A 142,407-nucleotide genomic window follows, 5' to 3' on the forward strand; every position below is an offset into this window, starting at 1 on the left:
TGTCTCTGTTTCATTAAGATGTTTGCTTTAGTCCTCATCATCATCCTGGGCGTCATTGCTTTGGTCAAAGGTGGGAACACGTAATTGTTATTTCTGAAGACACAGACTTCCTAACTGTAAAGATCCACCCAAAAAAGAAATTAAAAAATACATTGTCATATTTGGAAAGTTAATATACAACACAACAAGGCAACTTCTAAAAAAAGTAGGGAAGCTGTATAAAATATAAATAACAACAGAATGCAATAATTTTCAAATCAAATTAGACTGTGGTGAAATTTTTCAAAAATGCCGGGCAACAAAAAGCTGAAAAAAGTTAGAAATACTAAAAAGAACCAGCTTCAGGAACTAATTAGGTTAACTAGCAACAAATAAGTATAGTATTATGGATATAAGAAGAGCATTTTTAGAGAGCCAGAGTTTCTCAGAAGTAGAAATGTGCTGAGGTTCACTACTCTGCAAAAAAAAAAAAAAAAAAAAAAAAAATCAGAATAATGTAACATTCTTGCACAGTGGTAAAACATGGCCTTGGCCCAAATTTTTGTTCAATTGAAAATAAGACATTGCTTTTCAGAGACTGGGATTTTCTCAGTGTGATCATTCAATATATTTTCCATGTTCAGTTGTGCACAAAATATGGGTTAAAATATAAGATTTGTAAATTCTTACATCGTTTTTTGTACATTTTTACACAGCAACCCAAATTTTGCAGAATTGATTTTGTACTACTACTACTACCACTACCACTAATAATAATAATAATAATAATAATAATAATAATAATAATAATAATTACAATGCATTCAGTTGGTTGTCACTATCTCTTTGTGTATCATCCTTTTTGCAGGAAAGACTGAAAACTTCCAGAATGGTTTTGAGTTTGAATCATTAACATTAGACAGGCTGCCTCTCGCCATCTATAATGGCCTATATGCCTACAGTGGATGGTAAGCAAACATATTATATCAGGAGAGCTGCTACAAATACAAACAATTTTAACATGTTTTGGGGTTGTTGTTTTTTTTACCACAAAACTATTTGGCTTAGATTTGTCCATTAAATCATACTGTTACAAACATCAGATGCCTGTGTGGTTCCTTATTTTTCTTAAGGTTTTATTTGAACTTTGTCACAGAAGAGGTCAAAAATCCAAGCAGGTAGATTGCATCTTCATTTTTTTTTCTCAGACCAAGTTGGCTGCAGCTCTTATATCACTCTGTCTGTATCCTGTCTTAACAGAAACATCCCACTGGCAATAATCTCGTCTATGGTGACCGTGACAGTCTTATATGTGCTTGTTAATGTGGCCTACTACACTATGTTGGCTCCCACTGAGCTGCTGCTGTCTGATGCTGTGGCTGTGGTACATCACATTCTGTACTGTATTAAAAAAGAAAATCAGAGTTTGTGTGATAAGCTCTCTGTCCCGCAGACATTCGCCACCTGTGCTCTTCAGGGATTGGATTCTGTAATTCCAGTACTTGTGGCCTTATCTTGCCTCGGAACACTTAATGGTGGCATCTTTGTGTCACCAAGGTATTCTGACCTCGTAAAACATGATTACTGCCATCTTTTCTGTGGCTTTGAATTCATGTGAGAGCTCTGTCTTGCAGGATGCTTCTCGTTGGAGCCAGAGAGGGCTACTGGCCACAGATCTTTTCCACAATCCATATCCGCAGACACACCTGCTTTGCTGTTAATGGTAAAGAGCTGTCCACACATTATAAACCAGTCATCTGCGTAAATAAATAGTAAAACGCTTTGAAAATAAAGTACAGAAGACAAGGCGTTGGTCAAAAACTCTCAAAGTAGAATGTTTAATTTCAACCAAGAATAAGTCCTAATATTTTATTGTGAATATCTTATTAAATATATTTAAACTGTATATTTAATTCACCTTAAAAAGATATGAAATGATTCTTGATTCTGTGTATTTAATCACTGTGTGTGTAACAGTGACATAAGAGTTACTCTGTTTTCTGTGTGTCTCCAGTACCCACTGATGGTGATCATGTTAATCAATGGAGATATTTCTCAGCTCATCAGCCTTACCTCCTTTTCTCATTGGTTCTTCATTGCCTTGGCAACCTTGGGGATGCTCATCCATCGATATCGTTTCCCCCTCCACCCTAGACCTTTTAAGGTTAGCATATTGTACTGAATTGCAAAGCCTTTTTGTTAAACTGAACAATTTATTGGTTTGTTTGTTTATGTATTTGCTACATTGTGGTTATTAACATTAAGGTGCCGTTGGTCGTCGCAGTCATCTTCACAGCGGTGTCTTTCTTCATTGTGGGTCTCTCTCTTTACTCGGGCCCTTGGAACACAGGATGTAGTTGTGTCCTTACATTGTCTGGGGTTCCAGTTTACTACATGACCGTCTACCACTTTTGCTTGCCCCCTACATGGAGGCAAATCTTCAGTAAGTCTCATACCTGCAAAGCATTTGAAGTCCTAGTCCATCTGTCCTGCATACTGTTACACATTCAAAGCATCGTGTCTGAGTCTCTCACAGAAACACGTGGTTGTTGTGAAAACACTGCGTCACTGCAGTTTTGCCTTAAAATGTATTATCCAGATTCTTTTGATGGGGAAGTCTAGCACCTGTTTGCATGTAAAATCTAGGTGGTTTTCCATCAGCTGGAAGTGAAATCATGCAATATGCATACTCATTTTGTTACAAAACACCCATGTGAATGAGGAAGTTAATGACAGAAATCAACTCCTTGCAGAACATGGACACTTTTATTTATAGTAGTGCTGAAACTTCTATACTCCTATTGCTATCTTACAAATACCCATAAGTCCAATATAAGAGGTGTAAGCAATAATAATAGAATGATAGTTTTATTATTTATTTATTTATTTTATTTTGAAAATACAGTGACCACAATGTGGATAACACAGGAACCACAAAGTTTTCCAGTTTTCCACGTAATGCACTTTTTATTAAAGATTTGATTTATTAAGGGAAAAATGCTATTCAACAAAGACGAATGGGCCAAAATTCCTCCACAGCGATGTAAAACACTCATTGTCAGTTATCGTCTTAATTGCAGTTCTTGCTTCTAAGGGTGGTACAACAACTACTTTTTCACACCGGGAAGGTTTGGATAACATTTTTGCCTTAATAAACAAAATGATCATTTAAAGACTGCATTTTGGATTGATTGGTGTTATCTTTGTCTAAGATTATACATTTTTTGAAGAAACATGGGAAACATGTAAGTGTGACCAAAAAAATAAATAGAAGAAATCAGGAAGTGATACAAATACATCTTCACAGCACTGTATGTGAAACACGAACCTTGGGCTATTATTAATCATCAGACTCTGAGCTGGGTCAGACCATTCTTTAGGAAGACAGAAAGACAAACATCTTAAGAAAGAGAGGGCTTCTTGACCTGTGCATAATACTGTTTCTCCGATATTCCCAGATTATTGCAGCAAGCAGCTGCAGATCCTTCTTGAAGTGGCTCAACAGGAAGTCAAGACATGCAGATATCCTGCTTTCTACTTATATACTTCCTGGATAGCATCTTGACAGGTTCTAAAATTTTTGGAATAGCAAAGGGAGAAATTAAACAAAAAGCAAATCCTCAAGGTGACTGCTGATGGGATCTTGAAGCTGCCAAGATCTGTAGGAGCCATAAAACATTGTTCTATCCGAAGGCTGTGTTTTATTCCTGTCATGGTTCCTTTAGATCTTTTTTTTTTTTAAAAAAAGAACTATTGGTTATTTCATGTTTTTCTTTTGCTGTCACTGAATATTTTAGAATGTTTTTCTTTTTAACCCCCCTTTTTGTTTATTTTTTAAATAAATCTTGCTTTTTTTCTCTTCTATATTCACCTACATATTCATATTCTGTGTCTGCATTGAATAAACACAATATGTTCACGTCTTCAAATACCAGAGTGCGTGTCGTGCGTTTTAATCATCTTCTGGAGCATGATCTGCTACTCCGCTTCACATTCCTCCCATACTTCCACCCGGTCACGGTTCTCCCACGGGGATTCTCGATTGTTTAAGCAGAGAACTTCACTTTTCTGCTGCAGGAGAGAACGAGAGAGCTGGAAGGCAACAGGAACTCACTTTCATGTGAGTGCTTATTAGCAGTCAAGGATGCCAATCCAAGATTTGGTAAACAGCAGTTTCTCCCTTTCTGGATTTGGAGGATTTCTGGTGTTTGCCTGAGGATTGGTTATGTTACGGTAAAAACATAACCAATTGACATGAAACAGGTTCCTCTCTTTAGCATTAGCCTTTTATTCGACCCAAGATAGGCAACTGAAGCACAGCAGAGAAACAGATAAAATGAGCTTCTGGATACGCAGACTTCCCTTTAGTTTCCACTTTAGCGCACGCATTTAAATGCCCTTAAAGACAGCTCGTTTCCCCAGTTTGTCACTGAAAGTCTACGGGCGTGGATGTTTGAATGACACCTGGATGATGGTCTTGAAGCAGCGACGTAGTCTCTGTCTGGATGCTGCAAACTTGGAGGTGGAGGAGGTGTGGCAAAAAAGAGAGATGAGGAACAAGAGGAGAGCGCTGTTGTTCCGTCACAACTCAGCGTGTCCGGCTCAGTCAGTGTATTGTTGAAAACGGGAGGGTCGGGCTACATTCCGCATTAGTTGCAGAAGTAGTGCCATCATTGGGGAACTTGGCCGCAAAGTTTCGTTGGGATTGATTCGTTTTATGAGAGCTGAAGGGGCGAGCGAATGGAGAAGCACAAAGGTAAGAGGAGAGGTTTTGTGTCAAGAACATGAGAAAGAGCTGCTGACTTCTCGGGTGGGATTGGTGACACTGCTTTCTTGTGAACTATCTCTTTACGCATATATTTTAAAACAGTTGTAATAAAAAAAAGTGGTACTGTGCAACACGCAGGGTAGACAAAAACTGGCTTGCGGTGAATAATTACTCGTGATTTTTACATGGGCGAATCTGCTGCTGTGACTTTATATACTTTCGAAATGAAAGATTAAGAAAAGCATCTTCAGATAAAAGTTGTTTCGGTTGTGCTTGTTCTGCTCTGCTGTGCTGTGCTGGAATAACACACTGTTTTCAACATGTGGATCATTTAACTGTCGGTCACCTGCCACTCATTAAGGATGTAACCAAAATAACCCGGGACACGAAGATGGCTTTTCCACGACCATTCAAAGTTGGGTTCCATAAAATTGTTTACACTGTGGCTTCTGATGAATTCCATTAGCTGCAACATCGTTCTCACAGCATTCCTCAAATTCCTGTGGTTATTTGCTCGCGAGGGGATGAGCAAGGTCGTTTTAATGCTTCCTGATTAACACAATCAGAGTTTAAAATAAAGTTAGGTGAATCTCATCTCGCTTGCCTAACTGCAAAAGAAAAAAAAACATCGCTCTTTGGACCTCTGCAGTGCTGAGAGGAGTGACTGTCCGACTCCTGGCTGGAGTAGAAACAATGGCAACTAGTCAAAAAAGTCTTGCTCCCACATTCCCGTTTACCAGCTGACTGGTGAGCCCAGACTGCTAACTCCCACAGCCCATCAGATTACACAGTCAGTGTTTCAAGCAGCCACTTACAGAGGTGTTTTATGCGTATGTGCATTTTTCACCCACTGTGGGAGAATACCAGCTAAGGCTTTTGACTGATCGTTTTTTTCTGTTCTTTTCACATATCCCTTATGTTTGTTTTTGTCTTAGCTGAACACAGATATATCTGGAAATGTTTTTATTGGGCTCAGAGGAATTTTCCTCTCTTTTGTTACCCGCCCTTCCTCCCAAGATTATGACAGATAATTTGACAATGACAAAAACATCAATGATATAATAACACGTAATAACATGTAATAACATCCGTCGCCCTAATGAAACAAACAGTGATGTTGTCATGTTTTAGGACCGATGATATTACAGCGATCGTCCACCAGGGGAGCCACGTTGCTCACTTCACCGCCTGCTGTGTGTGTGTCAGTGGTTTTAAAAGTAGTAAGAAGTGAGATTTGCACCACTTTCATTTGATGCCTATCAGGTAATCCTGATAGGGGATAAAGGTGTTTAAAATGCCAATGATTCGATGAATTATGAGTCAGCAATGAAGGGGAGGCAGAGGCAACAGACTTGCAGTGGGGATGTAATTGATTAGAGAAGGGCAGAATTGGGAGGGTAAGAAACAGGCTGCAGAGAATAAGTCGGTGTGTTCAGGCTGAAAAAAAGGGAAAAAAGCTGGACTGTACCTCTTTTGGCAGCGCACTAGGACAATGAATTACTAACAGCCACAGGCAACCATTGGAGGGGGTACAGTAAAGGGAAACCTGGGAAAATTCAGGGAGGCCGATGACAAGGAAAGGTATTATTTAGTATTCTGGAAATGTTTCGTGCTTCTGAAATCTGACTCGTTCCGGTTTTCTTCCAGAGAAGCAGCCCAGCAGCTCATGCCACTGATTCTCACACCTTGTGCCAGAGATGAGGATCGAATTAGTTCAGCCACCTGAAGCTTTGTTTGGTTTCCATGACCTCTGGGCTGTCGTGAGACATATTTGAGAATCGATTATTACAAAAGAGAACGCACACTTCTGCAGCTCAGCCAAGAGACGATTAGAGCCCTTTTTACTCAGCCATTGGCCCTGAGCTCGCTTTGCCCTGCACCTAATTAAAACCCACATGCTGGTGTTTTAGCCCACAAAATATTAAATAATCAGAGCGGTCGAAATAGTTATACAGTCCTCTTTTTTCACAGATTACTTACTGATACCAGATGTCTTGTTAACTGTGTCTTTATCAGCTGATAAATGGATGAAGTCCTTATACACCATCATATTTTCATAGTATTGGCTTGACATAGAAATTATACATTCATAATATACAAGTGGAACTATAGAAATAATTAAAGTGTAATTCCACTAAATGTTCCCATAATGGGAATAGAAGCATATGTTTATTTTCATCTAAGATCCTTTCCAGTATTTATTATCTTCATTTCCTTGTCAATCAACGGCTTCCACCTAATGCCCTTGTTTATTTAGCCTTCCATGCTAATATGGATCCCAGCAATTTGTGCCTAAAGCTATATGCTACATATGCCTGGCTTCCAGTTCTTCACAGCTGCGTTTCACCCATAAAGGCGACGGCTTCTTTTCTCGCCTCAGCCATCAGTCTTCTTCTCCAGCAGTGATCTGCCTCTGGGACTAGTTCCAAAAGAATATGCAAGAAAAATGGAGGCATGCTGAAAGATGTGCTTGTGGACATTGTTGGTTTAGAAGATTATGCAGAAGACTCACAGTTTAAAACTGTATGACTCTGAGGAGTGGTGGAGCATAGTTTTCAAAAGTTTTAAAAGTTTGCATTAAAACAAGAATGTGCTGCCATGCGAATGAAGTGATATTTAGGTGAAATTAGTGGAGAGCCCTCTACAAGCTGGAGCAAAGGCACCCCTAAAGGCACAGGTAGCTGTAGGATTTGGACCCACAGCACAGTCATATTGGTGTTCAAACAGGTGCGATGTTTAGTCAAAGTTTAGTCAAGAAGAACCCATTAATATCATTTGTGGTCATTTTGCTCAATTCAACAACGAGTGCTTGTATAACACAGGAGCGACCAAATCTAATATATTTTTGTGCTGTTTTTTGTACACAAGTATTTGTGTGCTGTGTGTGGCTGCAGTGAAAGACGCTGCGCACAAACCACTAAATGCTGAAAAGCTATTTTCACTTTTCTTAATCTGTGTATGCCAGTAATGGCACACTTTTTATTCCAGTGCCACAAACGCCAAACCTTGAAAACTTCTTCAAGTTCAAAATCCCATAATTTATTAAATGAAAGGAAGGGATGGAGTTGGAAATAAATAAAATCCATTGAGCTTAATTCACATATTATTTTTTGAACAGTTTTACAAATCCAAAAGGCACCGATCCCCTCCTAAATGTCTTTTTAAGCAGGCATCTCCATATTAGCATGCTCTTCAGTCTGTCAGCACAGATCATGGCAATCAATTTAAGGTGCTTTTCAGCGCAGCTTAACAATATGAAACTGTCAGTCGGTCTAGTGGGTTTGACCTGCTATCAGCTCAGCAGTAGCTTGCTTAGATGTCGACCATTAGAGCTGGCATGGGGTCTCCTGGTTCACTCGTATGTGTGTCATGGGATGAACTTGCCAACGGGGAGTGAGTGAAATGTGGGTAATTCAGGAAGCTGGATGAGGCTATAAAAATGATGAAAAGAAAGGCGGTCTTCCTGTTCTGTGTGAGTTTGGCTCTTTTTGCCCTCTGGCTCGCACTCTCGCCCATTTTTAACACATCAAACGTGTCTTTGGTTTATGGATCCAGCTCTGGATCAACCTGTACTTTGTTTGCTTCTCACCAGGTACACTTTTGTTGGAGAAGGTACACTTGTAATCACACACTCATATGCACAGTCTCTCCACGAAGGCATTCTTGGCAACCTTTCTGTGGGATATTTAACTAAGCGGAGAAACTTTAATGTGGCTGGACTGAGGCTGGGAATTGCCGCTTCTAGTCTGTCACTTTTTTTGTATCATTGAGTCAAGAAGTTTGACACATTCCTAAAGCTTTGTCTTTTTTTCTGAATTAATCAGTTTAGCGCTACTCACTTAAAAGCCACACAAAGTGATACATACATGCATACACACATCACACCAGAGAACGGGGGTGTGAGGAAAGCGTTTGAGGAGAAGCAGTGAGGGGGTTTGAGTGAAGGATGCAGGCGGGGTGGTGGATTAAGAAGGGGACGTGGAACCTCACTGAGCCTCCTCTGCCTTATGGCCCAGGGGCTGACAGATATTTCATCTGTGTGTGTGTTTGTGAGAAAGGCCAAAGGCAAGGAGAAAGTTTGTTTTGGAGCAAGTCTTATGGTACAAAGTTAATGTAATTTCTGGCTGCCTGGAGAATGTAATTCTAGGCTGAATTTAGCCTATTTGCTAGGTATTTGTTAATTAGCTAGCTATGTTTTGGCCCATCTACTGTTGCATGCTTAGCAAGGAGAGGGAGACAGCAGTGTCTAGGCGGATTTATCCTTAGGTTTGCACTTGAAGCAACCCCTTCAATGGATCCACTGTTGATTAAATCATGATTAGAGCAGCTTAGAAGATGGTGTTTTGAATCATTAGTCTCTGTTTATATTATAATTTCTGAGCACTATTAAAATTCCGGCGCATTAAAAATGTCAAATTAAGCCAACAACTCAGACACTAAGCTTCAGCGATGAGCCAGATTTCTGCATCGTTTTTAATTTCTCCCCGAATCTCATGTATACGCAGCCTCACAGACACAAATTTGCAGCATCACGTCTTTAATCCGACGAGTCGACTCTTCAGCTTTGGCGTTTATCTGCACTGTCTACTGTAACCTGCATTGAATCCTAATCAAGACAAAATTGTGCAAGCAGAGCAAGGCCCCTTCCTAAAATCAACAAAGATTTACTTGGGCTTTTAGAGGCCATTAGCATGCTTCAGCAGTGAAAAACTGCCTGATTTCTCCAAGGGCTCAGATGTAAGCCTCAATATAAATGAGATGGCACAGATCTAAAGAAAGACCGCCAAAAAAAAAGAAAAGAAAAGAGTGTAAAGAAAGTTGAAGCGTGATTCGAATAAAGGCAAGATTCAATAGTTGGGGCAGAGGGAAGATGAAAGAGGAGACACTTGAAAAAGAAAGTGGAATGACTTGATAAGTGGCTTCTTTATAACTTCTTGCATCCTTATAGTTTAACACCTCAATGGGAGGGTCAGCATGGAGAGTTTGCCCTCGTGAGATTTGTGCTAATTCTTCTTCAGCTCAGAGTCTTATGTTGTCATTCGCCCATGCCGTGCCCACTCTCTTTTACCTTCTTAATTATATGACACTGTTTCTTTGCAGGTTGTTCCTCCTTCCTTGTTCATGCTGTTATTTTTATCCTCCAAAACGAAAGGAAAAAATACCAAAACAAATAGTTCTCCATTGTGAGCAGTCATGACTTCAGGTTTTCGTTTCTATCAAAGACTTGGGAGCTGATTTCACTGATCTGTTCCTGTTTTTTTAGAGAGAGGTGTGTGTGTGTGTAGTGCAACAACATGCTGCAGTGTTCAAATCAATCGACTATTTGGGCTCTTGGCTATAATACGACTGCTGAACGCTCTCAAGCCTTACTTGTATCAATTCCTCTGCAAAACTCTTTCTCAACCTCTATCACCTTATCAGAAAGTGAGACTGCTGCAGATTATTTTTGGAGAACTTTAAATTGAACCATGTTTTATATTTTGCATTGCTGAAGAAAACTGTCTCATAGAAATTATGATGATGAACAGCCAAACAGAGACTTTTTGAACAAAATCCAGTCGCTTCCAAATTATCTTAATTTACATATGTGACAAGTAGCAAAATGTGTTGAGCCTGACGACCAAAACATGTCGCTACAAGACTAGCTTGTAGTAACAAGGCTTGGTATGAATAGGCTTGTTTTTTTTGTATTTTGCTTTCATCTCATTCAGTACTTTGAAACAAGTCCTTGGACCTGAAAGTGCTACTGTAGTCAGTCCTTCTGGGTAGTTAGCTTTGCATTACACAGAATTAAAACCCACAACTACTGGTCTCCATGGCCTCGCCGTGCAATGAGCAGTGACGGAAGTGACTAGGATGTGAAAAAACAAAAAACCCCACACCTCAGTGGTTTTTGAACACTGCTACATGCTAACGTAGAAACTTGTAATCACTGGTGATCTTCGCTATTCCTTTGTGTGTTCTTATTATGTTGTGGCTATATGTAGGTGCAAAGACTTTTTGTGTTCTTTCGGCGTCCTGTTTTTAGATATATGGTCCAGATAAAACACTGATAACAATATTTGCTCTCAGAGGTGAGCTTTCTTCTTTGTACATTGTCTTTATGCTGAAATTCAAAGGCATTTTGGCATAATGGTACGCTGCATAGACCTGTGATGGCTTGCTTTTAACCTGGGAATACTTAACGCATCTATTTCATGGGACAAGGTGACAGCTAAGAGTGCATAAAAGGTTGTAAGTTCAAAAAATGCATTTATTTATCACGTGCTAGTCCATTAGGCATCTCAGGGAGGGCTAGTAAGGCTGTAAGATATCACCAGTCATATTTTTGTGTGCCTCAGGTTGGCACTGATTTGTTAATACAACTTTTCATTTCTCTCTTTGTCCTTCAGTGTTGCTATCAGACGTTTACGGCCCCCCTTTTTTTCTGAATTCATCAAGTCGACTCCTTTTTTCTCTTCTGTGGTTTCTATGGAAATAACACCAAAACACAGCTTGGATTAATCCAGCCATGTCGGTCGTAGTCTCTGTCCAACAGCTGAACCCAGCATGTTTCACATAGAAAAAAACGTGCACCTGCCAATTTGGATGAAATACCAATCAAATTGTTGTTTGATCCTTTATTCATCAGTGAATTATCTGCCACTCTCACCGAAGAAAGAGCAGCCTGGAACAAATCAATCACATGCAGCTCATTGGTTTTTTGGGGTTTTTTTTCCAGTTGTGCACATTTTTCGCCTGATACAAATCAGCTCCGCTTCAGTTGTTTTTTCGTGTCTACTGGAGCAGAAGCACTTTTTAGTGTGTGACGGGGCGAAAAGCACATTACAGTCCAAACATTTTTACTGTGACTTTGGCCACTGGTTCCAATTCTCCTTCTTGCCACCACTTCCCTTTTGGGATTCGTAGCTCTGTAAGTGTCAGTCACAAGGCTAATCAGATCATCGAGCCGGCATTTGGTGTCATTTCATGCAAATTCGTTTTTACTAGATTTTTCCAAAATAGAGCGATCCTCTAAAATGGATTTATGTAAGTTTATAAGCTCTTTTTCATATGTGTAATATTTAATGTCATATATTGTTGTTTGTCATGGCTTGAACTTCTTTGCTGTTTGTGTTTACCAATTCATAGAGATCAAGTCTTGATTGGTTGATTGATCGTTCATTCCAGTAACAAGCAAGAAATCACTGTTTGGCTTACTGAACTTGTTGAACATGGATTTATTTTATTTTAATCAGTTTTATCTCTGGTGTTTTGTGTGACATGTCATCAGTAGAGTGCTTAGTGCTTAGAGTGTGAGTCATAAAATATGTCGGGAGAAATGGTCACACCTGCTGTGGTGAGACTCTTCTTCCTGCTAAATACGTTGTGATCTTAAAAACAAATCAGATAAACAAGATACACCTCTGGATTTCAAATCTAATGGTGTGGTAAATGGATGAGTAAACGCTGGGTCAGATGGATGTAGACTCATGTGGAAAAAAGAAAGCACACCCTCTTTCACTTCTAAGGTTTTATGCATCAGAACATTCTGTAGTAAATACAAACTCAAATGAAAAACAACACATGACATATTACACTGTTGAACTTGAGCCCTTTTCTGTGTGATGCTATCAGTCTCTCACATCTTGAGGAGGAATGTGCCTCACTCTTCTTTCCAGCATTGCTTCAGTTCATTAAAGTTTGTGCGTATTTGTTGGTGCACACCTCGCTTATGCTCCTGCCACATTTTAACTGGGCCAGGGTAGCCTTTAGCGGGCCATTGCACTTCCATGTTGCATTATGTCATTCGAGCCCAGTCGTAGCTGTTGGATAGATGGCCTCACATTTGACTCTAGAATACTTTGGTATACAGAGGAGTTCATTGTTAACTCAGTGAATGCAAGGTGCAAAGGTAGGTCCTGTGAGTGCAAAACAAGCTCATCGCACCTCCACCACAGTGTTCGTCAGTTGTTATGAGGTGTCTGTGCTGAAATGCTTGGTCTGTTGCAACTGTGCAAATACAAACCATACTTGTTCAGCTTAGACTGAAGAAGTCACTGGGATGAGCGATGAAACGTTTCTCCCACTGAACACGCTACATCCAGATAAACAGAAACAACATTCTGGTGTCTACTTGTTCAGTCTTTTTCTGATGCACTGTTATGAACTTTATCCTGCTAACTCAGAGTGCATTTGGGTATTTTTCTAGTTCCTTTGAACATATCTTGGTCTGACCTTGGACTGAGTTTGCTGGGATGTACAGTCCTGCAGATGGTAGATGGACTGGTTTTTATGTAGTGCTTTTCGTCTCTACCTGAGCACTCAAAGTTACACAACACTTATATACAAAGTTATCCATTCACAGCAATTCATAAAAGATATTTTATTTCTATGCTTAAGTGCATTCTGTCTAACATTCAGACAGATTCACACTCCAAAGGAAGCATTGGAGAGCAACTTTGGATTAACATCTTGCCCAAGGATACTTTGGCATGCAGCATGGAGCAAACAGCTCCAACCACCAACCTTCCGATAACCTGCTCTGCCTGTGCTTATATAGCAATGCTCAAGCTTCAATTAATCAAATGATCAATTACTCAAGTGCATTTAGCACTATAGCAGGCTGCTACTGACCCTACTGCTGTGCCTTCCTGTGGATGCAGCAAAGGTGCAGTTATTTTTCACACATGGTGTAGTTTGTTTTTCACAACCGTACTTGAGTTAAACAGGTGCATAAATGAACAGATATAAGGAAAGATCTTCACAGTCAGAATCTGTTATATAAAAGTCCAACAGCACATTTTAGACTCGAGAAAAGCAAAGCAAGCACATCTGCAACTATTTTCAACATCTGCACCACATCCCAAAAATATGACTGTGATTCAGAGACTAAAGGAAGTGTCCCAAACAGACCTTTACCAGCAGCTCCAAGCTGAACAAGCAGGAAAACCCGGGTTGCACTGAAACGGCCTCGGTTGCATCATCAATCTGAAGCAAAAATGATAATTTCGCATTTCGACTTGTTTATGTTTTCTTTAACTCTCCGCCGCTGTTGATATTATTCACCGCTGATCAAAGTCATCATAAACATGCTTGGAAGTAGCACAAATATTGCATCAGTGGAGCCCAGGATATTTCCTGGAGCATAAATTGGTATGCTAAGAGTTGTTTTAAAAGTAGGGCAGATGGGAGGGAGATGATGTACAGATGAAAAGAAACTTTTAAATGGGGCAAGTTTGAGTTGGATACGAGGAAAAGAGAGGAGAAAACACACATTTGAAAAAAGAAAAGAAAGAGATGGCAAAAGAATGTTTGAACACATGTGACTGTTCAACATTCAAGCAAAATGCCGACCTCTCCTTTGGATTGGAGTCTTGTTTGAAGCACTCATTACTCTTGCAGGTCCCTCTTGCTGTTTTGAGACCACACTTGAAGGCAAGGCCAATTAGATTCTTGTCAAATTACATTAGCGCAGCATATTTTCTAAGCCTAATCCTCTAAGTGTATGTGAAAAATGCATCAACAACTCAATTTAGCCTCAAAGCAGCTAAAATGAGATTCCACGTGTGCTTTGTTAATTTAAGAAAATTAAATGCGGTCTGTCAGAGTTGATGCAGGACCTCAAGCTTCCTCAATCTACCAGACTTCTGAAATATAAAGTCCCTTTTCAGTGGAACCTAAGCTTGTGCTTTTTTCTATTTCTAACAAGCTAAACTAACATTTTAGGTAGTTTTTGCAGAGCAGAGACACTATCCGGTCGTTAAGTGATGACGTGACGAATCCTACTTCCGGGCCTAAAGTAGTCTGCGTTTAATATGGCTTTTGTGTTGTTAACATGTTTAATGTTTTGTATTTTCTTTTATGTAATCTCAAAAAGCTCCTAAAACAGTCAGTGATCACTATTGACCTCCCTCGGCTTTTATTACTGCTAATCATTTATTTAAGCTCAGTTTTTAAAACCTTAGGATGTAACTACAGCCCAGCCCATGCAGCAGTATATGAATGACTAATCTCGTATTGTGGATGGATTATCTCAGTTGTTCTCCTGTCTGAATTTTGGTCCTTTTACAGCATCCTGCCATGCGATTACATTTGTTCCTGACCAACGAGAACACTCACGTTAACTTTTATCGAGTGGATAAAAAGTTAGCTTGTTTATATTATGCTAACATAGCTGTGTCGCTAGTGGTCACGTAGCACATCATTATATACCAGCTAGCCAAACTTCAGTAACCCTACAAACCTCACTGCTGTTTAGTTTTCTGTCTTCATTTATGTTGGAAGTGATAACAGAGCTGTACGTTTTAATTTGTTTCCAAAACCCCGCAGTCAGGACATGCTATATTGTATTTAGATAGAAGCTAGCGAGCTAACTTCCTGCTAACTTCTAACTCCGTTAAATGTAATAAATTCCGTTTTCATGGATGCCTGGATGTTAAACTCAATTGTTACACCTGGTAGAGCAGAACGCTGATCATTTTACTAAAGATGAAAGACTTTAGACAGTTTTTCAACTCTCGGTAATGCCATAGTGATCGTTTGATATATGGACCTGCAGTGGAGTTTAGGCCCAGACACGGCTAGTGACGTCAGACTTAACGACCGGATACTGTCTCAATGTTTTGTTTGTTTATCTTTAGTTAAACTTTGTGAAACCTGCCTAACCAGAAGACGAAAGGTTAAGACCAGTTCACAGTGGCTGTCTAAAAGAAAAAAAACATAGGCATAACTGCACATACAGCACAATGATTCATAATTTTGGATGGCTCTTTAAAAAAGGAAGATATTTTTTGTTAATATTTGCTTTAAAATAAAAAAAAAATAAACCTTCTTTATTGGCAGTCAGGATAATGTAAAAAGCTTTAGCCAACGATTGCAGGAAACCTTTTATGAAACTTTATCGTCACTGCAAATAGATACTTATTTGCCTGACAATGCACAAGAGTGCTTATCAAACACAGTAACGTGTTTGATAAGCGTAGTGTGGGAGAAGTCAGACAAAAAATGGTCATGTACTGTGTTCATAACACAAATCTAGAAGTCCAAAATCAGGCAGGGGGAAGAGAAAATCCAAGATCACATCGCGTAGGTGTTTGGAAAGTTTTAATTCAAGCAAAGCAAGTTCATTCTTATGTACCCTGTTTACTCTGTTTTAACTGCAGCAGCTACAAATCACTGTAGTAGTAGTATTCCGCTCTGATTCAGATTCCTTTTGGCTATTCTGCAGAAGTGAATTGTTTATACTGTGGAGGCTGCGGACCCTAACTGGATGTTTAGTGGGCGTCTGGCCAACCCAAAACCCACAGAGACAGGCTGCTGCAGACCTCCCTGTCCTGTCAGCTGACTTTGTTTCCCAGGGTCCCCAATCCAAAAGGCCATCTGAGTCAATCTCTGCAAACACACAAGAAGAAGGAGCAGGAAAAATGTTTAGATTCATATTCACCAGGCATACATCAGTAGCTAACCACTGAGAATTGTAATGACTGTGGTTTAAATCGTTTCTCTAATGCTTTGAGACAAAGAGCAGTGTATGTGTGTGTCTATATGTGTCCAATACAGTGATGTTTTCCATGGGCCCTCTCAGCAGAAGTTGACTCAGCTTGAGTTAGAGTCATCAAAAAACAACCTAGCGTGCTGTAGCTTTTGGAAAGCTTCTTGCCGTTTCCGAAAGGCAAAACTTACCCGGGCCTGATACCTTACGCTGCAAAATGTTCCCCCCTTTTTCAAAAGTTTAGCCATGTGTGGGAGAGTAGCAAACAGAGCAGAGGGAATGATTGCACTCGCTAGATTGCTGACACATACCACTCAGTAATCAGTTTGAGCCGGAAGGAGCCATTAAAAAATGAGAGCTGATAGTTTTAATAGAGAATAAACAACAAAAAAGGCAACTTACTGTCATTTTATGTGGGGCAGAGTTGAGGTTTTAAGTAGGGTCAGAGGATTTTGACACAATATTGGTGGTTTTGTTTTCGTTTTCTTTCTTACCAGTTTTTCATTTACAGCAGTGTGTATCTGTTAATGTACGGGCCAGTCTTAATGATAGCAAATCTATTTCAGTTGGAATGATGCTTCTCACCTGCAACACACACACATATGTGTGTGTGTGTATATATATATATATATATATATATATATATATATACATATATATATATATATATATATATATATTTATATATATATACAGTGTTGGGAAGGTTACTTTTAAAATGTATTCCATTACAGAATACAGAATACATGTCTCAAAATGTATTCTGTAACGTATTCCGTTACGTTACTCAATGAGAGTAACGTATTCTGAATACTTTGGATTACTTAATATATTATCATGCTGTTTACAACTACATGAATGTACTATTGCTGTGATTTATTACTGTTACTGAAGGTCCGCGGCTCCGAACCGTAGTAAAGGGACCTCTGGCTAATACGGCGGGTCTGTGTCAGCTCGTAGCCGAAAACTAGCTTTACTTTGTTGTCTGGGTCAACTTTGCTAGCGAGAGACAGAGAGGCATTGAAAGGCTGCTCCAACGGAACTTATTGTTTTTGGAGGAAAACACGAACACAGTGTACAGTCGAGTCTTAATAGCGTACTTACAATTGGGCTCGTCAGGCACTCTTCTTGGCTGCAGTGGTTATTATTATATTTACATGCTTCCAGCTCCCGTTTTTGCTTGATGACAGCTGGTACTTTTCCTTTTTCTCCCTCCCTCGCTCACAGACACATAACGTGTATGGCAGTCCATTCTCCCTGCAGCACGGACTACACTGCCTATGATGCTACATTCTTTAGAGCTATACCGGTAGCACTCTGCCTATTAGCTTAGCACAACAACAACAAAAAGGCTTCTCTCACCCAGGAAACACGCAGAGAGAGAGCGTCACCCTGTAACCATGGCAACCGTAACGCTGCCGCCTGGAACAACAGAACGTAGCTGTCAAACAAAACCCAAACAGTCCTGACCCGCTACAATATGAAACAGGGAAGTACCCCGTGTAATCCATTTATTTCAACAAAGTAACTGTATTCTAAATACCACCTTTTTAAACGGTAGCTGTAACGGAATACAGTTACTCATATTTTGTATTTTAAATACGTAACGGTGGTACATGTATTCCGTTACTCCCCAACACTGTGTGTGTGTGTGTGTATATATATATATATATATATATATATATATATATATATATATATATATATATATATATACACACATTTAAAATACAGTATATATATACATACATATACTGTATTTTAACACATGATCCTTGTTGAATGGTATTAGATGTGAGTGAAATTGTATGTTAAATGATGAATGTGAGGCCATCTTCAAGTGTAAAATTAATACCAAGGAAAGTCACAGTGGTCCTGTGGGGGATTTGAACTGTTCTTCTGCCACTTCCTGCCTCCTGAGGCACATTTTGTTTCCCTTTCAGTTTGGAGAAGTACTGTTTATGTCCATGAACAGGAAAGAATAGATTCAGTTTCATGACAATTTTAAAGTCTGCCCTTGGGTACCAGGCAGGAGTGCCAACTTGAAAACTCAGTTTCCATTTTTAGTCTAACATTATGTCCACTCGAACGGATTCCTGAGGAAGAAGATTTGCTTTTCCCTAACTAGTCACAATACCCATGTATCAACTTGAATCTTATCTCATTTTAAGAGTGGGGCAGTGCAAAGTCAAAACAGCTCATTGTGTTCGTCCATTATTTTTTAGTACCCATGCCTCAGGAGTGCTTAATGTAGAGGTGGGCAGATCGATCCAAATATCGATGGTATCGATACCAATTGGTATCAGACTGATTCTAGCACAATAGGATCTATACTTTGGAAATTCAAACATATACCCCAATCATGCACTGTTAATAATTTTTTAAACTTTTTGTGTTGACTGTCATGTCTTTCATTTATAACCTATAGCACATTTAAACAACAGAGCTGCCCCAAAGTTAGAGACAAGCATGTGTTATGTTGTGTTAACTTTTTTTGGAAAGTAAAAATCACAGTAATTTAGTGGTCATTAAAATTTGTTCAGAATAGGTTTAAATTTTTATATTTTACATTTATAGGTATCATATAATATCTGTATTGGCAATGTACTGACATGCTGCCAGCTTGATACCAAGTAAATAAGTATCACACAACTCTAATGTTAGTCCACATCTTCAAAGCAACTTAAAAGTAGTGTTAATCCCGCCTCTGGCACTGATTGGCTAATCATCATTTTTCATAAGCCATTGGGCCAACAGTCAGCTCAGAGGAGCAGATGAATTTGATGGTCAAACATTAGAATATGCTCCAACTTAATAAAGCTATATGTGCTTGCAATTCATGTAAAATGGATTAATTAATAATTTTTTAGAAAATTAACAGAAAATATGCAGTTCTTCAAAAAAAAAAAAGTCAGGAATAATTACGCATCCCTATCCCCCAACCACCACTACCTGCCCCATCTTCTCTTTAAAAAATGGTCTTTCTTCTTTATTTCCTCCCCCGTCTCTTCTCTTGAAGTGCTCACACACTGAGGCCCACTGTAGCAAGGGGCCTATTCATGAGGCCAAGAGACAGTGAAGGAAAACACAAAGAGCTCCCCACACAGCAGAGAGGACTCTGAGCTCAGCGCTGACCCCTGAAGGATGTGTGTGGGCTGCACCCAGACACACTGGCCCCGCCGACACCAGCCTAGGCTCCTCCCTACTCTGAGCTTGACCTTTAGCTAAACTCCCAAAACAACCTCAAACGGACTTGCAACTGTCAATAACAGCTCGATGCGAGGAATGAGAATAAAAAATGAAGTCTGAGTGGTTATCAGCTGTTGCCAGTGCAAAACCTCAGAGGAGTCTCTCCCATGCAAAATGCTGGCAACCAGCAAACAACTTGAGGAACAAAAGGAAGTCAGTGGGAAAGGAATAGCTGCTAAACTAAGAACTGAAATCAGTGTTAAAAGACAAATCCCTAAGTTGAACAAGTTCTCTGCCATAAATTAAAGCATAATATTCTGATAATGGGTGTCTGGAAAGATTACAGGCTTTGTTTTCCCTCATGACTCTTGCTTTTCTTGATGATGGGAACTTTGACAGTCCTGGTTTTAAGCCATTGTCTTAATGCTTCTAAATATTTTCTTGCCAAGAAAAGTGTAATAAAATTTAAAGGAATTTTTATACCCCTGAGAATCTGAGCCCCTCTTGTCTGTCTCTGCTTCCAGTGCTGGACCAGCTCCTGATGGAGCTCCACCGCTTCTTGGTCATCTTGGACAAGGAGACGCTGAGTGGGAACGCCACCGTCCAGAAGGGTTTGCTGTCTGATCTCCTCCAGTCCTACAGGGCTTCGACTGGTAAGAGCACTTTTTCAGAAACAGACATGGTCAAGGCAACCAGCTACAGTTTTTTTTAAAAAAACTGTCCTACTTGCTTAGAGTTTAACTTATATGTGCCAGACAAGTCAGAAAACTTTGAGTGGTAATAATAAAACAACATCTGTCTATATTCTAACATTTCGGCCCAAACAACTTCAAACTTAAAGCAGATGAAGACAGAAATACAAATCTGAAACCGCATGACCAAATTCTCACTTCATATTTATTCAGGAACTGATTTTCATGGATATTTTATGGGGAAATTTTAAATCAGTTTGATATGTTTGATTAAAAAAATAACAAATCAAGAAGTGAAAACATGCAAACAAGTCATAGACATACAGCTACTGAACTACAATATAATAACTTCCTTAGGAAAATTTCATGAGAGGAAGAGAAAATTATTCTGCCCAGTATGTAATTAAGAGGTTAGATATACTGTGAAGTCTAAATAACTGCAGAATTAGCTGATTCACAGCAAACTGCAGAGTAGAATTACTGCAAACATGTTACATGTAACATTTGAAGTGAGAAATGACCTAAACAAGTCTAACAGTGGCTACATTTAGTCATGTTTAACACTACCACGAGCAACTGTAGATGTGCGGTTTTGGTAAAAATAAAGTTCTAAAATTAGGTCAAACTCTAGATGAACTAAAATCATCATATATATCACACTGTGTCATTATCTTTAACAAAAATAAGCCAAAGCACATGAAAACAGCTAAGCACAGCCTAACTGCTTTGATAGGAATTAAGTAGCAGCAAGGTGTTGTTAATCAAACACACTTTAATCAACTGATTATCTGCAAGTGTGAGCACTTTTATCAAGTTTTGGCATTTTAGTGGTCGGACCTCAAGGTAATAAAATTCTACAAAAAACCCAAGAAACTCTACAGACCTCAGTTAGCATGGTTAATGTTAAAGTTTGTGACAGTACAAATAGAAAAAGACTGTACAAGTATGGCTTCTTTGGAAGAGTTGCCGAGAGAAAGCCTCTTCTCTCTAAAAAGATCATGACAGCATGGCTTCGGTTTGCAAAGTTGCATCTGAACAAACCACAAGACTTCTGAAACAATGTCCTTTAGACAGACAAGACCAAAGTGAATATGTTTGGCCATTGTGCACAGCACCACGGTTGGAAAAATCAAACCCAGCATATCAGCACAAACGCCTAGTGTCAAGGTCATCATTACCAAGTGCCAAGCACGGTGGTGGACGTTAATGATTCAGGTTCGTTTTCCAGCTATAGGACCTGTGAACCTTGCATCACTGGGTCAACCATGAGCTCTGTACACCAAAGTATTCTAGAGTCCAATGCGAGGCCATCTGTACGACCAGCTTGCCTGAAATTGGATCATGCAATAGAAAAATTATTCCAAGGACAAGAGTAAATCTACAACAGAATGACTGAAAAAGAAAAGAATCAAAGTGTTGCAAGGATGCAGTCAAAGTAAGAGAGCTGTGCATAAATGAATGCCTGGAAACCTCAATGAAGTGAACCAGTGTTTTAAAGAAGAGAAGTTCAAAATTCCTCTTTAATGATGTGAAAGATAAGCACGTCATTATTAAATATTAAAATGTTAAATTATGGGATGTGCTTAGTTTTTCACACACTGCTTCAGCAATTTGGTTTAGTTTTTCTTATAGTAAATAAATGATGACACATTGTGATGTGTCATGTTTTATTATTCATCTGAGCTTATATTTAGCTAATTTTAAGACCTGATGTTAGGGTCTAGATTTTATGTTAAAACTTGATAGAGGGTGTACATTCTTTGTACCATAAGTGTGTTACAGGAAATAATTAAAAAGTATGAAAGGTTCACTTTAAAGTTGCTGTGGAAGCACTTCTAGTTGGCCTATTACTATGCATAAATCCACTTACAACAATGTTGTAGTGGGTTTTTTTTTTTTTTTGGGGGGGGGGGGGGGGGGGGGGGGGGTTGGTGCATTATTAGGCTTTTCTTTTTTTTCTTTTTTTTTTAAAAAAGTTAATTTCAGTAGAATAATTTGTCACAAACCTTTAAACTGTTCTCTAGATTTTTGCATCTAAAACTGTAATACTGGTTGAAGGTTAACCACAAATGTTTAAATTCATTCAAAAGCTGCATGGACCGGCTGGCAGTTAATCTGCCATCCAACAAAGTATCTTATGTAACATGTGGTCATTCCCTGCATTTCCCACACTTAAGTGAAACTGGCCTAGGAGAAGTTATTAAACCACCTACTCTGGTTTTATTTTGTTATTTTGAGCTCTTACTAACCTTTCATAATCATATCCCTGCAAGCTTTGCAAATACATCACTTAATCACAATTTTGGTAGCTAAAGCCACATTGTGCCTGCAGGATTGCTCTTTTTTTTTTTTTTTTACTACATTTCTCCCTCTGTTGCAAAATTATTTGCTTCATGCAATTTTTTTTTTACAATTTTCAGTTTATAAGCAAGCTAAAAAAAACTAGAGTCTTGTACAGCTTGTTAACTTTTTAAACAGCTTCAGATGAGTTTATTTTTTCTTGTAACTGCTGGTGGGCTGATGTGATTTATGGTGCTCTATGCCAGCTACTTAATCTTTGAAGCAACTATTGAATTAATGACATGCTACCGCTACCTCAAAAATAGTTTGACACAAATATGATGACTTTTTGTTTGTTTGTTTGTTTGGTTTTTGTAATGACCCGATTCTTTGCCATTTTTGTCATTTGCTGTCACCTTCTCACTTCTGGATTATAAAAGTCAACTCTCTTTCGCCCTGTTTTTCTCAGAGAGCTCTCACACTGTTCACTAACACACACCAGCAGTCAAGCTTTTCCATGTTCAGGTCTTGGACTCGTCTCTCCATACTTCCTCTTCTGGCTCCAAGCTGTATCATTTTTCCGAAGCTGCATTTATCCTCTGGGGATGCTCACTTCCTCTGAGCAGCAATTTATAAATAGCATTTCAACTTTGTTCCCCGAAAATCTGTTTTCACTGTACAGGCAAAACATCATTTTATGCTGCTGCTGTTTGGTTTCACCTCATGATATCTATTTCAAAGGAGAAGCCCTTCTCCGCAGTATCACCCAAGGTTAGAGTTTTGTTTGATTTCCTCTAATCTAAGTCAGCTAAAATATTTAATTCCAGTGAAAAACTGTGCTGCAGCTCCGGAACAAATTCCCATAACAGGTTACAGTAACCAACTGGAGCCTTCGTAGCCACAACCTCTGTGTTTATTGTTCAAGAAAAGGCCTTCGTTCAGACTGTTTATGTGGCAATGTTATGGCGATGTCCTCACCAGCTTGTAATTACTCCACCATGTTGAGAGTGACATGACTCCAGCTGTAGTCCTTTCCTCGCTGACTCTAGCATTGATGTATGTCAGAAGGTTTCATCATCTCCACTTTTTGCCTGAAGAGTTGAGTGCAAGTGAAGTCAAGTTCATTCTTTAGTTCCTTAGTCTGGTTATGATCAGCTTCTCTAACCATGCAAAAGAAACAGAAACTGGATCACTTTTAGAGTCATATGCAAAGTTTTTGTGAATGCATGATTGTTATGAACAGGTGGATTAAGTTCAGGAGTTGCCTTGTATATTAAAAAGCAATGTAAAACTTCCACTACAGACGTGACACAGTGCTGTATCTGTGCAGGCAAGGAGTACTCTGACTAATGCCTGATGAATGCTTTCCACGGTAAGAGTGGGTGTGAATAGTGGCCCTATCTATGTGCACAATGGACTACTTGTTTGGGTGAAGTTTCCCTTTTATCCTGGACTTCTTTTTGACAAGCACGATGGAAGTTTGTTTTGCACCAAGGTGGAATCAGATTTTCCCATCAGCTGTCTCAAGGGAAAGAAAAATATGCATTCTTTCCGTGTTATTGTTTGCAGTTAAGTCACACTGCGAATATATTCAACCAAATCAAAAAAATCAACTTTGGGAATTTAAAGCAAGCGTTAAACAGTAAAAAACCCAAAAATACCTGTGCATAAGCTCATATTTTCTTGGCATTTGTGTTTGTTGTTTTGTAACGTTTGCTTAAATTCAAGAAAGGTGTTTGTGGTAGCCAACCACAGAGCAAAAACATCTATGCCAAAGTGCACTGCTCTCAGCAGTTAATCACGTTCTGCTGTCTCTGTTTACAGGTGCTGATGAGGAGTATATCTACATGAACAAAGTCGTTCCTGGAAAAGAAAAAAATGGTAAAGGTGTGAGTTTTAAATGTTGCTCTTTGAACTTTGAAAATGACTTAGTGGTTCTTGTATGTATGTATGTAAGTATAGCTTTGAAAATTGTATAATAAGAAATGCAAATGTAAATGTTTGATGGCAGATTGAATGAAAACGTGTAAACTGTTAAGCGCACCGAAGCACCGGCTTGTTCCACATTCCAGCTTGTACATTGAAACTCAATTGTCGAGGTGTACATTTTCTCCTTGGGCATAAATGAATCAACACTCGCCTAAAATATATTAAAGCAGATATTCAATCCCATTTGCTTTTGCCGCATCTGTCCATAATGTATTTTATACGAACAATAAAATAGGCAATGGTGTTTTCAGTCTCCAATTATGCTAGCCGTCATGCTTAGTCATGAAATAGTTTTCAAATAATGCCTTTAAATGAATTTGATATTCGGCTGCTATGAATTGTTGATGAAATTGCTTATATCACTGTTCAGACTGATCTGCTTATTAGCTCCATAATTTTTAATGACTTCATAGTCTTACCAGGCTGTTTGGCTCACTTTACCATATTGTATTACAAAATTCTGTACGTAGTGAACCAGGAAAGTGAAAGAATAATATAACAGTAATATGAGTTAATAGATAACAAATGAGTTAAATAAATTTTGGTTGCTAAAAACTGATATGTCCACTCAAATATCTTGATAAATTATGCACAATGTAAATCTCTTGTGCTCTTGATTTCTGGTTTGTTCAGTTAAGCATTGTGCAAACTGGATTATGGAACAAGCTGATCCTTCACTGCACTGAATTGTAATCCACAATGCAAAATTTTTACGTCAATAAGGCATCGTCAGCTGTCAAAAAACCAACTGCATACATTTGGATTAGCACAAGAAAACACCCACAAATTACTAATTTTACAACGTCACACATACACAGACTCTTTGTGCTGAATTGTCTCGTATACGTCTAAAAAATACAGGCTTCAAACAATAATATTTAAAGATGTTATTCTGTTGAAAATTAGGGCTAATAAACGAAGGGCTTAACACGGAATTACTGACATAGTTTTATAACAATGTTTGAGTCAAGCTCAACTAATTAAGACAAATGTCACATACAAAACTGAAATCTTTCATAACATTTTGTGCTCAATAATCCCAATAATTATTAGCCACTGCTGACTTTTCCATGAGGTTCTTTTTTTTTTTTTTTTAAATTACTATACTAACAGGTGTAAAAATCTATTTGACATAAAGCTCAATACTTTGAAAAAAGAATGAATATCAATTCTCATAATTGGTGGCATCTGTTTCAGTTAATCTTATTCTTTGTTTTCCGACCACATACCTGCCAAACTCACCCACCATTCATTGGCATTACATCAGCAGTACACGGTGTTGCATGCCAGTAAAAACCAAAGAACTGCTGACTAAGATGGTAAACTAGGTAGATTTTTTGCATGCGAACAAATTTAGATCAAGGCAAAGTTTGCAACCTCACAGAGTTGAATGTCTTGTAGTTAGAACGGTATTACTGTTATTTCATTTAGGCATTGAAGAGTCACATTTTCACATTTCCTTGTCATTCTTTAGGTTTCAGCCATCTATTCTTGGATTATTCCATCCATCCGTCTATCCATTCTCTTCCGCTTATTTTTTATCAGGATAAACGACAGAACAGGTTGCCAATCTAAACATAAAAGGTTTCTGGCAAAAGCTCGTCATGTCTGTATTATATATCGTTAGTGTAGCTAATATTCATATTGCTTACAAATTACCTACTGTACTTACATAATCCTGTTATGATGACTTCATTTCAGAGTTAATTTTTCTGAATGTGAAACAAAGAAAACAACTTTTTTTTCCTTCTTTTTTTAAAGGGCTTAGTGTGATTTTGCGTTTATCCATGAAGGTCAGACGGCGCATAGTTGTTACACTATTTCCATCTCATGCTCAGTTTACTTTCAACTGAACAGACATGATAAGCCGCTGCAAGCTGTGGCCCCTTCAGCTCCTCAGCACTCGCCCACCATTTCCTGTCTGTTTCTTCGCAGAGCCGCAACATCTGAGACTGACCTGTTTTGTTTGGACAGTGATAAAGAATGTGGTTTGAATGAGCACTAGAGTTAACACATATTTTCAGCAGCGATGCTTACAAAGCCACACGCTGTCTACCACAGAAACTCATGTGAGGGGGGGGGGGGGGGGGGGGAATGAAATACACTCGGAGTGAACTTTATTTGTTTGTTAAAATAGGATGAGCTACATTATTTATTTATTTACCTTTTCTTTTACTGTAAAGCATTGCTCATAAAACGACAGGCAGCCTGGTTCAATTATCTTACGTGTACGTGATTGTACACGTGCAGCCTGTGGTAATGCAGTGCTTTTACTGCAGTTCATATCAGCTTGTTTCTATTCTTGTAATGATAAAAAAAGGTATAGAGCAAAGGTACAGACAGGGAATTTTTATAACACATATATGAACTCTAGTTGGCTTAAAGATGTTCTCTTAAGGTCACGTTTGAGACCAAAAAAATATAAGACACTGAAGAAAATCTTAAAGAGAAAATTGCAGTACCATTTTGTCATGCTCATTAGGCCTCATATTAATATTTAAATATACACCCCCAATTCACAAAAACAGTTGCCTAAGATGGTTTATATGGTAAGGTAAAGATCTTACAATATTAAAAAAAAGATAAATGCATGAATCAAAATGACCTACTGATATTATCCTAAATGGTTAAGGTTAGCATGATAAAACAAAGAGAAAAAAAAGTCAAAATTATGACTTAATGCTTGACACCACAAGTGGCCATACCATTGTTAGTATTTTAACATTTGGAGGAGTTTGGTTAAAGACAGTGTAGAGGTTTGTTATCATACTGTATATGATGTTATCACTCTGTATCTGCATGCTAAATGCTAGCATAGCTAACATAACCAACACTCTTTCTAGCATGCCCGTTCAGAGGCAAAATATTAACTCATGCCCTACATAGTACCATTTTTATCAATAATTAACTTTATTAAAGGAAATATTTTGAATCTTACACCAATAATGGGTAACATGATAGCATCAGCAAACTCTTGCATGTTTATTTTTCACTTGCCTCAGCTAACAGTTTTGGAACCTCTGGATTAGCTTAACAGAACATGGCTTTCAGCAGGAACAAACAAGTATCCTAAATGTGCACTTTCAAAGCCCAGTTATGAACAGGTTGACTGCAAGGTTTGAAAAGATATATATAGTTCAAATATATATATATATATATATATATATATGTGTGTGTATATAATATATATATATATATATATATATATATATATACACACACACACATATATATATATATATATATATATACACATAGATACATAGATTATATCATTGTGTTAGTTGGGGATACCACTGTATTAATATTTAACCGAGATAGCTGGATATGTGGAATTTATACTTGCAAGATGACAGCTATTCATTTATCCTGAAATGTTCTGGTATGTTATGGAAATGAATTTAAATGCAAAATGCCTGGTATATACTGACCTTCCACTCTCTGCTTGTGTTACCAAGATGACAGATTAGATGCCCTGCTCAATGGAAAAGCAGCAAAACGTGTCCCCGTCCCACAAAAGCACCTTCCCGACCTGCCACCCCCCAGAACAGTAAGTGTTGGCCAGTTCTTTCCATAATTGGAGTAACAGAAGAATGATGCAGAATGATTTGGCTTAAAAAGCACAGATATTTGGGTCTCTGCCACTGTGGTTATGGGAATGTTAATAGCACTGACCCGAGTCAGTGGCTGAAGTAATATAGTAGATGGAACAAATAAGTGGTGATCAAGATATCCTACTGTATACCAAAGAAGCCAGAAGACAAATTCCAAATTGATATGTAACCGACAGCATTTTGGTCTTGTGTTACAGTATGTGCACAGCTATCACTAAGAAGCGTAGTGCTAAAAACAGTACTGTAACTTACAGTAAAAAGTACTTGTAAGTTAATGGGTTGTTGTCAGATATTGAAACCCAGCTGCAGCAGTTTTAATATAATGACACAAATAACGTCTGTGGTCATGCAAGCCAAAATCATTCCCCTCAACCATCAGAGTTGCAAGCCGAGGCTTCGTGAAATGTGTTCTCCCACAGAAGCAGGTATTTAACAGCCCATGGGGCAACAAGACTGGAGAGGTGATTGTTCAGGAGTGTGTGAGAGGGAGCTACACTGTGTTTCATGTTGACTAGGAAACCAGTGGCTTCTGAATTGGCCCAGTGTGACTTCAGGAAAAAGGTTTAGAACATCCCGTCAGTGCCTTTGAACTTTACACACATGCACAGTGGCCTCCCTACTATAAACTGCAGTAGCAGCTGTTGTTAATCAGTGCAAGTGCTTGTCAGCATGTGTGTGAGAGTGCATGTGAATTGGATGCATTGAAATAAAGTAAATTTTTGTCCATTTGAAGCCTTCAGAATTATTTAGCAGCAGTATTTTCAAGGACTTATTTTGTCATTTAAAAACTCAAAAAACGCTTTACTTTTCAGTTGTACATTCATTTCACAAGTGCTGTATAGCTTCCAGATATGCCTCAGACAGGTCTGACACAGGCATTTCTCCTTCCTTGCCTTCTGCATCCAGCTGTGGTATAACTGGCCCCGTCTTGGGAAGCCTGAGTAAACATGTCCACAGTGAACCACTCTTTGGAAATCCGTTCATCTGCTTACGGGGCTTCCATTCATTTTCAGTGATGGTATACACAAGAGTTAACATGTGTTTCACTGTGAACGCAGAATCCCCCCTGATCATTGCGGTGAACAGAGCTCCCTTGCTGTTGATGTAATGCCCATGCATAGCTGTCCACTGGCCTGTTGTGATATTATAACAATCCATTAGACAGCGAAGAAAGTCGTCACAAGGCCCGTTGCGCATCACATACAAATTGTCCTTGTGAGCTACCATACAGTGGCCATAGCTCTGAGGTCTGATCAGTGTGGTAGCAAGCTTCCACTCATCATTCACAGGTACGTATTCATAGATGTCTGTGGTGTCTGGTGGCTTCCAGAAGCAAATAAATATCCGCCGTCTAGCAACAGCACAAGCTGCAGATGCTACAGGTCGTGGCGCATGCTGTATAAATGTCCACTCTCCTTTTACAACATCATACGTCTCTGCTGTGGAAATTATCTGCTTTTGGGACTCTCCACCAATGGCGTAGAGCTGACCTTCATGCCCAAGAAGGGTAAAATCATATCTGGGTTGCTGGGGACCTGGGAGAGTAGTCCAAAGTCCTGAATCGGGGTTGTAGCAGAAGCTACTGTCCACTGTTTCCTTACTGTAACCAAAAACCCCACCAACGATATATAAGCGATTGTCAACAACTGCTACTCCAGCCATGGAGGTGCTGCAAGCAGTTGGTAGGTCTGTCAGATGCTTCCACTGCCCCTCTTTTTCGTCGAGGTAGCAAACGACCCTGAAGGAGTCTTGCAGCAGCTCCAGTGAAGGAGAATGGGTCCCTATAGCAATAAAAGAAGAAGGGGACAAAGTTTGAGAGTATTGCAGCAGCTCCTCAGGAATTGAACTTTCTGCTTCATCCTTGAGATCATCAAAGGCGTCACAAAGAAAGAGTGCAGCATTGTGAAACAGTGCGTGCACCCCAAATATGGAGGCTGTATGGTAAAGCAGAAGGCAGTTGTCCGAGTCTATAATGTCGCAAAGATGCTGGACCAAATGTTCAACCTGTAGAAAAGCAGCACACTCGACCGCTTCGACAAGCTCATCTGGTTCACTGATGGTGGGAATCTCTCCCCTGCAGACTGCAAGGGCAATGAGGAAACCTCTTGCGTGCACTCCTCCTTTCAGGTAGAGCTCATCTTGCTGACTTTCTTTCATCCCAGAGTGAAAAAGAGCACAGAAATAGTCGCTGTACTTAAGGAGAAAAGCCCGCTCCACAGTGAACCAACTGTCCTCCACCCTCACTCTCAGCCAGCCTGCCTGGCACTCTCTGTTCTCCAGATCAAGGGTCGCATTCTCAGCATGAATATCCCGGTTGATTCCCAGGCCTTCGGGCATTTCCATGGTCTCTTAAACCAGGATCTCTGTTCTTCCTAAAACGGCCTCTCAAGTAATTATTTTGTGTGTGACTCGAGTGTGGAATAGCCATTTTTTCCCTCGAGCTGCATGGTAAATAAAGATTTGTGTGAGCTCCATTGCGTCCTGTCTGCATGGTCTTAAAATAGAGATGGACTATAGATAGCAGCTGTGCCACTTGCAAGCGTCAGGCAGGGAAAGGAAAACTGTTGACATGCACTGTAGCGGTAATGTGGCTGCCGGCAACTGGTCATTATCATAACCGCAATAAGACAGGCTAGCATAAAGTAATTATTTACTGAATTATTCATGATTACGTTATCCCTTTAAATCCAGCTTGGTTTAAAATGGCTATTTAAATGTTACACATGAAGATCCATTTGCAGCTATACATTTTAAGTAGGTAACTTGAAAAGGATTAAGCTGGCAAAAAAGGGACTGGTACCAAAAATATCAAGGTTTTAGAAAAGGTCAAAGTTTTCCCAAGAAGGCAACATAACAGGAAAACAAATAGTTTGTGTCATGTGAAATCTTTGCATTCTGCCTCCTGCCATGTAGATAACGTATAGTCTCTTTTCTTTCTTATTTTCACTCATTAAATTTTTAATTTCATAATTTCTAAATAAAAAAGTTACCATGTCACAAGTAACAGAGGCAAAGGATCAGGGATTTTTCCTGAACTCTGTTCTCTAGAAACCAAACTGATAATTTTTATCACCACCTTTTACATTGAGCTCCCAGCAGGCTTTCAGATACACTCTGTCTGTGTGTGTGTGTGTGTGTGTGTGTGTGTGTGTGTGTGTGTGTGTTTTCACTGCACCGAATTCTTGGCATGGGAACCAGGGATTTTCCGTGTTCCTCTGACTGTTCGTTTTTCGGGCTCTCTTTTCCCACTCTTTACTCAAAGCCCCTCCACCACACCCCGCCACCCTCTCTCCTTGCTTTGTTATTTATCCTCCGACTCCTCATTTCTTCCCTTCTAGTCGATGTTTCTGTGGTGAAGAAGTGTGTTTGTGCGTGAGAGAAGTGAAAGGAAGGGCCTAAAGTGACTATTAAAGAGACAGAAGAATAGCAAAGTCTTCTGGGAGAATGGATACACACACCTGGCATGTCCCTGATGCTTTTTCACCAGTGCAACACCTCCCTGGAATGGCCTACTATGCTTCTCTTCAGGCTTGGCTCAGACAACAAGCCAATTTAGTATTTTTGGAGTTGAGGAAATGTAAAAAGAAAAAGAAAAAAGATAGAGATAAGAGTGGGTGGGCAGTCTGGGGTGGCTTACTGCGGTTCCTCTGGAATGCCTGACTTTTTGTTTTAATTAATAGCAGATGCTTAACTCTTGACTACTTTTTTTTAAACTCTGGAGAAGTTTACACTCTTACAGTGAGAGAGTGAGAGAAAAGTGAGAAACAGAATAATAACTTTCTCAGGAAATTCCTGTTAACTGCTTTTGTATACAACTGTTATTAAGGCTTAGACCAGGCTTGTCTCTAACTCTCTTGACTTGTTATTTGCAGTATATATGGATTATGAAACCATGAGCTCTATGTAAAAACGGACATAGCCACAATGTTGTCACCTGTTGGATTGAGTTGGCATTTTGGCCATGGTCATCTTGAATACTTTAAATCAGGGCATCAACAGTGAGGGGTGGATCTAAGTGTTGAGGACACTGAAAGCACATTGTCATATGGCAGAAACTTGTCAATACCAAGATAGTCATACCCGTAATCGATTGTTGTTTCTTCACCCTAAACATAACATCCATCCACCATCAATTTTCTTATCTGGGTTCAAGACTCAGGGCACTCACTCTATGCCAAGACCTTCCACTCCCCACACCAGCCAAGAGATGTAATCTCTCGAGTGTATTGTGGATCTGCTACAGGGCCTCCTCCCAGCAGGACATGCTCAGACGACCTCACCTACAAGGTACCTAGGAGGCATCCTAGTCATATGTCCAAGCCACTTCATCTGGTTTCTTTTGATGTGGAGGAGTAGTGGCCAGGCTCTGAATCCCTCTCAATTTACAAAGTTCTTCTAAGGGAGAATACAGCCACCCTTCGGAGGAAGCTCATATCTGACGCTAGTATCCATGATTCAGTTCTTTCAGGCACTACCCAGAGCTCAGGGCCAAAGGTGAAGGTCGGAAGATCAGTGCTTCCCTTAGCACTCTCTTAATCACAAAAAAATGGTACAGCGCTCACATCGCTGCCAAAACCACATCAATCCATCTTTCGATGTCCATCTCCACTCAGACCTAGAGAGTCTTAAAATCAGCTTGTGCGCTATTCTTTTTTCTGATCATGGCCTCAGATTTGGAAGTGCTAATTCTCATTCCTATAGTTTCATACTCAGCAGCAAGATTTTCTTGAGGTCACCGCTTGATCATCTGCAAAAGAAGCAGAGACATGATCCTGAGACCACCAAATCAGACACTCTCTGCCACTTGGGTAATTGGCTGGGGTAAATGTAACATTACTATACAAAATAAACATAATGTTCCATTAAATCTAACTTGGAAATAGCAATTGAAATGATACGTTCACGAGGAGAGAATTTACCTAGATCATAAATCAGGAAAAATCTAAAATATTTTCATTGATTTCTTTACAGTTAAATTAAATTTTGAAGCCCCCTGTTGGCAATTAGGATAAATGGGGGTTTACATGACTTAATTTTAGTTTTGCCTCCATCATTTTCTACAACCTAAATTATAAAGTTATAATAATTTTACACAAAAATGTGTCAACCAGAAATAAACGAGTAAGAAGGAGGGCCTTTTTAATGCCAAACATGCCACTGATGTAACTCCTGTGATTAAAAATAACAATGGTCAATAGACACCCTAGAAATGCCAACATCTTATCTCAGTGGTTATCACTGTTGCCTCATAGTAGAGTGTTTAAACCAAGAGTACAACTTCTGCCGTTGCTGATTTGCTTCAGTATTTCCTGCTATCAAAAAAACATGGTAGTTTTTTTCTGCTTATCACCTAACTGGAAACACACACACAAACACACACACTGACAGTTTCACTTACGAATTAAAGAAAGTTCAGAAGAATATGTGGGCACAAGTGAGCCAATATACCTGTAACAGCATCAGTTATTATCAGCATCAGTTACCTGTGTGTTTAAATAGACTTTATATATTTTGGTTATTTTTGAGAGCAGGTCTCATGACACACTGACAGTCACATTTGCTGATGCTTGTATAATGACGCATCTTAAATAGCTCCATGATGTATAAGGGATGTTACCCTCCCTAAACGGCCGTGATAACATTTCTGCCAACACATTGCTTAGTGGCTGCTTTCCTCCATGTTCAGGCATGCAGGCTAATCACACAAGTGAGTCTTCATCACTGTGACTGCTCGCGGACCGTGACATGATGGCAGTTATTATAACATCTGCTATGGATTACTGAAACTGTCTTAGCTCACTGAAGTGATATGGTGGGAAAAGCTCACTAACAGGGAATTCCCTGTTTACTGGGAGTTGCTGCGTCTGTCACTGACAGCCCACATCAGAAATAATGATTTTTACACAAACAGACAAATATGGCTGTGTTTTTATTTTTTGTTGTTCTGTTTCTAAGCTGAACCAGTAAATCACTCTGGTATCTGAAGACCCACCGCAGGTTTGTGACCGCTAAACACAATTTATCACTGCTTTCTGTCTCATTTGTTTCTGTACATTTTAAGCGTTGCTGATTTGGGGCAACTAAAAGTACCATTCACACTCTCATCATGGTATATTGAGTTATTCTGTTTACTATACAGAGCAGCTGAAGGACTGCAACCTTTCAGAGAATGTGAAAGCTGTACAATAAGTAAATATAATAAAAATAAGAATGCTTTAAAGTATACTAATTTCAATAAGTAGAAGTGAAAGTGAAAGAATTCAAACAGTGGTGGGGGGGGGGGGGGGGGGGGGGACATTTGGCAAAGTTAAGAAAACACTTCTTATGATTCAGCTCAAACCGTACTAAGAATGTACCGTGTGGGCTGGATGATATTCAGGTGAATAATCCTAATTGCAATGGGACATATGTCATTTATTTACCTTCCTTTAACTTCACTGCCTCAGAAGAATAACCCTTATGTGGAAGTCTGACTCCAGTATCTCTCAGTTTATCTGAGATAAGAAAAAGAATACATAGATTGCATCTTCACTGGCAGCTACTGAAGTTTTTAAGCGGGCAAGTCATTTTATTTCCAGATTGCACCAAGACCAAACTTGCATATCTGCCATCTTCTGATTGCCACCATAGATACTTCATAGGATTATGTCGCAACTTCAGGGTATTGAGGCTGTTTTCCAGTGATGAAATTCTTCCTTCTTGGAAGATCCTTCCCCCACACATCATGCATGAGTCCAAAGGTTTAAGGTTGTTCAAAGTGTGAAAAATAAACACCTGATTAATTAATATGGTCTTCAAATTACCTGCATTCTTGAAAGTTGACAGCTTTTCCCACAAGACTGAGTTTAAATAAAAGGTACAACATGCTGTTTCAAAGCATCTCCTAAAAGATGCTGATTAGTAATACTTGTTTTATACTACCATGGTTATATGGATGATCTGATATCGTCATGTTGGTGTTGTTCCCAGATCATCATGAAAATGTTGTTCCAGGTTCAACATTGCAAGTGACCAATCACATTGTTGTGACGTTATTCTTTTGCGCGCCAAGCCATTCGTGCATTTATGAAATTCCAATATTGCAAGGACAATATCAAGTCTGCTTACCGTTTATTAAAGGGTTAGGGTCCGTTGATCGGCGGACAGAGGCGGTTTCTCGCAGCTTAAGTACAGTTTTTTGTTTTATGGCGGTTTTTCCCGAAGTCGCAAAGGTATGACATCACAACATTCTGATTGGTTACTTGCAATGTTGATCCTGGAACAACATTTAGTATGATGATCTGGGAACAACACCAACACGACGATATCAGACCGTGCTGGTTATATCTGGTTACATGGCTGTTTGCCTACATAGCCTGGGGAGAAGTTTTGAACACAAATGCAAAAGCAATGCAAATGTGTTCCCATGATCTCCTCTAAAAACCCAAACGGCACGTTGTTCAACCGTGCGTAGGCTTAATGCCGAATGGTTGACAAGTGGGCCAGAATGGGGCAAGGGTGCAGAAGTCTGAAAAACCATTAAAGTTCAAAAATAAAGTATTGAAAACATAGACATGCGCTGCAGTGGACGCTTTTCCTTATTTTCAAAGCTCAGTTTCACAAGACCACAGATTGGTTGAACCACATACTTTGGACACGTGTGACAGCAGATGCTCTGTGCAGGTAGATGGACTGTATATGGTCTACCAATGCACTGCCAAAAGAGAAGCAAGTTCAGCCCATAAGACTGACAAATGGCGGTGACAAACTTTCTGCACCACTCTACATTTAACCAGTTATTATAACTTTGGCTCCACACTGTGTCTATCATCCTGTCTCCCTCATGTCACCCCCAACCAGGGGCATTGCTGCCACTCTGAGCCTCCTGGGTTCTTCTGGAGATGTCTTCCTGTTAAAAGGGAGTTTTTCCTTTCCACTCTTGCCAGAGTGCTTGCTCACAGAGAGTTTTCTCTTTATTATTCTAGGGTCTTTACTTGATAGTATAAAGCACCTGGAGGCCATAAAAATAGAGTAGAATAGAATCTTCTGCTAGATTAGTGTACTGTGTAACTTCTAACTGTTATATGTCTACTAATGTGTCTAACCACACAATGTCATTGATTGGTTTGTGGATTTAGATTTAATAAGCCTTTAAAATCTTATTTTTTTGTGTGATTTTTTTGTGTCAGTCACAAAGTAGAAATCCTAAATTGTTAACAAGAACCAAGAAGTTTATTGTGACTTTGCTTTTCCATCTCCCTGCCGAGCATTACCAGTAGCCACCAGTAGAGTGCTATGCTTGTCCTGCTTTGATTCAAGCTTTATTCTTAATTTACCCAAAGAAAAGTGATACAGATAGAGTGAGGCTCAGTTGTAACAGTGTAAATATTCAGGAGCCATTATGCTGCACAAGCAACATCTGTCCAATCTATCGAGCAAAATCCTGAGCTTCATTAAAAAAAAAGAAGAAGAAGCTAAATATAAAAAACAAAAAAACAAAAACACAACTGAAGACAGATGTGTTTGTTTTGGTTTTGATTTTAGTCAAACATTAAGTGTTGGGGAGACAGTCTTTACCACACAGGAGACAGAAGTGAAGCCAGACTGCTGAGTGATTTCAGGAAAGCCACACACACACACATATATACCCCTACGCACACACACATACCCACACACACAAATATACGACACCCTTCTCTTCTTCCTTGCTCACACAAACACTCCCTCTTCCCTAAAGGCAAACGTGCTAGTAGTTACCAGGTCTTGCCTCCCAGGTCAGAGGAGGTTTGGTTACACGAGGAATTCCCTAGTTATTCCTGAAGTGACAGCTGGAATTAACCACATGTTCAGCCTGTGGGAATAACACATGTTGATGTGTGTGCGTGTGTGCGTGTGTATGCGCGTGTGTTCAGAGCACTTAATTACCACTGGTCTAGAAACTATAATGACAGTAGGTTTGAGGGTGAAGTTAAATGAACAAAAAGCACAGACATTTACAATCCCACACTTCTCTTTTTGGGTACTTTTCTCGTTTTTGACTCCCTCATCTTTCTCTCATCTGTCAGGGTGTGGTGTGTCGGGAGCCATTCCCTTTGCCTCCAGTACCAGCTCCAGCCTGTGCAGACGCTTCAGAGAGTTACTATGAGGAGGCTCAACCCTATGAGGAAACTGTCAATGGTAAGAACTGTGTTCAAAGTTAGATGTCTCATCTATCGCACAGCCCCAGGTGATGAATTCATAGCTTATTCATCATCAAAGTTACCCAGTGCTCTTGCTGCATACTACTGCAAAGAATATCAGTATTATTTTTAAAGCAGCCTTCCTATTTGAAGCAATTCTTCATGTTTGTGTGAGCGCGTGCCACAAAGTATTTGAGAGTCCTTCTTTACAGAAATTATTTTTTTAAGTGTATTTTCATAATTCTGACGCTGTTAAATTGAATTTTACAATCACTTCTTTTAAATTAAGACCTTTCATTTAGATATATTTTTGTTGTTTCAGTTCAATGCAGCTAAACTATGTACCTGCTGTGCCCTTTTCTTAGCTTAACATTTTAGCTTGAGCTGTAAAATAAAGCGAAAAGAGTTGCCTAGGTACTGGAACAAATAACTGAGTAAGCGGTTTCATTCAAGGCCCGCACCACAATTATAAGAAACCAGTCTGTATTACCAGTTTTGCGCAATAGCAGCGTTTCACAGCTCTGTGGGAAAGAATTAAGTAACAATTGTTCGAATGTAACACATGTCAGCTTTTTATTCAGTACTGGAAGCTTTTTCTTCAGAATCGTTACTAAACACATTTTTACCAGAGCTGCAAAGAATATTCTGTCCTGTTTGGCCTGTGGTTGTTTGTTATTAGTCATACTGTATAATCATCGCCTAGGTTAGCAACAAGCAGAATGTCAGAATGGGGGTGAAAGGTGGTTTAAGTGAATATCAGTGATAGCATGGTTGTTCCAGAAACTGCTGATTTCCCCACACAGTTTTCTCTAGGGTTCACAGAGAATCATCTAAAAAAGAGAAAATATCCAGTAAGCAGGAGTTCTCTGTGCAAAAATACTTAACTAAGGTCAGAGGAGACTAGCGAGACTGTTTTTAGATGATAGGAAGGCAACAGTAAACATCCACTTGTTATGGTCAAGCCATGCAGAAGAGCATCTCTTGGGTTACAGCAGCAGAAGACCACACCGGGTCTCACTCCTGTCATATATTAATGAAAACTGCGACACTTCGGACTTGATTGTTGCCAAAATTGGATAAAAGAAGACTGGAAATGGTGATGGTGGGCACAAACAACATAGACCCATCCTTCTGGCTGGTGGTGATGGTGTGGGGCAAGTTTTCTTGCCACACTTTGGACTCCTTAGTACAAACTGACCATAATTTAAACACTTTAGCCTTCTGAGTATTATTGCTGACCATGTCCATCTCTTCATGACAACAGTGTAGCCATCTTCTGATGACTGCTTCCAACTGGTTAACACACCATCTCACAAGGCTCAGATAATCTGATCTCTGGAACACGACAAGGAGTTCTTTGTACTCAGATGGAGTCCTCAGTCACCAGGGCTCAAGAGATTTAAATCACGGATATATACAGCCGACAAATCAGCAGCAACTGTGTGATGTTATCATGTCAATATGGACAAAAACCTCAGAGGAATGTTTCCAGCACCTTGTTGAATCTATGCCACAAAGACTTAAGGCAGCTTTGAAGAAAAAACGAAGTGGCCCGTGAATGCATTTGAAAAAGAAAACATATGCGAATAGGCCAAAGAGAATGCAATAATGAATATGTACAATATTTATTTATTTTTGTAATCTTTTCTATGATTATTATTCAAAGGCATTATGTTCTGTCCAATCTCCCCTATGTTGCTTTTCTTCCTCCTGTTTCCTTTGATATTATATAGATCTGGACTGTTTTGGCCATCGCTCAGGGCCCTGGATACGAGAGTACAGCTCTGACAGTGTGGTCTATGCTGTTATCACCAGGGGTAGCTAGGACTTGTTTGTCTGTCTGTGTGGCATGAATGCAGGCGATTGCATAAATCCAAAATTCAAATTGGGAAGCCAGCATGTCCCCAAAGTGCTCGTTGTCCAGTTTTACCAGCGCCGTGCATGTAAGGAAACAGTTTCATCATCAATCAGCCTCATACTATTAATTTCCTGAGTTTATTATTTTCCCTTTCATCGTAACTTTGTTTCATCATTTTCCTGTCTGCTTACCATCAGTACTGAAAATGTGTGTTTGCTCAATGCTTTAGGAAATCCTCCTCCATTCAAGAAAGTCACAAAGGTCCAAAAAACAGAGATTAACTTTATTTTTCATTCACTCTCATCGCACAGATTTTGCTTCTCCTAATCCTTGCTTTCAACACCCTGCCCTTTTTCATCCCTTGTAGCCCATGCAGTGTCGTAATCTTTAGCTTTGCTTGCCCTTTGTAGATGATGGAGAGGCGGTAAGCAGCTCATATGAGTCCTACGATGAGGAGGAAGTGACCAGAGAGAAGTCGTCATCAGCTCAGCACCAGTGGCCATCAGCAGAGGCGTCTATTGAGCTGATGAAAGATGCTCGCATCTGCGCTTTCCTGTGGAGGAAGAAATGGCTTGGCCAGTGGGCCAAACAGCTTTGCGTTATCAAAGACCATCATCTGCTGGTGGGTAAACGACTGTATTAACGCCGCAGTGAGGTTTTGTGTTATGATATTGCGTGTTATGATTGTGTTGTGATACGTACAAGAAAAAAAATCTAAACCAAATTAGCCCATATATTAAAAATAATAGGGCTGTGTATAATCCCTGTAATATTTTGTATGCTAGAAAGCCAGTGTGTAGGCTTTACTTTTTAACTGTTCAACTGACAGCTGCCAGAGATTCTTAATAGCAAGCGCTGAACGAACAGCTGTCAAGAAATAGATCTGTGACAACGCATATGCAACTTCCTCTGAAACTGACTTGTTATATTTTTATATTTTTCTTAGTATTAAAAGACAAATGCATGAATACCTGCCCACTATGTTTCTAAGTGTTCCCCCAGTAGCTCGTCTAGCATTCTAGAGGGTAATTACCTATGAACACTTTTTTTAACAGGCTATCTAAAGCATGGAGTTCGCACGAGTGGCTGTTTTCAATAAACACATTCAGAAATTTACCCAATTTTTACTTTGCTGTTAGATAGGTTGGTAATGGTTTATGGTTGAGAAGACTGCCTAGTAACTACACAAATTTGCTGATTATTCTAAACACTGATTGGTTGACAACATTTACTATTTAACTTTTAGCTTGTTTTGGTCAGCGTGCAGCTAAAATTAAAGGACAGTAATTCATTTTTAACGAAGCTTGCATGTTGATTCTGCCTCTCTCAGTGCTATAAAAGCTCCAAGGAGCAGACACCTCTGCTGGATGTGAGTCTGCTGGGCTGCAGTGTTGTTTACAAAGAGAAGCAGTTAAAGAGGAAAGAGCACAAGCTGAAGATTATTCCAGTGGGTGGGGAGACCATTGTCCTGGGCTTGCAGAGCAAAGAACAGGCTGAGCAGTGGCTGAAGGTAACACGTTCACAGTAGCTTGCTTTCGAGATCATTGTATGGTTATTTATTTGTTCGCAATATCAAAATGAGAACATCTTGTTTTTGCTCCAGGTTATTCAAGAGATCAGTCCCAAGCCAGCTGATAGCTGTGACCCCCAACACACTGTGTCTGACTCCCCAAGGCTTATTTGTACTAAGGTACATTGATCTGTTGTGATCAGACATCATGTTTTTGATGAGACTTTTGATAAGATTTCAAAATGACTAAAATATAGCCATGAATCCACAGGGAGAGCTGAGTGAGAGATACTCTGTGGCTTCAGAGAGCGGCAGCAGCACAGACAGCCATGCTGAAACGCCAGAAAGCAAAGATGGTAAGCTCCTCTGTGGGGTTTTAGCTTTTATCTGCTGTGCTCCACATGTTCAAGGAGAGGGTGTAAAAAGAAAACATAGTCAATTTCTCATCCTTCTCCTCCTCTTTTCCACAGTGAAGAAAAAATATGGCGCAGGTTTAATGTTCAGCAACCTGATGAACATCGGCAAGAAAAAACCCTCCGCACTCGAGAGCCCAGAGAAATGTGTCGACACCTCAGGTTCGCAAAAATCTACTTAACTTCAAAGTTCAAAGTTTGCTGCTTTTAATTGCAGGATGACATTCGTACTGGCATGAGAGGTCTAATGAAGGTCTAAGGCAAGGGAGTCAAACATAAGGCCCAGGGGCCAGGATTGGCCCAGCAAAGACTCCAGGCTGGCCAACTGGATGCCTTTTTGAAAATGTGAAGGAGGGCATAAATTATTGGGCTTTTAAATGTATTTTTAACAAGTTTTGCAGCTTTACCTGCTAAAAAAGACCTTCCTCATAGCCATTCCTGCTACATCAAAGTAATTAAGTAAGAAATTACAATTACAATTAAATAACAGAAAAGTTTTTTCAAGATTGACTATAAAAATGTAAAAAAGGTAAAAAAATTTAATTTACACTCAAAAAGAGTCATGCTGAACAGTTTCTTTCATTTACTCCAGCAGCAGTTCTTTATTATGTGGAAAAAACGATGACCTATTGTTGAAATTACACTTCTTTTTTCTTTTATTTGGATATCTCAGTGATTAAAAGTGTAGTTAAATTTCTGCACACTGACAGAAAGGGGAGTTTCACTGGTCCAGCCCTCTTAGGATCAAAGTGAGTCACAAAAGACTTGTAATCTAAAATGAGCTTGACATCCCCGGTCGAAGGTAAATATATCGTAGTATTTATTACCCTTTCAATAATTCCATTTATATCTCATGATAAATGTCAGATGAATGCAACCACAACGACAAAGACATTGCAGTTGGAGACATTACAGACACTTGTGATTGAATTGCATGACAGATTTTGCCCCTTGTAGTAATTTACACATTCGCCTGACAAGCAAAAGATCCCCAGTTTTCCAAGAGGAGACACGAATCCCTTTGTTTGTGTTTGTGTCAGGAAGGACAGCTGATGTAAAAACTCAAAAAAAAGTATAAAACACGTGAATAAGGAAGTAGAGAAAAGTAGTTTTTTTAGTGTCTTTAAGTAACGTCCTCACTAAAAGCTACCTGTTGATGCGCCCACTTTCATTTTCTTGGTGTTTAACTAACGAAAACTAGCATGACACCAACTCATCCACAGTATCCATAATATTTTCAAATTAACACTCATTGCATCATCAGATAAATAAGTCCTACATTTGCTAGTACAGCAAGTAAATAAAACTGGAGATATGACAGTCCCCTGTGGGCTCCTGGTGGTAATAATAGCACCATGCACTCCAGCACCGTCAGTCAAAAAGGACTCAACCCACCTCATGAGTGGGCTGGCATAGCACCTGCATATCATTTTGGTTGGTCCAGATAACATGAGATTGTATGCAAGACATACATAAAAGCATCATCTCTGTTTCTTCTCTGTGTTATATGCAAAATAAAGCAGATCCAGTTCGTTTTGAACCTCACTGTGAACATGGTCTAATGATGTACTGTCAAAACTCCTCATTGTAATATATGTTAGTACTACTGGATTATAATCATTTAGTCCATAATGATATGCACCCTCTATGGCAGACTGTTGGCTTTCAGCAAAAAACAAGATTATATGACAGCAATTTGTAAGCACTGGTTTAAGAAACAACCAGTATGAATTGTGAGGTTTATCACATCAAGCAAGCATATATTTCTTTCAGTCAAGTGGAATTACCTTAAAGCCACGCAGTGTAAGCTTCTGCGACTTCAGTATTTGTTTTCTTTGCACAGTATTAATTTCTAAGAGAAGTAAAAAAGGAAACTTCATATTTATGTTTTCTCCTCCATCCTTTTTGCAGGCTACCTCAATGTACTGGTGAACAGTCAGTGGCGGACCTGCTGGTGTCTTATAAAGAATGGACAGCTGTGGTTTTACCAAGACAAGGGCAAGAACAAAGTAACCCAACCTGCTGTGTCTCTAGAGGGCTGCAATGTTTTGCCTGACCCGAGCCCAGAGCACCTATACTCCTTTCGGATTGACATGGATGGCACGCAGATGGCAACTCTAGAGGTAGATTACCGCTTTATGTTCTCTACATTTAAATGTTTGTAGGGGGGTTAGATTGGTGAGAAAATGCTGGAGGCTTTGTTACCACGCAAAATAAATAGTTTGCACTGGGTGGAAACCCAACCACGCGGGTTTCAGTTAGTCAGGAGTGGTGTGCTGCAAGCTCAAAGCGCTACTTAACCAAAGCTTATTGAAAATAGACCATGATATCGCATGTACACACGGCATGTTTCCTGTCTGCAGCTCATGCTTGCCTCAGATGAGAGCTTACTTTGGGCTTACTGCTTAGCTCTAAGCGGTGGGCTCAAATGTCTGGCTGGATTTAAATGTGTGGAAAAAAGCAAATACTTAGTCAGCAAAATGAGAAAAGATGCACAGCTGCTTCTTGGAACTCTCAACAAACATGTCCTCATCTGAAACTCACTTTCTGCTGACATCAGACAGCATATGTAATATATGTGCGCACACAAGGGTGGTCTGGGAGCTTGAGTGGGTGTGGGTGCATGTGTACATACGCAAGTGTGCGTTTTTGTGTAAAGGGTGTGGATGTACTGGGCTTTTGGGGGACTAAAGCTACACCCTTTTTCATTAAGCTTCCAGTACCACCCAGCTGCAGTGCGTGTTTGGTCAATGGAATTCAGTGTTCAGTCTTCAGCGATGTGTTCTGTTTTTTTCCTTCTTGTCATAAGGTTAACATTAAAACTATGTTAATTCAAATAAATACACGACGTCAAACCATTATGTAATATGTGTAATAGTTAACCTTCTAATTTAGACAAGCTGTTTGAATCTCCCAAAATAATAAAAGGCAGTAAACACATCGTGTCATATCAGGTTGTTTTACGTGCCTCAATCTCAATCTTACTTATTTAATAGAGAATTCTTAAGAAGCAGTTTGATCCAAAATACTAAATCCGAGAAACAGCTCTTTCCTCTTATATTTTTCTAGTTAAGTCTAACAGCTCGGCTTGTACGGTTCATTTCTTAAAGTTTAGTTCAGAGAACCGCTGCTTGGAAATGGTGCTGTAGCAATCATTTCATTAATTAAAAATGGCATCCAAATTAAACTCTGAGAATTGAAAAACATGATGTTGCAAGTGCATGGTTTGCAGTGAATGCTTGTCCTTTTCTTTTCCATCCCCTCCCAGGCTAAGACGTCAGCAGATATGGGTCACTGGCTGGGACTCTTGCTGTCACAGACGGGAAGCAAAACAGATCCAGAGGAGCTGACATACGACTATGTCAATGCTGAGAGGATCTCCACTATTGTCAATGCTGCGAGGACTTCCTTATAGTAAGTTATTCGCTTTTGTTCACCTCAATATGCAGATTTCCAGCTCCATATCTTATTCTTGGACTTTAGTAGAGTGGTTCTGCGTCATTCACAGTTTGAAATAATCCTCATTTATCACGCATTGATCTTTGGTCCAACTTTGCTTTAAATGGACCGGTGCTTAAACGGCGCATTTCTAGTCTATTTGAGCACTCAAAGCACTTTCTTACTACAAGAGTCATTCACCCATTCACACATATGTGCTTTATTCTATGCCAAATCACCTTTAATCTAACATAACACACTCACACTTCAATGGATGCATCAAGGGAAACTTATATTCCCCGAGGAAGACATGCAGAATAGAGGAGCCGGAGGTCAAACCACCAACCTTATGATTGGTAGACGGACCGCTCTATCTTTCAATCCACAGCCACTGCTTTAAAACTGTCTTTCTTCTGATTGGTCAGTCCTCACAAACAAAACATTTGAACTGCAGCTGCTGTGTCACAGCCAGAACAGTGCCCTAGATGACCAAAATAATAACATCCCCTTTGACATCATCCAGATACAAGAGTATATAAAGCTGTCTAAATGCCGGTGTTTTAAGCAGTCTGAAGTCTGAGCTTTTGGAGAGGACTACCACTGCACAAGGTTATTTGTTATTGTGTGTCTCTCTAGCTTGATGCAGAGGAGGTATTCAGAGCCAAACACCTACATAGACACCCTACCTTCTATTTCTCACAACTCTGATGATCTGTACGATGATGTGGCCTCTATAGCTGACCCAGAGGTACGCTGTCACGAAACCCGATGCAATGTTTTGAGATTTTAACTTTCAGTTTAATATTGACTCAGTCATCTGGCCACAAGCCATCTCCTAATTTCCTCCTCTCGTGTCATACAGGATGCTGAGGAGAATAGCCAGACAAACTGCGAGGGCAACAATCTGCAGAAAGACAATGAAACATGCTCACAAGAGAATGCCAAGGGCCCACAGGGTACAGAACAAGACTCTGAAAATAGGATTTACCTAGACCTTGTCCCTGTGCGCTCTTTCCTTCATACATCCTCTGGAGGAAAACTTTCCCCTAAAGAAGCTTCGAGACATTCCCTAATACCAGCAGATGACAAGAAGGACTCCTCTTCTCAAGTTAAAGAGGTAGGAAATTAGAGTTTATTGACAACCTCAAACCTTTCTCTAGAAAATATTTTTTACTTTCCACATTAATAATTTGCGCATCATTTGGTTGCAGGGGACGTCGACTAACAATACTGAGCCAGATTCAATGCCCGCATTAAATGGGACAAACTTAGCCTCTGCTACCAGCAAACCAGAACAAGAACGAGCCCAGACTCCCACTCCATCACAGCCACAAACTCAACCAGTCAAGACCTCAACCCAGAGCCAAGAGACCACTAAGAAGACCAGCCTGGGAATCACACAGGCCTTCAATTCCTTTGGTGGACAAATCCACAAGGGTCCTCACACTGCTGCTGCGCGTCCTCATAGCCCACAACCTGCAAGGCCCAAGGCACATACTATAGGTCAGGACAAATGGGGCAGTGGGTTTGCTGAGTTCTGTATATATAAAAAAGATATAGCAAGCATGCTCTTCATTTTAATATCACCACACTCACCTTTTTACAGATATATTCAACAACTTTTCATCATGAAGCAGATATGTTAGAAGTACTTATTACTTTCCTTGACACCTGCTTCCTATTCTGTACTATTACATAACCATGGCTCCCTCTAGTGACAGCCTGCATCTTCTACAGTTAAAAGCACATCTTAAGATCTGGGCAAGTTTGGGTTTTTTTACGGTTATTAAATCTCTATGTCCTCTAAAATTATAAATGCTCAATTACCAGGATGCCCCGGTGCAGTTGAGATAAAGCTGGGCAAGAACCGCACAGAGGCAGACATGCGGCGTTACATCGACGAGCGTGATCGCCTGGAGAAAGAGAGGGAGGAGGTGAAAATCAGTCTGGCAAACTTCAAGAAAGAGAAGAGGGAAATCAAAGAGGAGCTCAGCACCTGCCAAGGTACACCTGCAGTGTCCGTATGACTCAAAGATTTGCATTGATCACATGGGAACTGACAGCAGTTTGTTGTCCTCAGATCCCAAGCAGCAGGCCTCATTGGAAGCCCGTCTGAAGCAGAAGGAGGAGGCGTGCCGAGAGGCAGAGCAGCACAGGGTGGAGGTGGAGCTACAGTTGGTAGAAGTGAAGGAAAGTCTGAAGAAAGTGGAGTCAGGGCCCTTCACGCTGGGAACCACACTGGACAGCAGCCTCCAGGACACGGCGATGGTTAGTGTGCTGGCTGTCTTTCTATACGCCTCAGAATCCATCTGCTAAATGTTTTCTGTGTTTTTCAAATCAGTGCGTGATGCTTGAAATGTGAACCTTAACCATCTCGCTGCTATTTTACCCTCAGCCTAAAGCATCAACGATAGGCTCTCCCCAGGTATCGTCACCGTCGTTGTCGTCATCATCATCGTTATTGTCACCATCATCTTCTTCCCAACCCTCCAGCAGCAACGTTAACGCAGATTCAGTTTCCCCGGTCAATTCTGCGTCTGCTCTTAAAGGCAGACCCACCTCCATGATGACCACAAAAGGCAACGTCCTACAGAAAGCTAAGGTGAGATTCTTATTTACACAGAAAGCATCAATGTCAATATCTTATCTTGAAAGAAATATTATAATTGGTTAGGTCTATTTCTTTTTATATTCATAGGAATGGGAAAAGAAATCAACAACCTAAGAGGAAATCTTCATTGACCTCTGAAATTCAGAAGTTTATGTTGGTCTAGTCGCCCGTCACCACATTCTGACCCACCGAATGAGCAGACATTTTAATCAAGAACCTCCCTTCCCTCGGCCCTTCAACCAAACCATCACTTTGTCAAGACTATGATGAGCCACAGAGGCACACTTCGTGTTCTTGGATACCACTGGATTTAATCTTAAATTCAATGACTTTTTAAAGTTTGTTTCTATTTGCAAAGGGAGGAAAGTGACGAAGTAGCATTTTGGCCAGTGTAAGAAATGCATTAATGCTACGTTTAAACTTTGAAACGTTGAAATTAAAAACCACTGAAGTACGAGACAGAGGCCCCCTTACTAAATCAGCCACTCTGTACACAGATTGTAGCTTGGTTCATATATGCTGGTAGCCAAGATGTAAATATATTTACACCATTATTCAGCCTTTGGGCTTGTATTGCTAGCTAAAAATGCACTTTTTATTCAAATAAAAATATACTGACAAAAATATGGGTTGATTTTTTTTTTTTATATATATAAAAATGTATCATTTTGCTATAACATGAATAAAGTCTTTACTTCTGTAAGGGGAAACATTTTTGTTTCCTTCCTTTAGTTTCAGATTCCTTCCCATCAATTCATTCAAAATGTACCTGCCATCTTCTCTTGAAATCCTCAATTATTTCACCCCTCACTGGAATATAACTACCTTTTGTATATTTAAATTTAACAATATGAATGTACTTTTTTCTTCCAAATGAACCTCGACCAGCTTAGTGGATTTGCGTGTAAAAATATGGAGCGTAATATTAAAAATGGAAACGGAGGGAGTGGGAGGACCTTCTTTTTGGTTATGTAAAGAAATAAAGTTGTGTCTATTATGCATTAAAAATATTAGGATCCTGACACTGATTAATAATATAAAAGTTTATATCCTTTAAATACAAGAGAACCGTGTTGAGACATTTGCACAACAGTGAGCACAGTGACAACAATAATAACATACAAATGGATACAGCAGTACAGACACTTGCTGACACTGTGTGCAACTGTAAACACTGAAGCAAAAAAACAAAGCAACATTAGATTTCCCTTTGCTCCATCGTCTACCTGCAAGCATCCTCGGTTCTTAAGTGTTCATATGTTCAGTGTATACTTTGTGTTTATAAGTGCAGGGCATGTCAGGGAGTATGTCTTCGACGGTGTAGTTTGTAGCGATGCAGAAGCTCCTGGTGGTTCTTCCTCTGCCTGCTCTTCCTCCTCAGACCAGCAGGTCTTGGAAAATCCCCTCTGGATGAAGACCTGCTGCTTCCTACAAACAAACCACACAACAAGTCATGACTTGTAACCAATTCTGACCATTTACATTTACTGTTTAATTTATGAGCTTTTAATATGGGATCAAATGCTGTATCAGGATATCTATATCTAAATCAGTTTGTCTTTGTTTTTGCACTTAAGTTTTCTAGAAGGGACACTGACGAAACTATGAAAAGTAGAAATTAAGGATATAAGGAAAGAAAACTTTCATGAATGTCACTGACTTCTTTCGCAGTGCAGCCCCTCATAGCCTTGGCACTGACAGCGAAAGCTCCCTTCTGACAAGATGCAGACCCCATTATTCATACATGGGTTAGGCTTGCACAGGTTTACAGGTTTCTTCACCTCTGAAAGGAAGGAATCAGCACAAAGCAGCCAATTATTTTTCATGTTAAGTTTAAAATAAATTATCTTACATCTCTGAAAAGGCTAAGTGAAGGGAAAAGAAGAAAAACTGTGTTTGCAGATCAGTTTCACACAGTTCCTTATCAACAGAAAAAAGAGTTTAGGAGGTTTGGTAAAAGACAAGTTCCCCTGCATCGTTACCTGAACACAGCATCTGCACCAGGACATCCTCAAAGTACTTGAGATCCTCGTAAGACGGCACTGAGATCATGTGCTCCTCTGCACCGGCAATCTGCATCAGCCTCTCCCTCTGGACATCTCCGATACCAACCACAAGCACTGAGACTCCATTGTCTCTTATCTTTTGAGCTGGTACGACAGCATCATCCCCACCGGTGCCGTCCGTCACCACTACTACAGCCTTGTTCACTCCCGGTCGTGCGCCATTAGCTATGGTGAGAACATTAGAGTGGATGTGCAGCAACGCCCCACCCGTCGAAGCCACTCCACCCACGTACTTGGCGTCACCTACAGCCTGAATGATGGAAGAACCAGTCTCATACGTGTCCAGCTTGAAAACAGTGGTGGCTCTCCTACTGTACGCCACAAGGGCCACTTGAGCCACGTCACGGTTGATGTCGAACTGGACGGTGACGCTGCGCACAAAGTTCTGCAGGGTGGCAAAGTTATCACGGCCCACACCACCTGAAGCATCCAGGGCAAACACCAGATCTACAGCTTGACCCAGACAACCTGGAAAAGAAAAGGAAACAAAAAAAAAGAATATGGATAGCTAATTTGATTTTTTTTGTGTGCAATAGTATCTGACCTAACGGTGGCATTAATGTTCCAACATATTCAGCACATCTATCAGATCAAGTACCTTGCGTATCCACGCTGCAAATCTTGGCCCTCAGCTCAGGAATCTTGGAAGCGAGCCTATCAGGTGATGAGTAGGTGAGGGTCCTCTGCGGATTTCCTGTGATGTTATTCAGCTGCTCCTTTAAGCTGTCAGGTCCCACTCCTATCAGGAAGATCTCTCTGTCTCGTGCATATTTAGACGGCTCAACCACCTCATCTGCGGCAGGAGTGGCGGTGAGCAGCACCACCACACGGGGAAGGTCGTCCGCGACATCGGCAAAGACCGGCGCGCTCATAAAGCCATGGCGGGTAACATAGCGGAGGGCCTGCCCCGTGTTTGCTTCACCACCAATTAGCTGAAGTGAGTACACAGCCTTAAGAAGACTCCTCAGGTCTCCTTTGAACTTGCCAACCTGGGCCTCGACTCGTGGTTCCCCGCCAAACACCGCCAGGCCGACCTTGCTGGGACTGTTAGAGCCAATCACAGTCTGCAGGAAGCGCTTTAAGAAGGACTTCAGGCGGAGAAAGCCTTCCAAGGTGAGTGTGGCAGAGCCCTCCAGCAGGAAGAGCAGGTCTACAGAGCAGTCCAGCAATAATGCAGGAGCTAAGAAGGAATGGATGGTTTGGTTAATTTGCTCTCTACGTGTAAGATCAGACATAGCCTTAGCATGTAGTCAGCAGCTTTGAGTGTACTGACCACAGTGTGGGTCTCCTCCGTAGCCAGGAGGACACACGCAGTGGTAGCCCTCTGAACCTTCTGATACACATGTTCCACCATTCAGGCATGGCTGAGAATCACAGGGATCTACAGCGGAGAGAGAGATGAAGAGCGTGAGCTGCAGATACCGCATCTCAGAGAAGTAAAAAGCGGCAAGACGAGGTTGTTACCCGGACAAATTGTTCTATGGCAGACTGTCTGGTGTCTCGTATAAACCTTGTTGTACCTGTAACACAAAATTCAAAATATTTTGTTAGCATTTAAAACAGTTGCTTCTAGATAGTGTGATGTGGGTAAGTTCCTGACCCCCATAAGCCATTCTCTGATTTTCCCTATTAGGTAACAGAAACACATTATCTGAGCCCCACCCATCAATTGATTCATATAATAAGTGGCCAGAGGCATTTTAGATTTGCCAGTCATGCAAATTGCTAGCACTCATCTAGACAGTTTCAGGTACTAGAAACAGCACACACCTTATTTCTTTTCTCTGCTTTCCCCCCCAAAAAGTAGTTTTACCTTGAGTGTAATGGTCTACTTCCACTTGCCTCGGGCCATTTTGCTGTGGTAAAGTTGCAATGTTGTGTGAAATTAATTTTGTCAAAGGCCATTTTAATTTTGCCTGGGAGGGTCTGAAAGAATTTCACTGCTGTAGCTTGTTTTGTATTAACACCCTCACACTGACACAGCACATTAACACATGGGAGTTACCCTGTTCCACTGCTGTCTTGTGGCTCATTGAGCAATAAGGGGGGAAAAAAACACTGTTACACACTTAGATCCAATGCAACATCCAAAACAGATCATATTAGGAAACTATACAGTGCTGTGCTAAAGTCCTGAGCCACCCCACGATTGTGTTGTCTCGACACAGACAACTTAGCATGCTGTACAGTTTCAGGTTAAAGAACTGTTAAAGAATTTGAGAAATCTGGATAAATAGGAGGACAAAAGAAGTAGTGACACATCTAAAAAAGAAACAACTATCTACAGCAGATGAGCCGTGTCTCAAAGTCACATCGTTAAGAAATAGGAAAAGAAAACTGAGCAAAGACATGACACATGACATGAACCTTACTTGCCTATAAGAGTTCAGGCTGTGTTTTTGTGTTTTTCCATTTATGCACATGTTAAAATAAACCACTGCACCAACATTCCTAGCAAAGTTCAAGACTTTTGCACAGTACTGTATACTGCAGCTACAACATTTGAAAGTAAAACCTTTAAACACTTGCCTGTAGTAGGGACAGAGAGATGTGTATGGGGAATAGCCTTTGGAACCTTTCCAACACATGTAGTTCCCCTGCAGCTCTTTAACTGTCTCCAGTGTCTTCCTCTCACAGGGAAATGTCTCCATCCGACAGCCTGGAGAACAGGGTTGAGACAGGGGTTAGGAGAAGACTGGACACTGAGCAATGAAGGACTAGAAAAAAGGGAGTAGTGCAGCACAAAACAAGGATGTTAGAGAAAAGGATTCCCATTCACTTCTTTAACCAACAAGCATGAATAGTTGTCAGTGGAAAGTCCAACCTGCGGGTGTGGCGTTGCAGAAAGAGAACGTGCTCAGTGTTGTGTACAGGCCATTGACACCATCATGGAAATGTTCGGCGAGGAAAACGTGGCTCTCTGTTGGCTCACTGGCTAAAGCGTGAAGCTCCTCCCATCTGAAAACATATAGAGATGGCTTAGTATATAAAGAAATGTACGCATACTTTAATGAATTATAGGGAAAGTTTATTGTGGAGCTGTCAAACATACTTGGGGTAGCGCAAGCCCACAGCAAACACAACCACGCCTGTGTCTTTGAGCTGAGCAGCTGCCAGCACAGAGTTGCCCTGAGATCTCCCATCTGACATCAGGATGACGATGCGAGGCACACTGGACGAGTTACGACCGCCTGGGAAACCCTTCCTGAGAATGTACTTCAGAGCCAGGCCTGTCTGGGTGCTGCCTCCCCTGTGGGTAGAGAATTCAGAAAAGGGAAATAGCAGGATTTCTGTGTTTTTGTTTGAAAAATACTGAGGAGTTAGAGCGCATGTGCTGTACTACAGCAGATGTCAGCAAGGTCAATAAACTGCTGCATATCACAGCCAACATAAACTAAAGATTACATTTGGATGGATTTCTCTTTAAGTTCTTGGACTCTAAATGTATGTTGGCTACGTTTCATCACCCCAGGCCTCGTGACACACATTTAAATCATTTTCGGTTTTGTTTTTGTTTAACATAAATGTCCATCCTTTCATTTTCAAAGTGTAGACACTGAGAAAAAGATCCTTTCCAGGTGACAGAAGACAGATGTGTTGAAACAAACGCTACAAGTGGCTTCCTCGCCAATCTAACCTCCTTAGAACAGATCTGTGTGAGCATATACTCCACAAATATCTTCAAAATATTGAAACTAAGAAACTTGCGCTTCTTTGAACTACAATAATCTCAAACAACAATGTGAACAAAAACACATCTGCATTTAAAGCAGCTTTCAGTTGCTCCCTTGTCATTAAGCGTCACCAGCTAGGTCTGCACATTTGATTTGGCAGCATTTTATGCCAGATGCCATTTCTGGTGAAACACCACAGAGATTTGTGTCGCCTGCTGAACTTGAACTGCAACCTTTTGCTTGCCAAATGAATGTGTTAAGCACTTAACTACATGACTTTTACTGGTAATAATCAGAGGTTAAAGTGGGCTGGAGCAATTCGTTTCAAAGCTATGCACTACTCAGCCACTGAAACGTTTTTGACTGAAATTGTAATTTTCATTTTAGATGTAATGTCCTAATTCAGAGTTTCTGAGAGATTGGATCTATTATGATGATTAGCTGAACTGGCCGAATGGAATATGACAATTTCGCGTCATTAAAGGTTGCATGAAAATATGGGCAATTTATTGTAGTTTTCAGAACTAGAATAAAGTTTACAGTGATGTGCTATATTGGAGTGATCAGTTTACTGTAATTAGGTTACATCAAAGGTAACAGATAATACTTTTTTTGCTACTTTAATCACTGGTAATAATGATAATAATGCAATAAATCCAATAAAAATGCATAAACACTAAAATACCCAATGTTACCTTAAGTTAAACTTCCCTTCTGGAGTTCTCTAACATTTCCAAAGTTGCTATAACATTTCTACTGATGCTGAGTCTGTTGCTATTTTGTGGTAATGTGACTGGTTATAGGTTTCAATTCTATGTACCCACTTCAAACCAGCTAGTGGGTCAAACTGTTACTTCCACATTGTGAACAACACACGCACACACACACACACACACACAAACACACACACACACACACACACACACACACCTGGTCAAATTACCATCCTCTTCCTCGGTTTATGCACTTATCCAATATCCAGTGACCACCTGTGGAGGGCCTCTAATCTGAAATTAATTTGTTTTTCTTTTCAGGGAGCATTTGGTGCTACTGAGCCACATGTGTGGATGTGTACGTGTTTTGCCGTCAGCATAGTTTAAGGGATTTGTAAAATATAAGATGAGGACAAGAAAATGTTGCCAGTCTGGATATGTTCGACCTAATTCTATCACCTTTTTTATTCATTTACTCTTGGATTTGTTTTCTTAAACATGACAGTCTGCTTTTAAAAACATCCCTCCAACAGGGACATACCATTTTGTTAGCACTAGGTCTTTTTTTTCAGCTGTCAAAATAGATGAACTACTGAATCTTCTGTGGCAAATATAACACACGCATACAGTTTTGTGATCTCAGTCTGCACTAACAGCATCTTGCGCTTCCAGGCCGGTTGATAACAATGGAAACGCTGGAAGAAAAAATAAAGAGGACGCCTACCAATTTAGGCTCTCTGTTTTCCAAATCAAAGAAAGCTGTGAGCCACAAATGTTTTGACTCCATCCTTAGAAGTGTTGCTTGCTAATTAAAATCTTAAAATAATGTCGCCTGCTTCTCCAGTGAGCGCAGATGATTTAAAACAGTTAATTTCATAATGGATGTCAAAAAGAACCTGTTTAGACACATTTTCCACATTTCTTTAAAGCTTTCATTGTTCCGGATCCTTCATAGTTATAACTCATTAATATACAAAACCAAACTTAAGTTAAAGGCTTGAGTTCACATATTAAACTACTCATGCTCAGATGGCAACAGAGACACACCTGTAAGAAATGCTCTTTATCTGCTTCTTCAGCTCCTGCTTGGTGGAGTATGAGTCCAGGGTAAACTCAAGCCGAGGAGTTAGGCCAAACTGAATTAAACCAACTCGCACCTGCACAGGGAGAAATTAGAGCACTGAGTGACAGGATGCGAAGACGGCGAGAAACAAGATATCAACCCAAACCTTATCTGGTCCGATGTCTAGTGCTTGACAGAGTTTGATCGCATAGTGTTTGGACCTCTCGAAGCTGCCTTTCCCGACGCTGTAGGAACCATCCATGAGGAAGAGAATATCCATGGCTGCTGAGCACTGCATCACTTCCCATTAAAGCAAACACACACAGAATAATTCACACAGAGGGTACAGACAAAGATGGGTCAATAGGTCCAAACTCATTCACTAGCTCCCCCATAATTCTGTATTATATTGGTTTTCCTGGCTGGGTATCAAATGGGCCGTTGCAGACAAAAATAGTATCTAGACATAATAAGAGAAAACAAACTCTGCATGTCAAAGCTCATTTTATTTCCTTATATTTTCCCTTTCACACATTAAACTACTACCAAGCGAAAAGCTTCCTCTCTCTTTCATGCACGTTTGTACTTGCTGGGTGCATTAGCTGATTATGAAAAGAGCCATTAGGGGCACATTACACGTGCAGCGTGTGCCATCTGTCTGTCATTTGAGTCATCTGCTTATAGAAAAGTCACATACACCACTGACACAGACCAACAACTTCTAAGTATTTCTGTCTCACAATTTGTTATCCATTTCTGATATAGGATCTCTGGCTCATTTACTGTGTGCTGCTCAGCTGACTTACATCCAATTACAAGCATGCAGGTTGACATCATGTCCAAGCATGTCACAACAATTCCTAGCACCAACACTCATGTGAAAAAAAACATTTTTAAGCACACCACGTGATTCAGTAGATTGTAAAACTACCTTTAGCAGCAGTAACTTGAAGTAATTTTTTGTAAGAGTTTATCCGTCTTTTACGTCATTGTGGAAGTATTTTGGTTCATTGTTGTTAACAACATTGCTCCGGTTAATTAAAATTTGCTTATTTGCTTATTCACAGCTTGAGGGTTTGTCTGGGCCACTTAAGTGTCTTGATTCTCTTGTTTTTAGCCATTCTGTTGTAGATTTTGCTCTTCTATTGATCTTTATCTTGCTGCATGACCCAATTTGGACCAAACATTACCTGTTGGACAGATGGCCTCACATTAGGCTGAATACTTTGAGTCACTGACTCATGGTTGAGTCAATGACTACAAGGTACCCTGGTCTCATGGCAGCAAAGCAATCCTAAATCATCACTCCTTCACCTCTGAGTTTGACATGTGGCAAGAGATGTTTGTGCATTGTGTATTATGACCAAACATCTCCACTTTGGGCTCATCTGTCTAGATGCAAACCTAAGCTGTGCTGTTATGTTCTTATTAGTGACACCTTTTATCTAGCAACCCTTCCAAAAAAACATACTTGTTGTGTCTTTTTGTAATTGTGATATCATGAAGTTTAACATTTAACATGCTAACTGAAGCCTGTAGAATGTGAGATCTAGTTCTCTGGTTTTATACAGTTTCTAAGAGGATTGCGCAGTCAGATCTTAGGTTGAATTTGCTGGGCATCAACACACACCTGAATGCTCCAAACCACAGAACTGCCAAAACTGCTGCTTTTGCAGAGGTGACCCCTGATGATCAAAAAGTCAAGTGCCTGGCTGCTACTTACCTATGGAAGCAGTGCTTCGTTTTTCACATGACTGTACATTTTATGTGTTAACCATTTTGTAAGGTACTCACTTTCTCCTGCAGAGTTGATTTTCACAATGTTCTCATGGCTGGTTTGAATCTCCTGCACAGAGGTGCTGTGCTGAACTAGCAGGCACCAACAACACAGAGAGCAGTCAGATATTTATTCAGTCTTTATTTATTCACCTACAGCCACAGTAAATTTACATATGAAGCACTAACCTATGAGAGAGAGGCCAAAATAACTTGGAATAAATTAGAAATAGGTGAAACGCGGCTTATTACACATTTAACTGATTTTCTAAATGTGTCTAGACTACTGTAATCTAAAAGAACATATTCAAGCTTAAAACATTTAGGGTCCGGATCTCCACAAGGTTTCAAATACTTATAAATCTGAGGGTTTGCAAAATTATCATTGCAATTTCAATTTGTTTATATCTTAGTTTTAGTTGGATCCTCACCAGCTCCCATTAATAGTCACAATTTTTCATCAGTTTCAGATTCACAAAATACTTCATATAAAAAACATGCTCTGACCTGTAGACCATTACTCTTCACGTTAACTTTATTTATTGTCATTGTTCAGACATCCTATAGAGCCGTGAGAAAAGTAAAATATCCAATAAATTGGATGTTTTCCCTAAAGCCAAAATAGACTCCCACATGAGCCCTATTCTAATGGATAATTGAGTATTTCAAGCTAATGTGAGCAGACAAGTGAAGAAAACCATTCTTTCGCTCCATTCAGTCAAAGGACGCTCTTCTATTCAGGCACACGTACGGCTCAGAGGAGAGCAAGGACATGTTTTCGTGTGAACATGACTTTTTGTCCGACAGAGGCATTTGTTCGGCACAGAGAAGGGAGCACTTGAGTGATTTTACAAACGTGCGTTGCCACGCTGAACAGATTTCACACTCTGAATACCACGGTGCTTCTTTTCAGTCAGAAAGAAAGTGTCAGTTCGATCTCCCGTAATGCTTCAGGCTGTCCGTGTCTTGCTGATTTAGTGCCTGCACATCAGCTAAAACAGGTGATAAAAAGTCAAACAAGCCGAACGATAAAGCGCAACCGAAAACATCAAAGAAAGGTTGCATGTGCAAAAGTTTGATGGGATTATTTAGTGCCGACATTGGCTTTGTCCTCATATTTTGCACTCATATTTCTGTCACTGATGTTGTCCGGTGAGAGGTGAGGAGAAAAATACTGGCTGACGTTGATTTCTTTTTTCTTTTAAACATGATTTTTTTGGGCCTTTTTGTCTTTGTTAGATTGGCAAAGGGAAGAATAGACAGTTGGATAGTAATCCACTAATTGGAAGGTTGGTGGTTTGATTCCTGGCTTCTCCAGTCTGCATTACAAAAGTATCCTTGGGCAAGACGCTGAACTCCAAGTTACTTTCCGATATATACATGTGTGTAAATGTTAGAAGAGAAAGAACTTGCATGAATACGGCATGTTGTATAAAGCGCTTTGAATGCGCAAGAAGGGCAGAGTTTGCAGAGAATACTGTTCTTCCAAAGGAAAGAAGGGAACCAGCTTAAGTCAGGGTGTCAAGACTTTCGCAAACTCACCACTAACCTTGAGTCCTTTTTATTATTTTTGACAACCTTTGTTTAAATTTGATTTCTTTGCAGGCTGCCACGGATTATTAATGGTGAAATGCAACATGCATTTAGCAAAAGATGTGTCAATGGTTGTAAAAAAAAATAAAGGGAAAGTATGCAACATATAAATAATAAAACCAATTCATTTTTTTATTGTTACATTTTGAGCACAACTAAAACTCTGAAGTGGCAATAATATAATTTTTTAAAGCTCATGACTTTATTTTGTTTTTCTTCAACCATTCATTCATAGGAGTAAAGGCCTTCATCGGGTCATGAAACATTAAGCACAAAACTAATAATTAAAGAAACCTGCCACCTGCAAACCAGACCTCTGCTCTCCGACCTCTCCACAATCCTGACCCTTTCAGCTTCCTCGAATTCCAACAACGCCGCAGCCCCAAAGCACTCCTGACAGTGGACGTTTAGGTTCTTGGCAAGCGGTGTTTTCACGGTCAGTGTGGGGCCCACAGTGCTCTGAACAAAACATCTATCTGTTCAGCCGAGCGACTCTAGCAGAATGACTGTATCTTTAATGTGTGTGAAAGACGATTTAGCAGAAAAATCAGGAACAAGATAATAAATGCAAACCCTGCAGCTGAAAGGTTGATGTCAATTGGTATCAATCCCACTACAATCTGGGAGATAAACACAATATCTCCCTGAAATCAGAAAAATAACAGGGATTAGCCTGCCCCTATCTGTGGAATTCAATTTGACAGGCTGGATTACATGGATATCTTGCACTGAAACATGTTATCTGTGTTGTCAGCGTGTCGTCTCTTGACAGGGTAAGACAGTCTGGTGTGCTCAAGTTCAAAGTCTTAAAATGACCTATAATAAATAGTTAGGATGGGGCTAAAGCTGTCATTTTTGAAAACAATTCAAGGATTATATTGCCCCACTACTCCTGCCTCTTCCCTCAGGCACATACCGATGGACTCTGGTCCACGGGAACAATGCAATGGAAGAGATGCAAAGTTTGCCTCGCAAAACAAGCAGCATGTCAAGCACACGCGGCAGGAAAGCACTTTGATGCGAGACTTGACAGGTTAAAGCTGTAAAATGTCTCGTAAAGAATCTCAGGTGGTCCAGAGGCGCTTCAGTGATTCACCGCACATTTTCCATCAAGCAGGGCATAAACTTGGGCCTTAAATGTTCTCACAAGCACCAACACAATGAACATTTTCAACACTATATTTACAAGAACATTAAACTTTGCCTGAGCAAAAACAACCATAACCATCAGTACATACCTAATATTAGCATTTATTCCCAATGCTAACCCTGACACAGCGCTGTATCCACTGACTTTTATTTACAAAGCATCCATAATGCGCAAGCAGATATTCCAAAATAGTACTTAAAACACTCCTCCCACTCTGAGGCACAGAAGGCAAAACAGTAATAACATCAATAAACCGACCTTGAAAAAGCAGCACAGTTAAGAGGGAGGAGAGGCAGATATGAAAGTTCATCCTGGGACGCCTGGAACGACAACAAAAGGGACACTTAGCCAGAATGCAAAGTAAAAGCACTAAAATGCACATATATCTGTTTTTTTTTTTCTTGTTCACGAGTGAAAGCCTTCTGTTATTCTCAAGGTGAAATAAACTTTAGCAATATAATCCATCAGACAGACAAAATGTCAGAGACAGTGGCAAAGGAGCCAGAAATTGTGAGAAAGTTTTTTTGTGAGCCGTTTTTGTGTTATACAGAAAACCACTTAAGCCTTGACACAATTCAGAAAATGTGCTATAGTGCTAGCCAAGGGACATGAGGACAAGTCTGTGTAACCCTACCAAGTAAAAATGAAAAAGTCATTAGCAACAGGGCACAACTACAGTGGGGCAAAAAAGTATTTAGTCAGCCACCGATTGTGCAAGTTCCCCCACTTAAAATGATGACAGAGGTCAGTAATTTGCACCAGAGGTACACTTCAACTGTGAGAGACAGAATGTGAAAAAAAAATCCATGAATTCACATGGTAGGATTTGTAAAGAATTTATTCGTAAATCAGGGTGGAAAATAAGTATTTGGTCACCTCAAACAAGGAAAATCCCTGGCTCTCACAGACCTGTAACGTCTTCTGTAAGAAGCTTTTCTGTCCCCCACTCGTTACCTGTATGAATGGCACCTGTTTGACCTCATCATCTGTATAAAAGACACCTGTCCACAGCCTCAACCAGTCAGACTCCAAACTCCGCCATGGCCAAGACCAAAGAGCTTTCGAAGGACACCAGGAAAAGAATTGTAGACCTGCACCAGACTGGGAAGAGTGAATCTACAATAGGCAAGCAGCTTGGTGTGAAAAAATCAACTGTGGGAGCAATCATCAGAAAATGGAAGACATACAAGACCACTGATAATCTCCCTCGATCTGGGGCTCCACGCAAGATCTCATCCTGTGGGGTCAAAATGATCATGAGAACGGTGAGCAAAGATCCCAGAACCACACGGGGGGACCTGGTGAATGACCTGCAGAGAGCTGGGACCAAAGTAACAAAGGTCACCATCAGTAACACACTACAACGGCAGGGAATCAAATCCCGCAGTGCCAGACGTGTTCCGCTGCTGAGGCCAGTGCATGTCCAGGCCCGTCTGAAGTTTGCCAGAGAGCACATGGATGATACAGCAGAGGATTGGGAGAAATGTCATGTGGTCAGATGAAACCAAAGTAGAACTTTTTGGTATAAACTCAACTCGTCGTGTTTGGAGGAAGAAGAATACTGAGTTGCATCCCAAGAACACCATACCTACTGTGAAGCATGGGGGTGGAAACATCATGCTATGGGGCTGTTTTTCTGCCAAGGGGACAGGACGACTGATCCGTGTTAAGGACAGAATGAATGGGGCCAAGTATCGTGAGATTTTGAGCCAAAACCTCCTTCCATCAGTGAGAACTTTGAAGATGAAACGAGGCTGGGTCTTCCAACATGACAATGATCCAAAACACACCGCCCGGGCAACAAAGGAGTGGCTCCGTAAGAAGCATTTGAAAGTCCTGGAGTGGCCTAGCCAGTCTCCAGACCTCAACCCCATAGAAAATCTGTGGCGGGAGTTGAAAGTCCGTGTTGCTCGGCGACAGCCCCAAAACATCACTGCTCTTGAGAAGATCTGCATGGAGGAATGGGCCAAAATACCAGCTACTGTGTGTGCAAACCTGGTAAAGACCTATAGTAAACGTTTGACCTCTGTTATTGCCAACAAAGGTTATGTTACAAAGTATTGAGTTGTATTTTTGTTATTGACCAAATACTTATTTTCCACCCTGATTTACGAATAAATTCTTTACAAATCCTACCATGTGAATTCATGGATTTTTTTTTCACATTCTGTCTCTCACAGCTGAAGTGTACCTCTGGTGCAAATTACTGACCTCTGTCATCATTTTAAGTGGGGGAACTTGCACAATCGGTGGCTGACTAAATACTTTTTTGCCCCACTGTACATTCGATCAGGGGTGCCAGGGGGTAAGTAACCCAAGACTGACTGCACTGTTACCATATTTTCATAGCTAAGTGTAGCTAAGTGGTTGAACTTTGGCCTTTCGAAGAGTGTCCATAGAGAAAAACCAGGGTGGTTGTAAAAACATTTTAAAATATTTTCATACTATGCCTTAATAATTTTTTCAAACCTGATTCTGGGATCTACCTTTACTCTCATCAAGTTCACCGTTCTCAGTGTGGGAATGACCCTAAACGTCCAGACATAATTTAGGTCTGTTTTGGTATTATTCCCCTGGGAAAAGTGGCCTAACAGCATAATGTTGCCCTCAGGCAACAAACCACTAAATTCTATTTTGGTTATTAAATTAAAACAAAACCTAATACACTTCTTCAGATATTCGTCTACATGCCCAGAATTTTTTATTTAGTTAATACAACTAATTTTACAGTGTAATAATCAAAAACGTATGTGCCATTCTGAGAGACAGGACAAGACAACTGAGCATCGTTTAAAAGCTACAGGCTACCGGAATATTGTTGCTGACCATGTCCGTCCCCTTAAGACCACAGTGTCCCCATGTCGCAAAGCTCAGATCAAACTGGATCCTTGAATATAACAATACTCAGCACACGTAACTGCACTCAACTGGCCTCCAGAGTCACCAGCTCTTAATTCAGAAAAGAACCTTTGGGATGTGGTGGAACGAGAGATTCACATCGTGGATAAACAGCTAACAAATGTGAAGCAACTGCATCATGCAATTGCTGCACATTTATTAAAGTGGGTCTAAGCCAGTACCAGCCAGGTGTACCTAATAAAGTGGCCAGTGAATGTAATTCACTTAACAAAGGTGTCTTGATACCAGCATGTATACATATAAGTGTTTTGTCTGGTTTAAAAAGAATCCCATACATTCCAAATGAAGCTCTTCAAGCAGGATGTAAACTACTTTGGATGTGTGTGGGGGGGGGATTCCAACAAGATGCGAGCTATGTAAATATGTGTGTTTGAGAGTGTAATCTATGTTTACCACAGTGGTCACCCAGGAGCTGGGATACCAGAATATGCTGACATAGCCCCACGGCCATCTACAAACCCACTGATTATGATTTGATTACACATGCCAACTATTAAGCAAGCATACAACCTGACCTCAGGTTAGCCGCACCATTACAATGACAGTCACATGTTGTCACTGTTTGATACACATACAATGTTAAGGGGGATGCATATAATATCTGATTAACTCTGGGAGCTGATAAGCACGGCTAAAATATCCTTCCTGTGGCTGAAAAGACTGTGTGTGGTCCAACAGGTATGCATATTATAGAGACTAATATCTCCCTAGAAAGTAGTGCCTTATACGGGCATTCCTTTCTTATGGGGACAAAACACATCACTCCTTAAAGGCAGTGGCCTTTAAAGTAAAGACTGCTTTAAGATTAGCAAAAGGTTAGGGGTTATTCACGTGGCAGTTCTAATTAATGTTAGAGCACATTTAAACAACTCAATGTAAGTTAATGTTACATCCAATTAAATCATGGTTATATAATTGTGTGTGGACTTGCTCCAACAAAAGCCCACTATGCTTGTGGGATCTGACATTTTTGTGCTGGACCCCAAAAGCTTACATAGCTGGCCGAAGGTTAATACTTGACTTTAGGTATTCAGTAATGACATCTATGGTTAGGGTAAGGGGGCGTGGTATGTATTATGTAAATGACAGGTCCCCACAAAGATAGCCGTACTAAAATATGTGTATCTGTGTATAGGTAAACCAGAGAAACCCTCTGTACTGGTAAAGCTGTGTGTATTTCTGAGACAGGGATGTGATTGTGTGCAGGATGGAGCCACTCTTTAAGAGGAGTCTGTGTGTCTGTGATACAGATCTACAGAGCTGACATGATGTGGCTGTCTGAGAAGGCACGTGCTGATAAACATCAAGAAAAAGCTATTGATGCTCATTTTGTGCACTCGCTGGTACGTCTTGCTGACAACAGATTTCATTACTTCCACGGGGGTGCAGCTTAGAGCGCCCATGCTTGCACAGGAAAGCAGCCGACCATGCCGGCATATAAAAGACACTTTTACAGTAAACGTGTGTAGTGCGCACACCTGTCTGAAAATTGGCTTCTTCTTCACAAGCATTCCTGCCCTCCCCGAGTCTGTGTGCCAGGGAACAGCTTCTCAGCTGTCTACCTTGGAATAGTGGTTCCAGCTAAATGAGCAAAACTGCACAGATCAGCCTGTCAGCGGAGGGAAATGCTAATTAAAGTGCTACGCTCTCCTAACCCAATGTTTTTCATATTTCTTATGTGAATGGGATGATTAACCCATAAAATATTAGCGCTCAATTTCAGTGGTAAAATAATGGAGGAAGAGGAAGGGCCAAGTCAAGCTTTCCCACCAAACTGTATGCTTGGTGGGAGAGTGCATTCATGCTGTATAATTAGAAAGGAGCACCAGTTTTTGAACAAGCTTCATAGAAACGGCAGAGATCTTGTAACCTGTACTTGGGAGTGTGTTACTTTAAGAAACATCTTGACAGTGTAAATCATTTTAGGGTGACTCACCTGAAACAGCTGCTTTAAAAACAGCAGAGACCAAATGTGAAAAACTGTGCAGCACGGCAGCTGATTAAAAGCCACAAAATGCTTTGGTATGTACCCACTGTAGTGATGTGTTGCTCTAACAAGTCGGAAACCACACACAGACAGAGGATGCAGTCTCTGATGGGATTTTGAGGCAGCTTATCATCAGTTCCCAGTTAATCAAGCTAAATAAGATTATTGCTTAGAATAATTTGCAGCAAATCCAGTTTGTGCAAATAAGAACTCATTTTATTTTTTATGCTGTGTGTCATTGAGTTTATTGATACACACACTGATGAGCCAGATCAATAGGTACGCACTTTGCCAGTTTCTGCCCCTAGATTACTTAATTCTTTGTGGCACAGATTCCAAGGTGCCATAAGCATTCCCTAAGAGATTTTGGCCCATACTGGCATTTTTGCATCACACAGTTGCTGCAGATTTATTGGATACATATCTCTCATTCCTCCACATCCCAAAGGTGTTCTACTGGATAGAGATTTGGTGACTGTGAGAAACCAGTTTGAGTGATTTGAGCTTTGTCATCCTGCTGGAAGAAGCCATCAGAAAATGGGTACACTGGGGCCATAAAGCGATAGACATGGTCAACAACAGGTAGGTTACTGCATTTAAATGATGCTCAGTTTGTACTTAGGGGCCCAAAGTGTGTCAAGAAAATATCCCCAACATCATTACACCAACAGCAGTTTGAACCTATAACACAAGGCAGGAAGGACCCATGCTTTCATATTGTTTAAATGCTGACCCTTCCAAATATCACAGCAAAAATTGAGACTTATCAGTCGAGATATTTCCCAATCTTCTGTTGTCCAATTGTGATGACCATGTGCAAATATTAGCCTTAGATTCCTCTTCTTAAAGAAGCAATACCCAGTGTGATCTGCTGCTGTTGCCCAAGAGATGCTCTTCTGCATACCTTGGTTTTAACAACTAGTTATTTACTGTAGTTTTCCTATTATTTCAAAGCATTTTATTGCACCCATCTCCTTCAAGATTTATTATCGTGCATGCCTTTGCTATACCAAGTGGGTTATCTGTTGTCTTTGTATCAGCTTGAAGCAGTAGAGCACCATTGGGTTCACTCTGTAAACACTGTGCAGGGAAATGTGAGCTTCAGCAGGCTCCTTTGACCACTTCTACACGTCGAAATACTCTGAGCTGCTTCTGTGTGATTGGCTCATTAGATATTCGTGTTGGAGGGAATTAAGGTGCACCTTACAAATTTACCGGTGAATATATTCAAATGCCTGGGATAAAACGTCGCCAAATTATTAGCATTATTTAACGGTAGCAGAGTTTACAGCAGTGGGTTAAATATGTTTAATTTTCCCTTTGGCCTGAACCTCTAGTCAAGTCTGTCCACACCTGGTCACTGTTCCGCGTATGGCAGGTTTAAAGTCAGGTACAAGGTCCTAGCATGCTAACATCACAGTCAAAAATAGAAAGGGAGGTTTCGTCAGCACGCATACCCAAAGCGGTATTGCTTAAACCTTTTAAGCAATCTCGTAAAAAAAAAAAAATCATTGTACAGTAACTTGTTAACTCAGTCAAACAGCAAACTTACTAAATTGCTACAGAAAGACAACCGTCACCAGCACATCCAAACCCACGCACCGATAAATCGTCTCCTCGCCGACCGCAGTTTTTTCTCCTTCAAGCTGAAGCGCGTCTTCCGCAGACCGCTCCTCTCCGTCCTCCTAACACCACCTTGTTTCCGCACTGATTTGATTTAATGAGGGGCTTTGCCTCCGACCAGAGAGGGAGCTGCGACCCCACCTACCCGACATGCCTATCCCTGAGGTACCTGCACAGATGAGTACTTCACATGACCTCCTCCCATCTCCAACAGGTACGAAAACAGGGAGTGGCTTAGATAGTTTTACATCCTGGTACCACTTAAGACACATAAAACTACAGAGGCATTAAAATTAAACTTTTTCCCTTTGGTTTACTGTACAGAAAGCTTTAGTAATCCACCAGCTTAAAAGAACACAAACATCGCTGTATTGTCTTTTTTTTCCACAAAGTTTTATGTAAAACTCAAACATGTCAAAACAGAAGTGAGTCAGTGTGAACATCTCACCTGAACAGGTTATTACGACTGAATAAAGGAACAGATGGCAGCACAGCATGGGCCACAACACTTACAGGAGACACACAAAGATAGAGAGCTGAACATCTCTTGTTGCTGAATTTTGGCATTTTCTTCCACAGGAAAAACAAACAAAAAGAAAGGATTCATCAAGGTTGTTGTTCTATTTCTTCTGCCCAACAAACATTTGGGTCAGCGAAAGCTGCAGCTTCATCAGCTCTTCCAGCTTATCGATCTGTGGAAGAGAAAAGCAAATAAAGCAGTCGCTCGTTTGCATTTAATTTTAGAGAAAAATATAAAAACATTTTGTAGTATTAACAAAAGCATTTATAAAATAGTGCCATTTAAGATCTTTTAATGTTAATCGAAACTGTGAGATCAACTCTGACCTTGGCCTTCAGGCTCAGACAGCAGCAGCCCGAAGTCTGAAAGGCTAGGATTTGAATGAGAGCGGTAAGAGAATCAGGTTAAGTCAAATTAATCAGAGCACAGCAAAAAAATCATGTCCAAAGAAATTCAAACACTTGTCAGTTCAGGTGAAAACGATTCAGTTTCTAATCTAAAACATACACACCATCAATGTTGGAAGTATTTTGGATTGGTGGCTTTATTTGCTCAGTAATCTCCTTCACTGGTTCTCCTGAAGAACAAAAAACAATGACCCAGTCCTGTTATCAATTAAATACTTGATACACATCTTTTTACCAACCTAAATATACTTGAGCAAAGTAAAATACTGCACTTAAAAAAATCACATTATTTTGAATACGTTTCGTCAGTTCTCTTTACACTAAAAAGAAACCAGTAACTTAATCCTACAATCACAATCTTATTACGAACCACAGGCCAATGCTGCAGAAATATTCATCTTCTCTTCAGGATGCTGGGATGTTGCATCCACAGTATTTGCCAGCTCTGTGGTGCTCATTGGCTCTTTTTGGTTTTCGGGTACCGATTTGGGCTTAGAGCTGTCTGGTGCGGCTGCAGTGTTGACAGATGTGCTGCTGCCAGTTTTGTCAGTCTTCTGGGTCGAGGTTGTGCAAGGGTTACTTCTCCTCTGGGCATGTAATGCTTCTGAGATCATGTCAGTGACGTTTCCCCCGCCCTTCTCAGCGGGCAGAGTGAGTGAGAGCACGTTAGCAGAGCCATCAAAGTGCTGGACTGTGGCGAGGACCCCATCCAAGACCGCGTTTTGAAATATCAGCTGCATGTCCTGAGGCCACTCTGCTGGAAAGTTCTCCTTACCTATCGATAAACATGAGGCAGTGCGACACGAGTCAGTAAACTAGCAAAGCCCAGAAAATGACAAAGAATACTTGTGCTGCCTTACCAGCAAGAGTGCAGCGAGTGATCTGAAAGGGAAGCTCCAGCAGGTTGATGGGGATGGGCAAGATCCGGGAGTATGGCACCTTCTCACTGTTGCCATAGTCTGCATAGAGGACACTCACCTCTTTCTCACCAACTTCTAGGATTACTGCACGGTACCAGTTATTGTCAGCTGGAAAAAAAGAAGTCTAATTCTATACTTTGTTTTGTACCTTACAAGCACTAAAAGCTCAATGAAAACAGACCTGCTCTAAGCTGACTGTGGAATGTAACCCCAGCTAAAGCCTACTCTGTGTATACTGTGTTTAAAGCCACACACACACACAGTGTAATTATACCTACTAGAAGACATGAAATTACCAGCTTAGCTCTGTAAGAGCAAGAACTTCAGGTGGGGTTTCCAGAGCAGACCGCCAGCAACGAAAACTGGATATACACTAACAGGATTAGTGTAACAGCAATTCTGTCCTCACTTGATTTTTTTTGTTACCATGTTTATATTATTTATTAAATGAAAATTAGTAAACAACATTTCCTCAAAGCATTATGAGATGTGAAAATTAGTCTCCTCAATCAAGCAAGGCAAAATATTTAAAATTAGATTATCTGTGAATATCTCATTCAGGACTAGCCTTCAAGTTCCATCCAACAACTTTTGTGAGAGCCCATTTGCCCCCTTGTGGCTAGAAACAGTTACTGCATTGCCTGCGAACGGTGAACTAGTGCTGCTCTCTGTGTGTGTAGCAGGGTTACAGTTACCTAAAAATCAAAACTAGGTGAGAAAAAAACCCAACCGAAATTAAACAAAAACAAAAAACCCTGGCACATTTGAAAGAACCCCACCTGAGAACTGAGCACAACAAGCAGCCCCAGGAGCTGGTTTTCCCTTTACGACTGTGGACAAGGTGGCCTGGCTGTTGCAGTAGACAGCCAGCTCCACCATCACCTCCTGAAGCTTTTGTTGATCCACTACAGAAATAAATAAATAAACAAACAAACACAAGCATAGAGAGCAATTAGATAAGACACAGCAACTTCTATGTTATGTACATATGTTTTATAGGACAGTAGAAGACAACTGTTTCAACCTTGAGCAGGACCCAGCAGATAAAAGATGGAAGGATTAATGATGGCCGCAAAATAAGGCTGAAAGGCATCACTGAGCGGCAGCTCCACAGTCTTCCACTCCACTGGAAAAGATGGCACTGAAACCAGAATGCAACATTATAAATAAGCCTCCTAAATCACCACCAGCATCTTGAGGACTTCCTCTCTTTGGCTGACCTTCTGTGGACACTGCAGTCCATCCTTCAGCTGGTATGTCTTTGAAATTAACTTCTGTCTGACTGGAGACTTGAGTTTCTAAGGGATCTTGCTCATTTTTCTTCACGCTTTGTTTGGTTGCAGAGCCTGTTGTTCCATGCGTTTCTCTGGCAATCTCTCCAGGAACTTTAGCTAGTTGCTCAGAAATTAAGGCAGCTGCCACATTTACTCCTCTGCTTTCCAGCTCCACACCGTAGCCCTGTTCAGTGACAGAGAGGACACGTGCAGAGAGCTGCTCACCATACACCTGAGTCTGGAACCACAGCACAGCTTCACTGCTCCACTCTGATCCAAGAGGCTCCACGCCTAAAAATCAAACACACACCACTCAGTATAATCTACCCTTTAAATTTTTGTATTTTTTTAATTAAAACGTGAACAAACTTCCATCTGGCTTTCACACAGTTCCAAAGCTGTAATGCAGTCTCTCCATGAATGTGCCAAAATATGACAATTTCTCACATGGCCCCAATAAAATACAAGACAGGTATTTTATTGATATAAGACACAATGTATCAAATATGCTTCATATTGTGAAACAGAGCTCTCTCACACACACACACACACACACACACACACACACACACACACACACACACACACACACACACACACACACACTACCTGTGAGCCAGCAGCGAACTGCCTGGAAGGGTAGAGTCAGTAGCTGGGCTGTAATGGATCGAAGGTGGCCCTTTTCAACTGTCAAGCTGTACCCATAGTCCACAAAGTTCACAGCTACTTTGTCATCAGACAGCCCCATCACCATAGCCCGACACCATGCTCCATCCTCTGGGGAACAATCAGCACATCATGTCCCATAAATGCCCCCAAACACAAAGAAAGACAAGATTCATTATGAGTGGATTTAGATCACAGTGTGGGGGAAAACTGTCATATTTGGACTTTCTATAAGACAAACAGCAGCTATAATAAAAATCCCAGAACCTTTAACTGACAATAAAGTGTGGTTGTGTCATGTTTTAGCAATCGGCTGCTGACATTTATAAAGTCAGTGGTACAGCAGATGGTCTCACCAGGAAACAGGGCACAACAGGGCTCTCCCACCTTGGGCTCGAAAGGTGATGCATCAGCCTCACAATGCTGCTTTAACTGAGCCCCCAGCTCTTTCAGGCGCTGGTGGTCTGACAAACACACACAGATAACACATGCATGCACCAATAAATGAATCCTCTGACTCATGCTGTTACTCTCTTCAAACTGGATATTTATAGCCTAATTACTGGCATTTTATTTGCAGTATTGTTCTGCATTTTTGCTTGATTGTAAACACCATGTTGGGGTTGCCCACCTCATCGTATTGTTTGTTCTGCTTACAAAGACAAAAGACCCATACTACCATCCATTCTCTTCTGCTTATTTATTACTGTGGTCTCATTAAAAGTATCCTTAATTTTATTTTCACTTCTGTTTTTATTTCCTTGATATAAAATATCATCTGAATGTTTTTTCACTAAATAAAACAAACCTTTGCTAACATTTATCCTTACACTGGTGGTGCTAATGCAACTGTACATTTTTACAATATATGGAAAATATTGCAAAATAATTACATGACTGCTAATCTGATAGATTTGCTGCCTTTAAAAATCTAAAAATAACTAGTTATTAACAAAAAGTCTCTGTATATTTGCCGAGACAATGCTGCTATGGGTAAAAATGGCGGCTATTTAGGCTAAAGAAACAATACCTGTAGGACTGTCAATGCGGCAGTAAAACGCTGCTGGGTTCTCAGCCACGACAGTGGCTAACAGCACCACCGCCTGGCTGTTGCAAGGAAGCTCAGTACAAGACCAAACCAGAGGCTCACATGCTGGGAGAAACAAGGAAGCCACATCACATATACACTTAATCAAGTTATAAAGTACTTTGCTTATTCATGTCTAACTTATCCACAAGCAAGTGGTGACTATGGCAGGAAAATTTATGACCACAAGAAGAAAATCCATGTCAATGTCACAGGCCTCTGCCAAAAAGGAATATTTGCTTCAGGTTTTCAGTTCTACGTCATCATCATTTCCCCCAAGATGCATCAAATGAATCTCCCCATTTAAAAAAGAAAAAACCCAAACAAACTAAAAACCCAATAAAACCATTACTTTCAGATGCATCATACCTTGGGCCTCTGCAGTAACCACCGTCTCATTATCAGTAGTAACCGCACAAGGTGCAGCGTAACCTGCGGATATCAGCAATTCAGCTATATTGGCCTGTGGATCACTGGACTCATCAATCATGGTCACCAATGCCTTGCCCCCATGTGCACCCTGGATTTCAATGTGCAGTATTCGGTTTGACACTCTTCGCTGCAGAGCCAAAAGGCAGTCCTCCGACCAGCTCTCCCCAACAGGCTGAACCCCTGGAATGGAGACACCGCCCCAAAAAACAACAGAGGGACACACTAATCATGCATTTCTGTATGATTTTCTCATTTAAAAAAAGACAACACCAAAGAAATGTAGTGTTTTTAAGTCAAAGTATACAAGTAACTTTAAGTAAAAATAGGACAAGTGAAAAAAATTCAATGACATTTGGCATAAAACTGAGCTCTCTCACATTCACAGCTTAACATGCTTAAGAATTTCTAAGCACTCAAAATCTACTGCATAGTGGAAAAAATACCTGCTAGACCACATGGAATAGCCTGCATGGGAAGGCCTAAGAGTGAGGAAGCGATGGGTCTAAGGTGGCCTAACCCGACCTCCTCAGAGTTGCCAAAATCAAGGTACCCCACACAGACACGTTCCTCTGATGAATAAGCCAGAATTTTAGCCCTGTACCATTGCTTGTCCTCTGGAGAAAAAACACGAAGAGCCAGAAAGTACATTTATTACATTATTTTAAAAAACACACCATCTCTGAATTAGCTTGTTAAACACATTTTAGGCACAGGACACTTTGAAATCAAATAATGATAAAAGTATTTAATTATTCAAATACAAATATTTAACTCCACAGCATTCAGTAGCTCCAAATCATGTTGTGTAAAAACGAGTCAAACACTAGGACTGACAGAAATTGAAACCTGGAACCACTGAGGGGATCAATTTGACCCCGTCCCACAACAACATCACCAAAGGTGAAGATTAATCGATGAAAAAACAAAAACAAAAACGACAACAACAGAATACTCAATTACTAGAATAATCAACAGCTGTAGTCCTAATGATTAGGTTTTACTTTAACAGGGTTTAAAAAGACCCCTCTGACGATTCTAGTGTTGACTACAATACTGCTGTACAGCTTACAACAGTTTTCATATCCAGCTATAGCGTCATACTCCCATTGTCAGACATTAATAGGTACTAAAATGTTATACCTGAGAACTGGGCACAGCACACTGTGCTGGGGGCTGGTCTAAAGTTCTGTGGGGTTGCAACCTGAGAGCAGTGTTCCCTCAGCTTTAACTGCAAATCCTGAATCAGTCCTGCAAACCAAAGTCTCAGCACAGGTTAAAGGCATATAAAAAGGTTGAGTGATTTAAGTTGCATTAATAGTTCAGCAACAGCTTCTCACCAGCGTTCTCCACCTTTTGCACAATAAGTTCAGTGGGTGACTGGAAGTGGGTGACCACAACAGAGAGCTGATCACCCACTGCTTGTGTTATTGGCTCCGGTGGTTGTGCCCAGTTATTGTCATCTTTTCCATCAGAGAGGCACCGGAAGTTTTCCAAAGATGCGCTCATCATGGCATCTGGGGAAGAAAAAGAAAAAACTGGTTACAAAAACACATTTTAAATGTTACAAATTGCACTGACTGAAGGATGTTGTATATGAATCTTACTGATATCTTGCTCAGTCGGCACGGTGTTGACTGGCTCTTTATCTGCATAGCCGTGTTCAAGGAGGAACGTGTTCAACTGTTTTCCTAAAAGAAAGAGACCGGACGAGAGCTGGGCTTAAACATTTTAACTTCAGTAGATCCTTTAAATGTGCATCTCTGTTTTATATAACTCACCCATGGAAAGCAGAATATCCACAGCATGAATGCGACCGTCTTCTACAGTTTCCACCAGCCTAACTGTGACAATCTTGCCAGCCAGCAGCTGTCTCACAGCAATGCAGCACTCGCCTGACCAGCTCCCCGCCACCGGCACAACCCCTGTGATACGACACTCCATTGCCTGCAAATAAAAGAGCCAAGGACCAAATTTAAAATGCCAGGATGTCACAGGGAATGTATTAACTGTGCAAATATGCACCCACACATGGACAAAAAGGCTTGATGTTAGCCGTCAGGGCTCTGATCCTATCCACAGGGACATTTTCTTCATTGCCAAAGTCAATGTAAAGGATGTTAGCCATCTTATGGTCAGGGGCCAAAGTCTGTACAAGGCCTCGGTACCAGTTCTAGACACACACACACAAAAAGGGGGCCCAAGTCAAAACACAGCCAATGTAAATATTACAAATAGCAACCTGAGGACTTGCTTAAGAAGGCCTCGGCTCACCATATCACAGGAAAACTGAACCGCGCAAATCTCTCCAACACAGGGTACATATGTTGTCACTGAGGAGCTGCAGTATGTTTTCTGAAGCTCTGTACTGATGCGCTGCAAAAATTCCAGCAACTCAGGGCTTTGAGGGACGAGGAAAAACCTGCTGGGGCTGTAGAACTCTACAACACACGCCTAAAAACAGCAACAACCCAAATCACTCATTCTGGTATTTAATAACACACAAAAAATCTGCTTTTACTTTTGAAGCTTGAGGCAAACTGGATACATTTTACCTGGATGTCTGTTCCCTTGATGACTTTAGTTACGTGCAAGTCCTTAAAATAAACCCTCTGGAGGCTAGATGATTCACCGTGCTTCAATATACAAATTCAAAAAAATAATAACACAGATTACTTTCTTTAACTTAGTTTTGATTTCAAATTGTGCAAATGTGAAGCTTTCAACTTTTACTTGCATTAGCATATCAGTGAAGTATTGCAATTACCTTCAGCTCCCCCAGGCTGGCTCTGTCTTCTTTAGCTGGCACAGCCGCTGCTTCCACTGGTTTCCCTCTTTAGATTAAGATAAACAAACAACTTCACATTATTTATTGGGCATTCCATCTAATTTCATTCTATGCTGGTAAAACAAAAAATGGATATTTAAGCATTCATTAATATTAACAACTGTCAGCCAGTAGCACATTGTGTTGCCCAAGCTTACTTTACAGGCTCTGGATCAACGGCTTTGCACACATGTCTGTGGGTCTTCCAGTCTTCTGTCTGACAAGCCACTGAGCAGTAAGGCACCTTCTTACAACGCTTGCATCGAAAATTGCCTGTGAATGAACAGTTATTTTAGACTTTACTAAAATGCTTACACAAGAACAGTGCTGAAATGAGAGTGCTAATCACTAAAGATAAACAAGAAACAAAAACAAATTAAGAGCCTCTGGCTTAAAAAAAAAACATGCTGCCACATAAACACAATGCCTCATTTAAACTGTCATATTACCTTGCTGACCACAGTAGTTGCAGAAATGCACAGTCAGAGATGGCTGACCAGATCCCAACAACTGTAAGGGGAAACAAAAATAGTACTGACTTTTATTTCTATTCAACAGTCTTCTACTTCTTTTGGCAACTCCTTTTAGAGCAGATCATCTGTCTCACTCTAACCCTCAATAGCTTCCTCCTTCGGCACCCCAACCCTCTGCATGTTCTCCTTCAGTGCATCCATTAACCTCCTCTGAGGTCTTCCTCTTTCTCCTGCCTTACACCTCCAAAATCATCCTGAGTCCAATATATCCGCTATCCCTCCTCTGCCCATGCCATCTCAACCATGGCTCTCTAACTTTGTCTCCAAAGTGCTCAACCTGAGCACTCTCTTTGATATACTTATTTCTAATCAACCCCACACAGATCTAGCAAACGACAAAACCATCAACCATACATACTCCAGATTTATCCCTGTTCACTGATGAATTTATGGGACCTGCAAAATGAAAGGAAGAAAAAAAACGAGCAAATTATTTTTACAGAATTATCAATTTTCTTCATTTTTAGTTTTATCAGTGAATAACAGCATAACTGCACATTTTGGGGTTTTTTGTTTTGTTTTTACCGTCCCCAATGGCGCCTGATGGGAAGCGCGCGGCTGGAGCACTAGGCATGGTGAGGTGTCTTGGAGGAGGTAATGTAGCGCAAAGACCCGCTGGGATTGACGAAGGTTTCCTCAAAGGCAGGTTTGGTCGAACCACATTTGGAGAAAATGGGCGGTTCATTTCAGTACCTTTCAGTGTTACATAACAAATGACTGTATCAAGACATTATACTTAACTTATATCTGCACTGTAGCATTCTTAGCTAGCTAAAGGTTACTAAAGCCACGAGTCAAGGTCACATAATAAGGCATTAGCAAACTATTTTTTAAAAATCACGTTAAACGAATAAAAACCACCAGCAACGCATCTGAAGACATTATTCTGTCAAATAATCCAATAAACGTGACGTTTTAGTGTACTTGTACACCGCAGACTCAATGTCGTACCTTGCACGTGTTGTTTGACCTGAAAAAGAAAGGGAAAAAAGTTGCGCTCATGCGCAGTAGCATCAGTGTCGCACAGGTCACAATGCTCACGAGCCAAAATCAAGTTTAGTTTAGTTAACAATTACTGAAGGAATAGCCGATATGTTGGCTTTTTATTGAGAGGTTAGGAGGAAACGTAGGAAAAGTAACTGGACTGAATAGCAAAAGATCAATAAAGTAAAACCTCTGGAAAATCTCTCAAGAAAATTTGAGAAAGTACCCCAAACCGGTTGCAGCCTGAGCCTGGTTCTAATGGAGTTTTTTTCCTGTTAAAATTGAGTTTTTCCTTCTCACTGTCCCCAAAGTGCTTGCTTATAGGCCATCATTTCATTGTTGGGGTTTTCTCTGTTTTCTTCGTGGGCGCCCTGAGGAAGCTGTTGTTGTGATTTAGTGCTATATAAATAAAATTGAATTGAATTGAATTGAAATGAACTGAAAGAGTTGAAGTTTGGTTGTGTGGCTTAGTGCTGAGAAAAGCATTAGAGATGAGATGTTTTATTTGAGGATGTTGGTGGAGCCGTATAGAGAAGGTCAATAGCAGTTGAGCTGTCTTTGTGGATCTAGACAAAGCAGATGATATGATGCCAAGAGAGGAACTGTTGTTGCTTCCAGTAACTTCTTGTTTCCAGTGGTGATGGACAGGCTGACAGATGAGGTCAGAATTCAACTTGCCAACCATTATAAACAATTACAATACAAATAATTACAATACAAACAATTACATTATCAAATATTGTCTAAGCCATACTTACTGAGTACCAGGAGTAGCACATTGTTTAGTACTTCATTACATCAGTGCAAGTCATTTGTTTAAAAGCTTTGTGCCCAGTGTTTGTTTTCATTTTCAATTTATTAATTTTTTTACATTTTATCTTTTACTTTTTTAAAACTATCTACATTAAAGACAAATCTAAAGCCATCGTCTGTGTATCTTTACATTTCCTTAGGATGCTTTGCCAGTAAAAAGTGTCATTCTTGTGTCATAAAGCCTATTTTACTTTAAGCATGAGCAAACCTTCTATGTGCCGTCAAAGCTCATTTAAAATGGACTGAGGCAAAATAAAATGCTGTCCTGCGATCAGACAAATCAAAATTTTTAATTCTTTTTGGAAAACATACATGTTCTTGGCTAAATCAGTACTCAGTTCAAAAGCATGCATCTCTGATGGTATGGGGGTGCTTAAGTGCCTATGGAGTTGGTAGTTTGTACATGTGGAAAGGCACCATGAGTTTTGAAATATATATATATATATATATATATATATATATATATATATATATATATATATATATATATATAGCTTTTAGAACAACATATGCTCATCCATTTTTCAGGGCTTTATATGTTTTAACACAACAACACTAGACTTTATATTCCAACCATTATAACAGCATGGCTTCATAGTAGAAGAGTGCAGGTACTGAAGTGGCCTGCCTCTAGTCCAGGTCTTTCACCAGCTGAAAACAGTATAATGAAAGGAGTGAAATGAAAATGTACAACAAAGATGATTCAGGACAGACACAAATCGTACAGCATTCATCTCCCATAAGTCCAATAATTGATCCCCTTAGTTAACGAATGTTTATGGGCTTTTGTTAAAAGAAGTTTTGATGCCATCAAATTCAAAATTACCTTTTTGTTCCTTTAAAAAAGTACATTTTTAAAATTTGAACATTTAATATATGTTGATTGTTCTACTGTGAATAAAATATGGGTTTATGAGATCTGCAAATCACTGCACTCAGTTTTTATTTCCATTTTATACACCATCCCAACATCTTCAGAACTGGGGTTTTACTGTGCTCATATGCGCTCTTTCTGAATGTGTAACATATTATTAATTCTTCCAGAAAATAAACGTGGGTGTTGTAGATACCTGTAGTCAGGGCTGGGCTGTCCATGGGCTGGAGCCTATCCTGTATTTACGTCAGACAAACGTCATTTCTCACTGGGCTGTCATTGGTTTATATCTTCTCATCGGTTCTCTTGCAGTGGCCATATTTGTTGATGTGTCATATCAAAGTGACTGACTTGTTGTGCGATCAGCTGGTAAGGCAGGGGGGGTTCAAAGTTCATTTTTATCCCGATTGTCTCCACATCGAAGCACACCATGGGTTTTTCCTTCTCGGTGGGTAACTTATAACAGCCTTTATTAAGCTTTCTTTGATATTTATGTTCGATGCTAGCGCTAGCTGCGTTAAGTCTAGCGTGAGATTGGATTGTACGAGCTAACACTAAGCTTATCAGTGTAGCTTAGCTTTCTAGGCTAACTGCACGCTTACAGTTTATCAGTCTGTAGTTTAGCGTTAAACCTATTGTTAGTAGCTATATTTTACTCACAGGGTGTTCTATGTCGTACACCAGTCTTTCTTTTCCTTTCGTTTTCATAGCCCTGTCAAGGCAAAATCAATAGCTAGCGAGCTAAAGCCATCAAAGGTGTTGCTAACGTTAAATGAAGCGAAATGTAGATTAATCGTCAGTAAACACAAGCGGGACGTCGGCCTGCTGCTTACAGGAAGCTTGGACACTTAACGGTATGTTTTAATAAGACTGGCTGCCTACATTACATTACAATAACTCCTGTGTTATTGCATGGCACCTGTCACTAGAGCATCTTCTGCATTGCATCTGTTAAAGCTGTTGCGCTTTTACTGCGTCAACAGAAGACGCCGTTTTGTAACTGCAGGCTTACATTTATGACTGTAGGGTAATGGTGAGCTGAATGATTGTATGTATTAGTGTAAATAACATAAAGTAACTGCTCTTAGTTGCTATAAGAGCAGTGCTAGACGATGGTATTGAAAGAGGTGGGACAAATGAGGAGGATTCGGGACATGAAACAGAAAAGGGGCGTCACGATTACACATTGTTAAAGGGAGAATAACTTAAAGGATCCCAGTTATTAATAATCATAGTAATGAATAACTCAGTAAATGCTGAGAAAACGCTAATTAAATAAAAAAAAATGTAATTTAAGGCGTCAGACTCCGATAGGACGGCTTTGTTTACTAACCTTAAACCATTTAGAGCAAATCTGCTAGCAGACACATTTTCTTAAATTATAAACTGTCTTTAATTTCTTTTTCTCAGCCATTGCTGTTTTATTTCTTATTCTTTACGTTGACTGGAGAGTATGCACCAGTCCCTTGGAAGTGTAATAAAAAGTGAAAGTGAATGAATTCATTCAACAGGATGTTTCTAATTGTGGGACTTCTGAATGCATGCATTTTGAAAGCAAGTTCAGGCTTTGCAGTAACCGTAAATGCCTATCTTATGTGTGTACCATGCTCTCCAAGCTGTATCTCACCACAGGTTTTTCCAGGTCCACACCCCTTTGTGTGTGTGTCGCAGCAAATGAGGCTGTATGTTGGGAAATTCTTTGAGTTTAGGCTTCCTTTTGGTTGCATAATAAACTAAAATGAGGAAATTTTAAGCTTAACAAGGAAGGGAAAACATGATAGTAATCCAGGACCGCTGTATCTGTGACTTAAAGGAATTTCAGGTTGTTCACGGAAAAACTGCTGTGTTGGTGTGAATGAAACAAATAAATAGTTTCGGTCTGCTTCCATTCAGTCTTTTTTTTTTTTCTCTCTGTCACACAGATTTGAGTCAGAGGAGGACCTGGGTGCACCTCAGTCCTGCTTCAGATACATAAATGATGGAAGGATCAGAGGTTCAGTCCTTGACGACGGCATCATGCCAAATGAATCTCCTTAATGTCAACACGTCTAATGCAGAAGAGGAGGAAGAAATCTTTCTCAACAGTGCACAGGAGGCGGAGACCTGCAGTCAGGCAAAAGATGAATTGCAGCTTGACGGTGAATCAGTCAAGACTACAGCACTTGCTGAGATGGACACAAAGACGGAACATGAAGCTCAAACATGCAGTCATGAACATCCAGATGTGAAAGAGGAACCTGTTGATACCAGAACTGTTTTAGTGGAAAGTGGGAAGCCTCCACAAAGTCCTTCAAATGAGAGTGGTAGCACTTTGGTAGCCCCAGTACCTACTGTGGATGTAGTAGAAAACTCTCCTTCTGTACTTGAAGGGACAGAAGATACAGTATTGACTTTTGATGCTACCATTCCAAATGGCAATGAACAGCCATCGCTCTTAGTTATAAATTGCCCCACTGAGCCATCACCTGCTGAGGATAGTAGTTCAGCTGAGAGTCCATCATCCTCTTCTGTCCATAGCACTTCCAAAAACTCACCCACAGACTCAACAACAACCTCCGGTATTTCTAATGGACCTTCTACCCCGATCTCTGACACCTTTAGCTCCTCGCTTGCTTCCAGCCCTCAAACCAGTGCCAAAAACCTTTTTCCCTCAAATTCTTCTGCAAGTCCTTATGACACTGATTGCAGCCGAAAGCTTATTTCTCAGATCCAGCGGTCACTGTCACAAGAGTCACTGCTAGATGAGCTTGAGTCTGAGCTCTTGGCTTGTCAGCTGCCGCATGGTGACGATAGAAGTGAGCGGAAAGGGAGCTCACCTGTCAACGGACTCCCCACGGACCAGGAGGGATGCATGGTAGTCTTCGAGAAGTGTGTGCAGTACAAATATGCACAACAGGAGAAGGCTATTCAGAAGTAAGTAGGTATTTTCTACATATTCATATCGCAAGTCATTACAAAGTGCCATATTTACAGTACTTGGCTTTCAAATGGGATCAGTCTACTCATTTAATGTTTTTTTTTTTTCTTACTTTCAAAAAGCAGACATAGGAGAATAATTATGCCAAAACCTAAGCATTATTTTTTGTGATGAATACAGAGTATAATCCACAGATTTTCCCTGTCCAGCTATGCCTCTTGGCCTTAATAGCAGATTCTTTTACAGATTCAAAAACTACTTTATATGGGCTTGACCTGAATTGAGATTGTGCGTGCTTTCTTGTGTGTACAGGTTGCTTGAGGAAAACAAGAGACATCAGGAGCTGATCCTGGGTATCTGTTCAGAGAAGGACAAAATGAGAGATGAGCTTAAAAGGAGGACAGAAACAGAAAAGCAGCACTTTGCCACCATTACAAAGGTTAGCGTGCCCCTATGCTCTCTTATGTTGTTCAGGGTTATATGGCATTCGCTGTTTATGATATAAACTCAAGTAATGAGGGGGAAAAACTTGGTCAAAGTCAAGCATATTCCAAACTAATAGGCCATATTTATTTGGATGTGTCATCAAGTTTTGTTCTTTTTCCAAGAGACTTATAAAAAATGGTAATGTAAGCACATTAACCGAATGATTTTTCCATCACCGAGAAAATTTTCCACTTCAGTCTTTTTATCTGATATCTTGTCAGACATATCAGTATTCAGACATTCATACAAGTACCTTTTGAAGCAGATGCCATTTTTTCCTGTTGGATTTGTTGGGTCAAGCTGTGTTCAAAGCACCACACTGGAGTGCGGGCGTGTATAATAAAGTTGAAGAGTTTCTGGTTTTTACCAAACTTGGCAAAAATGATATTCAGATCAATCCTCACCAAAGTTATTTTGTGGAGTTTTGCTTTTCAGTGGTATGAGCCTAATAAAAGCCAATTGAAATTGGCAAAGTTGTGAGGTCAGCAATGCTTTGATCTGTCAAATTCAACCTTTGTTTTGGCACTTGTGATGGAATGTGACCTGGTGCATTAAGCAAAATACAAAAACCGTGGACACACCTGATGTTTTTAAGTTGCTGGGATGGATATCTGAGCGCCTTTCTAGTTAGAGAACAGGGGTACATTCAAGAAAATAATTAGTCTGTTTTGTATTGTTTAAAATAGGAGAAGCAAGCCTGTGTAGTTGTACCCTTCACTGTCACATATCAGTTTGATTAAAAATTGGAGTACAGCTGTGTATAACTGGTAAACAGGCGAGTCAAAGAAAACAGCCCGGTGATGTGTACTGATCGGCAGCATTCAATGGGCATGAACATCATCATTTGTGTGAATTCTATGCAGTTTTTAATATCCCGCCTTTTTTGTGGTTTCTCCCATCACAAAAGCTTCTTACAAAGCTTACCCACCTAGCTACAACTACAAACATAAAGTGCGTTTCTATTCATCGGGCTCAGTTAAGCATTGCTGTTGCCATGGAAGCAAGAATAATTGGTTAATATGTTCTATGTAGCATGGTTTGTTTAAGCACTTCCCTAGCAGACAGACAGGAGTAATTTTATTATTACACACATCCAGTATATGCCTGGATCATTTTTGTCCAGCAAAAATCCAAAATAATTTCATAATTTTGTTTACTTTTCAGAAATGTAATAAAAAAATAAAGACTGTGCCATAAAACAATCAGATTAACAGATTATATTTCAGGTCAAAGAGGCTCTCGTCTGTCATTCGTCATTATTTTTTAATGGAGTATTTCCATGTTTACAGTACAAATATCTAGAGGGGTTGAAACCCCTGAAACCGCTGTCTAAATGTAGTTATTCCACATCCTGTCTCAGTTGTCACCCTGCGTAGCAGGTTATCCCAGGTGTGGCCCAGACTTCAAAATTGCCCAACTAGTTGATTACACTGTCTATTCCTGTTTTTGCAGTTGGAGGCGAAGGTGAACGAGCTGCTGAAAGAACTGAAGGAGTCGAGGGATAAACTTGTTCACCAGGAGCAGTCAGCTAAAGCTGCTCTCCAGCAGATGCAGAAGGAGACAGGTTACCGGATTGAACAGGTACAACTGGAACCTATTTTTCACCTGCATCCTTGATAATCTGGTAGCACAAAGTAGCTTTTCCTCAGTCTTAAAGTTATGTGCATCTCTGTTCTTGTTTCTGTCGTGTCAGGTTTATCACAGTTTTTACATTTTTTAAAAATGTTAAAGGGGAGGGAGTAAATTATAGTTGCACTGAGTGGTTGGATTGGGGGGGGGGGGGGGTCACTGTTGTTGAAGTGTAGGTAAAACGGTTTTCTGAGCTTCACAACATATAACGGTGCACATTCCTACCACCAATTTTATGAATGCCTGCTGATGGTGTTGGTGTTATTAATGTACTGACTGAGGTAATGTTACAGCATCTGGGGGAGAGATCGCATAGTGAAAAAAAAGTATCTCAGACAGCTAATTAATTTCAAACCACAACAAAGCGCTCTGGACTAGTCATTCACATTATTCACAACAGTCAGGGTTTTTTTTTTTTTTTATATGTACTCTGTTTATAGAAGAAAGGTTCACATTGTGTAATAATGCCCCTATTTGCTGAATAGAGTATAGGGGTATCAGGGCAGGATACATGGCAGCACATAAAGCAGTTTTCCCCTTGCTATAGGTTCTAGTTTGAGATATGGCTTTCTAAAATATAAATGTCAATGTCACATTCTCTTCTAAATATTTTTGTGTTAGTCTTTAGATTAAAGTACTTGCTGAAATGGTTAAAATGAAGTCTAATTACAAAAATACTCAGGCTTTTGTATTCTCATTTTCTTTCAAGATGTTTGCGCAAAACTAGCAGCTGAATGTTCAAGGTCTTTGCACGGCAAACTCTTGTTATTGCAGATTTAATCACTTGTTAAACGAATAGTGCAGGGAAGCACATTTTCATCCAACCATTTGCACACCTGGTTGAAACCATGGAAGGGACTTTTCTCTTGACAGTTTTGTCACACTTTACAATTTTTAATTTCACTGTTCAATGAGCAGTAGGGGTTTGATTTTGCACTTGGTTGTCTCTCTTTAAGCCCTTCTCTTGAATCATTCCTCTCTTGTACTAATAGTGTGTCCCGCTCCTAATCAGCTGGAGCCCCCGAGGATCAAAACATTTGGTATTGTTAATCTAAAGACGCTTTGTGCCAAATAAAAGATAATTTCTTTCCTTTGAGTTTCCCCACAGTGGTTGGTGGACCCGTGTGCTTTTGTACAAGAAAGAAGGCGTACACAGCCTTTCTTAAATTTATAATACAATTTTATAAGGTTCTCCTGTGCAAATACACACCATCCCAAGTACTGTGCAACAAATAAATAAAAGAGCAGTGTAATCAGCTGCCTTTCAGAGGAATCGCCCATTGACAGACTTCAGCTCCATCATAAACCACAGCGGGTGGCAGAAGCCTTTTTCTCCTCTGCAGGATACATAGCAGCACACAAAGTAGTTTATCCACTTGCTGCTTATTCTTTTCAGAGCAGACCTCAAGCTTGCAACAAATTAAAAACAGAGGAGAAGAAGAACTGCCATCACCTGTAATAGACGGTGATGTGGGAAATGTAGTCCCTCGAGTTTTGTTCTTTTTTTCAAGAAGCAGCTGATTTCTAGAATATTGATATTAAACTGACCAGTGACACAGCTTTGAAGGAAAATATGTGTAGGACTGGAGATAACTATTTAACAAAATCTGAACCTTCAAAGTAAGAGTGAGGGGATCAGTTGCCAAATATCGTCACAGCTTATACAGTGTGTCTCTCTTTCTCTTGCTTTCATAAAGTATCAGCGTGTTAGAGCAAACAGTACAGATCAGGCATAGGGACGTAACTGTTGTCCATAAAAGTGAAAGTGTCTGCATAACAGGTGCACCATGGTGATGCTCGGTCTTCTAAACTGCTCGGCTAATGAAGGGCTCCCCAGGTTGGGACTTGCAGAGTGAATGTATAATATTTGCATGTCCATAATGCATGTCATTATGGAAGAACGCATCCATTATGTTATTTTTCCTCCACACATTACTTTAGATGTTTAACTGTGCTAGCAGCAGAGCCTGTCCTACTATCGTTTCAGCCATACACACATCAGCTGCTTAAATGGCACATATTTATTTATCAAGCTTTCACTGACTGAATGTGTCTTCTTTGGTTCCTTGATACCATTTCCTACTATTTTTAAAAAAAAACATTTTGTTTAATTACGTTGATGAATTACTGAATCATTTTAAAAATACAGTTAAGCCCTTGTTAGTGTAAGAAAAGAAAAATATGGGAATTATAAAAGCCTGGGAGCGTTACTGTCCTTTACTAAATAATAAGCTAATAAATTGCCTTCAATAAGGAGCAGATTTTTATTTTTTTTAATATAGCTGGCAAATGGAAAGCTTGTTGGCTCCATTTGTAAAATGCTGACATGCTGACAGATGAACAGTGACAGTCCTGAAGTCTACCCCCACTGCATCTGGGGAGGGTGCATGTGTTTCTCCAGCTGTCTGTCACTTGTCCAGGTTATGGAAGGCAAAGTTAGGTAGCTGATAAATCACTGCCTCAGCCATCTGCTGTTGGACAGTTCCAAGAGAAACGTCAGTTGTTTTTGTGATATGTATAAGGACCTAACAATACGAGTATCTCAGTGATCGAAGTGTCAACTGACATCTGCTAATATTAAAAAAATAAAACTCCCCAGGTAAATAAGAAATGTGATGAGGCGAGGCAAGAGAAGGAGACCATGGTGATGAAATATGTGCGGGGTGAGAAAGAGGCCCTCGACCTGAGGCGGGATAAAGAGAGTCTGGAGAAGAAACTGAGAGAAGCCACCAAAGAGGTGGATCGCCAGGCCCTGCGAGGAAACCAGCTGGCTCAGGAGAAAGGGCGGCTGCAGCAGCTGTATGAAGCAAAGGTGACAGTTTTATAGTGCCTCTGTTTTATAGAGAGAGTTTTGTATTTATCTATTTGAACTCATTTAAATTCAGCCTAATTTGCCACTAGACATAATAAAAAAACTAGACATAGCTCTCCCTTTGAATACACAGTACTTCACAGTGAAAATTAAATCACATAAGCGACCTTATATTAGTTTTTCAGTGAAGCGAGCATTGTGTGGGCGATAGATTTATTCTTCCTATGGTGGTTTGCAGATGTAGGACCCTTTTAGAGCTATCAGTGAGAAACAAAAAGCAGTTTTTTAATAAAAAGAAATGTTGACTCCCAACCAAATATCTGTTTGCTGATCTGTCCTTTGAACTGCGTTCTTAGGAAGGGGAGGTTGGCAGGTTGACTCGAGATGTGGACAAACTAAAGGAGGAGATCAACTCCCATCTCATCAAGGTCAAATGGGCCCAGAACAAGTTAAAGAGTGAGGCAGATGCGCACAAGGTAATGTAACTTTTGTGTTTATTTTTTGTTATTTTATTTAAATTTAATAGTCAATGAAGGTAAAAAAGGAGGTGTACAAGGTTAATTTGACCTCTGTTGCATATATTATCCTCAGGATTTCGATGATATTATAGAGTGAGCATGTGCACCTCAGCATGCTAGAGCCAAATTTTATTCAAAAATTAAAATGACACATTTACATGACTGCATGCAGCTCCAGTTTTCAGAGTATGCCTTACCCATATTATTAAAACAGCATTCCTCTTCTGGTTAATGTTAATTTCGTTTAGTTTAAAGAGCGGTTGTTTGTCAAAGACTTACGCCAGCATACAAATTATATCCCCTTCAGTCATTTTTGTCTGCAGACACGCCATAAAAACATGATTAGAGGCGTCTTGTGATTCACAGGCAAAATGAAATGGGGTGAAAATGGTACAGTAATGGACCTGCAAGAAAATTATCATTAACATTATAGCTATTTTTGAGATTGTCTTATTACAAACTAATGGTTTTATTTTTGAAGTGACTCCAAGCAAATATGAGGCTATAAACAGAGGGGAAATGGTAAAAAAAAAAACAAAGTCGGTGGTTCCTGAAGGTCACAGCTGTTGAGCCACTTTTCTATGTGGTAACAGGTATCTGTGCATCTTAAAATTGTACTTTAGTGCTATAGTACAAAAGCATATTTGTGTTTATTTGCAGGAAACTAAAGACAAACTGAGAGAGACCACGTCCAAGTTGGCCCAGGCGAAGGAAGAGACTGAGCAGATCCGCAAGAACTGCCAGGACATGATTCGAACATACCAGGTTTGTGATATTTAACACGGGAAAATAACAGATTGCTCAAGACCTTGGAAGAAGTAGATTTTCCCAGAATCATTCTGAATAAGTGTTTATTTGTGCATGATTTGTATCTGTCACTGCAATCAGTTGGCTTACTTTTGAATAAATGGCCTAACCCAACACAAAAGTTCATTTTTAACTATAAAGTGCTATTACGCGTGCATGCAAAGACTGCATGACGCTATTGCCACGGCATTGTTCTTTTCATAGAATTTAAAAATATACTATTCAGTAACAACTGAACTAGAGCACGGCCGATTCTGCTTCAAGAGAAAAGCATTTTTCATTTGTACCTTGTGATGGTAGCAAAGAGCTGTGCTAGTCTCTGCCTCTGTGGTAGAAATATTATTACCCTTTTTTTTGTGTCAGCATATCACAAAGTAAGACTTAAAAATAAAACAATATGACATAAACCACAAATGGAAAATCCTTACTGGCTGTTATTCCCTCTTATTTGTGTCTATAAAAATATTTTCCTTCAACTGAGACCCTCTTTTTTTTATTCTTTTTTTTTTAAGCTATCTTTTTACACTGTATTTGACTTTTCTCTTGCACCCTTGCCCTGTTTGTTTTTTTAAAATCTTCACTGTCTACTCTCTTTCAGGAATCAGAGGAACTCAGGTCCAATGAGCTTGATGCTAAACTTAAGGAGACGAAAGGAGAGCTGGAGAAACACAAGCAGGAACAAACAGACCAGTTAGAGGTGAAACTAAATACGCATACACAACACATTCTCAGAGATGTGTACCCATCCTATCATCCACTTTGCACTACTAAGGCAAAACATAGCATCTGCATGTCAAGTTCAGTTTACTACATTGCATTATAGCATTAGGATTTTTAATGAATAGGCAGTAGATTTGTTAGATTGTGTTAACAAGAGTTGAAAACTGAAAAATTGTGGAAAATGTAATAATGACACAAAAAAGAGATATAACGTAGAGAATAAAAAAACCCTCCCCATTTTATTGAAGATTAACTTGTTAAACTAGGTTGCTAGTAGGAGCCTTTGACACTGACAAAAAAACAACAGGAACTTTAAATATATTGGTTACGTTTGTGCACTTTGTTGATAATCAGGTTAAACTGCATAAAACTAAAGATTTGTAACTTGTGTTGCTTTCTTTAATCTTAAAAGTTGGATGTCTGAGGTGGGAGAGACATCATCCTGAGTTTATGTTTTGCAGTTATACTGCTTTTTCACACTGCTGCAATCTTGGATTATGAAGTTGGGATTGGTGGGGCTTCTTTGACTTTCCAAGTGAGAAATCTAGCTCTGCCTTTTGTGAGGATGGACTGATTTTTATCGTATAGAGATCCCCATATTCACTCCTGGACAACGATTGATGCAAAACGGCAAAAACAACAGTGGGTGACATAACTTTTTGATGAATGAAGGTTTACTTTTACTTGTGGACTCAATTTCGATTTTTATCTGTGTGACGAGCCACCAGAAGACAAAACAAACAAAAATTCTAAATTACACATACGCTGTGATTCGCCAAGCCATTATTCAGCCTTTTATTGATTGTCGATGCCAGCTCTTCTAGTAAAAATGTTTTTGGCCTGTTTTTCTCAGTTTGAGAGGTGTAATTGCCTCAACTTGGACGAGATAACAAACTGGCATTCGCGCTCCGCGAGCAGACATGCCTTACACGCAGGCACAAACGTGGACTCAATCCAAACACAATGGCCTGTTTTTTGCTGCGTCCCGCTCTAAAGGGAAATGCACTTTAAAAATAAATGGCCTAGAAATAATCAATACGAAGCTGTGCATTTCAACAACTCAGGATACATCACACATCTCCTGTTTTCATTCTACAGCCTGTTTTTTGTTTTTCTAGAAAGTCCTTAAAATGTCTGTGTTTAAATGAGATGGTCTTAGATTTACATTTTGATGGATTTAAGGTGGCAGAGGTTTTTTTTACATTGTTTTATTTTCTTCAGGGGTCTGAAATTTGATCATAAAGAGATTCATCCAGTTAGGTATTATGTCGGAGATTTTATTCTTCCCAGTAACTGGAGAGTACATTGCAGGGCCATCACTGATACTGTGTGGAAATAGTTTTTAGGACAGGGTTTATCATGGATGTTGATTTTTGGCAGATGTCACTACTCTGCTGATGAATAAACTGGTCCAAGCCTGTGTTTATTTTAGTATGTGTGTTATGCTCAAGTGATGATGCATCTCAGTCATAAATAATGCAAGTACAAAGTTTCCATTGGTTTTTGGCTATAACATTAGATTGGAAGGGATAAATGTAAGAATCAACAGTAGAAAATTTACCAGCATCTCCATTACTGCCATGTTGTCGTGGTTACCACAGTCTACTAATAGCTTCTGGGGAAAGTTGACTTTCAGTAGCACTGGTAATGGCTTTGTGAAAAAGATGGTCATTGCTTTCACATGCTTAATGAATGCATAAATAAAGCAACTTTAATGAACAGATTACTATAACACACACAGGTTGCCCAGGAAGGCTTCTGCATTAAAAATTCTGTATGACTGTATGATTTTCTTTTTTGACCGATAGTTGCATTGCTTTGTAAAACCACTGAACTTAAGCTGTAATAATCAGTCAGAATTAGCAGAGTTCTGACCAATGTTATTTATAGACAAATATGCTGGCTAGTATTTCAACATCACTGTGAAACAGTTTCCTATTTTGAGTATAGTGTGGAAGTGAAAGAAGGTGTGGCCCCAACTGCATGTTTCATTTGCAAGTCAAACGACCAGTCCTGGTGAAAAATGACTCCATAGTCGTCTCAGTAGTACTGGAGGGCAGTAGTCAGAGGTTTTTGGGGCCAAATAATGGGTTTTCTAAATATAAAGCATGAGTAACAAGGGTCCGGTGACATTAGGGTAAACCGTAATTGGAGACTGGCAGGGCCAGAATTATTGCAACTTGTGATCTTGTTGACTTTGACAGGTCTATGACCACTCGCATTCAGTTGCCATCTTCAGAGTGGCAAAACGGCAATAAGATGGAGTCTGTTTGGTATCAGCCTGAAGTTGAATGCAGTCTGTAATTAATCAGCAAATGTTACAAATCTGTCTTCTGTAAATCTGTTGCAGTCTATATGCACAGAAATTCACATTATATCCAGCTCTGAAAAGAGCTGAAAAAGATAAATTCAGAAATTTCTCTACAAATAGTGACATTGTTGCTGCAAGATGCGACTTTAATTGCAACACGATATGGCACTCAGCAACCTTGCTTTTATGTAGGAAGATGACCAGAATGTAAGCAAATGTAACCAGCCAGTTATTTGCAGTCAGGGTGTACCAAATAGATGCTGCAGAGGATTTGTGCTCATTATTGTATGCGTTTTTTAAATTAGACTGCAATTATTTGCAACTGGATGGCTACATACATAAACTGGTTATCATGGTAATCATCTGCATAGCAGAATAATATTGCTTTAGAAAGTTTTTATAATTTTTTTTTTTTTTTTTTTAAGTATTGGTCCCAGGACAGAACCCTGTGGAACTCCATAATCAACTTTTGTGTATGTGAGTTACCTGACCAGACTGAACAAAAAGAGAGGAAAATTTGTTGGGTATTCTTTTGATAGCTTATTTTAAGAGCTTATTTTTGCAGAAGCAATGCAAAACACAAAACAGTGGTTGCATATCTAATGGACAATCTACTTCATCTGGCAGCTACACCGGGTGAAAGCCAAAGAGCTGGAAGACCTGAAGAGGAGCTATAAAGAGGCCATGGATGAGCTTGATACGCTACGCACAAAGGTTTGTCCGACATACAGGTGTTTGAACATTGGCACACAGGATATCTCCAGGTCTTCACTGCAAGAAAGTTGTGTTATTCTTTAGTTAAAGTGTCTGGAGGATGAGCGTCCACGGTGGGAGGATGAGCTGACCAAGTACAGGGAGATCATCAACCGGCAAAAAACGGAGATTGGCCGCCAGAGAGAAAAGCTCGAAGAGGTGACTGCACTTCAGGAGCAGCATCAATGGTACAGCCACACACTCATTCATATAGGAAGTGTGATGGGACACCACCGCACACTGAACAGAGCAGTTTTGCATATGTGGCCTCTGACAGAAATAAATAAAAGATAGCACATTTACATAGTAACAAATATTGAAGCACAACCTCAACTAAAGGGCCTAACTATACTTAATGCACCAAAAGTGACATTTGTTATTTCACTATGAGCAAGCATGTTTAATACAAGTTTTTGTTTTGTTTTTTTTGTTTTTGTTTTGCCTTGCGTCTGTATTACCATGCTGACATGCCAGTTTTTTATAGAAATGTACAGTTTGTAATATACTACCTGTTCTTCTTTTTTTCTCTCACTCAACTGCTTCATCAGAGCATTTAAAGATAGAGCAGAGACAGATATAGCATAGAGGGCAGGAAAGGGACTCTGGTCCCTGTGTGGCTGTGTGACTGTGATGGCCATGTGAAGATGATTTAATAGAAAGAAGGGATAGTCACAGTAGAGAAAGCTGAAACATTTTTATATTTGTGCAAAAGAAAAGGCTTACCTAAATAAGCAATGCATTCCATGTACATTTAATTATATTGAACAGTTAAAATGTTTAGCTTGCCATTATTATTGTTTTTAGTCATTGAGCCCATTTAATGATTTATTTATTGTTTTCTGGATGTAGCGATGAACAGGAAATCAAATCGCTTCGTGATGAAGTGGATGGCCTGACCAATCAAATGGCTGACCTGCACCGTGATGTACAAGGCAGCAGAGAGCGTGAAGCGGAGTTACTGGGCTTCACTGAGAAGTTGAGCAGCAAGAACGCTCAGCTTCAGTCGGAGAGCAACGCACTACAATCTCAGCTGGACCAGCTAACTAACAACTTCACCGAGCTTCAAGGAAAGCTGGAGGAGACTAACAGGCTGCTGGAAGACAAGGTTGGCGTACTCTGAATGCACTATCTGATACAATGCGTTTGTTGATGAGATGAAAGATAAAAATGATACTAAACTCATTTTTGTCTTTGTTTTCAAAGTCGTTATCAAATTGTTTTGGTTTCAGCGTCTGCTCACGTTTCCTGGTTTGATTAAAGAAAGATTGAAATACATTTTCTAATCAAATGTTTGAATCATTTGTAGAAGCAGAGCTGAGAAAACATACAGTGGATCACTGTGTTGTTATAAGTAATGACATTTTCCTGCTCGAAATTCAGGAGAAAGTCTTAAAATATCTTTTTAATTTTGTTTTTAAATCACGCAGCCATTCCAATATATATTACTACTATATAATTGGTGTTATTACATCATTAGTCTTTTTTTTTTTCTTACGCCATTAATCCTGCAGTCACAGCAACTGAAACAGGAAGAGGCGCTGAGACAGCAAGAGGTGCAGAGTCTGCAGGAGGAGCGGGCAGCACTGCAGACGGAGGTGGCCCAACTGAAAACCAGAGTAGAAGAGCTGAGGGATGAGCTGGTGACTCAGAAAAGGAAGCAAGCTGCTAATATCAAAGACCTCACAAAACAGCTAACACAAGGTCAGATACCCTAATGTATTTATGCATCTCTTGTTTTTGTATAGAAAGTCTAGAATAATAATAAAGGTTGGTTTGAAAAGGCAGATGATTTCTCAAACATCTATCATGGAAAATGGCAGCATCTCGGTTGTTTAGTGGTTTACACATTTGCCTAACAAGTTAAAAATCCCGAGTTCCATCTAAGGAGAAGACCGGTCTCAAAGAGATCTGTGCAAATCAAACATGTGCAGACACCCACTGTGACAAACCCTTTGCTAACTGCCATGAAACAACAGAATAACTGTAATATAGAGGATTGTATAATTTCATTGAATTATCAACCCTTCAATAGTTTTGTCATTCATATATAAAGTACTGCAGAAAAGTCTTGATTCACCTCATTTCTCTTTAGATTTAGCTTCCAGGGAGCCAGCTTCTCGTCATTTTTTTTTTAAAGTGGTCTTAAGCAATAGTTCTCCAGGCTTATCGAAGGGCTTTCATAGTTCTTTTTGGACATTTGCTGCTTTTTTTGCTCATGTTCTTATTTTTCAGCAAGGAGATTCCCAAAGAGCTAATAGGTGAAATATTGGCATATCTCAGAATGGTGTGCAGTGTGTGCTTTAAAAAATTTGAGGATAAAAGAAGAAGTTTATTTGAAAATCATATCCTTAAGAATTGGGGGGAAAAAGCCAGCAAAAACCTGACACATGTATCTGGCCCGTCTTCTGATCCATCTACTGTTTGCTGAAGGCTCAGAAGTGGTCTCAGTGGAAGGGTGGCTGTCAAGAAGCCATTTTTAAGGAAGGAAACTGGAAGAAAAGTTGAATTACACAAAAATTGGACTTAAAATCCGTGGCAATGGGTCAATGATTGGTTGAAATCGCCATCTATGTATGAAGGACTTCAGGAGACAATGAGTGTCTACAGCCTACAGTGAAGGCTCTGTCATGATTTGGGAATAGTGGTGTTGGAGATCTTGTCAAAACTGGTGGAATCATGAATACAGAAAACCTTCAAGAGATTCTCAACGCAATACCATCTGGAAATCAACATGATAATGATCGCAAAAATAGTGTCAGGGCAATAAAAGTATACCTGGATAAGAAAACAAAGAGGAACACTATCACAGATTCACGTAACGAGGAGAATCTACAAAGTGATTGATGAGCGTACAGGTGGATCCCTGCTGTGGTTATACCTAACAGGGTGAGCCAGCTTCCCTCGCCTGTTCTCTGGAAGCAAAGAAAAACCTTAGAGCTGAAGGTTCAGCACTTTTATGTTCTGTGATCAATCCTTTCACTTTCAGCTGTCTTGTAAGCTAGAGAGGACATTTTTCTTGGCAGAAACAGTAATTTTTCATCAGTGTAGCAGTTACACTTAATCAGCATAGTCATTTGAAGCCTTTGTTCAACCTTGGAAGGTTTGCTGAGCCTGCAGGGTTCTTCAAAAGCAACCTGTGTCATGTTTATTCAGGTTGACTCCTTCAGAGAGGAATACTCAGAGTTCAGCTGAGCTGTGATGCTCATTTTCATAATATTTAATTGTCAGTGATGTTGATTTTCACAAAGTGTCTGTGACAATAACATCTTGGTATTAGTCACTTTTTGACAGTTAACAAATCTTTCTTTTTCTGTAAAGCCCGAAAAAGGCTGGAGCAAGTTGAGAATGGAGGGTGCGAACGGGATGCCAGCAGTATGGGCAGTCGCTCCAGTTCCTCAGGTACTACTCCAAGATTTGGTTAGTATTTAACACCTAAAGTTGTAATTTTTTATTTTTTGCTATTGGGCCTTTCAATGGGATATATACTACTACTACTACTACTTCTTCTTTTTCTTCTTCTTCTAAAAGAACCCCCCAAACATTGTATCTACTCAATGTTTCATACAGGAAAGCAATATTTCACAGCTTATTCTTACATGTTCATTGGTGATCTGTGTCTTTATCCCATTGATACTCCAGGTTCTTTGAATGCACGTCATGGCGGCAGCAGTGGCGTTGAAGATCGGTCACCAGAGAGCCAGTCGGGCCCTTCGGTGGTGGTTGTGGACAGTTTCCCAGAGGTCGACAAGGCTGTGCTCGTTGAGCGTATCGTCCGTCTGCAAAAGGCTCTAGCTCGGAAGCAGGAGAAAATCGAATTCATGGAGGACCATATCAAGCAACTGGTGGAAGAGATCCGCAAAAAGACCAAGTGAGTGGGATGGACCAACATAGAGGAAGCAGAAAACGGGAAATGACAAAACTTCTTGCATCTGTACCACAATTAAAGCAAATGTTTTGGAATCTTTTTGATTGTTGCGTGCTCAAGCAGTACTTATGGATAAAGGTTTGAAATTGACAACAGTCCCAGTGCAAATGCACAAAAGTCTCAGATACAGTGTTGGATGTGTAGTCTATGCTACGTACACGTTCAGTTCTTTTTATTCACTCTTTAAACATCGAAACACCCTGACCAATATGACAGCTAAGCTCTGAGCGCTGAACGTATCATATCTCATTTCATAACTTGGTTCGACACAGATTTTCCAAATGATGAAAGGATGCTTCAGCTGACCTTGACCCCCATACAGACAGTTTACGGCGCTCTGCATCCTTCTTTGTCTCACCCTCTAATCTTTTGATCCTAACCCATGAAGGCACTGACTCATTCATGACAAACTTCGCTGAAACCTACCCATACGGAAAAGAAATAGTAAAAACTTATATGACTTAACTCATGAAAGTGGCCACTTTTATGAGTAAATCATATAAGGCTTACATGATTTACTCATGAAAGTGGCCACTTTCTCATTACTTTCATATATTGTTTTAGTAAGTATCCAAAACATACAAGTTTCATTATACAATTTTTCAAGGGATCTTATATCTGTTTTTACTCTTGTATGCTTTTCATACAAGTTTCACACAAGACAGATACAAACTTTATAAGATTTATATATATCTTTTCCATATGGGTATTTATAGTCTGAGCCATACATGGAGCCGCATGTGTATGACTGCTTAATGATGCTCCATCCATATTCATCTCCATCACCTGCAATGAAAAAGCCAGTGTAAAGGACGTTTGGACGATATTAATCTCATCGCATTGTTGCGTATTCTATATTTAAGGCCCCGCAGTCCATCGTGTACTATACTGGTATACTAGGATAAAATGATCAATGAATATATGTTTACTAAATCTATATATTTGTTTTTGATATGATATAAAGCTAAAAAAAAAATAGGATATTTAAAAAGTCAGAAGGTTTTAAAGCTGAAAGGTAAATAACTGAAGTCCTATAGTTCAGCTGCACAGTTTGCTAAAGTTCTGCTTCAGTTTTTTTTCTTTTCAGCCATCCTACTTGATTCTACTTGGATCATCTCTGCTTTCCCACTTCTCATTTGTTTCCCAGCCATAAACTCGGATTGAATCCATTAGCCTCAACCTACATTTAAGAGTTAAAATTGAGGACGAATCCCACGGTTGCAAAGCTAAATTTAGCTGTGTAAAATCTCTGCTAAGCACGGGGCCGGGTGTGGGAGGGTTACACTACTCAGAGCAGGGATGTAAATTTGTCCTTTTTGCCTTTCTGTCCCTATCCCTCCAGGACAGCCCGGTGAACACTGACAAGATAGCTGTAAGGCCGAAGCAGGTGATGAATAAAGAGACGGATACATGGTGGCTAAAGCTTAAAGGGTTTCAGATAAGGGCGAGTTGGTGGCTAATCTTCGATACCACATCCATGACACTTGTCATAATCATAGCAGTGTTTTTCATCTTTAAGCTCACTTTACTGACATTTTCTAAAGTATGTAGACTTTGAAAGTGGGAGGAGCCTTTTTGGGTGCCACTGGTCAGGGCTGGACAATACGTTTACATTTAAAATCTATTCAAAGTAGATATTTGATAGTGATACGGTTTATTGTTGCAATCTAAAACCTTTTTTTCTTTAAAGCTGCATCAGTGCAGTCCACTGCAGTCCCAGTGGCCCCACTAGCTCACAAATACGCCTGCAACACAGACAGAGACACAGTGCCCCATTTAAACAGTTTGAGCCCTAAACCTTTCTTACAATTATCCCATGAAGGAATACGCAGTGGGGTCTGACTTGAGTGAGTTTTCACAAAGTCCAGTAAAGTGTTCAGTTGTCTAACAAAGATACTCATTGCCTAAAATAAATGGTGTTTTTCCAGCCTGGCGAACTCTGTTGATTCAGTCGCTCTTATTTTGTTCTGCTCAGAAAAATCAGATCTGAGCATCGTCTTAAGCTGCCCATTCTCTCAATATTGGTTCAGATGAGAAATCTTCTTATGGCTTTAATGCAGGATCATATTTGGTCCATATTGCTTAGTCTTACAGTACCATTGGTCTATTTTCTTTAGCGACGGTAGCTGTAGATCAATGGTATTGTAGTATTTTGTTTTTCTAAGCCAGACAGAACATGATTCTGCAGAAACCATATTGTAATGACTGAAACCTGCGGCTACAGTTAAAAAGCTGTAGCATTGCTACAATATAATAGAGTCTTGCAGGAGCAGAGAAAAAATAATTGCAAAATCAAAAATGGTCCTTTCCACTTAGCAATTTTATCGCTACTTGGTGATTTGTAGATGTATTTTCACTCATCACGCAGCCTTGCATTATGTTCCCAGAGTGGCTTGTTGATGTAATGTGTGTAGGAAGTCAAAGACGGGTCAGTGTATAGAGTACAGTATACGTGATTGGAAGTAAATGAGTTAAAACGAGCAGAATTAGCAGCAGCATCCTTCAAGGGCAGTGATGTCTTTCCCTCAACTGCCACACCTGGTTATTATGGCCATTAGGTCTAAATTGGCTGTTCATGTGACTTGAATTAAAATGATACTGTTGAAGACCAGATGGGAACAAAGCAGGTGGAGGCCTTCTGCTCAGGAGGTGTTGATACCTATTTATCTGGAGAGCACTCTTTTCACTCCACTAAGGCTGCGATCAATGATAACTGTAAATCAGAGGAATATAGGCTCTGTTGCAGGCTATTGTGGGCCCACACTGGTGAATGGGTTAAGTATGCATAATGGGACGCATCACTTCAGGGATATTTGTCTAATTGCCAGTCAGGGTCATATCTTAAAGTATTTTTGCTGTTGTCATGATGAAAGCTAGTGTCCCTTCATATTTTCTGGATGAAGGATTCATCAAATGGATTTACTGAGCGTGTACAGGTGTACTTGTTGTTGTACAAAATGAAGCTGATTACTTCCTGCTTATAGCCTCCATGTTCTGAATACAGACCACAATATTATTTTTTTTGTCCGCTATCTTTCTTCCGACCTTTGAAGTCCAAAGTTTGTAATCTTAAGAACTGTGGTTTCTTAATTGAGCTGTTCTGCCACCCTCACTCTATGCATGCATGACTCGCTGCCCCTCTTTTTTAGAAGGAAAAGAAATCCCTTTGAGTCTTAGATTCAAAATAATAAGTCATTGTCATTCTAAATTTCTGATCTCTTCCCCCTGCCGACCTGTGCATGCCATTGAGCACATCATGTAGCCACATCTTTAATTTCTGTCACTTTTTTTTGTTTTTACTAAACACTGTCGTGATGGAACTGGGGTCCTAATATGGACCCTTGCAAGGCTAGTCTAGAGGTAAGTTTAATTTTATGTCTGTGGTAGCCCATGTGTTTTTCTGTGAGTGTGGATGGGGATATTTTCTGGTGGTGGCTCTTTTATGATACTTGCAGAGCTATTGTCCATATAATTTTGCACCCATGTACTTATTTGCTTTGCTAGATTAGAATCAATACGCCATAGCATAGTTTTAGGTAGATGTTAGCTTTCCTTATGTGTTAGATTTACATTAGCATAAAAAGCACATGCATTGTAAAAGAACAGGAGCAAGACCCATCTCTGAGTATGGATGCTTAAAATGCATGTTAAAAACAATCCGTCTTTTCTGTTAATGCAAACATTGAATCTTTTCAGTTCGGGTTGAATTGCTGGTGCTTTTGCATTTTTACAAATATAGGCTGCTGCATGCTGATTGGTACCTGCAACTCGATTCACCTATTTTAACATGAGCCGTTAATGCATGTTATATTAATGAAAATATCACAGGCATGTTTCCGACCCTTTTCGCCTCTTTCCCAACACATTCACATAAATGCTTCTGCGAACAGGAATAATTAAACAGTGGGCTCTTCTTGAATCACTTAGTCCCCCATGCATGTCTACCCTAAGAAAAATCTAGGTGTTTAACACTGAAGGACACCACTGGAGGTCAGTCTAATTGACTAGAATGGATCCATAGCTTGTTGCAGACTGAAAGATGACTGATCTGTAAAGCTCCTCATAGCACAGGATGATGTTTTGTACTCATTTCCAGTTATGGTTCTGTGTTAATTCCTACTTTGCATTTTTCATAAATACTTAATGAGTTTTGCTGTGGCAGTAGTGGTAGTTGTGTTTAATATAGAAATAAAAGCATTTTAAACATGTATTCCTATCTAATGAATCTTTTTAAAAATCTCGAGTCTTTCAGCTTTTATTATTTTAAGTACCCGCTACTCTGAGCTCATCTTATAGCTAGCCACCCTGAATTTGAACTACACATTGTTCGATAGTTTAGTACTTTAGGTTTATGGTTGGATCGACAGCGGGTTACAAATATCGATTATAGTACTGGGCTGTTGACTTTTTCTCTGGGACAGTACGCAGCCCTCTTCAGCTATCTGCACTCTTTTATTAATTGTTTGGAAAATGAAAGGATACGGATGCAATTGGACAAGGCCTGCGCATGTTTCAGTTTTGATGTCTAAAGTCTAACTCAAATATCTTCCCTCATATGACAGCAGACTTTAAACAAATGCTAACATTTTAATCTCCCTACCCTACATAACCAGCATCTTTCGCTTGAGCTTGCACTTTGCATTATTTTCTCTCTCACTCTCTGTCTTTGGTCACATATTGACGGAGGGGGGGGAGTAAGAATGTAGGCGGCAGTAATGAATTGAAATTCAGTGGCGGCTCTCTATGGGTCGGGTCTCCTCTAAATGGAAACACTTGCTCCTCAGTGTTCGCTGGGCTGCGATGGGAAAATTGAACAACAGGAAGTTTAGAGCTGTTAAGTTGATTAATTCTCTTCTTTCCCTCTCTGTGACACAAACATAGCTTAACCTCGACACCATATTGTTACTGTGATGAAAATGTATAATGAACATGAAGATTTATCTCACTTTCTCATATGCGGATGCAGGCATGCCGGTTGATTAATTGAATCCTGGTCGGCCGCTCTTACGCCGCATTTTCATTACCTTTCCTTCTCTGACAGGCACAATAATATTCTTTCTAACTATGACTGAATGTATCCCGCGTACATGAGTGCAACAGCCCATCCCAGTGGGATTAGTATTCTTGTAATGTCGGCTGAGTTTCTTTTCCTTTTTTGCTGCTGGAAATGGTTTATTGCTCTGTGGGAGCATGGAGAGCTCCTAACTATGAAATCCCACTTTCTCAATTTTCTTCACTCAGCAGTCTCCAGCCAATGCATTCACTTTATTCCCTTTACTTTTTTTTGAAGCATGTGGTTTGACTCATCTCCTCTCTCTTCATCCCTGCAGAATTATCCAGAGCTATGTGCTGAGAGAGGAGACAGGGGCCCTCTCATCAGAGGCATCTGACATTAACAAGGCCCACCTCAGCCGGCGGGGAGGCATCATGGCTTCGCTTTACACCTCCCACCCGGCAGACAGCGGGCTGACCCTGGACCTGTCGCTGGAGATTAACAGGAAGCTGCAGGCCGTGTTGGAGGACACGCTGCTGAAGAACATTACGCTGAAGGTAAGGCGTACCCCAGCAGGCTTCATCGCACCAGAGTATTCCTCTTGAAATCCAGAACAACTCATTTAAACGCAGTGATGATATTGATGACCGGAACAGTTTCCTTTTACAGCCTCTTATTTTGAGTGGTGTCTAAGTTGCTTTTTTTTTTTAAAGTATTTTATTTTGGGATTCGAGCAGATAATTAATCAGCCGTGCGAGCGTCACGCTTCACCTTTGGAGCGACGCAGCCTGATGTGACTTCATTATCAAAGCGTGCGGGCGCTGCAATCACCATTTTAATCCAACAAATCTAAATATAAAAATGTGAGTTGATGTCAAACTGGTGGATTCACAGTTTGACGCATCACAAACACAGAAAAATTATTCACGTCAGCATTTCTAATTCATACAGCTGCTAGCGTAGCATTTCCCCTTCTTCTTCATTTGCACAGATCACGCTCGTGCTTGTAAAGGTGTATTCTGCCGCTGCGTTCGTGTTTTTGTTTGTTTATTTTAACGGTTGGAAGATGTTTTTGTTTTTCTAGCGTTTGTGTTCTTGTCGTACATTAATCTCACACCTCTGTAAGCCCTGGAGACTGCAGCATCCTTGGCTCGCTCTGTGTTAGCGCCTCTAGCACAGAAAGTTTCACACTGAGATATTTGCTATTAAACTTCTATTGTCTCGACATCCTACAAATTATTATTGCATTAAGTTCGGTCAGCTTTCTTGTGTATCTCTTACGGCATCTTTTAATTGCGTCGTTGCCTTTGTATTCTGTTTAATGGGAGGAAGCAAACCGCGCCACACAGCCAGTTATTGTCAATAACCGCATGTTGTGAAACCACCATTAAAAATAATGTGATAAAGGGCGAATGTCAGACCACCTTTTTGCCTTTCGTTAAGTGGCGTTATGTGATATTTGGATCGCTCTTCGAAGCTTCAAAGTCAGCCACAGCATGCATTGTATTGTCTCTGTGAAATATTTGACAGGCTGACAGTCGTGCGACGAGCAGTTTGTCAGCTTGACATAACTCGAGACGACACGTTGAAAGTCGTAGTCCAATTCAGATCAGAGCCTGCATTATTGATGCTATCGCTGAGCACAGAGACTGCGGCCTACTGTAACTGAGACATGTATTCTTTATTCATAGTTGATTTAAGCCTCAATTAATGGTGTCCATCCTCATTTAGTGTGCTGAACCTTTCGGTCTTTTAATGCACTTAGTAGTTTCTGACTTGTTGATGTCGTATCGATCAATATTCCTTCTCAGGTTTGAAACTTGAGAGGGGATATGACATCATGTAGAGGCTGGATGTGGAAAGTTTTTTGTAGTTGTTGTTTTTTTTTAAGATTAACCTTGTTAAGACTGGCATTAACCACCCAGCTGGAGTGTGGATGTATTTATCAGAGTGCTGCGTGTTGACCTTGTTGTGCATCTATGTTGATTTGCTCATATTTATTCACATTTCGTCGCTGAACATAAAGCTTACAGCCTCAATTTGATTTGTGGATGTAACCAGCAGTCACAACCCAAAACAACATTAGCCTGTGACTGTGTGGCGTTTCTCCATTTCGCTCTGTTTTGCTCTCCACCAGCTCCTGAGGGAAATCTCTCTCCGTGGCTTCTGAATCCTCCAGAGCCGTTCAGTAGGTAGCTGCCGTCAGTTAGTGCAGCGCCGGGCTTGCAGTGAGTTTTAACAGAGGTCATTTATTTAAATGCTGCTCGCTGTGGATAAAAACAAGACAATTACAGGCAATTTACCGCTGTGTCTGTTTCTGCAGTCAGCGTGCAGTGCAATGCAAGCAAATGTCGACATAGTGAAATGTCAAATGTGTCTAGAATCAGTGTCAAACATGGTGGGCCAGAAAAATAAATAAATCGATAAATAAACTGACAAAAAACACAACAAAAACAGTAAAACAAAATATTTCTAGTGTTTCCAACACGCCCACATAAATCCAAGCAAAGTGTCACCACTCTTTCAACATGTATTGTCGCAGCCACTTTGATGTTTATGTGGGAACAAGCTTTCATAAATATTTCCAAATGATGCAGCCAATCAGCTTCTTATTGTTTTCTTGTTTGTTTTTTTTATATATTAGAGACTCTCTTCATTAAAAAAGAAAAAACTTGAACAAGACAATAAATTGCAATAAAATGTGGGAGTAATTTCTGGCTTTCAGACTTCTCTTTCTGCAGATGAAAGATGATTGGCAGCGTGAAGGAAGGAATGATGTAAAAACACTCAACGTTAAAATGCCAGTAAAATATTCAGACAAAGCCATATCAAGGCTGGATGATCCAGGCTTTTCTGATTTTTAAGCCGCCGATGATTGTCCTTCATATTGATGAGATTTGATGGTGGCAATTGGTTTCTGCAGACGGTGTGACTAATGCCCTGCTATTTTCAGAAAACATCAGGAAAATGGACAAGACAGGGGCTGGTTTTTAACAGTAGAGTTATAACTAGCGCACCGGTCCCTCGTGTGCCGCCGCTTTAATGTTTCATCTTCCCTTTTGTTCCGTTTCTCAGGAGAACCTGCAGACTCTCGGGGCTGAGATCGAAAAGCTCATAAAGCAGCAGAGGGATCCCGAGGACGGCGTGAGGAGGAAGTGACACGTCCGCCTCACAGGCCCGAGAACTACTTGAGGACCTCTGTTTGTTTTTGGTTTTTTTTTACACGCATGAAGAATGAGTTGAATGTCTAAGTGCCAGCAGCCTGTTTCATGAAGAAGCACTCAAACTCTGTTTCTGTCCATTTGGGGGAAAACAAGTTATCTAAACCTACTTGAATGATCTCTATTCCATCCATATTGTAAAACTCCCTCTATTTTTTTGCCTCTGACACAACGAATCTTCCTCTGGATCCCCCCCCCCCCCCCCCCCCCCTTCCCGAGCCACACCAAGAAGACTCTTAATGCCAGTCGCTTCTAGCTTGAAACTTTTAATTGCCTTGTAAAATAATTGACTTCATTCTGAATGTATAGCAAATTCTACCTGGAGTGTAGCTAAAAGAAAAACAAGAGGCAAAGATCCTGACATTCTGACACATTAGGCTCCACAGATCTCCATCCATCATACGGTAAATACACTGAGATGATCTCATGGCCAGCATGTTCTCTCTGTCTCCAAGCCAAATGTATTATTGTTATTATTGCTGTTATTTTTTTAAAGACTGCTTCCTCAGCTCGACAGCACACCACTCCATATTTAAAGGTAAACCTGAAGAAAACAGATCAGCCGTGGCTGGTGCAAGATTGTGAACCAAGGTTCTTCACATCAGCAAGACCTGACCATCTGTGCGACACCGCTGCAGACTGCTTCAGTTTCCTCCTGGCAGCCATCAGCAAATCCTAGAAGCAGTCCACAACGTATTTTCACTTATTTTCTTTTAGGCTGGGTTCAAATTGAGTTTTATTTTAGTACACGTGATTTCATATCTGTTATTCTTTATCACTCACTTTCCTGTGGATTTCTTTTTTTTTGGCTCTCAGTTTAAATGATTGAATACCTCAAACAGTTTAGTCCTTAACCTTAGTGTTTAAACTCAGATTGTAGGCAGTTCATTAGCATCAGTTGGCAGTAGCCCGTCTAATCCAGACACGATGTGTATGTCTCAGCTTTCCGGCGTCATTAGCATTCCTCATTTTTTTGGCAGATGCTCAGTGTTTGGAAACTTTTTTTAGCACCGTGTGTATAATATGATTTGGTAGGAGGTTGGGGGGAGAAAAAAGAGAAATGTTTAGGTATTCTTGTCACACTCCTCTTTTTTCTTCTTCTTTTTTTTTTGTAGCGTCACTGAGTCCATTGAAGTAAATCAAATGTAGATGAATCAAAGGGAGAACAGGAGATCTGTAGCTATAGCTCAGGAAAGCCAACAGAAATATATCCAGGGACAAAGTGCAATGCTGATCCTATTTGTTTTTCTTTTCTTCTCTTTTTTTGTCTTTTTTTGTGTTTCTGAACGTGACTGTCTGTCTCCGTGTGGTCTGTTTATCGCTCATGTCTGTGCAACAAGCACCTGTCCCAGTGTGTGTGTGTGGATATTTAAAATGGTGTGTGCATGGCTGCATGTGTGCCTTTTTGTTAACCTCTCGAGCCTCGTTGTGTTTACACCTTGTGTACATGCTTCAGCTGTCGGGGCTTATAGGCTTTAACCGGAGTGACCATGGAGTTTGTTCCACCGAGAGGGAACGTGCGATTTGCATTTAGAGCAGAGTCTGTCAGCCAAACGAAGACGCGCACACACAGACCTGCAGCTCAGCATCCCCGAGCTACACACAATAATGCTTTTGTCTCTCGCTGACAGCTATTTAAGTAAGAGAGATACACATTCGCAAACACTTTGGATGAAGGGAAGAGAGCAACTCAATTTAACAATGCCAGTCTCTTTTCAGTTGGTTTGATCTGATTGTAGAAGCTGTCACAAAAGATAAGCCTCCATTTCTTTTTTTAAATTTTTTTTTCCACAGTCTGAAACAGGCTTTTATGGGTCACGCCAATCCCCCCCCCCCTCCCCCAAATTCACCCTGAGGCGATGTTAAAATGGACCACTACGTTAATAAAGATGAAAGTTTCCAGGATTGAGGGCGCGGAGTCTTTAAAGCCTCTCTATTTCTGCGCAGAGGTTTTGGTGTGTTGACTTTTTTATTTCATCCGAACTGACTTCATTGCGACGTGAGCTCAGTATGCAAGCGTGCAGGAGTTTGTGTCTTCATTCTGGGTGTTATTAGCCTTTTTTAGCTGATTTTCAGTGAAGTTGCATTTTTGCAAATTATGCCAGATTTTCATTTTCATGCATCTTTAATCAAGAAGTAGGTGCTTGCTGCTGAATAGGTGATTAACGTTCTTGTATTTTGGCAGTTTGCTTCTGGCACAGAAGTATAATACAGCCTATGCAATACAGTCGCATGGGATTGTCCAAGTAAATCCTCCGAGGCATGCTAATACGCGGCGTCTGATTTTTGGTCATAACGTGTCAACCCGAGAGAAGCGACGTTCCCGCTGATCCAACACAATTCCACAGCCTTGAAATAAAGCCATGCTGCAGCATTGTGCGGATGACTAAAACAAACCTCACGTTTCCCTTCATGAATATGAAAACATGGTGTTCAGTATGTGCGAGTGCCGATCTGTAAAAGAAAATGAGAGAAGTTGCCATTATTTGTTTTCCTGCTGTGCAATGATTCCCTTTGATCTGTCTTGTGGAATATTCAAACTGTGATTATATTATACATTTGTAGATATGCCATTGTGTAAAATTCTGATGAGATGTTTTAAAAAAAAAATGATTGTGGATGATGTACATACTATGTTTTCAGGGAATAAAAGGAGATGAGGCTTAAGTTCATCTTGAATGTCCTGCAGCAGTCTCGCTTTGTGCTTTTCCTCCTTCCTGTTGACACTAACATCTGTTGTCCTGGTTTCTGTTTGTCGGGCGTGGTGGAATTGAGCCTAATTCAGGTGACAAAGCGATTTTTGCGCTGAGATGACCTCCCTCTCAGTGACTTTTGTCAGCTTTAGGTCCCACTTCAAAAGCAGCGGTGTCAGCGGTACTTGAGGTCATGCACGTCGCTGTGCCGCTGTCCATCAAAGCAATCTTCCATTCAGAGGATTCAGAAGTCCAAACTGCTGCTTCACAGACATTCTCCTCACTGGACCTGAAAGACGCACCAAGCTGAAGCACATCCATTTAAATATAAATATAAGTCCATACATTTTGGCTAATTTCCAGAAAGCAAATAGTATTTTTTTCCCCTTTCGCACCTTTTTAAATATGTGGACTGAGTGTCAACAGACTTTTGTTAGGTACACCTGTTCTACTGCTTGTGAATGTAAATATCTAATCAGCCAATCATGTGGCAATGCATTTAGCGATGTAGACATGGTCAAGATGACCCACTGGAGTTCTAACTGGTCATCAGAAAGATGATTAAAGTGATTTTGAATGTGGCTTTTCTGACTATTTCAGGAACTGCTTCTCTGCTGGGATTTTCCCACACAATCATCTCTGCGATTTACAGAGAATGATCAGAAAAAGAGAAGATATCCAGTGAGCGGCAGTTCTCTGGGTGAAAATGCCTTGTTGATGCCAGAAGTCAGAGGCTGCTCTGAACTGATAGGAAGGCAATGACCACTCATTACAACCAGGTGCCACTCCTGTCAGCTACGAACAGAAAACTGAGGCTACAGTTTTCAGGGCCAGAAAAAATTGAATAACAGAAAACAAGAAAAGTTGTTTCCTGGTCTGACAAGTCTCCACTTTTACGTTTGGATGGTAGAGTCAGAATTTGGTGCAAACAGCATGCTAGCATGGATCATTGGTTGGTGGTGGTGTTACAGTGTGGGGGATATATTGGGGGGACACTTTGGCAATTGAGCATTGCTTAAATGCCACAGCCTCAGGATTGTTGTTAACCATGTCCATCCTTTGATTACTAAAGCGTTCTGATCTTCGATGGCTGCTCCCAGTTCAGATCATCTCATACTGTTTTCTTGAACATAGCGGTGAGTTCAAATGAACTCCACAGCCACCAGATCTCAATCCAGCAGAGCCAGTTTGGGATGTTGTGGAACGGGAGCTTTGCATCACTGATATGCTGCAACTGTTTGATGCTCTCATGTCAGTAAGGATCAAAATCTCAGGAATGTTACCAGCCCCATCTTGAATCTATGTCACGAAGAATTCGATCATTTCTGAAGCTAAAAGGGGATCCAACACATTACTAGCGAGGTATACCTAATAAAGTGTCTGTTGAGTACATGCAGACACAATCAGAGAAAAGCAGTGGATCTGACACAGGTTAAAGAGGAGTTCCAGGTTTTGTATCTTCAGAGGGAGCTGCCCAAAAACTGCTTCAAGTTCATTAGCAGAGTTTGAGAGAAGGTGCAGTCTACCAGGCCACCTTCTAGCAGCTGAGGTACCATGGCCGCTGTTTTGTGTCAAAATCTCAGTTATAAAAGCATTTTTTGTTGAACAATACCCTTAGTCATGCTGCTCAGTCTGCTCACATCAAAATTTTGCATTACGCACATGCTGTCTCATGGTTATGCACATGTACAGACGCTGAAAAACGCCTACAGAACAACTGAAAGCACCCTGTCATCAGAAATATCATAATTTAGCGGCATAAACAAGACATTTCTTTCTTTATTCTCATCACGTAGGGGTGAAAGTTCCTATATTCTCCGCGGGCACAGTAGCAGGTTCAAATATCCAATTCAGGCGAATGGTTACTGAGAAGCTATTTTTAGCTCACAGATAGCAGATTCTCCTATCAGCTTAGATGACCACCCTTGAATTCATAAAGCATTGCCCATGTCCTTTAGCCGAAGCACCAACCTTGACAAGAGCTCTTAAGGTATAAAGATAACAAGTCTATCCTGTCAGTCTGTTTTTTCACTGTTTCCCAGCCCAGATTTAGGGAGCCTCCTGCAGTAGCTGTAACATTAAGATAAAAAAAAATATCTGAATATAAGCAAGTCCTCATAACGACCATCATTACATTCCACTTATTCCCTTTTAACTTAACTGTTATGTAATTCTGTGCACAAAAATAACCCTTTAATTGGGAATATTCATGTATCCGTCTGGTCCGTCCTATCTGTAATGCTTTGATTATATGCCACTCTACGCTCTGCCTCTTCAGATGCTTTGTCTCGGCATCTAACATGGAAATTTAGACAATTAATGTTCTCCAGAGCGGCGGTGCATTAACAGCCTGAATTTTTGTCTTGTTCGTTGAGATTTGTGTTTGATGAAAAGGTGCAGAGCTGCAGGTTTTGGCCGTTTGGCCAACTATTTGTGGTTTCACATTAAACCAGAGCTACATGTGGACGTGTCTGGACTTTGTCTTGTGTATGTGGGGCCAGGACGAGATACAGTCAAAGCCTTGGGGGGAGTGATAACTGCAGGGAGTCAGCAAGAAAGGTAGCGATAAACCTTGAGTGTGATGAAGGCTTTTTAAACGGCCCGGAGTGTAGTTTCAGTGTTCGGGAGCGGTGCAGGGAAACCAAACAGAAACTCTAGCTTTATTAAAGAAACTCTAGCATTAAAGGAAAAGATGCCCTGAGAAAGCCTGCACCCGTGATTCCCACTTCATTTGTGACCCTGCTGGAAAACGCTGGAACTCATCTGTTACTGTAACAAAACAATACAATGCACACTTTTCAATGTGGTTAAATAACCATAATTTATTAACAATTTATTAACAACTTTGCTCTGCATGTTTGATCACTCATCTAAATGAGAAGTTCAGATAAACAAGAGACGAGCTAGGGTAGCGAGTAGGACTGGGAGGAATTGCTGGTGGGACACAGCGACCTTCACTGCGAGGGGTTAAAAACCCCAAAGTCAGCTGGAGGGCTTACAAAAGGGCACTTTTCCCCTTTTAGACTCAGCTTGGTCTCTTGGGAGCTTTGAACGCTCTGTGAAGCCCCTCATCATGGGAGTGCAAGTCCACCTCTCGAACTACAATGCTGTTGTGAAGGACCAATCCATCTGACCGTGAGTGATTCATTATATAAGAAAGGGACTTGAAAGGATTAGAAAATGCCAAAAAATAAACATCTCCATATAAAATGCCTTGCGGCGCTGACATTTTATATGTGCGGGAAGATGTGGACTCGGTAATAACACTTGCTTCCATCATTGTAGTCGCTGGAAAGAGGAGTTTAAGGTTGGTAACCTAAATATTTTGACACTTTCAGATGACATCACTCCGTTTTATTATGAAACTGGAGCCAGCAGTTCATCACAAGCCTAGAAACAAGGAAAACTGCTAGATTATTTTTGTCCACTACATGCAGTACTGCAAAACTGTTTTGAGTCACACTTGATTTCTTTACATTTGTTGAAGTAAGAAATAGGTACAGCAAGTCATTGAAACTTATGCAAACATACATGAGGATACTATCTACGTATAAGGCAATATCAAGCCTGAAAGTCAATATTTGGTATGACCACCTTCGTTCTTTAGGTAGTCTTCAGGAATAGTTAAAAGACATTTTAAAACTCCCCTTTGGATGTTGTCTGCCTTTTTTTTGTCCTGTTCTCTGTCACGATGATCCCACACGGCTTCAATGATGTGCAGGTCTGGGCTCTAGGGACACCAATCCATGACTGATGGTGTTCCACTGTGTGCTTTTCTATCCAGGTATGTATTTACCTTAATGGCAGTGTGTTTGAGATCACTTTATAGATATTATGTCATAGTAGAGCAAAATATGATGGTACTTTTCTTTGTTCTGTTCCCCACCAACAGCACTTCAGCCCTACTCAGCCCTAAGCTATGACAGAGCTTCCTCTATGTCTAAAGCCATTACAGATGACTACAGATGTTCTTCTGCCCTAGATGGGGTTTTTTAGGCCTGACACATCTCTTTTCATCCTTCACTTGTCCAGTTTCCTCAGTTTTTTTAAAGACACACTGCACAGCGGGCTGAGATTTGCTAAATTTCCAACTAATAGCACTTTTGAAATCTCATTGTTCATGCAAAAAAATCCAATTTAAATCTGCCAAACTGTGTGAACGTTCACATTTTTCATAGATTCAACTAAAGAAATGTGAACAAATTATGTGTTTTTGTGAATTCTGCCTAAAGGTATAATTTAAACGTTGTTCTTTGATTAGTCATCTGTTATGTGTAGACACAACGCTGCCTCCTATCTTGAATTAAGAGCCTTTTTTTTGTACTTGAATGATTCATAGGTAAGTGTTAATTGGTTTAACAAATGAAAACAAAAAGAAAACTTAGAAGAAGAAGAACTATTGCTGAAGATTCCTTTCAAAATTACACGAAAGTCTTGCTTTTGGAAGCAAAATGTTATTGCGTAATAGAGTAAGCCTGCATGGGTGGAGATGGTTTCTGCTACCTTTGAAGAGAGGCACCTGCTTCCCAGTTGCATCTTATCATAATAACATCTTGTGATCTAACCTTAGTGTCCAAATATTCTTTTAATCGTGATCTTTGTTGGTACAGAGTCTCATCCTGGACACTAAATCTCAAGCAGTCAGACAATGAATCATCAGCTTCTTGGGATTCGAGTGTAGGATTTAGTAAAAGGTCAAGACTGAGGCTGGCACGGCAAGGAGCGACTTGGGGAGAAAGTCGGAGAAGGCTTTAACGAGCCGCAGTGCATCGATGCTTGATATGTTACTCATTTCATGAGAGAAAGAATAAAAATGGAGGAAATGGAGATGAGTACTGCACTGATCAGTGTGTTCATCTATGACTGTCAGATGGACTCTTAAAAGAAACATTTATGCTGATGTACCTTATCTACCCCAAGGCTGTTTGGATAGCTTATTAGTGCCAAGTTCTTTGATTTAAAAGCTGCACTGTTCCCGGACTTGTTTGTTTGGTATGTGACCAGTGTTTTCTAGCTGACCTTTATCAATCTGCCCTGAGCTTTGTTCTAAAAGGAACAAAATCAGCTTCACTGATTTTAATGTTCGATATGAAGAGGAAATGTACCTCAGTCGTTCCTGTTCCTGTTGCAAATGTTCCAAAAAGCAGTTATGCTTTCATGAATGTACTACGCGTGGCTTATCATTTCCATAAGTAAGTCAGTTTGCATCACTAAAGTTGAATATAAACGCTGACCACCTTCACCCAATCTTCATGCAAGCTACAATCGCAGCAAGCTGAAGCCCAGCAGATGGAGACCGCAACGTGCCAAGTTCACACGGGGAATCCAAACAGATGGACACATGAAGTGTAGCACCTGCTTTTGGCAACGCACCTCAGCACGTACAGCTTGAGTTAGAGGGGAAAAAAGTCACAGGGGATTTCAATCTTACAGGGTTGAGAGGTTTTGATTAGCCAATAGAAGTTGAATTTTGATCAATGCTTTTCATCAGAGAGACGTGTGCCAGCTACAGGGTCTGTTCACTTTGAAATGGTTTACATTCATAAAAAAAGATAAGCTGCATTTTTTTTTTTTTATCTTTGTGGTGCACTTTTTATGATCCTGTTGCATTATTTAGCATATCTGTTGTTTGGGTTTGATAAGACTGTAATAATCAGCAATCAGCAATAATTATCTCCAGGTGCTGACATTTGTAGCTTTCAGAAATTTGCACTTTTGTTTTTCTCGCTCAAAGATTGTAACAGCCTCCCCTGGAACACCACCCGCTGAAGAAAATGATTATTTGCATTAGCATTTTACAGAAACTGTGTTTCTAATCATGTTTCTGTTGGATCTATTATTGAGAGGATGCTTAGTGAAAAACATCATGAAGCAAATGTATGTCAGCAGAGATTCATCAAGATTCACAAAGATTGCTCTGAACGTTGCAGGTTTTTTTGTTTGTTTTTTTTGATCTACTTGATGATTTTGATATTTCTCTTGGTCTTTAATCAAGCCTTGTAGGAGGTGGTTGGCATTGACAATATTCATAATCTGGACAAGAATCCATGCAATAACTGGATGAAGCTTCGCACCTGTTGCCCGAGAGGATCTGAAAGAACTCCAGACACTCCCTTGAAGTTTCAGCGCAGCGTTGATGAAGTGCTTTTGAAGGTCATGAAAAATGTTCTTACAAAATATCACTATATTTCAGAGACTATAAATAAGCAAAAGGTTTAAGAACAGTCAAAGGAAATGAAGTTAAGTAAATATTTTCTGCACCTATGAAACAGGAGAAATCCAGCAAAGACCTGACGCAGCACCTGAGATGAGCGTTTAGCCTTTTTACTTAATCCGTCTACTGGTTACTGAAGATTTATCAGAAATGGTCTCACTGGTAGCTGGCTGTGAAGAAGCCATTCTTAAGAAGGGAAACAGAAAAAAGGCTGAGGTATGCCAAACTGCTTCAGAACTGGGTTGAAAAATAAGTGGAAAATTTGACATTTTGGGGTTGAACTGTTGTCCCTATCTAAGGGGAGATTCAAATGTTGTAGCAAACATTGACTTTCAATCTTGTTACTGCTTTTTTCTCATACACTGTAATTCCATTCCTGTTTACACATCTGTTAATAGATTGTTGCAGCTATTTTACATTTTTCCTACTAAAATATTAAAACGTTTTGAGTGGCTCAAGGCTTTTGCACAGTTCTAAAGGTCTATAACCTGCCCAGTGCACTCATTCTGTTTAATAATGTACCAGACTGTTGATTGTTGATCTCTAACTTGCTTGGACATTACTATTAACCTCCTCGAATAAGAGCAATTTCAGTATTTGGAAGCAATTTCAGATCTTTTATCAAGCTATCATGAAACAATGGGAGAACAGATCTCGTCTGACCATTAAACTGATTGGCAATCAAGTGTCCAATGACTTTGGATGCAATACTTTTGTTAAACCCCTCGAATTGAAGCTGAAAATTGCATATTGATTGATGTAAAATTCACTGTTTTGATGTACAGAAGCAAAGATGCAAAAGAAATGTGTGATTGCCCAGAAATGTATGAGCCTAACTGTTGTCGCTTTCTAGTCAAAACATGATAGGAGTTATTATTCTTGCTTGGGCTGTGTTAGGTCTGGATCCCGGATGAGCCCCCAAATGTGTTACATCCCCTAAATTAAAAGCTCACGGAAACTAAGTTTAACAACACAAAATAATGACTCAAAAAGCAACAAACACAACATAAAATAAAGCAAAAAAAAACAACAAAAAACACCATCAACCAAGCATCCAGTGGGCTGCTGGATTAAAGCCCCAAAACTAATTAACAAGTGACAAACTTGAAAACTGAGGGCTATAAGTTAATAGTTGATCATAAAAAAGTGAAAGAAAAAATTCTAGAATTAAGTTTGCTGATAAATGGTGGAGGAGAAACAACTTGTTCCAACATGTACGTGAGCCTCAGCACCTAATCAGGACAATTAGGACAACCAAAACAGATAATTAATTACCAGAGGAAGAATTTACTGAAATGTGGGGGTGTACGTAACAGTAAAAGATCTAAACATCTGTTTTTGAAGCTTATCATAAAACCTGGAAACAATGACTATGTCCAAAGGTCAGAAATTGTGGCTGCTGAAGTCTCTGCCATTCCAACAGCCAACAAATGTAACTCCTCCATCTCTCTTTTTTTTTTAAAGGTTTTTACCCTTATTTTATATGAGGTTTTAACTGTTGCAATGTATTTGCTGCAAAGATGAGTCTTTATTTATTTATTATTTATCTTTATGGTTTCAGATTCCACAAATTATGTACAAGATGTAATGAAGCACAATTCAATTAGGAGTGTTTACTAATACAACCCCGTGTTTAACCCTGATCTTGGCCTATCACAGTTAAATATATTACACTCCAGCCTGGACTGTAAAATACCACAGAGACATGTGGGTGAAACACCAAGGGTAAATCACTGGCGAACATATTTCTGAATGTAAACACCATATGGAGTTATAACCTCTGCTCGCACAGAGGTCATGTTGGTATCGCTTTATCTACTTCGACTTGGAGCAGCCAAAATGTCTGCTGATACACATGCAATTTGAAACAATTACTCTTAAAACCACTGATTAGCTCCTCCATATGTGAGCCCACAGCTAATCTGCCCAAACGCAAACTTCCTGCCAAACAAACAAATGCTTAATAATGAAGCAGGTCTTTGCCAGGAGGCCATCACTGACGCTGGCTGCACTGATGTTGTTATTCGTTTTTCTAAAAGCTGGGTCTCATTCACACTCATTAGTTCACCCAATCATATCTAAACATTGTTCATTAGCCAGAACAGCTGAGCTCAGTTCCATTCAGTTTTTCCGGCCTAATTGAAATGTACAGCTCTGGCTTTTTGAGAGAGCATCATTAGCACAACACGTCATGGTAATGCATTTTAAAGACGTCCAGCTTAAGGGCTGATTAATATTCCCCAGAAAGAACTACAAATCTCTCCTGTAAGAGCCACTTCAGAACACCAGCTGCCGTGGTGTTTACTCAAATATTTTCTATAGGCTTTCAGAGTATCGCTCGAGGAAAATGGATCCATCAAACAGCATGCTGGAGAGGTGGTTAACCTGAGTGAGAGTGGATGCGGGTGGAGAGCTTAAAACATTTGGGGACATGAAAGCAAGACATAAAATACCCCCTATTGTTATTTTTTTTTTGTAGTAGTAGCTCCAACTTTTACTTATGTTTTAAAGTGTCACCACATAAATTTTACCATTAAAGCTCAGCTTGCCCATCCTGGGAGAGCTTCTCTGCCTGTGTAATGCCTCTTTTTCTGTAGCTTTTCAAGGTCTGAAAAAAAGGGAACCTTGCTGTTACAGTCATCACTATTTTCTTAGCTTGGCTTTGATACTCTGCGTTTTTACCAGTTAAGCTGCATATGTTGGATCGCTTTTTTTGACCATCCTTTCTAAAAATCTATCTCTGATGAACCTCCAGGCCCCCACCCACCCACACATTGTTGTTTTTGTTTTTAAAACAAAAAAAGGCTTGTATGCAAACCACATATGAAGAGAAGACACAAAATGGCAGGGGCAGAAACGCATAAAACTCCCAACATCAAATTGGCATGTTTAGTAGTGCAATTGGATTAGAATATGATGTGGATTAGGAGAAACAGTGGGTTTTGTTTTTTTTCACAGACTGGAGCCATCTTTGTATCCCACAGCAGAGAAGGCCCTGGTTAAAAGGTTACACTTGTAAATGTATAAATAATAAAATGAATACAGGGGAAATCCATTTAGATGCTTTGGTTTCAGGGTCCTGTTATTGTGCATACAAGCTCAGGGTCACGGATTAGTTAGAAACTTGAATAGAGCAGAGCCACCTTTATCCACACTAACACCTGTGCTTTTCCAGTTAGTCCGAGCGTGTGCCGTAAAGTGGGCTCACCTCACCCCCGTGCGCAATTGTTTCCTCTGACAGCTGTGAACTGAGCTTACAATATCGATACACCCACGAGTGGACTTTAATGAAGCATGCAAAAAAACCACTATTTATCCCCGCAACATTAAAGCGCACAAGAAGCATTGTTCAAGAGTCGGATTTCGTGGCTCCCTTCTCCACGGTGGCCAATCAGATTCCTCTTCTTCCCAGCAGCACAACAGCATCTGACATCACGCCAATTCACAAATCCTGCAAAGCGCCGTTTACTTCTCGCTGCCACGCTGTTTAATCACAAAATGCTGCTCTTATTAGTCTCTTGGTACATTGTGAACGAACCGAGGTTGCAGAATGTGATTACATTTCAATCACTTCTCCTCTAGCATTTCAGAATTTCTGCAGCTCCATGTGGAGTCAAACCTTCCCACAGTAATAATAATAATAACAAGACGAAAAATGGGTTAAACAGCAATAAACAGTAAAACTTTCTTTTATTTTCACAGACATTATAACACACCACCTCACAACAGCATGTAAAGCCAAAGACAAAGGGAGAGGCTCAAATTCCTCTTGGGCACTAAACAGCACATTATGTACAACGGGCATTAGAATCAGCCTCACAATTACTCGTTTAGTTGTAAAAGACAGCGCGGAATAAATAGGCTATTTTACACCAATGTTTAATATAAACAAATACCTGTCGTACAAATTGCACTTGCCGATGGCTGTGAGGTAAAATACTTCGTGAGCTCTACATGACTGCAATACAGTCACTCCGACAAATGCCTTGATCTTATCCAGTGCCTTTAAATAAAAGTTTATTGTAGTGCGCCTGAGCGGTGATGAGCGAATTTTTACGCACGAACCTGGAGCGAGGATCGGACTCTCACTTCCCCATTATAACGCATAAATGCAGAAATCAACTGTTTATCGAACAAAATCAGAACTGAAAAGTTTATATTTATATCAGGCATAAATCACAGGAGTGCGACTCCGCTCTTTGGCTGATGCACAGATTTACTGGATTTCAAATTCGGCACCTGACAGGTTTTTAATCACAGAAGCTTTACAGCCACTTCATTTTAGGGTTGATGAGCTATAATTTTGGCAAATTTGATTTTCTCTTTCACACTAAACTCTCTCTCTCTGAGCCAAAGGGAGATATCGGGAAAAATATTTATCCTGATGCTTTACAAATGGCTTTCAAACACGTTTCTAGCATTTTCGCCTGTTGATTGAACTCAAATGATCCTGTTTGTTGTTGAAAAGGTCCCCATTGAAATGATTAAATATGTCTCTTACGCACTCCGTCTCCAAAAAGAAACTCGCCTATTTTGTCATTATCCCCCCCTCTCACAGTTGTGATTCGGAGTGAGACAACTTTCCGGTCCCCAGGCTACTATCACTGTTGTCCAAGCCGGCGCAGTCTGACCACATCCCCAACGTTCCGGGCTCCAGAGAGGTGACGAACCCGCCGGAGCATCGGGACAGGTCGCAGGAGCTAATGTGTAGCCTGCGGTCGGCTTGCCTCGGGCAGCACAGCAGCCTCTTAAAAGCCTTCCTGAAATCTGGGCTTCGGCAGTAAATTATGGGGTTAAACGCAGAGTTCACGTACCCCAGCCAGTTGAGAAACACGAAAAGGTCCTTGTCCACCACCTCTGCGCAAAAAACCCTCACGACGTTCACTATGAAAAAGGGCAGCCAGCACAGAGTGAACGTTCCCATGATGATGCCAAGCGTTTTGAGCGCTTTCTGCTCCCTGAGTGCCAGGATCTTAGACGGCCTCTTCTTGCACTTGGAGGTCAGTCCGGTTAAGGTGTTGTGAAACCTGCCCTCGCACTTGTCGATCTTCCTCAGCTGCTTTTTCGCCTCTCTGTACACGCGGGCGTAAACAAATATCATGACCAGGAGAGGAATGTAAAAAGATATGATGGATGAGGAGATGGCGTATGCTCTGTTTGTGACAAAGTCGCAACATTCGGGGTCCTCGTAGCAGTCTGTGTCCACGCTGTCCCGAGACCAGTGCATCAGGATGGGCAAGAAGGAGACCAGCGCAGAGATCGCCCACACCACACACACCACCGCTTTGGCCCGGGCTTTGGTTAACAAGCTTTGGTAGCGGAAAGGTGATGTGATAGCCACATACCTGTCTATGGCGATAACGCACAGGGTCTCGATGCTGGCGGTGACGCAGAGAACGTCCACCGAGATCCAGAACTCACAGAAAAAGGTGCCATACAGCCACGAACCGCGCACCGCGAGCGCCGCGCCAAATGGCACAACCAGGAGCCCCATGATGAGGTCCGCGCTCGCCAGCGACACGATGAACACGTTGGTGAGAGTCTGCAGCCTCTGCGTCCTGGCGATGGCCACGATGACCAGGATATTTCCGAACACGATGGACAGGACGATCAAACCCATAACCACGCTCATGCCCGCCATCCACTGCTCGGACGCGGCTGCAGCGGAGCCCGGTGAGTCGGACGCCTCGCTCCCTGTGCCATTCTGGAAGTTCACTGGCGAGGACGCGCCACCACCGTCCCCCATGACGGGCTGCTGGGCTGTGAGTGGAACCAGGTCGAGATCATCAAGGCAGCACTAACAACGCCTTCACAGTCTATAGCTCTACTCCCACTGCGCGCCAACTCCATCTGGAGCGCCTCTCAAGTCCTCAGCCTGCGTTGGCTGCCGTAGCGGCCGGGACAGCAAAGCGCGCGGTGACATCATTGCTCCTCACGACCAATCAGGCAGCTCAGCGGGCAAACGATCCCAGCGGTGAAGTTGTGGAAGCAAACAAACACCTGAACCTTAAATTTTCAGTCAGTCTCTTTTTGGTGTCTTCGCCAGTTAACGCGCATGGACGAATAAACCAAACTTTTATTAAGCAGGAGAAGCAGATGGTCACTCCCCAAACTGTCCATAACTATCATCGGTCCAAAAAATCTTGTCGGTTATGGAAACACGATTAACCAAATATGGAAGTCCAGCAGGACATGAACTACAGGGATTTCGCTGTTTTCATCACTGGCGAACCACAAACAAAATTTGTTTTTCCACTTGTCCGTTTTATATTTTCATCGCTAAGAATACATTCCGCAGGCATGAGGTCAGGCCCAACCACGGATCTGTGGTCCTTCCTTCACAGCAGCTGTATTATAGTAAACTTCTTATCTCCAATCACAAGTACAGAAGGCTATAAAGCAGGGGTTGACTCACAGCTATTCTGTCCACGCATCACTGCAGAGATAAACATTCCAGGTCAGTTCCAGGTCATTAAAAATGATTTTTGTGACCTACACCTGAACCAGGTTTTAAATTATGGCCAAGATGGAAGAAAGACAAGCCTAGTAGTGAGCTTAGTTAAAAAAAAAAAAAAAAAAGAAGGAAAAGAAAGAAAAAGAAAAGAAAAGAAGGCGTTCAAGATAAAGAAACAACAACAAAACAATGAAAGGAAGGTAGATTAAAGGATTTTCTTATGTAACGATGCCATTTTTTTTTTAATTCAACAGACTTGGAAAGAAACAATTCATACTTTGGATGAATATTGTTTCATCTTTTAACTCTATTCATAAATTAATCAAAAATCACTTCAGGAACACTGTCAACCTACTGTGAACAAGCAAGACTTGCGAAAAAACACTGGACTGATGGGGCTCTCCATTGCCTCTTACTTTATGGCCTGCTCTCTGAGGCCATAAACAGTTTATTTATATGCAAGTGAGTTTCCAGTATGGAGACATTACAACCTAAATAATTTAGGATTTGAGCAAACTGGCAGGAGTAAGGCTGTTCATTTTAAAGAACTAACTCATTGTTGGTGCCCACTTTCAAATCTGACCACTACTGTAGGCCAACAAAGGTCTATCAGAGGGGCATTAAACAGAATATAAACTGAAAGTTTGGCGCCTAAAAAAGACATTTTATTCACGTTAGTGTGGGAAATAAAATATATAGTTTCTTTATGGTTTTTGGTTAAAATGAATAAATAAATAAACTCCATTCATCTTCTTTCCACCTCTGTGGTGGCAGAAATTTCCAAGAGCTTGAAATCAAACCCTATAAAACAAAAACATGTGCATTAACAGGAGTGGGAAGACTTTTTTTTGTGCTTTTTAAAAAAAATCTATTGTCCGTTTTTAAATAGAAGAAATTCCTTTTCTGAAGCTTTCATCACAGGACAATGACTGTTAAAGGCTTAAAACGATTCCCTGACTTTGCTGATGCATCGGCTCCTCTTCTCGGCCGCATATAAAGCGTTTACACCTCTTCGGCGTAATTCAGATGTTCAGCAGCTCGTTTACTTTCATTAAAAACGTGCTCATGGAAATGCTCTTGACCACTCAACAGCAGCTACCTCCCACATAATCTTTGTGCAAGCTTTGAACGCCGGAATGAAGAGAAGCGCTGCTGGCTAAGCTTTGGTTGATCTCATATGTTGACACCAGCGCGGAGTCAAAGGTCCAAGTTGATTTCATTATTTGAAGTGATGGTTTTCCCCGTTTATGGATTGAGTTCGAGAGTCTCTGCAGAGGCAGACAAAGCGATGTGTTGGAGTGAAGCTGCAGAGCGTTTTGTTAGCGGTTCTGCTCATCAGAAAACCTGCGTTTCAAGCAAACGTTCCTCACGCGCCGCAGCCTGGAAATACGGCAATGATATTTTATCTCTTACAGTGATATGATCTTAATGGAGCCCACTCAGCCACAGTGAATGGTGAATAAATGTTTCTGCAGTAAAAAAAAAAAAAAAGAAAGAAAATGTGGAGAAACTAAAATTTTCTCCTTCACCTGGCCCCAAAACACCCTGCCAATATTAAATGAGCCATTTTATTTTTAAATCACCTTTTATGAGCAGTTAATTCAATAACAATAAACCAGTGTCAGTTTCACAAATCCTGTGAGTGTCATGAGAGGCACATGGCTCTCAAGCCCCTGAGAAAGGTTTTTAAAAGCTCTTTTTGTGCTGGTGAAAGGAGCTGTGTGCTGGTGAAGCTCTTATCTGATCACTCACATTCGAACTCCTTACTTGGGGGGTGATCTCGCAGTTAAATTAATATTCATTTTAATGTGTTATACCACCACAAGTGAGAGAGGAGGTGGCAGCTTCGATGACCCGAGCGCCTTACCTGACTGGGTATTTTATCCATGTACTGTGTTGATGTTTTCAATTTGCCAAATGTTAACTGAGGCTCTCTCTCTGTGTGTGTGTGTGTGTGTGTGTGTGTGTGAGTGTGAGTGGTACAGGGTTAATGATGCTGCCAGAATGACAGTGAGGAAAGCAGCTGAGGGGACAGAGAGATAAAACAGCAGGAAAAGACTCAGAGTGAGTCAGGAGGCCAATAATAGCTCCCTGTCTTAAGCAACCATGTTGTTGTCATGTTTATCTTTGCATATTAAAAGTATCTGGTTAAAGACAGATTTATTTGCTTTTATTTCTGATTCATCCTCAGGTCTGAGACGCAAGAGCTCTTTTTTGTGGCGGTTCTAACTTGTGGAGTTTATCTTCGTGTTAAAAAAATACACATAAAAGAATCACAAGATGACCGTCCACATCGCTGCTACCCACAACACATTCCACCTCAAGTCTGGGATTTTGTCAAACACTAATATTACTCCCCTGGGACAGTTCTGAAAAGACCTTTGAAGCTTGCCAGAGAAAGGACCGTTTTTTAAATAGCATTTTGCAGCTCATCCCATGGCCAGAGTGCATAAAACAAGAAAGTGCTTTCACAAAGCCCTGAGTGCACCCTGGGGACATAAGAATTTTCAAGTTGTAGATCTGGAGCTAGGTTCCTGGCATGATAGGATAAAAGGATGGAGATAAAAGCGGGCAGCTTACCTATCAATGTCTTTTTCAATAAACTGTAATTTTTGCTCCTCTGGCAGAGCGAGCAGAGTGAGCAGCAGCCTAAAGATTCCTTTAAAATGCAACGGAGCTCCCAAAAATGTCACAGATTCCAGTAAATGCAATAAAGTTTTCACCTGGTTTGATAAAAACATGTAACAATCTGACAAAAAGGGGAAGAAAAATCAAATGTTTTCAAACTGATTGGGGAAAAAAAGTAATTTCAAAACTAATTCTGACAGATGATGGAACAAACCTGTTAAAATAAATGTGCTCATTTTGAATTTGTTGCCAGAAACACCTTTGAAAATAGTTGAGTTCGGAGCTTCTTTGCAACTGTGTTGCATCACGTCTTATTTTCTTACCAACAATCTGTACTCTGGACTTCAGACAGGCCAGTTTGGTACAAATAATTTTTTTTTACTACCACGCCATTTATTGGAATATGTGCAGAATGTGGTGTGACATTGTCCTGCTGAAATTGGCATCCAAGCATCCAATGGCTGGATTCATATGTTGCTCCAACACCTAGATTTTGATTCAGCATTAATGGTGCCTTCATAGATTTGGATTTCAGTCACTAGTGCAGGAACTGAAAACTATTTTAAATTCTGTGTTTTGCACCGGTCCACCTTATATGAGGCCTGGAAAAGAAGAAGTGTTTCTGGATCTTAGACAGTATTGTGCAAAAGAAAAGAACCAACTATGTCCAGAACAACAGAATCAGCGTTCTGGGATTTCCTTTCCTGGATGATTATATGTTGCTAGGAAAATGGGGGGAAAAAAGGGAAATAGGTGCAACAATTTATTGAAACATGTGCAAACATAAATGGACAATATAGTAAAATTGTAATTAGAGTTACATATCATAGATAAGAAAATGTAGAATCTGCCCTTTACATTAAATAAGTACATTAGGTCAGTTGCTGTCAATAGGAAATGAGCACACCCATATATCCATGATGAGTGGTTATTGTGGGCGCATCAACCATTATACCAGAATAGATTTTAGATTAGACACCAGCAGAAGATGAGGCAAAAAAGCAAACAGTTCATTCAATTGCCATCAAATTTTCTTTCTCAGGAAATTAGAAAGTAGAAACCTCACTCAGATCTAATCTGAGCTGGATCTGATCACAGCCAGTCTTAAAGTGCGCGGGGGGTCATTTTTACACCTTTACTGAAAAGTCAGCATAATATTGCATCAAGAAATTTGGCTATATTTGTATTTATAAGTGGAGATATTTGTATTTATTACAGGTATTTTTTGAGTCTGTAATAACTGGCAATGAGTGTTGCATTTAAATCTAGACTTTGACCAGTCAGCAGTGGTTTTAACCTTGGAACTGTCCCATGGACGCCATTTCTGCCTCTTTCTTATTGTTGAATCATGAACTCTGACCTTAACTGAAGCAAGTGAGGCCTGTAGCTCTTTAGATGTTGTTCTGGGTTATTCTTGTGACCTGGATGAGTCGTCGATGCGCTCTACGAGTAGGTTCACCTCTGTTCCAGATTTTCTCCATGTGTGGATAACGGCTCTCACTGTGGTTCATTGGAGTCCCAAACTGTTAGAAATGGCTTCATAACCCTTTCCAGACTGATAGAAGTCACTGACTTTGTTTCTCCGCTGTTGCTTTTTGAGATCTTTCAGCCTACTTCACTTAGTTTCTGTTTAATTCATACTTTCACAAGGGAAGCCGATTAGTTTTCACTAGCTTTCAATAGCTTTTATTTCTTAAATAAATGAAATTATCATGTAAAAGCTTTATTTTGTATTTACTCTGGTTATCTTTGTCTTATATTAAAATTAAAAAACATGTGACAAACATGCAAAAAAGAGAGACAGAAAGTAGGGAGGGGCAAATACCTTTTTTCACAGCACTCAGGGTTCAAAGGTATCAAGATGGACTCCAAGCCCATATATTTTACTGCATTCAGTTACTGCAGCTGCATTTTTGTTGCATGCGAAAGCATTTACACAAAATTAAACTGAGCTTGAACCACTCCAATAATTCTTGTTCCAGGACTCGTTAATTGACTAGGAAATATACACAAAACTGTTTTTCTGTAACTTCATTGTAAACACGAGAGACTGCTTCTGTAAGCTGTCTGTTTATAACTATGTTAATGATCAAAACTGAGCTAGAGTAAAAAAAGAAAAAAAAGAGGGCTCTTTCTTTGTAACAGGAATGAGAAAAATGAAAGATATTAACTATGCGTCAAACAGGAGGTCTGTGTATGAGGCCAGCTCAGAAATAAACTGGCATTTTTACATTTTTATGTAACGAGTGTGCTCATTAGTGATGCTTTTGATAGCATCTCATATAAAAGAGCTCCAGCACTTCAGCTTATTAATGTATTGGTTGGAATTACGCAAAACAAACTGATTCTCAAATACCGGGAAATGAAAAGAACGACACACAAAACAGACTAGATAAAATATGTTTTTATTAGTTTTTCCTCACTGTGTTGCATATTAAAGTCCAACACGGAGAAGCCAAAGTATTAACAAGGTGCCCCTGAAGACAAAAGCATGCCAAAATGTGTCTGAGAAGTCAGAAATGAGGAAAAAACAAAATCAAGTGAGAGTTACAAAACAATATCAGGAGCTTAATGCCCACCCAAAGGTTATTAGTGCTCATTAAGAAGTGCCAGAGGGATAAGACAGCTGAGAAAGTACAACAACTGCAGTTCGCTGGAAATAAATAACTTGTGGAGTTGAAAAAAAGAGAAAGGAAAAACAAAACAACATTGCTTCTAATACGGTTAAAGTGCCATGAATGTACACCATCCATGCAATCCTTTCCAAGGCACTTGGGCTGAGTGAGCCAAACCAAATAACAGCAGGCTGACGAGCACAATTAGGTTATGAGACATGATGACAGCAACGATAATCAAAACGCTCTCACAACAACTCATAACTTAGTAAACCAATAAAGGCAAAATGACAAAACAACTTCCACATTATCATATCACATTACACAACGTGATCGAGCGGATCATTATTAGCATTCCTTTCATATAATGTTCCCTTTGTGGAGCTGAGATGAAGTGTATGAATGCTCGATGGAGAGAATTTAATGAGACTTTGGTTTCAGCGCGCGGGAAGCAGGCGGCAGTCATGTCGGTGTCCTCGGTTCACGAGAGGCTGCTTCCCCCTCCTCGAAAACAGGCACTTTACTCATTACTCAAAATAACAGGTGGTTCGGAATCAAAACAGCTTCTGGTGCGCTGTGAATAATTGCAATCGGAAAGCTTCCGGGCTACGAGAGAACAGTGTAAACGGCTTAAGAAGAATCAGTCTGCTGCCACACGTGTAAACAAATGCGCGCGGGATGGGAGCTCGATCGGCGGGCACCTCTCCAAGCTGATGTGACCAAACCAACCCCGCGCTGATCTGCGGTAATACGACATTTAAAGGAGGAAAGTGAAAACGTTTATACCGCGGCGCTGCGCAACTTTAACATTATAATGATAACGAGAAATGAGAGTCTCTGCATGGACACGTTCAATAAACCCCCAACTACATAAAGACTTAAGCATCACACATCTGTCCTCTCCTGCTAACTACCTCCTCTGTTGGGCTGAGATCAAATGAAAGATTGGAGATTTTTATCCTAACCTAATAATCCCTATGAAAGCCTTACATAATTCAAATATCCTTTTTTTATGAAGACACTGGCTGGAACTCGATATTAGCATTGAAAAGCTGATTCATATAAAATCTCCATTTAAAGAAATTCTACTTATTTTATTACTTATCGGCTTATAATAATAATAATATTCATAATAATAATCACTTCAAATCCTCCTTCCTCAATTAAAGTGAAAATATAAAGCTGAAGTTTTAGTTTTTACTTTATTTTTAACACCTGAAAGAACTTGAGATTTCCCAGAAGATAAGAGAACGGATGAAAATCTCCTTATTTATCTGCCCATCAATCACACCAGCAGTGCTACGATAAATTAGATATTCATAGTTTCTCATTAAATAACTTTAATAAGTTTCCTTATTCTTTTAGTTTTGATAAACAACTTGGCAAAAAACCCACACATTAGCAATGCAACCTGTCATGAGAGCTCACTACATAAATATAATATATCTGTGGGTGTCTATCTGCACTCCTTTAATAGTCGTCGCACACAGTCAAGAACATTACCGAGCTAATGTGTTATATGTGAAGAGACATCCGAGTATCTAAGAAAATCAAATTCACTCAAATCGCCTTTTTTCATCACAGTGAGAGCTCTGTCAGAAACAATCGTTCCTTCCTGCTTTCAGAAGTATGAGCAGGCCACAAGAGCGATTAAGCTGAGGTCTCAACGCAACACAAAGTGTGGACTCGAAGGCTATTTTAACTAAGACATGTATGTAAGTAAGACATGCTTCAGAAGGCATGAGTCAACTCCACGATGACCTCTCCCTCTCCAGAACTGGCGTTTATTTGAAGAGGCTGGGAGAATGAAGCCGCTTTCATCATGCAGGCTTTACCTGCTTCCGTACAGTAGTACGCCCATACGGCCAACGTGAGGCTTGGACTGCCGTTTGATTCCTTCATAACGACTGGAAGTTTGGCTGAGATGCAGAGGGGCTGTGAGACATCCTTAATGGAACCAGTAAGCACCTGATGGTCTAGCAGCCACTCGTTACCTTTGAAAAAACAAAACAAAACAGGAAGTGATGTCAAAGGACGTCCAACTTTTATGTACAGTGTACATGCCTTGCTGGTAAGCTGGTAAACTCAGGCCAGGCATTAACCTCAATGTTACTTTGAGATGAAGCACCCAGTTAAGCATTGTTGCAGCACTCTGCACAGTCTCTCCCAGCGGCTTAGCGCACTCTAGTACTGCTCAGGAACCTTTCCAGATACCAGTCTGATTGGTAGTTCTATCTCAACTCTGTAAGGATATGCTTCCAAAGTCTAGGACACTCTCAGAATTCCAGTATTGTGTCCAGAATTGGCTTGGCAAGGACTAATCTGGACTTTGCTTTGGGAAATATGAAGGAGGCCATAAATTTTGGACTTTTATCATCAGCGTTTCTCTATCATGTCAAAAAGAAAAACAAGACTTTTTTTATACTCACAATCTTTTCCTGATATAAAGACATATTCAGGATTAAAAGTGTGGTTAAACTCCTGTATAGTGACAGACAGTGAAGTTTACTTGTCAGGCACACTGAATATTGTGGGCTGTCCACGATGAACCCACAGACAGATGCACTTCGAGAATGACTTAAAACTAAGCTCAATCCCCGGTTTGTCCGCCTTAGTTCATCCATGTTTTGAAAGAACAGATGGCTTTGAATGAGAATGGCTGGCGTCTCGATTTATTGCTGAACGCAGTGCGGTGCAGCCAGAGTCACTCAAGCCTGCACAGTAAAACAGTCCCTCTGAAATATTAGGACAAACTCACATACCCTTACTAAATCAAATAAAGAGTGGTTGAAGACATTCATTTTCTGAAACACAGGGAATATTTTTAGACACAAGTACACATCTGAAGCGACACGACCACTGAAAGATAAATGAAAGTTGAAAAGAATCACCGGAGCGTCAGCGGTGAGAAAATATCACGCCACAGAGACCACAGAACCCAAGCCGGCCGAGATTAATGAAGCTGATGCCTAACGCTGGGTCCCAGGGAAGCCATTTCTAAAAAGCCACTAAAAAACAATTTAGATCTGGCGTGCACTTCTAACTTGATCCATTAAAATCCCTGCCTCTGCTCTGATCTGATCAGCATAAGTCTAGACTGGGTATAATGGGACAGCGGGGGATCACGTAACATAGCCTGGTAGCTAATTATGTGAACCAAGGCATGTCGTCTTATCGAAATGCTCTAAAAATAGCCTGCCGTTATCGAGGATTGCATGCTGCAGCGCTCAGGATGATGGAAACACTTTTGGTGCAAACGTAATGAACAGACCACAACTGTCACTAACATCACATCACATAAAAAAAAAAATAAAAAAAATCACATATCAATCGATCCTATGGTCAACACTACAATCTGAGAGAATTAGACTAAACCTCTTTAGAATATAAAATCATAACTTAAGCCATCCACGCCTCGTACCTCCTCACTGGTGGTTTAAAAGAGCTTCTGAGTGATTTAAGTATTTGTCTTTGTTTTAGCTGCAAACTATAAATTCCAGGTGTGGGCTGGCAGAGTGAGAATCTGCTTGTTGAACGGTGAAAACGACGTGCAGGCAGGTTAAGCATCCTTCACTTTTTGACAGATCAGAGACCAAAATAAAGCTGTAGGAGAGAATTAGAGGCTTCACTCCACAACGCGCTCATTCTAAGCACAGAGAGGACGTTTATGCTGCAGCCCTGACTCTGGTTGGTTACCCTGACGAACAGAGAAATAACTTGAGGAAAAGCATGGATTTTTTTTCAAACAAGCTGTTATACAAAGCAGCTGCTGTAAGCTGCCTCCTCACTGTTCTGCCACCTAAATCCTTCCACTTCTGGTTCCCAGCAGATATTTGTGAAGTCTCTGCCAAACACTGGTGGGGTTTTAGAATTCAATTAACCTCTCACCTGAACGGAAAAAAAAGTCCAATCAAAGCTTAGACGCAGCAGATCCTCGGGTTTACACACATTACAGTGACGTCTGTAGGCTGCTGCTTTAGTGCTTTTCTTCAGCCAACACGCAACAAAATAATTAACTTGCATTAGTCTGGCCCAGCAACACAATGGAAATACAGCATGTTTGACTAACTAGCTTAGAAATTACAGTAATAATAACAAAAAAAAGCCTAATTTCTGTGTCACAGCATCATGTAATTTTACCAAATAACTAATACAGTCAATCAACTTCGAGAGGTTTTTGCTTTAAAGTGAGCTGAAGGTTCTCAATCAAGTCACAGAAGAATTACTTATTTTTTATATGCAGTGGTTAGCACTTTTCCCGCACAGCAAGAAGCTTCCTGGTTCAAATCTCCAGTGATGCTGGGGCCTTTGGTGCTTGGAGTTTGCAGGTTTTCCCAGCGCCTGCCTGCGTTTCTCCAGCTTTTTCCCACAGTCCAAAAACATGCACAACAGGTTAACTGGTGATTCTAAACTGACTGTGGATGTACAGTACTTACTAAAGAAGCATTATATAAATGAGTGTTTATAAGTGCTCTTTAGTTGAAACTGAGAAGTCGAATTTTGTCAACATTATCTCAAAATCAAAAACTTTTAGTGCAAAACTTTACTCAAAATTCCAAGTGTGTCCCTGTGAACATGTGCAGCTGTGTGGCAGAAGCTCATGGATGTAACATCAGTGACAGGATGAGGTGTCAATGATGGTCAAGACACCTTTCATGGGCATGAAGGCTAAACATGCTCAGAACATTGACATGCATGATACTTCATGTAACAGTGACTGAACTTTGTCTCACCCTCTGCTGAGAGTGCCCAGCAGCTGGGCGCCTCTTCAGTGAGTTTGGTCCCTTCTGGAAGTGACAGTGTGACAGACATGATGACAGTCTGGCCCGCAGTCACCGCTACTGGCGCCATTTCTTTCCTGGCAGCTGATTTAGGCAGCGTGGGGGCTTTGGTCGGACCCGAGGGCTTTGTAGGTACCGAGTCTGTGCACTCGTAGGAGATGGGGAGCTGGTTAAGAGAGAGATTTGGGTGTTTGGATTAAACAAAAGCAAGGAGAAAGTTACCCTAACTTACAATGTCCTGTCTTTGTCACCTTTAATTCAATCTCTTCTAGCGCAGAAGCTTTTAGGACAGATTAATTACACAAACGTGTACAAAATGTAAAGCACTTTCTCAAGGTTGGAACCACACTTTTCCCAAATACACACACAGGCAACGCACTCACCAGCGAGACAGTCTTGGAGGCCAGGTCCAGCACTTTGACTTGGTGGTTGTTGGTATCGGCCACGTAAAGCAGTTTTCCGCCGTCACCGACACAGATTCCTCCGGGTTCATTGAAGCAGGATTTGTTAAACTCTGGGCCCAGAGTATCTCCAGCATCTCCTGTTCCTGCTAATGTGCTACACTGCTTTGTTTTTGGATCCACCACCTTGATCTGAGGAGAATCACAGGCACACACACACACACACACACACACACACACACACACACACACACACACACACACACACACACACACACACACACAAGCAAGATGTTGGTTATCAAGAAAAAAATTTTTCCTTCATGGAATTAGATCAAAAGGAGATTTAACCACTTTGGCATGAACTCAGTCACTTCAAGGAACTCATTACATAACATAAGTGTTAAATTTGCACAGTACAGCTTTAAAATGCAGCCTTGTGACAATCATCTGTTACCTTGTGGTTGTAGGAGTCGACTACATAGAGCAAGTTTTGTTCGGAAGCCCAGGCAACACCGAGAGGATGCTGGAGTTTGGCATCCACCCCTTTCCCGTCCACATCCCCAAAAGCAAAAAGGTTCTGTTTTGAACAATACAAAACACTGGTTAGAGAAAAAAACATATTATCGACTAAAATTACAAAACACCCTTAACTGCATTGAAAACAAGACAGGAAACTGAAGAAAGCCGAAGCCTTTTCTATCTTATAAATGATGAATTTTATACATAAAAAGATTAAGACTGTGAAATAAATCATTTTAGTTTTTTGTGTGTGCCATGATTCATTTGAAACTAACATGACCAAACAGATAATCCCATCAACAACCAATTTGTAAGAAGCTGTGATAACATTTCGATAAATTGGTTATAATTTTGTATCAGCTCTGTAAATAACAACAGCAACAGAAAAGGACCATGATAACAATCTTCAAAGTCTCATGATTCTCCTGGCTCGCTGACTAAACAGCTACAAGATGTTTACAACAACAAATTCTTGGAAATGTAAAATCCACTGAGTGAAAGCCAATAGGGATAAATCCATTATCTAACAGCACAAGTGTGACTTTGAAACATCTCAGCAACCCAGACCAGACTTCAGCTGAAGAACGAGGTAAACAGAATTTGGTCGATTTCAAAAAGGAGCTGGAGGACCTGGAGCATGCTCGTAGATGTTCTCAACATCAAAGGGGTTGTGCACCATGAATTCACCTCCCAGACTTGAGAATTTGCAATGCAGACAACCTAGACTGAAATGCGAAACAACGCAATCTTCAGTCACTGGTAATTAAACTAGCTAGATCCAGTTACATGCAGCTTCATCCTCTACCCCCGGGCCCCGGACCGGTACCGGTCCGTGAGTCGTTTGATACCGGGCCGCGAGAGTTAAGGCTCAGGTGTGAAATGTATAGTTTTCAGGGTTTTTATCGGTTTTCAGCATTATTTTGTTATCGTTTTTAGTTTTATTTTGTTGTATTTATCCGCGACACCTTAATATTTATCCATGAAAATATTGTCGGGCATAAACCGGTCTGTGGCGCAAAAAAGGTTGGGGACCGCTGCTCTACCCCCTAAAAATGGAATTCTGTATTTTGTTGCATGTGGCAAGACGACAGTAATCAGAAGAATGGTTGCCAAGGATGCAGAATTACCCTCGAGTGTGAATAAAGTGCTTTAAATGCTCAACTATAGTAGAAAAGTGTTACATAAGAAACAGTCCATTTACTATCAAAGACATGAAATCAGCCGCCACATCAGAAGCAGTGCAAAAAAGACGCTGAATCTAAAATCAGATACATTTTTTGATTTTCACAGATGGAAAATAAAAGTCTAGCTTTTATTTTTATTTTAGTTAACTAAAATGTTTTTTCATCTCTACTTTCAGTTTAGTGTTAGCTAACTGTAATAACCTTACACTGGATTGCTTGGAAATGTCAAGGTGGGCATATATTTTGGACTTTTAACCATTTTTTCACCCGTTTTACAGCTTTTTCTACTGATAAACACCTCTCCCATGGCCATTCATACTACACCAAAGTAATAAAATAATAGAAAAACAGTTACAAATAACAGAATTGTTCCCATTTTCCACCATCTACTGTAGAAATGTATGTATTTTTTCACAACAGATCCACAGTAAAAAAAAAAAAAAAGATTAAAAAAATTTAAGAGTTGCACTGACAGATTTCTTTCACATACTACATCAGTGTTTCTCTCTCATGTAAAAAAACAAAAAAACAACAACACTGTTTTTTGTCATACTGTCTATTATTATATTAAGCTATCTCTAGGATTAAAGGTGCAGTTAAATCTCTGCACGGTGACTTACTCTTTATGTGTCCACAGTGTAAAATGAGTCTGACATCTCTGCTTTAGCTCAATTTGACAACTGATATTACTGTAAAAGTGCAAACATGAGAGGACGCCACCTCAACTTCAATACTGTTTGGCTGTTCTAGATCAACTCCTTAAACATCTGTGGGCAGCTAATAGTTTCTCCCGGCTCTTCACCATGTTAAATAAACTGTATATGACTCTCTAGTTAATTACTTCCTGCTCTCATGGGGACTTACAAGCTTTAGATCTCTTGTGACTTTCCAAAAATACACCAGTACGGCAAGACAAAGAAACTACAGCAGAGCTGCTGTAAGAGCATGAAGGTATGCACAAACATTGTTTTTCAGGCTTTTCTTTAGCAACAAACAAGAAGGTCTGTGTTTACTTGTTTCTCTTTAAAGGAAAAATAACCCCATATTTTTATGCATACAAAAATAGCCCTAAACTCTGCGTGAGTGCCTAACAATGATTCATATTTGTGCAACATTTTTCTTCATAATTGTCCAAATGTTTTGTGTGGCTGGAAATGTGGCAGACTAATGTGCAGGTTTTACACGGTGTGTTTTGCGTTGATGTATGATGACAGAGCCAAGCACAGGACACATCATCATTGAAAGTGCTGCACAAGGTTATTACGCTCCTACAGTCTGCTTCGGAAATGGACTTTTAATTTGCCTCCACTAGTTCATCTGCGCGGGCTTTTTCTTTCTATAAGAAGTTCACTTTTTAAAGTAGCAATAAAAATGGACAATATGGCAAACAACAAGTTGATAAATGATGTGCACTATATCATGCTGGTCTGTAAAACTTCATTAAGAGATGCTGTAACTGTTTGTTTCAAACCACATTAGCATTATAACTGGAAATAAGGATACTTGAAAGGTATCCAGCAGAGGGAAGATGATGATGAATGGTAAATAAAGCTTTTTTTTACACTATTAATTAATTTTTCCCCCATTTACTGTACACCCACCAGTGGGTCTCTCTCTCCTCCGACCAGCAACTTGACGGCTCCATCCTTCAGCGTCAGCGTTCGGATGGTGCTGCTTTCGCTGTCGGCCACATACATGCAGCTCCAGGGCTCCTCTGGGGCTAAAGCCAGGCCTGAAGGCTGGGCAAAGCCTGCCTTGTGAGGGTAGGCGTTGTTCCGGTTCTCTTCGTTGCCGCTGCCCGCCCATCGCACACAAATCCCTGCCTTGGACTCACTGTTCAAATGAGAAGACAATGATTAAATACTAGAATGCACTTCTTGATGCACAGAGTTCCAAAAAGGAGAAAATCTGTTTGTTTTTTGTTTTTTTTTTAATAAAAACAAGACTGACATTGTATCCCCTGTTTATTTGCGGTAATTAAAAAAGATTATTACATAATGTGACCTCCTGTGAAACTGCTGACCACAGAAGACACACAAGAAGAGGAATCCATTTTCACAGTTTTAAAAGGAGAATTACAACCATGTCATTATATTATCAGAATATGTTTCAAAGCGGCCGTGGCGGTCATGTACTGGTCTCTCACCTTCCTCTGGGCAGTTTTCCATCAGCTAGGAACAAAGCCCAGATCTGGTGAGTCCCTGCCATGGCTATCCACAGCACGTTGTCTTCATCGCCGCCTACACATGAAAATAAAACGCAAAAAACCCCACAGGATAAATATGGGAGCAGGAACTGGTCTCAGTGCTCTTGGCCATCTACCAGCCTCAGTATCATTCACAAACTGTTGTGATATTTGTCCTTCGTTGTTGAGCTATGTTCTTGAGGTGTGTTTGGGACTACAGTCTGCTCAAGCACAAGGACAAAATGTGTTGTTTTTTTTCCAAAGTAAAAGTAAGAAATAGATTTTTTTTTCAGGCAGCAAAATTATGTTTTCCAAACTCCCCCTCTCCCGATCTGCTGATTGCTCAGCGTCAGAACTGAGTCAAAATATGGAGCCGTGCAGGTTTAAGACACACAGCAGCCTCTCTGACAAAGGCCATATGCACTCAGCAGATACAATACTGCCACTGTGATGAACGCACAAGCCTTACAGACGTGCACCATCTCTGTTGTATTTTTAATGCGGGGCAAAGTTCAGCCTTTCTTGATCAAAACGGGTGGACTGTCAGGGATATATACTTGACTCAAAGCCAGTCTAGCACTTTATAGTTCAAAAGGTGTGGGATCCTCTTGATTTGGTTGAATAATTTATTCATCCACATCTTGAATAAATCATGAATATGTGGATGTGTGTTTGGACGTTCTCTCAGAAGACAATGTCAGGGTACATCCATACTAATAGAGGTTTTTTTAAACACTCACTGTCTAAACCATACGGGCGATGTTTAAGGAGAAATTTAGTCAGAACAGGCAGAACCTGAAAACGTCTTTGAAGCCAAAATATTAAACTCACACATTTACTTAATTTCATCTTTTGAATATGCCTTTCCCATGTAATTGATAACGCTCTTCGTATCACTCTGGGTTGATGCATTTCCAATCTGTTTTCTGCTGCCATGAACACCTTCTGTGTGTTGCTTTGAGTAACAGTTCCCCATCTTTCTAGGTCCAAGCAAAGAAATCTTTGTTTTATTTTTGCTTCCTTCATAGTATTTTCTTCGAGCATCCAGCCCTCCAATTCCTGTTTACCATGGTAAATGCATACCTTTCCCAGGGATGTTAGCACAGACAGAGAGTACTTCCAAAATTGAGCCATTTGGTACTTACAGAAGTGCCGAATGGCTCATTTTTATGGAAATTATTTTAATATTAAAAGACTGCTTTAAATTTTAAATGTATTAGTCAGGGTGTACTGAAGTTAAAGGTTCTGAGACCAGCTTAAAATCAGCTGGCTGTGGCGTAAATCAACCTGAGGCAAAAAATTAACTGCGGTAGCCCTGAAATCTTCTATGCTTAACACTTTAAATTAAGAAGATTTGTATAAATCACACAAACACATACATCTACATTATGAATTGTTGAGAACCGCGCTTGCCAGAGGCAAAATAAACACCTCTGTCCGGACATACAGTTTCATTCTTTGTTTCTTTTACTTAAGGACACAATTTATGGGGACAGTTTCCTTCAAATGCAACCACTAGATCTTACAAGAGGTGTTTAATATTCAAGAACAAAATAATTAATTAAATCAGTCCGCTGGTAACAAAGTAATAAACAAAGTAACAAATTTAGTTTGTCACATTTTTAAATCACAAGGAGAGCAAATACATAAATAAACTGACTTGTATTTTGCTCCTAGGGTGAAGAAAAATAGATAATCAATGTGGAATAAAAAGTGTATATGAGAGTCTGAGCTGACTGATTATAAATCTAAATTCCACATTAATGACGCTTCATGACAACAAGATATTCACCAAAAAGATTTTAAAAGAGAAAAGATTCCCACTTGAATTGAAAAATAAAAGTATTGTATGAAATTAATAAGCCATTAATAATCAAGTGTATAAATAAGTGCTCAAGAGAAAATAATTAAAAGGCAGGGATAAGGAGGATTTGATGTTTTAAGGAGAAATAGAAGTTTTATATTACAAGAATGTGTCAGCTAGTGTATTTGTGCCCTGAATACTAAGAGCTTGTTTTGAAGGTGAATCTTCTAAGACTCATACAAGGCAGAAAGGCAATTAAAGTTACTCACTGGCAGTGCCAAGCATCACATCCCAAGGAGAGCTGATTGGCTGCTGTGGTCCCATAGCCCCGCCCTCTTTGTCTGTCCCTTGAGTGCCTACTCCAGCCAGAGTGCTGACTTTTCCCTCTAACAGGTCGATCTACAAACAGATGCAGACACAGATGGTCGAGGATAAATATCAACAAAGACTTGAAAAAAAAGGACTTTTTAAAAATAAAATTATTAAGACAACCTTTCGAATCAAGTGGTTTTCCGTATCAGCCACGTATACAGTGTCCCCTTTAACGGCCACACCCTGAGGGGAGTTAAAGGAAGCTTCAGACACGTCGCCATCTTTTCTCCCGCTTTCAGGCCCTGTGACAAAAGGAAAAACCCAGCACTGATTAAAGCTTTTGATCACTTAAAAGTAATAATAAGCTCCAAATATTTATTTTTCATATTAAAATTCAGACATGTCAATATTAAATTTTTACAAAAATGAATCAGAGTGGAATAATTATTTTTATTCATGACTATTTCTATGACAATTATTGCTATTTAGTCTCAGCAAAGAAGGAAGTTTCTTTGGTGAAACTAAATAGGAGAAAACTTCAGAATCACGTCACGCTCTGCAGCTCGGCAAACCTTTCTTATGCGTGCACAGAGCTGATGTCAACAACACAAAAATAAAACCAATCCTCAATTTTCTCTCCTGGTTTGTCCACTCTAGGTCAGTGCCAGTTCCCAGCATGTACAAGTCCCTGCTGCTGCCAACCTCTCTGCTGGTCTGGGGACATCAGGCTAACTGCCATGTGGCTCCCCTGAGGGTTGTTGAGGCAGTTGCATAATGCTAAAATGTCATCATTGGCTAAATATTGCTGTTGAACTTTTACAGATCTCACTTATTACAACACAATAGTTTTTGTATTTAATGGCTATTTAAATTGGAGCTCGTTACATCATGCCCATTTGTTGTTGTTTTTTTTGAAAATGCATTGGTGTGAAGTCTCTTACCTCCTATGACATGTAGCAGGTCTCCAGTAGAAGACACCACCAGTATTCTGTGATGTCCTGTGTCTGCTATGACAAGTCTTTTAGTATTTTTGTCTATAGCCACCTTTCCAGGAAAAGAAAGAATGCTGGGTGGCAGGGTGTCTTTGTACAGCTTGATTCCCACTGTGTGAGCCTTGAGCAGACCACGCTCCCCATAATAACGCAGAGCGCAGTCAGTGAAAAGCATCAGCCTGTCACGGTTGCCCTCACCCACCAGGCAGAAGAGCAAGTTGCCACGTGGTCCGAGTAGGACCAGCGTGGGCCAGCAGGAGATCTCCAGTTCATGCCAGAGACTCGCCTCGCTGTCGTTCACCACGGGGTGGCAGATGTCGTAGCGGAGCACAGCGCTTCGGATGTTGTCCAGGACCTTTGAGAACATGTGCAAAAATGGTGATGAGTTCAAGTGTTATCCTTCAATAAGGCTCCACCTGAATTTATCAAAAAGTTCAGAAACTTTTCCAAGTCTTTTAGAAAAGTCTGCATGTAGCAAAAACTTTACAAAGCTCTTACTTAGTGATTTAACTATCCCCCCAAATTACAGGAGCACAAAATACTGGTATTCAGGACAGCCCTTTTATAAGTGAAGCTTTTGCTTTTGCTGTTAACTTGAAAGTCATCTTTTAAAAGACCAACTGCCCTTTACAATGATTTTAAACAACACACATTTTGTATCAAAACACCCAGATTTTTAAACGAGTGAAATGCTGAAACATGACGTACATCATTTTTTGAAGATTAAAGGTTTAATTGTAAAGAAGCTCTGGATTTCCACTTTTAGTTTAAGCTTTGGATTTCATCTGCATTCGTAGTTAAGCAGGGTAAATCAACATAAAGATCTATTCAAGAAAAGCACATAATTTCAAAGATTAGAAAAGTGGGAAAATCTGAAAGAGACATTTCAAAACCATCGGGCACATCCAGTGGAGCAATATGGAATGTCCTGAAAGAGACGGAAACCACCAAAGTACTGACCAACAGGGATTTAAACAGGCATCCAAGGAAAACAGGGGCAACTGATGACAGAGATAAATGGTGAGAACAGTAAAGAAAAAAGTAAATAAAATAAAAGTGCATAACATTATGAACAACCGCCAAAGAAAAGTGGCGAAGATCAACAATATAGAGGTCTTACTGCAAAACACAAACTGCTTATTAGCTGTAAAAAAAAAATTGGAAAGCCATAATGAAACTGGCAAAAAAGTGCAGAGAAGAGTCAGTTTGAGGCAGTTTGGGACCAAAGGCTTCTGGACTTACGAAACAGCGATTTCAACTGTGAAAGTGCTCGAAAGTATGAAGAAAGAAGGCATCTGTTCATGATCCTGAACAATAAAAGCTCATCTGTGCAGCATGGTTGAGGTTGTTTCATGCCTTGGGTTTACATGGCCGCTAATAGAACAAGCTAACACATTTTTATTGAGAATCTCCTGATGATCACGATGGTAGTAACAGAGTAAATGCCTACATCTACAGAAACACTTTGTCTTCTGACTTACAAAGAAATGCATCCATACATTTGGCCACATTATCGACGGGAGATTATTTAGGGTTTTGGAGTCAAAAATCCAAATTTTAATCCAAATGAAAATACATTTTACCTCCTGAAGAGAACACTGAAGAAGCAAAACCCCACAGACCAATAAAGAAACAAGAAATATGATGCAATTGCATATTGATGCATATTGCTGCAGTTATTGCAAACATGGGATGCAGTAATCAAATATGAAATATTTTGGCTTTAAGTTACTTGCAAAGATTGCAACACTTTAACTTGCTTGAAAAACTGGGAGGTTTAATACAATGATACCATTATACCATTACCATTTATTACTGTGATATTACCCACTTATTACAAACTATAACAGGGTACAGAGCCCATCTATGTAGAGCAAATTACATATACAGTTTTTCTGCATCAGAACGCTACAAATGACTCTCCACGAGCTTAGATATCATTGTAAACCATATAATATCCAGATATTTTGTTGTTTTAATTTGTAAAAATTTGCCTGCCTGTTTGTTTTTGATAAAAAAAAAAATAGGGTAAGTACTATGCACATCAAGCATAATTTATTTCCTCACAGTTGGAGAGTACAGATTATTCCCCTGCCAAGCTGGCAAAAGGTTTCATAAAAAAACAAAAAAAAAAGGGAGCCGATAGCAGAATATTAAGAGGAATATCTGAAGAACAGAGTTTCTGGTCCGGGACTGATAAAGAAAGTAAGTTCTTGCAATTTGTATATGCTGCCAAAATCTTATTCACCTGTTTGTATACAGGTATAAAACTTCAAATTAACACCCTGCTCCTACAGCCCTCTTTTTACTTGGAGAAAGGCGAGTAATTTAAACAAAGTAAAAATTAATCGGTATACATGTAGATACTTTTGAAGTATTAAAGAAAAAAGGCAAAAGCTTCCCTGAAATTTCCAAAAAACCCAAAACATACCTTTTCATTGGGGAATTTGGCAGAGTGCACACCAACAATAACCAACCCATCTGAAAAAGAGATTAAACAGCAAACAGTGAGGGTTTAGGCAGAAAGGTGTTGCATAAGAAACACATGTCACAAACGTACATGCAAAGATGCACTAAGCACAATGATTTTTCCACTGTAAAATTTAAGAGACCTTCTTTGTAAACCAACCAACCCTCAAGCATAACACATTGCAGGTTTAAGTGAGGTTTCTGCAAAAGCCGTTTCTCAGTAATCATCAAAGATAAGTAAACACTGTGCTTATTATACAGCTAAAGACAGAAAGTGGTTATAATTTGTGACTTTGTACAAGGGCTGCAGACTTTCAAATGTTATGCAACTGAATTGCCTAGAACTATGAATGTAACAGGCTGGTGATGTTATTTTTAACACATGCTTTTGTGACACTGAAACTCCCCAAAGAGTCCACAGATAGCAGATATATTGATTCGTTTCCTTCCTTTCTTACAATCATTGTAAAACTCTCTATCGAAACAGCTACTTTTGTATTTCTGTCATTCCTTAAATCGAAAACTCGACAATAAGCTGGGTAAACAGAACCCGAGCGGAGCGGCAGAAATGTCAATGCTACCTTGTCGCTCTGAGAATGCTTTATTCACAGGGAATCGAGCGCGATCACAGATTTCAAAAAATAAAAAAGATTTCTACGTAATAACAAGTTTGATTTTGTGCAGTTTCTACTATTTACAATTTGATTGCATGCAACTGTACTCAGAGCAAAACAACTTTCTAAATGGAAAAAAAGACTTGTTTTCATTGATAGAGTTACACAAGAAACAGCAACAGAGCAACTTTCAGTGAAAAGGCACTTTTAAAAATCTACACACTATTTATTTAAAAAGGCGTGAATCCCATGTTTAATTTCATTATAAGGCACTGATTTGAGGGAACTAAAAGGTACAGCAAGTTTTCTGATATCTTGTTCCAGATATGTGGAGCATAAAACCCTATGTGGCTTTTTCAGTTTAGATTTTAATTCCAGGAACAGCCCTGAGCTGTTCAGCGCTTTAATAACCAACAAATTACAAAGCACCTAAAAAGTATACAGTTGCATTAGTTCATATTTTTGACACACACACACAAAAAAAATGCATTTCATAAATGAACCCCACCAGAAGTGAAAACCGCACAGTTCCAAACGCTCAAACTCGACACGGTCTGCAGCGGATTTCGTCACCCGCGGCCTCTGCCAAGCAGCGTAGCGCCGGCACAGATTGCAGTGACGATGGGTGGGTCGGGGTGGACTGTGGAGTGACTGGACAGGGTGGCTCCCACACCTCAGTGACAACAGCAGCAAACAGAATGTACCCATAGCGGTGCCAGAGATAAGGCAAGTACGATAATGTGTGGTGGCACTGCGGTCTGCGTGTGTGTGTCTTTTATGTAATGTTCAACTCACAAATGAATTTCAAGTGGCACATCTTCCTCAGATTTGAATGTAAATAAATATTATGCCTGTTTATCATCATACAAGTTTGATTATATTTTCAGTGATATATTTTATGCACTTTCTCAACAGGTCCATGAATCTATTATTTATTGTATGCTGCACTTTGTCTGCACTCCCTTGCAGTTTGTACCTATAACAAGAAAATAAAAAAGGGCGAATTTAATCCTTTTTAAGACCTCTCAAGACCTAATGATAGCCTGTTTGAAGGGCCATTAGAATGCCAGAGATTATGCTTTACATGGAGTTGCTATATATAACTGTTCTCATACATTACTGCAGCCCTGAACATTTCTAGATATTACTTCAGAGCTGCATGTGAGAATTTAAGGCCATCAGTCATGGTTTTAATGCATTTGGGAATTGTGAACGCATAAGTACAAAATAATAAACGACAGAGGGGGAGATGTATGCTGTACCTATGCTTACTTAAACTCTTAAAGTCTTGAAAGTATTTTTAGCTACTGTCGCTTCACAGCTGAGATAACGGTCTACATGCCTAAGGAAAAGAAGCAGTTTCCCTGCTCAAACAAATATGGCCCTGAGATGCTGCTCCACAACACATGACCACAGGACCAATTTAAATTGTGTACCTCCAGTGAGGCCCAGTGCAGCTGAAGTCCTGCAGTGCTTTACTTGATCTTCCACCCATTCAACAGTAACCAAATAACGAGCAAATTCTATACTTTAAACTGTCCTGTAGCAAGTCAAAGCTAATGGTATAAGCATTTTTGTAACCATATTGTTTTTACACACTAAAGACAATGAAACTGAATTATCCTGTATGATGTTGAGCACCATGTGATCTGCCAGCACCCAATGAGAAACTCACTGCAATGAAAAAAATGCAGTTTCTCCAGCATCTATGAGATAATGCCAAGAAATTATACTGTAAGTGACAACATCCATCAATGAAGTCTGTTATGAAAACACACCCAGGTCATCACGACCTTTGCCTTTGGGGGAAGAGATACCGCACCATCAAAACCTGCATAAACAGACTAAAAAGCAGCTTCTTCCTCGAGGCTGTGGCATCCATTATATGTCGCAGCCATTAGACGATATTGTTATTGTTGATAAATCTCAACCCTAAACCAGTGTAAGTTTTCTAATCTGAGCTTAATAATAAGCTACTGCAAACTCTGAATACACATAACTGAGTCGGTGGACTTCATGCAGGAGGGCAGTGGTTAGCACTGTTGCCTGACAGGGTGTTTCCCGGCTTTAGCCCAATACCAAGTGGGATCGCCTCCAGCCTCAATGACCCTAAAGCTGGATAAGCAGTTAAGAAAGTAAATGGATGGGTGGATGAGTGAATTATTGACCCACACAGGGCACATAATTAATAGACATTCCCATAATTATTTACAAAAAAAAGATGTTTAATAATGTTTGGCAACAGGCCCCGACAAAAGCACAATCTTTTCTTGTTTGAGAACAGTGCTAAAAACCAGCCCCAAATATTTTTGATTTAAATCTTCACTGGGTATGACAGAGCTTGGGGTTGAGTGTCACTGGAGGGAACCACTCATTGTTGCTTTCATTCTTGTAGTGACGTTTATCATTTAGTTTCAATCAGCCATCGCCTGTCACAGATATAAGGCATGATGTTCTTGATAAGGCTGGTTAGGGTTGAAATTCACACGAACTATCTGACTTTAGCCTTTTTTTTTTTTTCTTAGCAATGTGGTGAAATAGATTTACTTGGGAACATCATGCACAAGAACGCACGTCAGACATATTTTCTATCAAACAGGCAAAAGACAAACATGTGAATGGGGAAAGACTGATAAAACATGCTTTTCCAGGATGGCTGATGGATAGATGGAAAAAATGATTGAATATCAAGCAAAGCATTACATTATATTTAATGTGGACAGCAAGGAAAGCGATGAGCAGGGTTTTTTTTTTTTAAACAATACACAGTTTTTCTACTTTAGGATTTTCCTGGGCTGATTAAATTAGCTGTATGGAAACTACCTCGTAGTTAGTAGAGTATGCACAAACCTTTTACAGAGTGTCTCTTCTCTAGTTGATGCAGGTCAGGAAGGATGTGGATGCAGTTGATGCAGCAGTAAGTGAAGAAATCCAGCAGCACCACTTTACCAGCCAGCTCCTTGTTTAAAGAGAGAGGCCCCTCCGTGTTCAGCCACTCTAAGCCTGGAGCAAATCACAGATTGGAAAATGATGTTGTCATCTTTTTAATCATGTTTAGTCACGGTGTAGGCAAATGCTATACACTACCATCCTAGAAGGGCTATGGATATAGTAACAAAACACCTAAAAGGCATATCTGTGTTGGGCCTGACACAGCGTTTGTGTCACATGGGAGAAAAAGTTGGATAGTTTGATCGATCAAAGCAGTGACTTGAAAGTTCTCGTGGCCCAAGTGTTATGTTAAATACCATAAAAAGTGTTTTTGTTGTAGATTTAGATCAGCTTGTTTCACACTTCTTTCATGTGCACTTTAAATTGTGCCTGATAGCATTTGTCACGCTTAACTCGCGCGCATTTGATAAGTTTACTGTCACACTTTACAGCATGGTGACTATCAAAATCCAGTACAGAGTGAAAGAGTAATACCCCCACCTAAATTTTCCATTGATAATCTTAATCTTAACCTTTCAAAGAAATGTACGAAAGAGGAAGAACAAAACAAATCACATTGATTCATAATCATATCAGCCAATGGGGTACCTGTGTAGAGATGTGTGCTTTTTTATTGATGAATCTAGTTGCTCTTTCAGTGTTTAGCCCCAAAGGTTTTTTTTGGCTACACAAATCTCCACTTCATCCCCTTTTTTAGATCTCTTAAGTGCACTTGCACATGGTGTTTTGCAAAAAGCTGCAGGACACCTTGTTCTTGTTGATGAGATAACTCTTTAGAACTCCAACAGTATGTTTGAATCGCTGCTGCAGAATGAATTTGGGACCGATCATATGCCTCGCTGTTGGTATGCTGCAGCAGATAAGAATCTACCCCCCCCCCCCCCCCCCCCCCAAAAAAAAAAAAAAAACCCAAAAAAACAAAATCACATGCATAAAAGATTAGCACAGTACAGAGCAGCTTAAAAGCTCCTTTTCTTCTTTATCTCTGACTGTGCAGAACAGAGTCCAATTAGATAAATTTAGATGAATTCTGAAGTAAGAAAAAAAAAGAAGCACGGGTTGTGGGGACCTTGTTATGTTCACACTGAGCTTTGTGTGACTCTAGAATTTGATGTTCTAACAGTAGATCACCACCTACTGGTGTGGTGAAATATTGTCAATATGCTGCATCCCTCAGCAGCAGACCCAGGTTTCCCACAACTAAACTTTAATTACATTAGCAATTAATTGGGGGGCAATATATACAATATTTAGTTAAATGCATTTGTTTTATTTTTTGTTTAGAATAGAATAGGATTTGATTGTTTTTATATTCTTATGCATATAAAAGACAAGTGGATGCTGTTCCAACTATTAAAACCAAGGAACCCTGCATGTTCAGTGGCTAACAACTTATGCCCAACAACTTATCCACTTATGTAAACTAGGGCTAATCAGATTGCAGAACATTGACTCAATATGTGAGATGGTGGTGAAGCTCAAAAATATTTTTAGCTTTCTGACCATTCAAGTACAGAAAAGATCAGATGCACTCCATCTTGTGGATCTAGAGAAAGCAATATGACAGGGTGCCAACACAGGAACTATGGTGCCACATGAGAAAGTCAAGAGTGACAGAGAAGTTT

General features: G+C 40.2%; 8 protein-coding genes across 14 annotated transcripts in view; 3 read left to right on the forward strand and 5 right to left on the reverse strand.

Annotated features, from left to right (window-relative positions):
- The first annotated feature begins 288 nt into the window (after positions 1 to 288).
- On the forward strand, positions 289 to 3,907 carry LOC102782833 (cystine/glutamate transporter-like). The gene is made up of 9 exons (XM_087845189.1): positions 289 to 315; positions 808 to 947; positions 1,113 to 1,157; positions 1,240 to 1,363; positions 1,433 to 1,536; positions 1,614 to 1,702; positions 1,994 to 2,143; positions 2,245 to 2,422; positions 3,438 to 3,907. Exons 1-7 carry the CDS (start codon positions 289 to 291, stop codon positions 2,131 to 2,133), a joined length of 669 nt encoding a protein of 222 aa, XP_087701315.1. The 3' UTR covers positions 2,134 to 2,143; positions 2,245 to 2,422; positions 3,438 to 3,907.
- Positions 3,908 to 4,516: 609 nt separating this feature from the next.
- On the forward strand, positions 4,517 to 47,591 carry afap1l2 (actin filament associated protein 1 like 2). 3 transcript variants are annotated; one of them, XM_087844656.1, is made up of 20 exons: positions 4,517 to 4,735; positions 19,934 to 20,062; positions 24,206 to 24,268; positions 27,829 to 27,920; positions 37,029 to 37,140; positions 38,876 to 38,959; positions 39,411 to 39,622; positions 40,331 to 40,510; positions 40,604 to 40,690; positions 40,782 to 40,866; positions 40,981 to 41,085; positions 42,835 to 43,046; positions 44,192 to 44,337; positions 44,998 to 45,109; positions 45,224 to 45,478; positions 45,573 to 45,864; positions 46,192 to 46,365; positions 46,442 to 46,629; positions 46,757 to 46,963; positions 47,060 to 47,591. In XM_087844656.1, exons 1-20 carry the CDS (start codon positions 4,720 to 4,722, stop codon positions 47,084 to 47,086), a joined length of 2,778 nt encoding a protein of 925 aa, XP_087700782.1. In that variant the 5' UTR covers positions 4,517 to 4,719; the 3' UTR covers positions 47,087 to 47,591. The 3 variants fall into 3 exon arrangements, with proteins under 3 accessions (XP_087700782.1, XP_006791293.2, XP_006791294.2); XM_006791230.3 differs by lacking the exon at positions 38,876 to 38,959 and having other exon boundaries at positions 4,518 to 4,735; XM_006791231.3 differs by lacking the exon at positions 38,876 to 38,959 and having other exon boundaries at positions 4,518 to 4,735; positions 24,206 to 24,262.
- LOC102791318 (kelch repeat and BTB domain-containing protein 13) lies at positions 27,670 to 30,570 on the reverse strand. The gene has a single exon (XM_006791229.3). It carries the CDS (start codon positions 30,325 to 30,327, stop codon positions 28,810 to 28,812), a length of 1,518 nt encoding a protein of 505 aa, XP_006791292.2. The 5' UTR covers positions 30,328 to 30,570; the 3' UTR covers positions 27,670 to 28,809.
- Positions 47,592 to 48,029: 438 nt separating the features above from the next.
- Positions 48,030 to 65,682, reverse strand: vwa2 (von Willebrand factor A domain containing 2). Of its 2 annotated transcripts, none has more exons than XM_035907828.2 (14): positions 65,516 to 65,682; positions 59,266 to 59,327; positions 56,283 to 56,357; positions 54,655 to 54,788; positions 54,473 to 54,582; positions 52,091 to 52,288; positions 51,863 to 51,996; positions 51,568 to 51,697; positions 50,503 to 50,558; positions 50,312 to 50,419; positions 49,637 to 50,218; positions 48,955 to 49,506; positions 48,633 to 48,755; positions 48,030 to 48,400 (listed from the first exon to the last, which is right to left on the reverse strand). In XM_035907828.2, the coding sequence occupies exons 2-14, from the start codon at positions 59,315 to 59,317 to the stop codon at positions 48,270 to 48,272; spliced, it is 2,385 nt and encodes a 794-aa protein (XP_035763721.2). In that variant the 5' UTR covers positions 59,318 to 59,327; positions 65,516 to 65,682; the 3' UTR covers positions 48,030 to 48,269. The 2 variants fall into 2 exon arrangements, with proteins under 2 accessions (XP_035763721.2, XP_087701225.1); XM_087845099.1 differs by having other exon boundaries at positions 48,635 to 48,755; positions 65,466 to 65,682.
- A 225-nt stretch (positions 65,683 to 65,907) lies between these two features.
- Positions 65,908 to 75,186, reverse strand: tdrd1 (tudor domain containing 1). Its single transcript, XM_006791227.2, has 26 exons — positions 75,151 to 75,186; positions 74,725 to 74,892; positions 74,558 to 74,595; positions 74,116 to 74,176; positions 73,825 to 73,939; positions 73,607 to 73,673; positions 73,395 to 73,475; positions 73,114 to 73,293; positions 72,869 to 73,012; positions 72,621 to 72,786; positions 72,447 to 72,530; positions 72,180 to 72,356; positions 71,983 to 72,090; positions 71,286 to 71,456; positions 70,780 to 71,022; positions 70,354 to 70,476; positions 69,680 to 69,787; positions 69,267 to 69,434; positions 68,604 to 68,948; positions 68,408 to 68,524; positions 68,163 to 68,288; positions 67,324 to 67,491; positions 66,834 to 67,238; positions 66,568 to 66,633; positions 66,383 to 66,426; positions 65,908 to 66,228 (listed from the first exon to the last, which is right to left on the reverse strand). The coding sequence occupies exons 2-26, from the start codon at positions 74,882 to 74,884 to the stop codon at positions 66,157 to 66,159; spliced, it is 3,537 nt and encodes a 1,178-aa protein (XP_006791290.2). The 5' UTR covers positions 74,885 to 74,892; positions 75,151 to 75,186; the 3' UTR covers positions 65,908 to 66,156.
- Positions 75,187 to 77,177: 1,991 nt separating this feature from the next.
- Positions 77,178 to 102,163, forward strand: ccdc186 (coiled-coil domain-containing protein 186). 4 transcript variants are annotated; one of them, XR_015719386.1, is made up of 16 exons: positions 77,178 to 77,318; positions 78,793 to 79,783; positions 80,100 to 80,226; positions 81,726 to 81,854; positions 84,502 to 84,714; positions 85,071 to 85,190; positions 85,893 to 85,997; positions 86,638 to 86,736; positions 89,698 to 89,784; positions 89,869 to 90,011; positions 90,673 to 90,928; positions 91,335 to 91,524; positions 93,142 to 93,240; positions 93,463 to 93,691; positions 95,091 to 97,108; positions 99,079 to 99,207. XR_015719386.1 is itself a non-coding variant. In XM_087844657.1 (16 exons), exons 2-16 carry the CDS (start codon positions 78,846 to 78,848, stop codon positions 101,898 to 101,900), a joined length of 3,039 nt encoding a protein of 1,012 aa, XP_087700783.1. In that variant the 5' UTR covers positions 77,178 to 77,318; positions 78,793 to 78,845; the 3' UTR covers positions 101,901 to 102,163. The 4 variants fall into 4 exon arrangements, 3 of the variants coding, with proteins under 3 accessions (XP_087700783.1, XP_006791287.2, XP_087700784.1); XM_087844657.1 differs by lacking the exon at positions 95,091 to 97,108 and adding an exon at positions 101,817 to 102,163 and having other exon boundaries at positions 99,079 to 99,298; XM_006791224.3 differs by lacking the exon at positions 95,091 to 97,108 and adding an exon at positions 101,817 to 102,163 and having other exon boundaries at positions 93,142 to 93,222; positions 99,079 to 99,298.
- Positions 102,164 to 114,542: 12,379 nt separating this feature from the next.
- On the reverse strand, positions 114,543 to 116,728 carry adrb1 (adrenoceptor beta 1). The gene has a single exon (XM_006791223.2). The coding sequence runs from the start codon at positions 116,613 to 116,615 to the stop codon at positions 115,422 to 115,424; it is 1,194 nt and encodes a 397-aa protein (XP_006791286.1). The 5' UTR covers positions 116,616 to 116,728; the 3' UTR covers positions 114,543 to 115,421.
- A 5,630-nt stretch (positions 116,729 to 122,358) lies between these two features.
- Positions 122,359 to 142,407, reverse strand: part of nhlrc2 (NHL repeat containing 2) — a 21,382-nt gene continuing 1,333 nt past the window's right edge. Inside the window, exons 2-12 of the mRNA XM_006791222.3 lie at positions 140,681 to 140,833; positions 137,179 to 137,228; positions 134,697 to 135,102; positions 133,936 to 134,057; positions 133,713 to 133,842; positions 131,601 to 131,694; positions 131,056 to 131,287; positions 128,206 to 128,328; positions 127,731 to 127,940; positions 127,300 to 127,513; positions 122,359 to 124,560 (exon numbers count right to left, since the gene is read on the reverse strand). Of these exons, the coding sequence (XP_006791285.2) occupies positions 124,298 to 124,560; positions 127,300 to 127,513; positions 127,731 to 127,940; positions 128,206 to 128,328; positions 131,056 to 131,287; positions 131,601 to 131,694; positions 133,713 to 133,842; positions 133,936 to 134,057; positions 134,697 to 135,102; positions 137,179 to 137,228; positions 140,681 to 140,833 (1,997 nt within the window). The 3' untranslated portion in view covers positions 122,359 to 124,297. The remainder of the gene's footprint in view (positions 124,561 to 127,299; positions 127,514 to 127,730; positions 127,941 to 128,205; positions 128,329 to 131,055; positions 131,288 to 131,600; positions 131,695 to 133,712; positions 133,843 to 133,935; positions 134,058 to 134,696; positions 135,103 to 137,178; positions 137,229 to 140,680; positions 140,834 to 142,407) is intronic.

Source organism: Neolamprologus brichardi, chromosome 8, assembly GCF_056152115.1.
Source record: "Neolamprologus brichardi isolate AB-2024 chromosome 8, ASM5615211v1, whole genome shotgun sequence".
NCBI classification, from domain to species: domain Eukaryota; kingdom Metazoa; phylum Chordata; class Actinopteri; order Cichliformes; family Cichlidae; genus Neolamprologus; species Neolamprologus brichardi.

Bases quoted from the DNA above. Each gene is read 5' to 3' on its own strand.
- LOC102782833 (XM_087845189.1), top strand. From the start codon at position 289: ATGCCGGGCAACAAAAAGCTGAAAAAA. The intron at 316-807 runs GTTAGAAATACT...CAATGCATTCAG, and splicing joins GCAACAAAAAGCTGAAAAAA to TTGGTTGTCACTATCTCTTT. The intron at 1,364-1,432 runs GTACATCACATT...TCTGTCCCGCAG, and splicing joins TGTCTGATGCTGTGGCTGTG to ACATTCGCCACCTGTGCTCT.
- afap1l2 (XM_087844656.1), top strand. The intron at 20,063-24,205 runs GTAAGAGCACTT...CTCTGTTTACAG, and splicing joins GTCCTACAGGGCTTCGACTG to GTGCTGATGAGGAGTATATC. The intron at 45,110-45,223 runs GTACGCTGTCAC...CGTGTCATACAG, and splicing joins CCTCTATAGCTGACCCAGAG to GATGCTGAGGAGAATAGCCA.
- LOC102791318 (XM_006791229.3), bottom strand. From the start codon at position 30,327: ATGGAAATGCCCGAAGGCCTGGGAATCAACCGGGATATTCATGCTGAG.
- vwa2 (XM_087845099.1), bottom strand. From the start codon at position 59,317: ATGAACTTTCATATCTGCCTCTCCTCCCTCTTAACTGTGCTGCTTTTT. The intron at 51,698-51,862 runs GTTGGACTTTCC...CCTGTTCTCCAG, and splicing joins CTGCAACGCCACACCCGCAG to GCTGTCGGATGGAGACATTT. The intron at 50,219-50,311 runs GTCAGTACACTC...ATTCCTTCTTAG, and splicing joins CGGAGGAGACCCACACTGTG to CTCCTGCATTATTGCTGGAC.
- tdrd1 (XM_006791227.2), bottom strand. From the start codon at position 74,884: ATGAACCGCCCATTTTCTCCAAATGTGGTTCGACCAAACCTGCCTTTG. The intron at 74,177-74,557 runs GTATGTATGGTT...TTCCCCTTACAG, and splicing joins TGAACAGGGATAAATCTGGA to TTGTTGGGATCTGGTCAGCC. The intron at 73,013-73,113 runs GTGAGCCGAGGC...GTGTGTGTCTAG, and splicing joins TTCAGTTTTCCTGTGATATG to AACTGGTACCGAGGCCTTGT.
- ccdc186 (XM_087844657.1), top strand. From the start codon at position 78,846: ATGATGGAAGGATCAGAGGTTCAGTCCTTGACGACGGCATCATGCCAA. The intron at 89,785-89,868 runs GTTTGTCCGACA...GTTATTCTTTAG, and splicing joins TTGATACGCTACGCACAAAG to TTAAAGTGTCTGGAGGATGA. The intron at 93,692-99,078 runs GTGAGTGGGATG...TCATCCCTGCAG, and splicing joins GAGATCCGCAAAAAGACCAA to AATTATCCAGAGCTATGTGC.
- adrb1 (XM_006791223.2), bottom strand. From the start codon at position 116,615: ATGGGGGACGGTGGTGGCGCGTCCTCGCCAGTGAACTTCCAGAATGGC.